The sequence below is a fragment of the Leptidea sinapis genome, chromosome 18, assembly GCF_905404315.1.
Source record: "Leptidea sinapis chromosome 18, ilLepSina1.1, whole genome shotgun sequence".
Classification (NCBI taxonomy): Eukaryota; Metazoa; Arthropoda; class Insecta; order Lepidoptera; family Pieridae; genus Leptidea; species Leptidea sinapis.
The window spans coordinates 14120828-14265006 of NC_066282.1; the positions used below are offsets into that span (position 1 = coordinate 14120828).

The window sequence follows — 144179 nt, forward strand, 5'->3', positions numbered from 1 at the left end:
GTTAAAAGTAATTTTATAAATTAATATATGTGTATATTAACGCTGCGTCCAAAGTCTCTCGTAGATAAATATGGAAAATATATTATTCGTTGCTATAATATATAACGCTATAAATATTATAGCTTCGTCTGTGAGGCTCTACAAGTTAGAGCGCGCGGCGTGCGAGTGTGTACAATCTACACTCTACAGCGTGTTCCATAACGAGAGCGCGCGGTCGCGTATTCAGTAGTGCCTGCCTCTAGTCTCCATTCAGACTGTGAGACATTCGCAACTCGCAAGTGTGAGGCGGCAGTGGCTCGCGTGCGCTCCTCTCCTCGCCCCGCGCCGCGTCAGCGTCCGCGCCCGCTCCGCTTGTGACTCTATAAAGCAATCTCCCCTCGCGCACTTTGACACAGTCACGGACGAACCACGTCCCTACATCCAAACCGCTTTCACTTACGCTTATCAATTATCAGTTATCATCACTAAGTGAGGATAAAACAGTGGTCATGTCAAACGAAGAATGGGGATACACCGGTGTCAATGGTGAGTACCTCTTGACTATTTACTTAATTATGCTGATAACTGTTGAATGCCGCAAACAAAAAACCGGTTGTTTATGTTGTAGCACGTGACCGAGTTAAATCGGGCTGAATATACATCGAAACTCAACACAATTGTTTATTATTCTGTACTGAACTGCGGGAAACAGATATATTCGCGTGTATTTAATTATTATAATACCGATAAATACTGAGTCATTGTATTAATTGTGAACATTTTACCTTAACGTTGATTATGTTTTAAACGGCATTGACATTCCATAATAAAGTTTTTCACTATTTTTCACGCATCACATTATTTGTTTCATGCGTGAAAATGCCCGAGTTTCCTTCTCACGACTATTCCATTGGCAGATTTAAAAATGATCGAATAATTACCTGAAATTTGTTATTGAAATAATGTAGTGTAAAATATCGAATCTTGAACTTATTAATGAAACAATTTATTTATAATTTAGTATAAAATCTATTCTACACTTATGTATTAAGGCTCTAGGTATAGAAACATAATTTACTTCAAATTTCCGCTCAGCAGTTATAAAAAAAATCTCTCTTTCTTATACTATTACTATTTATTTTGGCATAATTAAGTTAGTAACTATTTACAAAGGCGCATTTATTACATAATGTAAGTAATATGTATTCTCGATCAACTACGGCAATTATTTTAATGTTAATTACAGTTGGTGACATGAATATTTAACAAATAATTATTTAACATTCGGAATACTTTTAATGTCAATTACTATTAAAAGTTCGTGCATTACATTTAATTTCATTAATCCGTGCATTAGACAATTGTTAAATAACGTTAAATAAAGTGCGTGTGTGATAACTGTTAATATGTTATAAAGATTACAATGAATTGTTATATTACACTGTAATTTTAATCTCTACTCAAATAACACGAAAATCGTGTCAAACATTATCTCGTAATTATGTTCTAACCTCTGCTATAAAAATCTCATTAGTTAGTGAAGTGGCAAGGTTAACTTAATGTTGAAAATAAAACATTCCAAATATTTACTTTAATGTTTTTTATAAATCGCGTGATTTCTTCAACATAGAGTCGTGTCTACCGAAAATCCAAGTCATGTATTATATTGATTCGATATTAATTCAACAATTAAACTGGTTAACCAGTTCGACCGACCAGGACGTTCAGCTGATGGTAATTGATACACCTTGTCTATTCTTGAAAAGCCCAATAATTCTGAGCGGCACTACAATTGTGCTCGTCACATTGAGACATAAGATGTTAAGTCTCATTTGCCCAGTAATTTCAGTAGCTACGGCGCCCTTCAGACCGAAACACAGTAATGTTTACACCTAACTGATTCACGGCAGAAATAGGCGCCGTTGTGGTACCCATAATCTAGCCGGCTTCCTCTGCAAAGGAGCCTCCCACTGGTACGATATTTATTCAACAAATAAACTGGTAAATTTAGTAAAAATATCGTGCAATTATAATAGCATACTAATATGCTTATCTAAATAAGAATTGCTATTTGTGAAAAACTTTAATGTATACGTACATATTGTTACAGTCGTAAAAGTGTCTGTGCATTAAGTATTTTTACAAAAAAAATATATGTACACGTTGCGCTTATGTAACCGAGACTAAAAAATAACTTTTAGAATTTTGTATGTGTGTTTGTGTACACCAATGTTAGAATCTTCATAAAAAAAATTATGACAGTAAGGGACGAGATGAGCAGGACGTTCATCTGATGGTAATTGATACACCTTGCCTATTCTTGAAAAACTCAATAATTCTGAGTGGCACTACAATTGCGCTCGTCACCTTCAGACATAAGATGTTAAGTCACATTTGCCCAGTATTTTCACTAGCTACGGCGCTCTTCAGACCGTAACACAGTAATGCTTACACATTACTGCTTCACGGTAGAAATAGACGCCGATGTGGTACCTATAATCTAGCCGGCATCATGTGCAAAGGAGCCTCCCACTGGTACTTAAACATTCACTCTATAAATTTTTGTGCAATTTTATTGCAACCATTAATAAGAGAGTTATGCCTACATATCATCTACAATAATTGTCTCTATAGTTCTTTAACTCTTCACCACTCTTTTATTCTTATTCTAGTTTATTGTACGATATTACATTGTAATCCATATTTCATATTAAAAAAAAAAGCCCGCCGAGTTTTTTGCGCCCATTCTTCACAGGTCTGAGGCAGTCTCTTTTGAATGGGTGGTAGTTTTTGACGTCTAATAAGTGATTTTAAATCCTATTTTGAATAAAAATATTTGAATTTTAATTTGAATCTATTAAACAAATTAATTTTGTAACCAAAAATTTATGAACGATGCGGGATTCGAACTCGCGATCTCTCGGGATCCGTGAATCCCGGTATGTCTTGTTCAACTCTCAGGTTGTGGCTTAATCTACAGGAGTACAGGTTCTTCCTTACAGTTGATAACCATCTCAACCCCGATAGCACATTAGGAAATTGTCTTGAGATGTCGCTCTTTAAAATCTAAGCAATTTGTTATTTTTAAAATGATATTCTTCTGGAAATAACTATATAAATTAAATTTGTAACCAAAATTTATGAACGATGCCGGACCCGAACCCGCGACCTCCGAGTTCGAGTGGCAAATTGTTTGTAAATCTTGGTATGTATAGTATCTCAACACTCAGGTTGTGGATGGAACGAGGGGTTGCGGGTTCGAGTCCCGCATCGTTCATAAATTTTGGTTACAAATTTTATTTGTATAATTTATCCCAGAAGTGAGGAATCTCTAAAAATAACAAATTGTTTTTATTTTTTTTTGCTTTGATTTTGATATGAGCTGTATCAAATAAATTCTGGCTTTAATTATTATATCTATTATCATTTTTCTCTCAACTCTACGCAAAAATGAATATTAAAACATATTATTCCTTTTGAGGTAACAAATTTTCTACGGTACGTTCTCTTTATTCAGTTAATACTATTTTTTTTAATATAACAACACACATTCTCTTTTACAAACACACCCACCCTCGGTTTTTTTTTGTTCGTTAAACGTTATAAGATACTTTTTTCAGCATTTTATATATTTTCAAGTTTTCGCAGTGCTTGCCCAATAGGTAACTTGTAGGCCGTAGAGCAACATGGGCCACCGGCCATCCCAACATGGGCCACGTATGGCCAAACGTTTGAAACCTTGTCTATAAGTTATAAGTTTTATAAGTTTTCGTTAGTGGCAAATTAATCTGAAAATAAAAAACAGCCTTTAATATTCCCCAGTAATGTAGGAACCTTGCATATAACTGAAATAACTCAAAAAAATAAAGTCACAAATTTAATTTTTATATATTTTTTTTCATACAGTTTTAAGCTCCGACTACAAGTATAAAACGTCCAGAGTTTTTTTCATATCATTTATGAAGCTAATTTCTATCTAGTTCAATAAAATTAATTTGTTAGTTTAAACCATGACTTTACTTTACCTCTTTAAAATACTAGGTGATTTGTGTTTTTCAAACATAATCATTTAAATCATTAAATTTAATGAAACACAACACTTGAATCATTAAATTTAATGAAAAATTGTTAGAGCTCTGGCATTTCCACAACAAAAGCCTTTCAGAAATAATGTAAATAGAGATTAGTTACTGATCACCACAATTAATATAAAATTTACTTATTTTTTGCATTCAAAATGTCATCACTGAAAATACAATAAGTTGTATTTTCAGTAAAATACTTTTAAGAGGATTAAAAGGCGCGTAATTGTGTATGTGTTTTGACTTGGCGTTTTTTTGTTGTAGTAAAATTTTTATTATTATCTATATAACCCGACGTTTCGTGGCCTTTGCAGAATCACATTTTCAATTTTAATTATAGTAGTTGTCATGAATAAATTTATATGAAATCGTTAGATGATTTTCTAGATATTATATGGAAACCATTTTGTTTATATCACTTTGTTATATATGTTGTTCTCGTGTTAGTAAGCTTTGTCTCTTACAGAAGAGACTTGCTTTTTTCAATATTTAACAAGTTTTATGCATTCTCAGAAGAAAGAAACGAATGATTTGATTTATTAAAAATTATATTAAATTAAATAATTATATATTAATATTCTTACAAACACATTATATATCTTTTTACCGTATCTTGCATACTACAGAATATTTTGGAGATAGCAAAATGAACTAAACAAGATTTTTTTTTTTATGAAAATAAGGGACAAGACGAGCAGGACGTTCAGCTGATGGTAATTGATACACCCTGCCCATTACAATGCAGTGCCGCTCATGATTCTTGAAACCCCTTGAGACAAGATGTTAAGTCTCATTTGCCCAGTAATTTCACTAGCTACGGCGCCCTTCAGACCGGAACACAGTAATGCTTACACATTACTGCTTCACGGCAGAAATAGGCGCCGTTGTGGTACCCATAACCTACCCGGCATCCTGTGCAAAGGAGCCTACCACTGGTAAAAGATTATAAAGCTTGGATATATAGTTGTATAATTTTTGTAAATAATTACATTTAAATACTTATACTTTGACAGTAGTTCTTAGTTAATTCATCACATTTTAAATTAATGTATGTTTAAATAAGAATCAATAATACACTGGCCTGCAAAAGTAAGTATCACACTTTTCAAATTAAATTTTTTTCTTAACTATAGAAGGTAGAGATTTAAGATTAAAAACGTTTTGTTGCAAATTTTATAGGCTTTAATTCTTAGAAACTAAAATTATATATTAGTAACATTTTTAACTTAAAAAAGATAAAACAATGAAAATAGACATTTTTAGTTTAGTGTAAAAAAATTCAACTATAATGTATTACATGTTATTTAATTTTTAATAACTGGTATTGCCTCCTAGATCTCTGATTACAGCTTCGAGCCGGTTTGGCATACTGAACACTAGGTTTCGGAGCCGATGTTGGGGATTATTCTCCCATTCTTCTACCAGGGCCTGCTTTAGTGCCCTGAGGGTAGTAGGTGGTGTTCTGCGATTTCTGACTAGCCTCCCAAGCTCATCCCAGGCGTGTTCAATCGGGTTGAGATCAGGACTTCTTGATGGCCAAGCCATCACGCTGATACCGACCTCCTGAATATACTCTTGTACGATATGAGCCGTGTGTGGCCGGGCATTATCATGCATCAGCATCGATCCATCACTCATATTTGCTAAATACGGCCCTGCATACTCATTTAGAATCTCTTTAGCATATCTTTGCCCAGTGAGGGTGCCATTTTCTATGGCTACTAGCTCTGTGCGACCTTCTGAAGATATGCCAGCCCATACATGTAAACTGCCTCCACCGTATTGGACTCTTTCTGAGATGCAGGCTTGAAGGTATCGCTCACCAGGTCGCCTGAAAACACTTCGCCTTCCATCAGAAGTGTAAAGGGAGAATCGAGACTCATCTGCAAACAAAATTCTTGACCATTCTTCTTCATCCCACTGCATGTGTTCGCGGGCGTATCGCAGTCTCGCTACTCGATGCTGTCTCTTGAGTTTTGGGCCACTTGCTGGTCTTCGGGGTTTCAAATTTGCTTCAGCAAGTCTTCTTCTCACTGTACTGTCACTAATTTAGTCCTTCCGGGTCTGAAGTAGCTGTTGCTGGACTTCAACTGCATTTTGGTGGCGATTTCTTAACACAGTGGAAATAATATAACGATCTTCTCGGGCACTGGTACACCTGGGTCTGCCATTACAAGGTCTCCTCAGATGGTGTCCAGTCTCTTCGTACCTTCGCTTTACCTTCTGGACCGTTCGTATCGTCACACCCACCATTCTTGCAGTGCGACGCATACTGATGCCTAGTTCCAGAAAAGCCATGATCCTAGTACATTCTTCAACTGAAAGAGGCATGATAAATAAATGTTATGTGCTTTTTAGCATAAATTTTTAAAACAAGACCCATCGATCTTGAAAAAAAATTAAAACAGAAAGAAAAATGTGAATGGTAAAATTGTAATTCGGAAACGTCCACTTTGAAAAAGGTATGGTTTTGTTTTTGAGGTTTTTTTTCAGACAATTCTTAAAAGAAGGTTACCGACTATAAAGTTTTTATGTACAAAATTAAATTCTCTTTGGAGTCCTTTTTATTTCGAAAGTATATCTTGTGAACTTAAAACGTTATCCCAATTTTAAAAGTGTAATACTTACTTTTGAAGGCCAGTGTAGTACAGTTATAAAACCGTACAAATACAGGTTGCTACAATTTTCTACTTGGGTTCAGTGGGTTCATTAGGACAATTTTTTTGGTTGTTTCATTAAGTAAACATGATTTTATGACAGTAATGATGAGACGAGCAGGATTTTCAGCTGATGGTAATTGATATGCCCTGTCCGTGATAATGCAGTGCCGCTCAGGATTCTAGAGAAACCTACAAATTCTGAGCGGCACTACAATTGCGCTCATTACCTCGAGACATAAGATGTTAAGTCTCAATTGCCCAGTAATTTCACTAACTACGGAGCCCTTCAAACCGAAACACGATAATGTTTACACATTACTGCTTCACGTCAGAAAAAGGCGCTAGTGTGGTACCTAATACAATGTAGCCGGCATCCTGTGCAAAAAAGCATCCTGGTACACATACTTTCATCTTCAAAATTTCACAATAAGATTAACATAAGACTTAAAGCATGTCTTCAGATCCTTCCAAATTATATCAACAAAAGAAAAACACGGAAAATCACTTATCCTACCGACAAGTAGACGGTGTCCTGTTTCAGAATCCGGAACCAAGACTGCGAGCATATTCAATAACATTTATCTACGGTCAATGCGGTTTTATTTGTTATAAAAACAGGTATATTCTTACCACAATTCACAAGGCAATGAAGTAAGGCCATCGCGGTTATCCAGTCGGTCACTCTCTCCTATGTTCAATTAAGAACGAAAATAACTTTTGATGCTGCCCTTGCTTTTATCATAAAATTTTAATAATCTTTAAGTTTTTAGAGGTCATGTTTTAAAGAGCCTACCCATTTCATGCGTATCCTACCTGTTATTTGTTCGGTTATACTGCGAAAACTACTGAACCGATCGGAATAATACTTATACCATAAGAAGCAGCGTCTTTTTATTTATTTATTTAACAACAACAAGACAAACACTAACAAAAGTATAATAACAGTCTTTCGGAAAAGGTTTTAGTATATGTTTGTTGGTCATTAATAATTCGAAACCTATATTTTTTTTTACTTAGAAATACATATATGTTCGCAATACAAGTCATTTCATTTGACATGGTGGGTATTTTATTTTTATGTCAATACGGGACGAGACGCGCAGGACGTTCAGCTGATGGTAATTGATACGACCTGCCCATTACACTGCAGTGCCACTCAGGATTCTTGAAAAACCCAAAAACTCTCAATTGCGCTCGTCACCTTGAGACATAAGATGTTAAGTTTCATTTGCCCAGTAATTTCACTAGCTACGGCGCCCTTCAGACCGAAACACAATAATGCTTACACATAACTGCGTCACGGCAGAAATAAGCGCTGCTGTGGTACCCTTTATCTAGCCGGCATCCTGGGCAAAGGAGCCTCCCACTCGTAAAGAGTACTTAATTTATGTGGCAAAACAACGTTTGCCGGATCAGCAATTGTACTGTTATGAATTATGTTACCCGTAATCTCTACTGAGGAGTGAGGATGTGTCAATTTAATAATGGGGTCTGTTCTGGCCGAGACATTTTGAACTGCAATCTTTCTGTCTGTATTACTGTGGTGTGTACTTAGTTGCTACAAAACCCTGTTATTTTTTCCCTTTTTATTTAAGCTTGATGAGTGATTTACTTTTTTTTTCTTCTTTATTTATTTTGATTCTTTAGCCGCGTTGGGCACTTTTTTGTAGGTGAAAATTTTATAGGTTCACGTCAGCGACATGTTCATCACTACCACATGGGATAAATAAATATTTAAAATATATATATAAATATATATAGTTAGACAATTTTTGGATGGGTGAAATCTCGTGAGTTCGCGTCACCGAAATGCTTATAGCAGTATATCTGTAGCTATACAGCTGACGTATTGTGCAACATGAGTGCTGTGTATATCTTATAAGTGAAATTGAATGGATTTAATGAAAAGTTCAGTGTGTATATACTGTGCATTGTTGAAATAGTTTTTTTGTTTGATTAATATATTATTAAAAATAAATTGAAATAAATAATTCAATTGTTTTTAAACATTATAAAATTTTAATACTATAAGTTCTAAGTTTTCACTTCTATCGACTGACTACAATGTTTTTTTCTTTAGGCAATACGTAATATTTTAAATCTCATAGATTAGTAAATGTAGTGTGTTAGAGATTTCTGTTATCTGTTCTCTAAATTACTTCTCTGTGTGTGTTTTGTTTTGTATATGTTAATAAACTTTTCAGACTAAAATTAAAATAAAATAAAAGAAAAAATGTATGACTGTGAATATATTATAATTAATACCAAGCATAAGAACGTATTTTGTTATGCTAAAATTCGTCACAATATTAACTGTTTACTGAGTCACGGTATTATGAGTATACAAAGTAATTTATAATTTATTACCGTAAATTATATTTCTTAATCTCATTATCAAAATAATTCAAAAAGGCAAGATCTATTTAATAATAAAATCCTAGTAATTTTATATAAATAATAATTATAATCATATACATTAAAATTAACTGTCCAATCAAAACAAATCTTATAACTATATTTGTAATATAGGCTTGGGCACAGGAAAGGGCATTGGTGTGGGACGCGATTTGCGTCAACACTCTGGCTCCTTCTCATGTCCAAGTTACGTCAGTTGGTGCTGGGGCTGCTGCTTCGACTGCCGAAGACGGCAAGCGTCGCAAATATGTTGGTCTCAGTGAATCATACATCTTTGTCCGTTTGGTGTCGAGACACTTGGCCCATGGGGCCCAGAGGCGCAGGGAATGTTCAAAATACTATCTTCGCGCCTCGATAAGGCTACTGGAAACCCAAGCGCTGACGGCTACCCGGGTCGATTGATCATCCTAGCTATCCAGCGCGGAAACGATGACAGTATTCTTGGTACGCTTCCACGTAATGATAATATTAATTTTATGTAGTCATAGTATTGTTAATATAGTTATAAAATTTGTTTTGATTGGAGAGTTATTTTTAATGTATAAGAGCTTAAACCTTTTGGCAATTAAAGATCAAATTATATAATAATCATTATTACAATAACAAAACTACAATTCTACAGTTTCTTAAAGTATATAATATAACTAAACACAATATAACTTATTATTATTCAAATTTTGACCGGTTTGGTTGGTATCGACGTGGAGCTGATTAGTTTGTGGAATCGATCGGTAAAGCCGTTTAATTGTAATTCTAAAAAAAAAAACATTTTTTAAAATCTACCTGCCTGCTTCTGTCCGAATTGCTTTCAAATTCCAATTTTTTGTCAAGCCCTTTCGAATAGCGCCAACCGCGATGAAATCGGTCTAGCCATTCAAAAGTTGTAGAAGGTTTACATACATCCACACAAACAAATTCGATTTTCGAAAAACGGGGTAAAACAAATAAATTCGCGAAGTTTGGAAAATTTTCAATTTTCCTTGCGGGAAGTTAAATAATAACCCCCTCATTCATAATGGTCCGCTAACTTTAAACAGCCGCTAAGGAGTGTTTTTTCTCATTCTGACTTAGGTCAATAGAAGAAAAAGAGTGAGAATTAGCAATGCTTTAAGTTAGCAGACTATTATGAATAAGGGGGTAAGTCATCATCAGCTATAAATGATTCAATAAATCAATTTGCCGAACAAAAGAGAGTATACATTTAATTTGAATAGAAGGGCCAAAACAAATTTTTATACGGGGCCCCGCTAAGTAACGCTGGTCCACAGAACTACACTTTACGTAACACATATCGGTCTATTCACTTATTGTGTTCATCGACCATTGCTCTGATTATGAATCTGGTGCTATCCAGTATTAGTTCGAAATACTCAGCTACAGGATTTGTTGGATGTTAGAGGAGTCTTTACGCCATGTGAAGTCATTCAATGAAACGTGATTGTATGTTTTCTTTATATCTCGTGCGGAGTGTTCCAAAGAGAATATTATGTCACATAGAATTACATCGTATAGTAAAATGTATGATTAATAATCAAATCAAAATCAGTTTATTAGGTATCACGTAGGTATCACGGAAATGACACTTATGAATGTCAAAAAAAAATATTTATTATTGAATCTACCGCTATTTCGTAAAGGGTTGAGCTAATGTGAAGAAGTAGCAAGAAACTCATTGCCACTCTTTTATATCAAGATTTACATTTAAGCACATCGATTTACAAATCATTTCAAATTACAATATAATAATTATGTAAAATGTAAAATGATGCAACAGACACACTCAAACGTCAAATAGTCAATGTCTTACACGAGTAAGTCAAAAAAGTTAATGTAAATTAATACAAATGTTATTGAGTACAGTAGCTGCATCATCCACATACACCATAAATAAATAATCAAAACCAGTGGGAGGCTCCTTTGCACAGGATGCCGGGTAGATTATGGGTACAACAACGGCGCCTATTTCTGCCGAGAAGCAGTAATTATTGATTTTCGGTCTGAAGGGCGCCGTACTTAGTGAAATTACTGGGCAAATGAGACTTAACATCTTATGTCTCAAGGCGACGAGCGCAATTATAGCGCAGAATTTTCGGGTTTTTCAATAATCCTGAGCGGTTCTGCATTGTAATGGGCAGGTTGTATCAATTACCATCAACTCGATGGCCTGCTCGTCTCGTCCCTTACGGACTTAATTTCATAAAAAAAATGATTTTCTTAAAATAAAATAATAGTAGTTATTCCGTAAAGCGAACCTTTTTAAACGATGTTAAAGTGGTAAATTATCTATCTGTCTGTGAGTTGTTGCTAGTTTTAGTTTTCCATCATGTCGAAGAGTGACATCTCTTTCAGGCTTTGGCGTTCTATAATAAGCTTGGACTCCAGTAGGTTCTGACTGTTATAGTTGTAGGTATTACCTTTCCATCCAGTTTTAATTATTTGTTTTAAGATGTTTTATGAACTCTACAAAGTTAGAGACTTCATAGAGTTATATAAATACGCAATACATAGTTTGTTATGTTATTGTGAGAAATTTCAGTATGGCATCAATGTTTAACAAACAATTATAAAACACTTCTCATAAATATAAAAATTTGGTTGTGAAATTTGGACATTACCATATCAACTATCAGCCAAAGTAGGTACAAAATATGTAACATGGTTTTAATAATAGGTTTATTTCGAGGCTGTTATTAAAGTTTTAAAAATTGACTGCACATCACAATATGCGTATAAATTGGCATCCAAATATTTAATTGTCAATAAAAAAAAATATAAACTATTAAATTTAGTATATTTTTGCGAGTTATAAGATTTTTATTTAAAACACACGAAAGCGTTAAGAATATCCTCACGTATTTCATCTTTATTAATTTTGCTAAAAGGAAACTTTTAGCAAAATTATTATTATTATTATTATTGCCTTATAAGGCAAATTTCTATAGGAATAATATTTCTTGTTTAGGAAAGTATAACTCAGCAGTTGTAAGTGTTTTTCATTGATATCTTCAAAGATCCCTAAATACATAATAACTACCACAGCACAAATAAAATTTGAAAAACAAAATTTTATGAACGATGCGGTATTCGAACCCACGACCTCCGGCGTTCCGTGCCGGTGCTCTAACCAACTGAGCTAACCGTTCGAGTACCGCCTCGTTATAAAATTCTGTTTGCTTTGTTCAAGTCTCAGGTTGTGGCTTCATCTACAGGATCTACTTTACAGTTGATAACCTGCTCAACCCCAATATTTGCAAATTAGGAAATTGACTTGAGATCTCGCTCTTGTAAATCTAAACAATATGTAATGTTTTTTTAAAGTGATAAACCTCACTTCTAGGATTAATACACAAATAAAATTTGCAAAACTTTTTATGAACGATGCGGGATTCGAACCCACCATCTCCGGCGTTCCGTGCCGGTGCTCTAACCAACTGAGCTAACCGTTCGAGTTAAAATTTCATTTAAATTTTTTCCCTAGAAGTGAGGGTTATCAGATTAAAAAAATATAACATATTGTTTAGAACTACCACAGCAGTATGTGTATGAAGGTACTGATACTATTAAATATTATTTGGTACTGACGTGGTCGTTCACCTGTTCAGACACCCGAATTCTTTTACGTAGGTACCTAGTACCACTTCACTCTGTTATATGTAGTTTTAATGGATAACACTAGATTGGTTTGAGAAACCCTTTCCTGTTTACGATCTATATATTTTATTACGGCTGTGATGAGTATAGCAATATACTATTTATATTATTGTTTTACTATCTTAAAAACATTTCATATGTATGTACGCAATCGAAAGATCTAAATGAGAGCTGATGATCGAAATCATAAACAGTATTGAAGATTCTTCAAGTCAAAAGATATTTCTAATCGGATGATATGTGACGCAGCGAAAATACGTCAAAATGAAAGTGCTTCCGCCTTCACCGGGTGAAACAATTCAGATTATTAATTAACAATTTCTTTGATTTATGTTATCGAGTGGTATAATTATTCTTTGAACGAAGATAACTGATTTGAAGCACTAACTGTATCTCCCGATTTCGTTATCATCACTTTGAAATTTAAAAAAGCCGACGACCCATATAGCCGAACGGTTAGTGACCCTGACTACTAAGCTAGAGGTGCTAGGGTACGAATCCCGGTAGGTGCAATCATTTATATGATGAATATGGATGTTTGTTTCCGAGTCATGGATGTTTATATGTATTTATGTATGTTTAAGTAAGTATATTGTATTAAATATATAGTTGTCTTGTTGTTACAGGCTATGCCTAGTTTGGGGCAAGATAATTTGTGTAAAAGTGTGTCAATAATTTATTATTATTAAAAAAATCTCTCTCACTATTAAACCAAATTTAAAGATGTTCTCAAGTTTTTATGAATGTTTCGTATTTAATGCCAAAACCTTAGATTAAGGATCTCCGCTGCAGTCCAACTAGATACCGCAGGCGCAGTTGCAAAGTGCGGCAACTAATATATAATAATAATACTTCACCCAAATGGGCGTATACGAGCCAGTCTCGAACAATGTGTGACGTTGACGTGCCATATGTTCTCTTAAACTTTTCTAATAATTGAAACTAAAATGCCGGGTTGCGTACTAATACTTTGTAAAAATAATATTACAAGAGATAAGAAAGACACTGGAATCACATATCATCAGTAAGTATTTTGTATTTTATCAAATCGTGTTTCAATCTATATATATAAGAGATTTCCACGTATATAGTCACTCATCACGATATCTCTGGAACCATAAGACTTGAAATTTGGTAGAAATATTTCATTCGCCGAGTAGAGGTCAGCTAAGAACGGATTTTACGAAATTCCACCCTCAAGAGTTTTTTTATTATGTACAGAACAACGTCTGTCGGGTCAGCTAGTGCAATATAACACGAAGCGTATATTACAAAATTTAGAAGATGCCATTAAGTGTCAAGATGCCACGCAAACAAGCATCTAATAGTTGCCGCATTAAAGAAGCTATTGCAAATGGTTGCTAAAGGTAGTGCGGTATCTAGTTGAAGCACAACGGAGACCAATCCTTAATCTATGAGAAGCACTTTATTTAAAAAAAACATACGAGTGTTTATTTAATAGAAAGTTACCGGACAATAAATCATATTGTAATCCATCCGGTTGTCTCGTATTCAAAGGTATTATTTTGATTCACAATAGCTATTGAATCATCTATTCATTAGTTGCAATGGTGAAAATGAAAATAGGTACGGTAAACAAAAATATTATCTTATAAATATTTATTATTTCTGACTTCAGATTAAAAGTTGTTAATCATAGCTAAGCGGACGCCTTATTGCAATTGTGAAGGTTTTCAATCAGTGTGTTGCCAGTGATGACTTAGGTACGGTACGCAGACGTGGTCGCTAACTATGGGACTTGTGAGAAACCTGATGGTCGTTCAGAGGACAATTGAGAAAGCTATGCTTGGATTTTCCCTGCGAGATCGAATCAGAAATGAGGAGATCCGTAGGAGAACCAAAGTCACTGACATAGTCCAAAGGATTGACAAACTGAAGTGGCAATGGGCAGGGCACATAGCTCGATGGGCAGATAGCCGGTGGGGCAGTAAAGTCCTCGAATGGGGACCACGTACCGGAACACGTAGTGTTGGTAGGCCCCCCACAAGATGGACCGGCGATCTGGTCAAGATCACTGGAATACGTTGGATGAGGGCATCACAGGACCGATCATCGTGGGGATCTTTGGGGTAGGCTTTTGTCTAGAAGTGGACGTCTTCCAGCTGATATCATGATGATATGATGATGAATATTGCAAATACCTATTAATTAGTTACAATAATGACATAGGAAAAAATAGATTCCTACGGCAAACAAAATAATAGATTGTTAACCGAGGGTCGAAAGAATCAATTTCCGAGGTATTTAGACGCCCAAGCGCAGCAAGGGCGGCTATTAGTCCGAGTAGGAATTGAATCTTTTACCCGTGTTAAACACTCTACTTTTCATTTCGAATATGAGGAAAATATTTATCTAAACTATTCATTGATAATATATAATAATATTAGTGGTACCTGTTTTAAATTAATTGTCAAATTAGGACAATTTAAGTCGACTTTTTAAATAAATATGGAACTCACCGCGTAATTGTTGCGGCTTATTCCGCTCAAAGAAGTTTGTGCTAAATTCACACTGGCTGTTTAGAAAGTCACTGGCCGCAGATTTTTTTTTATTAGTTTTTCTTTTACATAAAACTCTACACAGCTGACAGCAGTTCTATTTTAAAAGTTCATTCCGGCCCTTGGGTGGGAAGAAATTTGTATGAGTTTTTCCCTCTCTGTGGAGGAAGCAACATTTTCTACCCAATAATCAGATCAAAAGAACAATACTTTCCGAGTATGAGAAATGAAAATATCTTTACATGTTTATTATGACTTCAGACTTAGATTTGTTAATAATAGCTTTAGCCGACTCTTTATTGAAAATGAAAAAAAAAATACAATAAAGAAAGATTAGTTACAATAATGTAAAAGCAAAGAAAGATACAGTACACAAATCTTTCAGATATTTATTATATGAATACAGATTTAGTATCTTTGTGTCGGACAGACACACAACCATAATAAAGTCCCATTTAAGTTTTTAGTCGTGAAGCAATAATGTGCAAACGTAATTGTATTTCAGTTTGAAGGGCACTGTAACTAGTAAAATTACTGAGGTAATGACACATAACATCCTGTTTCAACGTGACGAGTGCAATTATCATTCTGCTTAGAATTTTGGGTTCAATCAAGAATCCTTAGCGGCACTGTGTTATAATGGACAATGAGTCTTAATATCAGGTGAAAGGACTGCTCGCCTCGTCACTTTTTAAAATTAAAAAAGAATTATAGAGCTCTTAAATAAGTAAAACAGGGAGGTAGGTACCGACACTACAAAGTTCAGCCTTTACAAATATACAGTTTCTAGAAGCCCTTGTGTAGTGTGTATGTCAATACAATTGTGAATATCTTCTAATATTAATAAAGATTTAAGAAATATAGAAAAAAGAAAGATTGAAGATGTACTCGTTAACCTTCTAAAATTTAAAATATCCGGAAATACACCTTCTGCTTTAGAGGTTTATTCGATGTAACTAAAAGAAAAGGTTTTACCGGCTCAGCCAGACTATTGGTAAAACGACGGTGCCTATTTCTGCCGTGAAGCAGTAATATGTAACCATTATTGTGTTTCGGTTCGAAGGGCGCCGTAACTAGTGAAATTACTTGGCAAGTGAGACTTAACATCTTAAGTCTTAAGGTGACGAGCGCACTTGTAGTGCCGCTCAGAATTTTTAGGTCTCTCAAGAATCCTCAGCGGCACTGCATTGTAATAGGCAGGGCGTATCAATTATCATCAGCTTCCTGCTTAAAGAGTCCCTTATTTTCATAAAAAAAGGTCACCTTAAGCTACCATCAAATCTGAGCATACATGAATTATAATAAAAAAAAACGAAAAGAAATTTTTCAAAACAGCAAAAAACAAGAGTACAATATCATTAATTAAATGAAATCATGGACAAGAGTACACGTTAATGATGAGCGACTATGAAACTCCTTACTTATATTGTTCGTCACAATACACCATACCATAAGTACCACACAATCAATTACGTTATAATTATACTTTGGATTATTCCATGAATGCTATGGTTTCACAGACTCATCGGCATCAAAAGTTGGTAACTTAGAGGGTCGATTACAACATAACGCAATGAAAATATTCGGACGCAAAATTTACAGTCCACAAAAAGGGCTTAAAGTAATTTTTGAACCGAATAGAATATTTATATATAATTTGAAATATCCAATAAAAAATTTGGAATTTGCTTCCCAAAATAAACTTTTGTGTCAAAAATGTCGGAATTTACAGCTATGACAATATTTTAAGAATTTAATTGAAATAGTAGTTTTTAACAATTTTTCATATAAATATGAAATGTTGAATAAACAAAAGAAAATCAGTAAAGGAAATGCCCATTTGCAGCTTAGCCACATGATTGACGCAAATATTGTAGTTTTAATTGTAGCATTTACAATCCAAGTCTGTCGGCGCCTTTATACAATCATAACAGGTAAATATTTCATTCGGAAATTTTTGAACAATCTCCTGGCAATTAGGAATATGTAACAAAATCAGATCGGACAGTTAATGACCGCAGCTATATTTAGAATTGTACGTTTTGTTTGTAAAAAACAGTCTACCGAAAATTAAAAACTTACGATACTCTAAAGTCTAAAGTATGGCCAGCGAGAGGAGATAAAAAATGTAAACAAAGTCTCAGGGCTTCAAAACATTTTTATTTTAATAAATTATATAGAAATTATGGATTCACTATTCTAATAAGGTCTATCTAATAGGTGTCCGAATCAGCCATATTTATAACAATATAACTCAGTGAAGGCCAGTTTGTTTACAATGTTTATCTCGTCTCGTTGGTTTAGTATCATCATCATCCTCAGACGGACGACGTCCACTGCCGGACAAAGCCCTCCCCAAGATTTCCGACGATCGGTCATGCGCTGCTCTCATCCAATGTATTCCAGCGATCTTGACCAGATTGTCTGTCCATGTTTGCATCATGGGGCCTACCAACACTGCGTCTTCCGGTACGTGGTCGCCGTTCAAGGACTTTACTGCCTCAACGGCCATCTGACCGCCCACTGCCACTTCAGTTTTGCAATCATTTGGACTATGTCAGTATGGTTTAGTATACGTTAAATTAATTCTGTATCGCAATATGATGTGTGATAACAAATGAAATATAAAAATCAACAAAAATACGAAAATAATTTGACCATAAACCTAACCTGAGATTTTCTTGTAACCGATGTTATTGAAAAATGTTTTAAATATACTTCCTTTATTGTACTGACAATGAAATTACAATTGATCAAATAAGCCTGATACAAATATTGATAATATTAAAACGAAAAAATAAAGCAGCCGCTAAATATATCTACCTAATACCAGAAACAAACATAAAGCAGATCTTTTATAAATATCTTATGTAAATTTCACACTGTTATAAATTCTTTATTTCATTTCGAGTGTATCTGTTTTTTGTCCATCACTTATTTTTGAAAATGGAAGGCTTGGATTTTTTGTTTATCTCTGAGGTTTTTTGTGATAAAAAAGAAGTAAGGTGATATCCCAGTCCGCCATTCACCTTATGTGTGATGTAACCTGTCAACTATAAATAAATGTTCAGGATCGTTTAAAAATATAAATCACCTTGAGATAAAATAATATATTTTTATTTTCAATAATATATTAATCAAACAAAAACAGAATTTCAACAATGCACAGTATGTACACATCGAACTTTTCACTAAATCCATTCAATTTCAGTGAAAAGATATACACAGCACTAATGTTGCACAATACGTCAGCTGTATAGCTACAGATATACTGCTGTAAGCATTTCAGTGACGCGACCTCACGAGATCTCACCCATTCAAAAAATGTCTAACTACATGTATTTAAGTTTTTAATTATTTATTTATCGTGTGTGCTAGCTATGAGCATGTCGATGTAGCGAACCCATAAGATTTTCCCCTATCAACAAGTTCCAAATGCTATATTACTTATAATAAAGAGGAAAATTAACTGTAATAGAAGTTATAGCTACTAATAAAAATCCATTTGGTAATATTGTGGTTGAATTAGAAGCCTTATAAGTAACCTCCCTCCATTCTCATGTATAAAACATGTATGATAATAGTACAATTCATTTTCAGATATTTACTTATCTATTTTCGTCTGTATCTTAGATACAATTTGATGTATTTTGGCGTTACTTAGCGAGGATAAAGAGTAATAAAATAGCGATTATAATAATTATTGGTCTGGGAATAAATATTTCGAATAATACATTTATTTATTCATAAAGGCTTACCAACTAAATACAATTTATTAAGTTATGCACTGAGAAGCAAACAAATTTAATAAAATAGTTTAAATGTACTTAAATTATATATATGTGATATTTTAAAATATAAATTCGACAAATTTTGAAGAGCATTCTATATTTTTTTTTCTTTAACAATATTTGAAAAGAAGATATCAATGTTTTCATCTAGGTATATTAAAAATACTATTATAGAATTAATTATTATAGAACATTAGCTGTAGGGGAGAGTTTAAGCCATATTTACTGTGGTGGAATTTAATGTGATTGGGGGAAAAAAATACTAAGCCGACAATTACCTACACAAAGTAATGATAATTTAGTGATAATAATTTATTTAAATCACAAAAGTATGCAATAAATGCTTTCTTATGTTACGTGAAATAATTTTACGTGATAGACGCTATCACGTAATATTATTTCCAGAAAACCGACTTTACAGACAAACAATTTTTAATAGAAATAAGTGACGAGTGGTGGTAAATGATACGCCGTGTCCAGTAGTAAGCAGTGCCGTTCAGGATTCTTGAATACTTAAAATTGTAAAAGAAACAGCGATTCGCTTGTCACATGGACACAAAGTATGAAGACGAACTTGCTCAGTATTTCAATAATATACTGAACAATAATTATTATCATATATTTATCCATACATATAATAAAAAAGTAAAAACTGTATAGTGTAGGTATATTTTTATAAGAATACGTCTTGCTGTGTGTGTGTATACCGAAGCTGTCGTTTATAGATTCTTTATCTAATTGTTTGTTTGTCTGTATGTATATCCGGATAAAACAAAAAAATATATATAGGAAATAAAATTAATTCATATTTTTCATGAAAATTAACAATAGGTCGGGGGACAAAGGCTATATTATTAGGAGTGTACTCGCAAGGGTATTGTCATAACATGTAGTATGTTATGGTAAATAATTGTATGTTAAATTTTTTCGTATTTTCTAGTGTAATGTATAATTTGTCATGTAATGTATGTTTTGTAGTGTATTATTTAATGTTATTTTATTATTTTATTAGTTTAAGATTGATTTGCTTGTTGTTTGCGTGAATTATTCTTGTTTGTATGTAACTATCGCATTAGGTCTTCTGTAATGATAGTTGCTATGTGTATTAAATAAATAAATAAATAATTATCACTCTAGATAAGTGCAAAGCAATAATGCATGAGCTCTATAACTAATAAGTTTTATCCGTATTGTCCTGTGGAGCATTCTTCCAACCATCCTTGTCTTCCATATATATTCTTATTTGTAATATACTTTTTTAAATTCAAATATTCTTATTCAAAACTAGCCGTTCCCGGCCGCTTTGCTAGGTGAATTTTAAAAGGAAATTAATGAAGAAACGTTGGAAAAATAAGTAGCCAAAAACCTTCTTGGATAAATTTCGCATCGAATGGTGGTAGTTTCATGTCGATACGATCAGTGGTTTAGGCGTGATTGAGCCTCAAACAAAGACCATTTTCATTATATATATATAGAAGATATAGATGGGATGTTATGGTTTAAGACATTTGTTGTTCCATGAAGGAATTTCCACATAAATGGAACTTACAGGCTATTTTATAAAAAGTGGGTAACGAAATTGCATCTTAAAGCGTACAGTATTTTTTTAATATTATGGTTTAAGACATTTATTGTTCCAAATGTTACATCTTTTATTGAAAGTCAAAAACTGCCACCCATTCAGAAAAGAATACCTAGAACCTGTACGTACTTTTGACAATCTAAATCACGCGGCTGTTCAAATTTGTCCTTATTCCTAGTATTATAATGATGCTTATCACAATTTTTTTCAAAGAGATGTAGGTTTTCCTCACAGACATAACATTTACTTAAGATAGATATCAGCCAAGTGCCAAAGATTTTGCATAAAAACGACGATTTGGTAGCTTTTTTCTCGATGTATGATTTAACGGTTGACCAAACACAACTTCTTCTACAAAAATAATAAAAAAATATCAGAGGACAGTCGTTGGCTGTATATTGTCAGATTTACCAGTGGGGGGCTCCTTTGCACAGGATGCCGGCTAGATTATGGGTACCACAACGGCGCCTATTTCTGCCGTGAAGCAGTAATCTGTAAACATTATTGTTTCGGTCTGACAAGCGCCGTAGGTAGTGAAATTACTTCGAAAACGAGACTTAACATCAATTGTCTCAAGGTGACTAGCGCAATAGTAGTGCCGCTCAGAGTTTTTGGGTTTTTCAAGAATCCTCAGCCGCACTGCATTGTAATAGGCAGGGCGTTTCAATGACCATCAGCTGAACGTCTTACTCGTCTCTTATTGTCATAAAAACATGATTTACAGACAGCGAAGCTATAGTAATCGGCTACCCGTTCAAGGAACGCTGAAAAAGTACTAAGATGTATTTATTACTTACTGATATAAACAACTTAGGCGTTTAAAAATAATATGTAATTGAATTGTGTCTTAGGACATATTTTGTTCTCAGATCGAACATTAACACAATTTCCCTACACGCAACAAATGTAGGCTGCAGGTATAATCCGTTGAGTTATGCTAACACAATATTGAATAGCAATGCTTTGAAATATTTCAGGCTAACTCTAGCTCGAACCATTTGAGCGCGAGTAGCCGCTCAGAATATTTGGGTTTTTTCAAGAATCCTCAGCAGAACTGCACTGTTTTGTCCCTTATTTTCACAAAAAAAAATATTAAATAGGCTTAGTTGTTATATGACAGTTCTTCTCCCTATGCCAAAGCCCCTTTACGAACGGATATAGCGACATGACGTTCACAACTCTCATTGCAATGTGTAACGATATTGTCACTCCCTATGGTAATTAAATATATTTCTATTTCTATTTCAAATGAAAAGAAAACTGAACCACTAATTATATTCTGTTGAGAATAACCATTCAAAGACTAATATCTTAAACGAATAATATGGTCATTTAAAAAAGCCATATTCTTTAACCGATCAATAAAACAAGGCTAGATTCTGTTGATGATAGTCATAGTATGATATTATTTACTTAGTCTTTGATATTACGTAACACGTCTTAGATCGGTACATCTATTAGATGTATATAGTATTTTCCTCATCACAAAGTCAATCTTATACTAAAAAATCATCATAAGTACACGTTTTTTATTAGCTTGTATATTTGTTTGTAACCGACTCATTTTAAAGGGCCAGATTTGGTTCAAACTTCATAGATTTATCGAGAACCGATGACAATACATTGACAGCCATTCCCAATATTCAGTCTATCTCCGGCTAAATAAACTTATCGACGGTAAATCTTATCCGTACACGCTTATCCGCACACACGTACAATGGTACGACGTATAGCTTACCAGGGATAGAAGTTTGTATGGAAATTGCAACAGTGAACTGGCGATAAGAATGGCTTATCGTGTATATTTGAACAGCTTCAGATTATTGACAGCTAATTACTGATAGTAGAAGGTAGTAATTTATCTCTATCTGTAGATAGTATATTGGGAACGGCCGTAATAATTTGATAAAATTATTCCATTTTTCAATTTGCAAAACAAGATTTTAGTTTATTTATATAATTTTCATCAACAATCTATAAGGCAGGAATTGATGTTGATTTTAAATTTCAAAATAAATTTTCAATTTTTTAGTTTTGTTTTCTATAAAAAACATGTTTTTTTATTTTTTTTTATCTACTATTAATTTTTTTAACAGTTTTAATTGAGCTGTAATCAATCTACAAGTAATACTTATTGTTTTATTTCGATTTCGGATGTAAGATCGTAACATTGATTGCATTGACCTCGACTTTTACGTTCCAGTGCGGAAGCGAAGGTAACTGACTAACTAGCTGTGTTGAATTGAGTTTTTTTATCAACAATTAATATATTGTATCGGAAGAAAACGACTAGCGACGTCGTTCTAGGAAGTAATAGAAATTAATTGTAGTTCCTGGATTTATATTTATTAGATCACTAGCTTTTATCCGCGACTTAACGCACTCCCTCAGGAATACGTAATCATTCTCTGCGTAAACGATATGAAGGTTAAGATCATAATGAATATTCAAATTAATCTTATTAATGTAAACCAAAAATCAATAAAATATAAGACAAAGCATGTGTGCGTTAATTCGATCTCCGCACCCACGGTAACTTTAAAAATGATATCCATTAGGTTGTAATGATAATTTATCATGGCAGACATCTTTTTTTTTTTTCAAAAATGGTCCGAAATTCATTTTTTACTCCCTGAGAACCTAGGAAACAATATTAATGTTATATCTTGGACAAATGGTTCCAAATTCGTTTTCTGTCATTGCCTTGGAAATGATTGTCTCTCTTCCCATAGCTTACTTTTACTGTCATTCGTTTTATCCTATAGATCCCACCTCGGATAGCGCTCTCTCGGGAACTCTTAAATCTAAATACATATGCTATGTCCTTTTCTGTACTCTGTGCCTACATCTCTGTAAGTGCCATTTACTCCTCTACTGCTTCATTTAAGAAAAAATTAAAGCAACAATTATTGTCCGTACCATATGCCTTGTATCTAAATTTTTTATTATATTCACTAGTATGTTTTTAGCTGTCTTGATTTATATGTTGTGTAATCATACAAATCGTACATAGAAGATGAACAATAGATGCGTCACCTAAATAACAATAATAATGTGACAGAGACACATAAATAAGATTGGTATTAAACTTGATAAATTGAGAGTGAGCGACAATATCTGCTATCGTTCGCGTATGCTTTTTTTTTTGTTTGGACCCAGTTCACCGGCTCCCAAACAATGGCTGCTGTGGTGTAATAATATTTAATTGAAACTCTAATTGAATAAATTCTGATTATTAATTCGTAATTTAGTGATTTGGTGTGAATTCGGTTATTATTATATTATGGGAAGTTGTTGTCTATTACGTTGTACGTAAATCTTTCACAACGAAAACATAACACACGTCACAGATTAATGCTATCTCATTTACATACGCTGACAGTGAGTCTAATGTTCATCTTCTCTACGATAATAATCAATATATTTTTTTTATTTTATTAGCACGGGATGCAAGTCTATAGTTCGAAACTTCTTAGATGTATGTACTTTTCTGAGTGTTGCTACATTTAACATTTAACTAGTGCATTTTAATATGGAAAATTTGTAGGTTATTAATGTCAATTAGACATTTATTACGTAAATATTTAATATGGTCTTAACTGTTTAAAATTAAAGTACAGAAACAAACGGGGAAATTAAATTAATAAAGTATGAAAACTGAGAGATATGCAAAACAGACTTTTTACCTTAAATTATACAATTCATTGTTATTTATTGATGATTATTGTAGGCACAATCAAGCCATCCTATTTTTTTAAATCAATAAACGATGAATGATGTTGAAATGGTTAGGTATTTTTAGAATACGTATTTTATTAGTTTCCATTTCAAGATCTCGTAGAAATAAATAATAATAAATATAGCTTTGAAGATATCCCAGATTTCCGTAGTTTCATTTGCGTATGTTTGTATTTGTATTGGCTATGAACAGGGTATCATAAATTATATAAAGAAATAGATTAATCTCTCGTTGACCGACGAAGCTTTTAGAATAGATTAAATCAATCAGTTTCTCACTTGGTTTCCAAAGTTCAATTTCAATCATTGTTCTTCTGCACAACCGATAAAAACAGGCCAAGTGTATTACTTTAGTGTGCGTGACAAGCTACGTCTTACACTCGCGATTTGTATGTCACTTTGTATATGTGTGCATGCATTGGCCAAAAGTCAAAATGGAGGTTGATTGTAAAAATTCAAATTCAAAAACACTTTATTCGTGTAGGTCACAGAAATGACACTTATGAATGTCAAAAAATAAATTAAAATATTGTTTCTTATTGAATTTACCGCTACTTCGTAAAGGGTTGAGCTAATGAGAAGAAGTAGCAAGAAACTCATTGCCACTCTTTTAAGTCAAGATGTACATTTTAATTGTTTTACAAATCATTTCAATTACAATATATGCCAAGTGACGCAACAAAAATACTCAAATGTCAAAAACTGAAAGGCTTACACGAGTAAGTCAAAAAAAGAAAAAAAAGTAAATTAATACTTATATACACAAGAGTTATTGAGTATAGTAGATGCATCAATCCACACATACCGTAAATAAATAGAGATATTATGTGAGCATTTCATAAAATAAAATATATAATAATTTTAACTTTAAAGGTAATAATAATAATAGAAAACACATCAAGCAGACCTCCCGGTAACAAGATCATCCAGCCACCAACGTTGATACGACGTTTTCATAACTGTCAAAGTAGATCTAGACGTGTATATGATCTAAGTTGCAGACTCTGAGTTTTTTTTATATCTTTCGATGTACCTACCTACTGGCGGTAGGTATACCTCCTCACTCACATCAATGAAATGCTGCCAATCGAATTGATTTTGACTTCAATTAGTTTTCGATTAGTTAATGTGATCATTATTAAACTTGCGAAAGTTATTTAATGTACACATTTATTATTGCAATGAATGACGTGGTTACATGACGTGGACATTAAACATGAAAAACCTCTAAAATTAAATGAAATTTCTTTATTCATTAAGGTACACTTTTTACACGTATGAAATTCAATTTTTATGCCATCGCTTTAAGAGAATGGAGGCCTTGTTCTGAGTAGAAGCGGCAAGAAACTCGCCAAGCTATATTCTCCCTTTACAGTTTTCATATTATCACACACATAAACATTTTCATCGTCTATATATTCCTGAACGTATAAATTTTTTTTATGGAATAGGAGGACAAACGAGCGTACGGGTCACCTGTTGTTAAGTGATCACCGCCGCCCACAATCTCTAGCAACACCATAATACGATTTCTTCATTATAATTTCGAATATGAAGCTTAAATTTACATGACGGAAGTTCAGTTAGTGATGTAGGAGCTTATTATATTATTATATATACATTTCCCCCATGAATGAGTGACCAGTGTTTTGATGTCTGAAAGTTGGAACAGCAAGTATATCTCTACCTATTGTGTTTATATCAAAACAAAATCACTTTATTGATTTAGGTGAAGGAAATGACAATTTTGAATGTCAGAAGTTTTAATTAGAAGAAATGGCAAGAAACCCATTGGCACTCTTTTAAATCAACATTTACAGCTTCGTCTTTTTACAAATCATTTCGATGACAATATAATATGTAAAGTGATGCCACAAAAATAGTCAAACGTCAAATACCCAATGCCTTACACGAGTAAGTTGAAAAAAAAGTAAATGTGAATTAATATGTAGGTAATAACAAAAGTTATTTAGTATAGTAGTTGCATCATCCACACACACCGTAAATAATTCTTTCTTTGACCATATTTAAGACAAGGAAACGACCCGTCCCACGTCAGCACCACAAGCAGTTATATAGTGATTCATTACTTCACTATTGTGATATTACAATAGCATTTTCGTAGGATGTCGTAGAGAAATGTTGTGGTCCAGAATTTCTTTGAATTTTGAGCACAAAGATACAGAGAGAGTGTTGTTGAAAGTTATGTATTTAGCCTTATAGTATAGGCGACGTCTTATAAGTGAAAGTAAGCAGTTTAACAGCTGGGTTTCGGAACAATCAACTACCAATATAAACGAACCGAATTCTACGAGTCAAGTGTTTCGACAAGGTTGAGTGACCGTCGCGACTACATCACACCAATGTCATGACAAAATTCAAGTTTAAACATAATTTTTGCTATTTGCATAATAACAGAGTATTTAGCAGCCAGTAAGTCATTATTACGAATAAAAGAAATAATGGAATGCTCTTTTAACATACTAATTACTTTAAGTTGTGTAGGTATGTTTTAAAATGTTAGTATTAGCAATAAAATTATAATGTATCTTACTGTTCTTGTTGATAATTACACGATTATTTTGAATGCTTGACAAATTGTCATCTTAATTGACGAATTATTGGTTTGTTTTGTTTTATGTACATTACTTAGATACGCACTCAAATCAGCAATTTTAATTTAAAGCCTCTTCAAACGAATAGAAAGTCGATGATATAATGACATAATCGTGTTACATAATATCTTATTACGTAAATTTTTGTAGTCCGATTTAACGAATTAAAAATACTAGTTGCCGTATCAAAATGACATGACGCTGTTTAGAAAGGTTGTGTTAGAGTTTAAGAACAATATTTTTTAATAGTTTAATTTTTTGATTAACAATTGGAATTAAACAAACACTTACTATATTATTACAAAATACTTAAAACATGTGATCAACACTTGCTTTAAAAAAGTTCTATTCCAAATCTGTGTATTTCTTGTTTCGCGTTCAACAATCTTTAGACATGCCTTATATTTAAACACGAGTCGAAGCTTCTCTAAGGTGTCTAACGGATAGATCCTATTCAGGAAGATTTACGGCCGGTTTTGAATAACCTATCTTTCCATAGTTTAACTTACTAGAGGTAGACAAATCTATCCTTTTACGCTTACTTACATTTCATTAACCTATTGACAGATAGCATTGGACTATATTGGACTATTGAACATAACTGTGGATAGATAAGATCTTGTCATTTAACGGTGACAGCAATGTATCCATTAGTTAAACTATGGATAGATAGGTTATTGAAAACGGCCGTTAGATTATATGATGACCGATTGATGACAGCTGACAAAAATTGCGTTCCGTTCCTTTAATTGTTCCTGTACACTTCAGTTTGTGTTGTGTTTAACGACGTTTTAGTTGAACACATGTTAAAAACTGTTTGGTTATAGAAAAAGATAAACTCCATTTTAGACGTCGTTATTGGTAGGTCACTGACGTTGTTATAGTTAGGTCGCTGTCTAACAAAACACGCGTCTAAGCCATGTTTAAATACATTAGTGACCGCACTCAAATTAGTTCAGCCGTTGCTTAGATTTAAGTACGTGCATAAATAAACAAACTAGTAAACAAGAATTCTAATTTTTTTTGGGCTCGGTTACATAAGTAAGTACATACTGTACTTGTGCCATTTATTAATTACAAAAAAGAGGAAGTAAGAAAAGTAATTTGGATTCAGATGATCCCTAATTCAAAATCATAGACTTACCAGAATTTTACCAGGAGGCTTCTTTGCCTATGCAAAGCCGACATCCTATGATGCCGGCTAGATTATGGGTACCACAACAATAATGTGTAAGCATTATTGTATTTCGGTCTGAAGTGCGCCGTAGCTTGTAAAATTACTGGGCAAATGAGACTTAAAATCAGCTTATGTCTGAAGGTGACGAGCGCAAATGTAGTGCCGCCTAGAATTGTTGGGTTTTTCAAGAATCCTGAGAGGTATTGCGTTGTAATGAGCAAAGCGTATCAATTACCATCAGATAAAGGTCCTGCTTGCCTCGTCTCGTATTGTCTTAAACAAAAAGAAACTTCATTTACACTAGCGAATAGACAGACGTCCTGACAATGTTGACGTGACGTAACCATTTTTGGTTTTTTCAATGTGTGCGTTAGCTAGTGGCCAAATATAATAAGAGCCAACTAACCAAGCAAGAAAAGAGCATTTAACCTATTTATTAACGCGGGGATGTCCCATGCTATTTCTATACTGTGAAATTTATAATGATTTGTACAGTCCATGTATATAATATGTTCATATAATAAATAGAGTCCCGCCGGCGTTGGTTCATGACAATTTGCCGGTGGTTAGGTCGATAGACTGAGGAATACCGCACGATGCGTTTCGTTCCCAAAACAGCTGCTGTCTGTATAGATTTTAATTATTATTACTATTTTTTCATTTTCTTTCTTTTATTATTATTACTAAGAATTACGAGGTCGTAAAAACGGGTTAGATGACAATATTTCTATAACGCGATTTTCTATAACGAGGAATCATCGTTATAGGGGGAATTACCTGTATATTCTAGTTAGGGTCTCAATAAATATTTAAAAAAAAACCTAATAAGGTAACCATTTTTTAATTAGGTGCCAATTTGCGTCTATATAAAAAGTGTTTTATGAAGTGAACTTTATAGATATAAGTATTATTATTTTTGTAATCTTTGGCGATGAAGGCGTGGCGATTCTCGCGATGGCTAACCTCCTGTAATAAATTATAATTAATTACGACATAATATTGAGTGCACTTACGTTTATTAACGTCATTGTTAAACTACTTTGTTATTTCAATACACTATGAGCTCGGTTACAGAATTCTCTAATTGCGTTGCTTTATCTCTCTGTCATATGACTTACACCTAAAAATAATTTTGTAGATTCTAGCGGCCTAACAAATAAAATTGGCATAAAGCTATAACTAAGCATAAACCAAGAATATGTAAAATGTTTACAAATAGACATTTTGTTTACGAATGGTTTATTCGGCCGTATAACTAGATAGAGTCTCTTGCTGTTAGACAACCGATAAAAACAGGCCAGGAATATTAGTTTAGTGTGCGTGACAAGTTACGTCTTACATTAGCCTTAGTGTAATTAGACGGATATCGGCTGTTTCCAATATACTATCTACAGATAGAGATCAATTACTACCTTCTACTATCAGTAATTAGCTGTCAATAATCTGAAGCTGTCCCAATATACCCGATAAGTCATTCTTATCGCCTTATATTGGGACGCGTGAATTGCAATTTCCATACAAACTTCTATCGCTGGTAAGCTAGACGTCCTCCCAGACAGACAGCGTGTACGGATAAGGTGATACCGTCGATAAGATTATTGGGACAGAAAAGTCAACGATAATTACGATTTTTATCTCAAGTAAGAGATAGACTGAATATTGGGAATGGCAGTTAATGATCTAAGGAGATAGGTATAATATAATAGCGGTGTCTAGAGAATACCAGCGTTGAGAAGTAAAATTCCCAACATAATGCTGACTAGACACCATTTTGGTTCTGTAATGTCCATAATATTGTTATTAGTAATAAGATTTTTGTATTTTTGAACCAAATAAAGTTTTTAATTATTATTATTATTCTCTTTATTACAATTTCATCTTATTTTCTACATTTATATTTTTATAAAAAACAATATTACAAATATAAATATAAAAATAGAGTTCCGCCGGCATTGGTTCACGACAATTCCGCAGGTCGCGGTGGTTAGGGCGACAGACTGAGAAACTTCCGCACGATGCGTGCCGTTCCCAAAACAGCTGCATTCTGTAATTGCTCTGTGAAGAGGCTCTTTGCTATAAGACCGTTAACGGAAACGACTATTGGGACAATTATTGTTGAATCAAAATCCCACATGTCGGTAACCTCGTGTGCTAAGTCTAGGTACTTCGACAATTTGTCTATTTCAGCTTTCACAAGGTTATGATGGCACGCCCGACATATATCTACTGTGCCATCCTTTATGATGTATTTCCGGTAGTTATTCGTCTTGATAACTTCATCAGCAATTGCACAGGCAAATCTTTCAGTTTCCCCAAAGAGGTCACCAAATCGTAGCCAGGTCACAGACGAAATAGTGTCTACATCAGGTCCGTAGAGAGCCCGGTAGAACTGTCCATGAAGCTCTTTTCCCCTCCATACATTCAAGCGATCTTGAGTACTGAGTAGAACCGGTTTTCGCCAATTCTCTTTGGATAAAGAGAGCGGAGTAAGTCCATCGTCTACTGCCACAATTTCTCGATGCACTGCCCATTCTTTACGTAGGAAATATTCCCTATTATCATTATTATTAATGCGTATTAACATCGTAAAACTACTAAGGTGTAATGTATTTGTACGAAAGTGATATTTACCGATAAGATTTAGTAGGTAACTAGTATATAAGGTTAACACCGCTCATGTTTTGACCATCTTAACGATTTATCATTATAAAAATATATTTGCCGGATATGATAACGCTGTGATATATAATAAATAGACATGACATCGCTCAGTCACTCTTCCGACAGATGGTTTTATCTGACAACTTAATTATGCGTTATGTAAATAAATCTAATCACTCCGTCTAAAAATTCATTTGCAAACACTGTTGAATTATAATATTAATATTAGTTGATTTATTTCATTTAGAAATCAAAGCTTGTGCTATTAAATCTTAGATTATTTATAGGCCTGGATAGAGCCTCTTGCTGTTAGAAAACCGATGAAAACAGGCCAGGTTTATTACTTTAGCGTGCGTGACAAGTTACATCTTAAACTCGCAATTTGTATGTCACTTTGTGTTAGGGTTTTTGCATTGCTCAAAATATATGTTAACTGTCAACCTCAATTTTCTGTCACAGTCTATCTAGACGCGTAAATGGTTTAAGTATTACATATTCTTTGATGAAAGTCCCAAATGTCTCACTTTTTATAGAAATCACCGAATCCATCGAATCTACTTCATTGCTCTGAATATAAAGTACATAATATAACAGAAACTAAGTGTAATTTACGATAATAATTATTTACACTTTTACAATAATAATTATTAATACACCTATCTTATCATCAAATACATATAAAGGTGCCGTTGTGATATCCTGTGCAAAGGAGCCTCCCACTGGTAAATTCCCTAAGTCGCCTGTTATGACACTCATGTGCCTGTTACTTCCCTATCCTTTTATCTTATATAATTAGAAGTCTAGATAGAGTGTCTTACTGTTAGCAGATAAAAACAGGCCAGGTTTATTACTTTAGTATGCGTGACAAACTACGTCTTACACTCGCAATTTGTATAACACTTTGTGTTAGTGTGCGTGAATCACTCAAAATAGAGGATATTTCTAAAATCAATTTTTTTCGACGTTCTCACAGCTGTCATAGTCTATCTAGACGTATAAATGATCTAAGTTTTTTATGCCCCGGGGAAGCACATACTTTAGTTGTCTTGTCAGTTAACACCAATCCGGATATGCCAGATGTATGTCAAGGTGATATAGGCTGCTGCTGTTAATCTCAATTCCGTATATGAATAATGAACACACACCAACATTCAAGCACTTCAAATTAACTAATTGTCATTTTTATCAATATAATAGCATTTAAATGTGTATAATATTAAGCATTATGATTAATATTTAAATATTTTTAACATTTGGTGGCCCCATTCACTGTTATTCTAAACAAATAATACAGATACTTAAAATGTTCATTTTATGGCTTGAGTTTTTGGATTTCATAAGCAGTTATCGACTTAATATAATTTAAAAAAATGTGCTAAAAAACAGGCGCCATTTTGTTTGCCAAACGTCTGGTCACATAGAGAGCTTGTGGCAAAATGAAAACCATCGTTAAGAACACTATTATATAACTACAAATAGTTGTGCCACTCTCGTTAGATATTGTTATTTTTTTCCTACCCCTACTTGAAAGATGGCGGAGTCTAGGATTGTTTAATGAAAAACCAAACTAAACGCCTAACCGCATTAACCATCCTGTGGATCATCACACAGCCAACATTCCTTTGATGGATGCAAAAAAACGGACAGTTTCTGCGTTATCGCACTACTACCAAGTGACTTTAAGGCCCTGAACTACACGATGCCCGTTGATCTCCTTTCTACACGCCTTCAGTGAACTTTATAGCTTACATAGAACCAAATCCAACCATGTGTTAAGGCTTTTACGCTTAAACTCTCTCCTATAATTATCGTTACCCTACTTTGTCTAATTCTTCAATACCGTAGTAAAATAACACCCAACATTGGAATTAATAGAATTTAAGACCAATTTTTTTTATTGTAAAACTTGTATATAAAGTGAAATAATATATTGAAATTTGTTTAATTCTCGTCCATTGGTTGTGGTTCAGTAGTCATTTGAGTGACAAGAGATTTTACAGGTGTAGTATGATACAAATGACAAATGGTCTAGTTGAGCAGCTAGCGTCAGGATGTCTAATTTGCGTGACGGTATGCGCGCGCATCGTAATAATTCACTGTGATATTTTTTCCCTAACGCGCCAAAAGAAGTACAACTTTAAAAGCATAATACTAAACTGCTACTACTATTTTTAGGTCCCTCCACATGGACAGAAAAATTCCCTGAAGCTCGAGGAGCCAGGCAGAGTCCAGTGGACATCATCACCTCCCGAGCAAGCAGCGGAGGAAGTGCACCTCCATTCGTCTTCAACTACTCCGTGAACCATACCCGCTCCGTGGTAAATCCTGGTTACTGTTGGCGTGTGGACGAAAATGGCTATAGTTCAGGTGAATATCTCTGTTACATCATTTAGGTACTATAGACTACGGTGGCATTGTTACAGGGAATTTTTCTTCGAATTTCGAAGACAAAAACAATAAAAACTTAAGTCATTTGTATAAGTATTTATACAAATGACTTAAGTTTTCTATAGTGTTAATTCTGCCAATATTTGTTTTTAAACAATTCGACACGTCTCGTGACAGATTTTGGCGAGACAACACGTCCTGAGGATGCCTCGTGTAGAGGCGAAACACGTGTCGAATTGTTTAAAAACAAATATTGGCGGAATTAACACCAAAGAAAACTTAAATCATTTGTATAATTATGGATTTCCGCTAAGTAACGCCTACTTCAATATTTTTTTTTACACACTAAACTGTTTTCGTTATATGTATACTGTGCCTTATTAGAATCACCCACGAGCAAGAGTGCGAGGTACAAAAAACCTCATATTGCAGGTATCTATCGTGACAATAGTGATGTAATCGTCAAGTGCTTAAACATATTATACTAAGTTTATGGTCAAGTGATATGCCCAAGTAGTTGCCGCTTGTAAAAGTAGAATAAGTAATTATAGGCTAAGAAATATGTCCTAAATTATGCCTTTTTTGATTCCAAGCCTAAGTTGACGTTTGATCTGCGACATTGATGCGGTTTGAACTAGAGAAACTTTGTGCGTATCGTTCAAAGTTTACAAGAATTACTAGTAATACAGCAAAAAACTCTGAAATTCCGCCCACTTCTGCTTTTTATTCTCTGTCAGAGCGCCATTTGTTTCCGAAGCGGTGGTAGTGTTTGAAATGACATCAAAAAGAATTGTAAAGGAATCAATTTTGAGAAAATAAATGCCTTTTATCTGATAGTGTGTGAATGTCTTTATAAGAATACCATATTGTTATTAAATAAATTCACAAACAGCAAAGGTTACTACGCGATGTATTCATATGGCAAAAGAAATCACAATTTGGTTTCCTCATCTGTAAATATGAGGGAGCGCAGTTATATTGTGAATTTTGTGGTTTTTGTTTGTTTAAAAATTTAGAATTTGTTTTTTTCAAATAGTTCAATTTTAGTGTCTATAATTATTTAATTTCAAAATAATTATGTGTGGATCAGCTAGTATGGAGTTTTCTCTACATATGTATTTTGAAATCAAAATAGAGTCACATAGGTACAGAAACATTTTTCACCATGAAAAAATGCTGTAAATTTCAAAATCCTGCTTAAGTGTTTAGTACATGTTATCAAATTTTGATTTATTTCATATTATATAAAACTACTAAATTATAAAACTAATAATCATAGAACTAAATTTTTGTTTGTAGTATGTATTAAGAAATATAACAACTTTCGTCTAATGTTCTTTCGAGTCCTCTTAACTAATCTATCTATATATATAGAAATGAATTGCTGTTCGTTAGTCTCGCTAAAACTCGAGAACGGCTGGACCGATTTGGCTAATTTTGGTCTTGAATCATGTGTGGAAGTCCAGAGAAGGTTTAAAAGGTGAATAAATATGAAAATACTCGGAATTAAATAAAAACAATGATTTTGATTTTTCTTCGATGTGTCGTCCCCCGTCATTCAGAAATTAAATTAAAAAAAATAGTTTAAAATGAATAACTAATTAGAATTGTTATATCTTTAAATAAGTTTTGTCACAAATCAAATTTCTAAACCTAACCGCACCACAAAAAAAAAACATAAAATATAGTTTATTAGAAATCTTTAAATTGATTAATAGACTATATCATAACTGCGTGTGTGTCTGTCAATATCAAATTGAAATCTTATAAATTGCCAGTATTTCAGGAAAACTCTGTTTTGTAAGTAAGCAACATCATGTGTGTTGTTCAATTAATCGAAAATAATAATGAAACTTCATTAATACCGAACATTTTTTTTATTTGTTTAATTAAACAATTATTTCTTTTGTTTGTTTTAAGTTTATTTTATATACAAAAGTTTAGGTCTTTTATGTATCAATTGAGGCAGTACGAAGTCTGCCAGGTCAGCTAGTGTGTTATAAAAAGTACTTAGATAAAGTATTCCATAAAATATATAGGAAGCACTCTAGTGACTCATATTATCATTATAGGCTTCCAACGTGTGGGGTTACTAAACACAAAAATTGGCGCGTTCGTTGGTTCAGTGGACGGTATACGAATTGCAATTACAGACCAATTTTCCCCTGCATGTATGACTCACAGTAGGGAGTCCTATATTTCCTTGACTATACTACCAATTATCATTTTAGGATGTTGATCTATTGTTTTATGGACTATTTCGATACTTCTACTTAATTTTTTTATTTTAAGTAGAGATCGGGATGCTTTTATTGCTTTTAACTTAAAAATATTAAATTAGACTCACTGACTAATTGTTTTCATATTATATCTTTATCAAATCGATAGTAAGTAGAATAGACAGAACAACAAACCAAAAATCGCAACAAGTTAAATTAATTAATTAATTTGGGCAGAGTTTCCACTTAGAATTCACAATAAGTAATAAATACTCGTCGTGGTCTTCTCTCGCGTTTAGGTCTCTCTCTAGGGGAATGCTGATCGGGACTTGAAGTCCCCTGGAGCAGGTATCACTCGCCACCCGTGGAGAGGGGCGGGTCATTGGGTGGGAGCGGTTGCTCTCTGCCGTCGTCTTCTTCATTTTAGCATTATTTATTTTGTTGGGGAAACAGATGCTCCCCTTTGTGGTCATCTTTTTGGAGCTGAAGGAGCACCTGCTCCCTCAGCTCAGGTATCAGGTCCGGTGCGTTGTCGCCGGTTTGCGCAGGCCCTTACGATCAGCCCCGAAGAAGAGGGAGGGCGATCATCCGGCATCACTCTTCATCCTTATCCCGCACGAGATCGCGCGGGTAGCGGCGGCTGTCACGGCCACGTGATCAGTGGCCAGATCTCGCAGATGATGGAGACCCCACGAGTCGGCACGCGCGAAAATCTTGGCGGCTTCGAATAGTCGAACTTAACATTAGCTTATATAGCCCTCGAAAGCCAACCTTGATAATGCTAGTTGGCTCTGCTGTAGTGTCAACTAACTTACACTTAGGCAAGATCTGAATATTATATGCTATTATAGTTATTAATATTTATAATTAGTTATAATTATTTTTTTTACTAAAGTGATAATTACATAAAAGCAGTTACATAAAATATGTAATTATTAATTGGGATATCTTATGGCTCCATGACATTGGTGGCGCTTGTTAACACATTAACTAATCAATGTAATAATAATGTTACAGAGCTACGCGGCGGTCCCCTGGGCTCTGACGTGTACAAGTTGGAGCAATGGCACTGCCACTGGGGGGCCGTGGACGGCGAGGGATCCGAGCACACCGTGGACGGCCGCTCCTTCTCCGGAGAACTGCATCTGGTGCACTGGAACTCCAGCAAATACGACAGCTTCACTCAGGCCGCTGGACAACCAGATGGCTTAGCAGTATTAGGCGTATTTTTAGTGGTGAGTAAACTATTCTTTATTTGTTTCTTTATTACATTCGTACAATTTGTATTCGTATACGAATTTGTCGTTTGCCCTGTGCTTAGCCGGAGCATAAAAATATTAGGGAAATCCCAGGCCTAAGAGAGTTGTAAGAGCCATTTACCAGTGGGAGGCTTTTTGCACAGGATGTCGGCTAGATTATGGATACCACAACGGCACCTTTTTCTGTCGTGAAATAGTAATGTGAAAGCATTATTTTGTTTCGGTCTGAAGGGCGCACTAGCTAGTGAAATTACTGGGCAAATGAGACGTAGCATCTTATGTCTCAAGGTGACGAGCGCAATCGTAGTGCTGCTCAGATTTTTTGGGTTTTTCAAGAATCCTGACCGGCACTGCATTGTAATGGGAAGACCATATCAATAAACACCAGCTCTTCTCGTGCGTTACTGTCATAAACAAAAATTAAAATCATAAATTCATGTTATTTTGTTCCGGTACTAAACATAACATAGTAACCACCACAGTCTTTGTTGTATCTATTCAGCATTTAATTCACAATGTATTCATTCATCGTACAAATAAAAATAATAATATGTTGTCGACACAATATTTCACGAATAACTAAACCACGAACATAATATTAGGTAGGTACTCGCTGCAACCTTGTTGCATGAAGATTGAAGAGTGCAGACCCAATGATGGTTGATTCAGTTGATTGAGAGCATCCGTCAAATTCACATTTACAGATTCGATTTAGGCTTGTGATTGGCGAAGCGTACTCTTTATTGTTTATTTATTTATTTGGAAACAAATACAGATGCATTCATCCATCAACCAGAGCTATTTTAAACTCTTATACAATTTATACGTCTCAATAGAGTCTCTTGTTGTTAGAAAACCGATAAAAACACGGCGAATTTAAAACTTTGTGTGCGTGACTAGCTACGTCTTACAGTAGCGATTTGTATGATACTTTGTGTGAAACAAGCAGAGATTACTGGGCAAATGAGACTTAACATCTCAGATTTAGGGTATTTACCACTACGAGGCACTTTCACAGGATGTCGGCTAGATTATGGGTACCTTTAACGGCACTTTTTTCTGTCGTGGAGCAGTAATGTGTAAGCATTATTGTGGTTCATTATTAAGCATCATTGGTGTGGTAGTAGTGAAATTTCTGGATCAGTGAGACTTTTCATCATGTTTCAAGGTGACGAGCGCATTTATTATAGTGTTGCTCAGAACTTTTAGGTTTTTCAAGAATCCTCAGCTCAGCGGTTGCATTGTAATCATTTACCATCAGTTGAACCTGCTCGTCTCGTCCCTTATCGTCATAAAAAATATATTAGCTTATAGATATTTGAAATAATAAATCATATAACTCTGGGTAAAGAAACAGGAAATCACTAGCCACTGTTTACGAGTTAGGGAAGCCTTTCAGTACAATCCTTTTACTGCATAACTAGATCAAGTTATTTGCATGTATTCTAAGTAACGTGTTACGTGATATGCTATGGTATCATCTATCAAACATAAATAACTCATGATTATATGAAGCACTAGCTGACCCGACAGACGTTGTTCTATTCATAATAAAAAAAAACTCTTGCGGGTGAAATTTCGCAAAATCCGTTCTTAGCTAACCTCTAATCTACGAAAAGAATATTCCTACAAAATTTCAAATATCTACGCCTTATGGTTCCTGAGATATCGTGATGAGTCAATATATAGGTGGAAATCTTTCATATATAGAAGATAAAGAGAATCAGAGTTGGAGGGTACCATGACTAATCATTATTAGAGTTCAGGCTCTAAGTCTATCTAACACAGGATTCCATTTTTATGTAAGCCTTCAAGAAACAAGCAAGGGGGTCACATATACGTAAATTATGGGGTGCATTATGAAGTTCACAAAGAGCCACGGATTGAGTTCTGAAATTTTACCGTCTCCAAGTTATCCTCATATCAACTAATCCTGAACTATGAGTTGTCGCCCGTCGGAATTTATTGAATAAACATTCCTACCAACTGGAATATATTCAAATAATAACAACCGTACAAAAATATGGACCTTAAGATCCTTCTGTTTTACGTTATTACGTAATTATTAGCTAATTAGCTAACCTAACAACGTCTTATAGTAACCATATTATTAAAAATCTTATGTTTTAAATAAATTGATTAAAACGGCCAAAGTATTTAAAGAAACATGTTTCATTTCAGGTGGGTTCCAAACATGACGAACTGGACAAGGTAGTTCGACTTCTGCCCTACATCCAACACAGAGGAGACAAAGTGACGATGTCAGAGCCCCTCAACCCCAAGAACCTTCTACCACGCCAGATCGCCTACTGGACGTACCCTGGCTCTCTCACCACGCCGCCCTGCACCGAGTCTGTCACCTGGATCTTATTGAAGCAACCTGTAGAAGTCTCCGCTGAACAGGTGAGCTTTATCCATACCTCATTTAATATTTTACAATATTACGTGAATTTCATATATATAATGTGTATAGAGCTGATACTGTGATTACATTCATGTGAATGTGTATAGAGCTGATACAACGCGAACACTACGGCGAGAGTGGCAGTCGTTAACTTTATCCACATAAAGTGCTTCAGAAAATTTGGCAAAATTTATAATACTGATATCCTAAAGAGAGGTCATTGGCAAATATTTCTCACAATAATTTAAATCTCAAACAATAATGCGCTAACTAGATTCCAACAGTTCTATCACGCACCAAAACAATTAGAACATAATATATTCAATGGTTAAGTTTATTAGGTTTCTTTTGGTTAGTTTAGGTTTACCAGTGGGAGGCTGCTTTGCACAGTATGGCGGCTAGATTATATCATATTGACGCCTATTTTCACCATGAAGCAGTAAATTGTAAGCATTATTGCGTTTGGGTTTGAAGGGTGCCGCATCTAGTGAAATTACTGGGCAAACGATACTTAACAACGTAATTGTAGTGACGCTTAGAAATTTTGGGTTTTTAAATGAGCTCGTGCGGCACCAAAATATCGAGGTTTTTGTGTACCTATTTCTTTGAGAAATTTGTCAAAACTGTTTTCTGGTCAATTCTCAGCTGTTCAGTTATGTCGTCCGATATGCCGATCTTATGAAACCAATTTACAAACGTCACTCGCTGCTTGCGTGGCACTTTTAACTTTTTTGTAATAAAATTTTAAAAACGTATTGAATTTATTCATTAGATTCACTCATTTTAACACAGAAAAACAAATGAAAAATAGCTAGGAACAACAACTTAGCTGATTTTTTTTAAGTTTTTTAAATGTACTAGAAGATATTGGGTTGATTTCGGTAAAATGGAGGTCTAAGAGACCCTGCAAACTGCAGACTTTTGATCGGCCGATAGTTTGGTTGGTTTCTTAATCAGTATGAAGATGTATGAGAGTGCGCACATTATAACGATTCGGTATTGGCTGACAATAAAGTTTGATGGGCTACACGATTGCCTTCAAACTGAACAACGTAGTACAGCGCTCTTCTAGGCGCGCACACCACCGATTGTTTAGTCGGCCAGACTCATCAATAGCCGATTTAAAACTAATAGCGAATCGTCCCTAAAACTGTCGGCCGATAGTTGTCTAGTGTGCGCACTCATCACAGACCCAACTGTTTAGTCGGGCCAGTTTGCGCACTTAACAGCCGAACTCAACCAAACTATCGGCCGATCGAAAGTCTGCAGTTTGCGGGGTCTCTAAGGGTGAGAACTATAGAGCGAACTCTAGACTTTACTCAGATATTACTTACGTAAATCTTGCTATGACTTGCCCACGACTTTTGCATTGGACTGTCTTAGCTTATGAATAATGTTAAATGTTATTATTACTAGATTGTTATTATTTTATAGCGATAGAAATGACTGTATAATATTGTATATTTTTATTGAAAGGAGCTCAAAAAAAGAATGCTTGGAGAGTTTCTTGCGCCGCTTCTTCTCTCTCCGAGCGCCATTTGTTTCCGAAGCGGTAGTAGTATCTAGTAGTTATTAGAAATGACATCAAAAAGAATTCTAAAGGAATCAATTTTGAGAAAATAAATGCCTTTTATGCCTTTTTATGGTCAGTATTAGTTTAGCTGTAAAAATCACCTTAAAAACGAAATCATAGATTATGCTAAACTTACACTCAGCTAAGTTTTACGTAAGTAAAGTCTGAGCAATGTCTAAGTACGGTCTATAGATCTTAGTCTTAACCTACATCAAGAAATTTTTGTCTATAAATCTAACGGGGATTTTTCTTGTAATCTTAAATATAAAATGTAAATGTAAAATTATTTTAATATCCTTCTTTTATTGTAATTTCGTTTGAGCTGATGGTCTTGTTATCAATGCTCTAAATAATTATTAAAACAATGAGGATGTAAATACTAGGTAATAAGTGGCGGGAATGGCTAAGTAAAAATTGAAATTTAGTTTAGTATGAAAAGTGCAGTGTTTCGACATATGTTTGAAATAGTATTAATTACAGTATGATGATTGGCGTCAATGTATAAAAAACTTAAAATTTTACTTACCTTGTTTGTTTATTTTGGTTACCGTTTTGGTAATCTTCATAATGCCTTTGACTGTATCTAATATATAAAATTCTCATGTCGCGGTGTTTGTAGTTAAACTCCTTCGAAACGGCTTGACCGATTCTCATGAAATTTTGAGTGCATATTGGGTAGATCTAAAAATCGGACAACATCTATTTTTCATCCCCCTAAATGTTAAGGGTTCACGCTAAATTTTTTTTTAATTTTTTTGACATTTTATTTTTAATTTGTTTGATTATGAGTCAGCATTAAAAAATACATACAACTTCAAATTTTCACCCATCTACGATCAACAGTTACTTTTGTATCGCGATTTTAATATCGGCAATACACGTTTGCTGGGTCAGCTAATATATTGTTTTATTTGTGGTTATTTGGTAACATCCTGATAAAGAAATGTATGAAAACTTTACCTGTTTTAATAACCTAAACGTATTTTTGCAGTTAGCGTTGATGCGGAAGTTGAGATGTGGTGAGGCGTCGTGTGGCGTGGAAGCGATGGAGCTATTACATAATTACCGGCCAACACTTCCACTTGGCAATCGAGAGATGAGAGATTACGGGGGAAACTAAATTACTTACTCAACACAACTGAGTCAGGGCTAAGTAACTACTAATAAACGGCCATGAGAGACTTCTCGGAAGACCAAAAAACCTTCGAGTATAATGTATATTACACATTTACCTCAACTATGAATATGTTTATCATAATCACTTAGATAATTTATACGTCTTAATGTGCTGTTACCGATGTGAAAACGTCAAAAAGAATAGTGGCGAACTGTTAGCCTCTATTTTCACCACACTAAAACAAAGTGACTGACGAATGACGAGTGTAAGACGTAGCAGTCGTGCACATTAAACCTGTTGTTATGCGTTGCCTAAAAACAAGAGCCTCTACCTAGACGAATAGAATATCTAAGCATAATAATAAAATAATAATATCTACAAGGAAAAGGAGTGTTTAGACTTATGATACGCTCGAATATAAATAAGTTTATCCTTACGTCATAAGATACGTCACCTTAGAATAATAACGCATAGAAACCTCGTATGAGTGTGAAAAGTGAGACAATTAAAACTCAGCCGTAGTGGTTAACTTCTCTCGGCGAGCCGTCAGTACTCCGTCGAACATAGCTCGCGAGTTAATATTTAAAAAAAAGAGACTTGGCTACGGCCTTTAAAAAAAATATATGATCGGACTTGACATAATACTGCGAAGAAAAATGACATGGCTGTATGGGCTTGAACCCTTTGCCTGTCCTTATATTGGACTAAGAAACTAAAAAAAATGAAGGGATGTCATAGAACTTCAGGAAAAAATGAGAACTTATACATTGTTTTACGTTTAAAGCAATATTTTTGTTAATCTGAGGAACGGAGACATATTCGGCTTACGCAAAAAAAGAGATTTAAGTGGACACACGATATTACTCGTCTTTAGTTCTAAACGCGGCTTCTATGCGTTATTATTCTTAGTACGTCACTATAGCAACACCAATGATAAATGTACGAATAGACAATACGTAGAGGGAAACGGAAGAAGCAAAAACGTCTTAAATTATATATAGTTAGTGTTAATAATTATATTTAAGTTAAAGCTTTACATATAAAGATGCAGCTGTAGCCTATAGTCAAGGTCGTCACACAAAGGCCTTATAATGTTATAACAAAGATGTGCCTTAATGTTGTTATAGTCTAAACACATGGTCGGATTTGGTACGGCAAGACCATCCTACGGTCCGGTGGGGTGGGTGGTACCTTGCACCAATAGGTATCCACCATCGTACTCGATCTGATACGATGCGGACGGCAAGAATAATAATTTCGTGCGATGGACAATGCGTCATACCATCGAGGTTCGCTACCAGACCGCGTTCGATGGTTCTGCCATACCAAATTCGATGATGCGTTTAGGCTATTAGATAGTAACATAACAAGTTTTGATTTGGTAATTGCTTAGGCAGAAGAGTCACATAGGTACCCACAATGTATTTTGTAATCAAATATACGCTCGATTTTACAAAGAGAACTTATAGGTATACAAAAGTTCTGGGTAACTAGGTATTTAAAACACTTATTGTAATTTATAAATACAATATCTTTCAACTTGAGCTTTAGGAAAAAATTATTACATACTTTTTTTCATTAATTCCTTTAAGTTTACTACAATTATTATCGGTTTAGCATAAGTATGTAGAATTTTAATAGTTGGTAGGTATATGTATATTAATATTAAAACATACTCCAATTAGCTACATTATAATATATATATACATCCTGTGGGTACCTTAAGCTATATGATTTATTTATACTACTTATATGTCAACTGTACCTATTAATGAAAATTTACTAGAAAATATTAAATCCTTAGGTAAGTATATAAGGTACCTATATTATATTGTTGACTTTAAAGTGACTCGAATATATGTAAATTTAATTTACATTATATTATTTATTGTTGAATTAATAAATACGTAATTATTATTATAAAAACATAGTTTTACTGATGTTTCTTGCGTCATTACAGAGGTACATAATAATATAAAATATAAAGGCTGGTCTTATTTAAGATCTCTATATCCGATATTGTGGAAAAAGAAAAATATTTGTGTTTATGTTATCTCCAGTAAACAAACAAGGGCCTGGGTGATTTTTCAAAGATTTTGAAAAATATTATTTAGGTATATTGCTGAAATAGACTCAAGTATAAAAGTGAATAACGAGTTGGACTTGTACACGAATTCGTAATTAGTTAGCCACGCCTGGCATACGATGCTTAGTATTTTGAATATTAAACCTATATTCATACCCATACCGTGCCTACATCAGCGCCATTGTTGAAGGTTTTTGAACTGTTATCCATGTGTGAGGGCTTAACAAAATTGTGTGATAAAATAAAACAAATGTATTTTATTTATCTCGTTTTAATTACCTAACTCTCACTTTTTGAAGTGCTTTCATTGCGCGCACGAGGATAAAAGTTTAACGGATGAAATGCAATAAGTAATAATAATATAAGTAACACGAAATTGTGGGACGTTCTTGTCCAAGAAGGGGGAGAGATTGACACCGATTGTGGGAGAGTAATAAAGGGTGAACGTAGAAAGAAGCAGATATCCATGGAGAGAGATTAGGGTGAGAGTGAGTGAGAGAGAGCGAGAGAGAAAGGAAGATCGAGAAAAAATACACGCTATTGGCTGATGTGTTCGTAGTTAAATATTAAGCCGTAGATGCCAAATCTGTCGATAACGTTACTACAGAAAACGCAGATGTTTTTTATAACGAATACAGTATGTAAACACTGCGTTAAATTTATAAATAAACATTTTGTGATCAATTTGTAAATCATTCTATCTTAAGCAGTTGTTCAGTGTAAGTACCTACCTTATATTTTTGTTATCTTATTGTTAATTTTCCAATTTTTTATGTCAATGCGTTAGAAGGATAGGGAATTTTAATATTTACAAATAAAATGTGGTATTTTAATTTGCCACTCGTCATTTAAGAATTGAATATACAATTTTTCATAAAATAATAATATTCCATAAATTCTCTTTTGTAAATTTTAATTAAAAAAAATATTAAATAATTTCTAAGATTGACAAAAAATATAAGATTTACAGATTAGTATTGATAAATATAAACGAGATTTAGGTATTTTTAATACAATTATTGCATTTTTTTCTACTGTATTACATGTGTCACCAGAGAGGGATTGGGCACATTTATAACACCTTGAGTTGGACCTGCATGTAGTTTTAATATGGCCAAATCTGCAGCAATTCTGACATTGAATGGTGGGGAAAAGGTAAGTTTCTACAGGAAGAGAGTTGTGAAATAGGAATATTTTGGTAGGGAGTGATTATCCTTGGAAAGTAAAAACTATAGTTTGGGTTGGGATCCATGAAACTTTATTATCCTCAATGACTTTTCTATTGAGTCTGCGAGCTTTTAAAATCTTTCCACAACCTGTGGGAAGATCAACTGACTCAACAAACTCATTCATGGATAAGTCCACCGGAACCTGGCGGACTATACCCATCTTTGTTATATTATAATTGAGTATAATTGCTTCTTATTTGTTTGCAGCTAAAAGTGGGTTATCTTAAAATTTGTTCACATCTGAAGCTGATTTGAAGATTACTGATACCTTATTTCTTTACCAACTTAAAATTTTATACCAACTTTAAATACCATCCGGACATATGTTAGCAATTTTATGTCGGTGTAAAAGTTGACCGAATTTTATAGGTCTTATTGTTAAGCCTAAAGAGTATCTTCAGTGCGGGAAACATGAATTATAAATGGACCTTTATCTAATAAGAGGTATTCTTTAATCCCGACAAATAAAGTTGGGTGAATATATATATTTTGTATAGATGCAGAAGCCATATCAATATTAATAATTGTCTTTATAGAAACTGCATTTGTATTACCTATGTGTTGCACTGTCCTGTTAACGACGTTTCGAGCCAGGTAATGGAATATCCGGTGGATACTGAGGTTCTGGGGGGGCTATATCCATAATGGATAAGTTAGTAGTAAGGTTAAGTTAGTAAGCAAGCAACTATTTCAAACTTACGTCAAATCACTGCACGTTTCATACTAAACTAAATTTCAATTTTTACTTGTTCAGTCCCGCCTCTTATTACGTAGTATTTACATCCTCTTTGCTTTATATGATCACTATATTTTTATTCAAAATAGGATGTGACATCACTTATTGAAAGTCAAAAAACTACCACCCATTCCAAAATGAATGCCTCAGGCCTGAGAAGAATGGGCGAAACAAACTCAGCTAGCTTTTTTTTTCATCAAAAATATGTTTTACTGGGATCCTGTTGTTAATGCATATACATCGCCCCACAAAAGACTTGCTAACTCGACTTAGCCAAGTAGTAGGCATTATAAGCTTATGTCTGTTCCTGGTGTTAACATTATGGTTATGACAGTTTCTCGCAAATTCTCTTATGTTTATTCTCTTATCATTATCAAGAATATATTGGAAGCAACAGTGAAGATGTTAATTTCTTTGAATTTTGCTCTCAATAATTCCTTAGGGCCTAGGTTATAAATAGCACGAATAGCCCTCTTCTGCAGCACAAATATTGTATTAACATCGGCAGCGTTTCCCCACAGCAATATACCATAGGACATAATACTATGGAAATAACTAAAGTATACAAGTCGCACCATATCTATGTTAGTTAATTGTCTAATCTTTTTAACCGCGTATGCTGCATAGCTAAGTCTGTTCGCCAATCCTTTAATATGGGGGCCCCATTGTAATTTGGAATTCCACCGATTTTATCACCTCTCCGTTTAACAAAACATTTGCATCAACATTTTTGACATTTTGTACGGTAAATTTTATATATTTCATTTTCTTGCCATTTAACAATAGGTTAGTAGCGCTAAACCAGTACACGATGTCATTACTACAACAATCCTATTTCCGAAATTTTACAATGTTCTCATTATCTTGAAGCTAAAATTTTTGAAGTTTTTACTTCCAAACGTGTTTTTTCATGATTAATCAATTCTTTTTCTCTTATTTTTGAACTTACACGAGTAATTAAAAACGTTTGAGTATTTTCGGCGCATATGTACATTGTATAGAATATGCTGTACAATGCTTGCCTCTTTTTCTCATTCAAATTCATCTTTTCCGATGTGGTGGTATAATCTGTGATATTCATTAATGTCACTTTATCCTAATTTAACAAATGATTTTTCTATATTTCTTTCTTTACTACCTACTTACAAGCTATTCCTAATTATGTGCGAAAGTGCCTCAATATTTCCTTATTTAGTTTAATTATTGAACTTTATTATTTATTTTGACTCAAAATAAGATTGCATTTATAATTTTTGTAAAAATATATTTATTGGACTCAGTAGAAGTCATATGCAATAAGTAATGCATAACATAACATTACTGATGGCACACTAATGTAGGTAGTAAATATTAATGTTTATATGTTTTATTTTGGTAACATTTTAATGTGATTTCATTACGTGTGACAGATAGTAGGTCTACTTACCTACTTGCTCTGTGGGTAATAATTACAATATATTGTTATTACATCTGACTCTGGTCTCTTTGACCCCTTTGCCTGTACAAATGGACGAACAGAACCAAAAAAAATGACTCTGGTCTCTGACAGCATACAGCTGACAAGTGACATCAGCGTTCAGAATTAAACTAAACAAAAGGCTGTTACATTATGAACTGTTATATTTAAAATTTAAATTTCGAAGCTCAAACTAATGAGTAAGCAACAAGTAGTTTGAATAGATTACTATTTAATCAGAATTTATGCCTTTAAATATTTCTAAAACAAATAATATTTTAAATAAAAAGTGTTATTAAAATGCACAGTTGTGTAGCAAAACTTCCCCGAAAGTTTGCGGCGGACAAAGTAACAGCATATCTTTCCTATCCGAAAATTGCAATATTCGAAGACAAAAATGTTATTTTTGCCGATTGTGCGAAATTGCAGGAGCCTCCATCGTACAAAGAGTATCCATTCGATCATGATATTCTTAATCATATACTTTTCAAACAAAATCTATGGATTGTTTTAAAATCTTTTGAAATCATAGTCATAAACATTGAAAGGGAGGCAATGTTAACAATAATACCGAACAACTACGCCAATTATAAAATTCGTGATTTTGAATGTGATGGCAACAATATCTTTCTAATAAGTGAGAGTGGTGAAAAGCTTAAGAACCCATTTACACAAGAGCAATTAAATAATGAATTTGAAAAAGGTACAAACACAGTAACAGTACAACTTGAAAAAACTACTACAAGCACAAAACAAACTCTCAGGGAACCCCATTTTAAAAGTGGTTTTGATATTTTGGCCCAGAATTCAAATATTTGTATTACATGTCCAGTAACTGGCCTGAATAAAATATTGGCAACAAATTCAGAACTTAAATATGTAAAACCCTGGGATGATAAAGCTGTTTTTGGTAATGATTTAAAAATGTGGGCAGTCAATTTGAAAAACATGCAAAAAGCTTTTGACTTTGAAAATATAGAATCAAACTGTTTGCCCCTTGGTTATTATTCTGACAGTTTTTATTTTATTTTATGGGGAAATGAGGTAAGTTTGTTTATATTACTATCAAGTGACAGTCTGCTTATTACAATTGCTAATAAAATAATTCATTTGGTTATGAAAATAGATTAGATTTTTTTGTAAGTCTTCATTTAAGCATTGGATAATAGGTACATTCAGTCAATTGGAATGAATATTGAGATAGGTGTGTTTGTTGGTGCACAGTTTAAAAGGTGTAACCATACTAATCAAATAGCATTCTTTGGTGTCTGGATAGAACACCTTTTTGGATCATATATCACACTTTAACTAGTAACTGAAATTATGTACACATTTACAGCCGTTTTCAATAACATATATGTAGTTACGGATATAATGCTATCACCATTTAATGACAAGATCGTATCTATTCATAGTTATGTCCAATATAGTAATATTATTAGTTATAGACCAATGGCATCTGTCGATAGGTTATTGAAATATAAGTAAGCTTAAAAGGATAGATTTGTCTACCTCTAGTAAGTTAAACTAAGGATAGATAGATTATTGAAGTGCTCTGTGAACGGCTGGATCCAAAGAGTATAATAATATATAGGGAAAAGAGAGCCCTCTCTACGCATTATGAGCTGTCTATTTGAAAGCTGGCACCATCTGCAGATTGGCCCCGAAAATAACTATATATAAGCTAGAAATTATAAACATCATTTTTAATGTTCTGACGCAATTAAATAACTAACTCTACTTTTTAATGTAGGTATTGCAATTTTTTACCATGTTGAAATTGCATGTAGAGTTAGTTATCTAATTTTGTCACAACATAGAACATAAAGGATAGATTTAGTAGTGTAAATATGCAAAATGGAACATGAGAGCTACATACATGTCCAAACGCTAGGCGTAGCCGCCATTTTATGACCAGTGGGCAGTAGCCAGTAACACAAATAAAGGAAAGTTGAAAGGTTTCAAAGTGAGTGAGCTGCCAAAGCTTTCATTTTTGGGCCAACTAACAGATGGCACTACGGTCTTCTGAAAACGTCACTTTAAGGCAGCTGGATCACCTACTGTTGCGTAGAGTCATCATTTCTTCCTGATTCCTGCCGCCGAATTCCACCTTCACACGACACACCACAAGTTAGGATATCGTCCCAACCATCTGGATGTGTGGTTGTCCTCCACAGTATGGTTTTCAAGGAGCTTTCTTCCAAGTACTAGAGCTTGCTTCGAGCAAGCTGTGGAATGACCTTCCTTGTGCAGTGTTTCCGGGACGATAAGACATGGGTACCTTCAAAAAAAGCGCGAACACCTTCCTTAAAGGCCGGCAACACTCCTGTGATTACTCTGGTGTGTGATTACTCTGGTGATGCAAGACAAAGTTGGTGGCAGTGATCACTTAACACCAGGTACGCTTGTTTGTCCTCCTTTTCCATAAAAAAAAACAGATATTTTCAAATATAGCTAGATCCACATTGACCCCAGCCTGGTGTCACTCCCACTTCCCTCAAGGCCCCATTTTAGCAGTCAAACTGACTAAATACAGCAAACTATTTTACATACCCTAATTTTTTTCTATAATTAAAAACTAGTGGTATTCGTTCTTAGCAGCGTGGTAAAAATGTAACCCAATCACCAGTGGGAAGCTCCTTTGCACAGGATAACGGCTGGATTATGGGTACCACAATGGCCCTTATTTCTGCTGTCAAGCAGTAATGTGTAAGCATTATTGTGTTTCGGTCTGAAGGGCGCTGTAGCTAGTGAAATTACTGGGCAAATCCGAATTAACATCTTGTCTCAAGGTGACGAGCGCAATAGTAGTGCCACTCAGAATTTTTGGGTTTTTCAAGAATCCTGAGCGCCACTGCTTTGTAATGGGCAGGGAGTATCAATTACCAACAGCTCAACCTCCTGCTCGTCTTGTTCCTTAGTGTCATAAAAATAAAAGAACCCACTTGTCTACCAACATCCAAGGAGAACAAAGTGTGCTGGACAGTTTTGTTACTGACCTGTATGTCATCTATACAGCCAATGATTCCGCCAGATGTTATTTTGCTTGATTTGATTTGATCCATGCTTGCAAAGAGTTGAGGACAGAAGTCCCAGATTACTTCTCTCTTTGTGTAGTGGTCAGGGTATCAATGGATGAACCAGTTTTGTTTTGCAGATATTATACTTACTTCTTTCCACATACATATGTAATCCAAACATTAATCTTTTCAGACAATTAATGTTCACAAAACATTAAAAAGAAAGGACAAAGAAACAAATCAGTGCATCGAAAAGGGTACCGGATCATCTCAAGAATCATTAAAATTACAACTGAAAGCTGTCCAACAAGAGGTATTAACACAAATTAATCAACCGGAACAATTTTTGCCACAGCTTCAGATGTTATTTAAGGACATTGATGATTCCAGTTTTCTGTTAAATGTAGCGACGAAATTGTGTCAACATGATATTATCTACAAGTCATTGTTATTTTCTATTCAAAAGAAAGTATTCAATACTGAAGATAAAAAACTTATATCTTCTTATTTGGATTTAAACATCAAAATAGACTTGTTGGAATATATATATTTCCGAAGTGTTAATCAGGTCTTAAATAAAAACTATGATGATGTAAATATTTTTGATAAGAACTGTTTTGAACTTTGTCAATTGTTTGTATCAAAATCGGATTTAGATTTAGCATCTATTTGTTGGCTTAAGTACTCAAAAATTGATATTAAAATTGACCCAGAGAATATAGTAAAAATTCTAAATGCTACTCCTCCAAATATAAAGTTAGGTACACTTACTATTTGGCTACGGAATTTTATACCTGCTTTTACGGACAATAATCCGTTTCATATAGATTTAATATCTAAATGGGCGATTGAGAGGATATTTCTATTTGAACAATCACCATTTTGGCCAAAAATTGGTGTTAAATACATCGAAGCTATAATAGATGTTTTAGAATCATCATTAAAAACTATCATCATAAGACCAATATCTATTGATGAGCTAGATAAATTACGAAATCATGTTAAATACATCATGGAACTTAAGGAAAAGTATAAAATAAATATGTTAATAAGTGAAATTTCATCACAAAGCCCAATAGAAGTAGCACTAATAATGCTAAGACGTTGTTATACAGAAGACTTAAAAAAATTCATTGATGAAAACCTATCGGCGTACGCTAATCAGCACCAATTTGATTTGGATGAAACAGTGTGCTCCTTTATAGAAATACAGACAGCAAGTGGTGGTGGTGATGTGGATGGTGAAAGATTACAAATTTTACTAGATGCTATTCACTCTCCTACATCCAAATTAAACTGCCTTTTACGTGTTCTAAAACTACTGGATGTGCCATGGGATTCAACAGTCTTAAGCTTAGCAAAAAAAGCAGCGGCTTTATCTTTTACAGATTTCACACTTACTAATACAGATAGAGCTATTTCAGAAGAAATACACAAGGAAATCAGTTATGCTAAAATCAGGGTAGTTTTGAAAAAGTATAACTTCCCTATAAATTTTTCCAATTTTATTTTAGTTATTCATAAAGTGATCAACTCTACAGTTATTGATTTGTCTGATTTAAAAACCATTACTGATGCAATTCCAGCGTACCGACATTATGCCAATGTAACATATATAGACAAATGCTTAAGAGAATGTGAAACTAAGGCAGCTTTAGAATATTATCGAAGTCTATCAAATAAAGACCAAAAGATGGTGATAAAAAGTGTAGAAAACAAATATGAACATATTATTACTGGGGTTAGCAATAATACGTTAGAGCGAAATTATTTAGATTTTTTGAAAGGAACACATCACCTACCTACTGCTAAAGAAAATGTTGTTGAGAAAATGTATTACCTCAAGAATTCATTTGGTGTTAAATCATGCTTGAATGAAATATTCAAAGAGGATTCCAATAAATTAATAAACATGAAATGTGAGACAAGTTCCGCAGATATTGATTATTCTAAAAATATAAATACAGAATATGTTTCTCAACCGCAATATTCAAACTTGGAAATACTTCTACATCAATCTTCGACTGTAAATCAAATTCGTACTGTAATTAAACAATTGATTATGCTGCACAGTAATAATGAAAGTAATTGCGAGCTATTGGTAAACCAATTGAAAAATATAGATAGTGCGCAGTTAATATTAGATTCACACTGTGCTCTTTCAAATATAATATGGAACTGTCAGGAAGAATATCTGCATTTACTAGTAGACATTATATCAATTTTAAATGCTATTATTAACACTAACATAATTTTCAAAAACTTAGCATTAACATGGAAATTTAATTACATATTCTTACCCATGTCTTCAGTCAGCACAGTAAATAACCTAATTGATATCTATTTAGATAATAAAGCCAAAACTACCATTGACGTACCTAATATTTTTAATAGCAGTGACTTCATGCCACTAAGAATAATAGCTTATGCAACAATTCAAGAAAAGATTTTGGGCACTAGATGTGACGATATAATAATACATCGAGATAAGATTGCGAGAAAACTAATAACAAAAGTAATTGCGTCACAAGACCTTGATCAAGTTTTACTCACAAGTTTACTGCTGCTAAGTAATGATTTGATGGAAGACAAATTTGGTATTGTTGAATTACTTCGTGGGCAAACTGACAATTTAGCACCATCGGCAGTCTATTATTTATCTTGTCAACCTATACAGCAATGTTTTGGACTAGAAGGTGTTGTCCCTGGAAGTTCATTGAGTTATCCTCCCCAATATATTTTAAAATCTAAATTTAATATAAACCTTGCTGAAATAGCTCTTCCCGACTGCACAGAAGAAACTTGGGATGTAAAAGTTTTGTTGTTCTACATTTTAAGACAGTATCCAAACACCAATTTCGATCGACTTGTGGAATTATGCAATGCTTTAAATGTTTGCGTAAATGATGGTTTATCCTTACTTTTGATATCACTGCTAACTAACTGGGAGCTGGAATATAAAGTACACGAGGATGATTTGGGGTGCCGGAAAATTATCTTAAATAACAGTGAACATGATCTTATATCAAAATGTTTAATAATTTGGCAAAATATTATGAAAAAAGAGTTCCTCATAGATGTTCTTAATGATTTTTGGAAAAATGGTGAAGTTGTAATACATGGCTGCTTGATATCAATAAATCCTTACTTTTATGAGGTTTTGCTTTGCATTTATCATATTTTAAAATATACGACTTCAGAGATCAAACATACTAAGGAATATCTGATTCTTAACTTTTTAAAAGAATATCAGAGAAAAAGCAGCCCTAAACAGTATGAGTTCGAACTATTTTCTGTTAAAGGTCTATTTCCTGAAATTGGGCATTATAGACTACCTTTTCATCTGTTCCTACGTGAAGATATGTGGTCAAATTTAAAGTCTGAAATAACGTTGGAAACATATGAACGTTGGCTTCCAATTGTCGCGCTTCTTTCTCTGGATGCGAATATACAAACTGCTAAAGATATGATATGTAGCAATGCAGTTAAACAAACGATGACATCAAGGAAGCCCAGTTCTGAAGTGGAGAATAAAGATAATGAATCTTGGAAGTTAACATCCAATGAAGAACCATTGCTTCGTACTGCACATAAGTGTGTAAAGCATATTTCGAATATGGAATGGGCAGGAGCGTGTTTGTTTTATGTACTTCAAGGATGCGCCCAAGGAGCGGACCAAGTAGCCGCTGCTCAACTTTGCTATCAATTTTCACAACGCTGGGCTGCAATCCAACCCGGCAATCGAGCTGTTCGACAAATGGAACGCCTGCATTCAAACTTGTCGACCAGACATGTGTTGCATAAAATGAATTGGGCTTGTGAAGAATTTATTCGCCTGACATCAGAACCCACGCAACTCATCCATGCCTTGTATTTACACCCAATTTTTGTGGAAAAGATTGGTCGAAATAATATCAATAAAGCGACCAACGAAATAGCCGATATAAATTGTATTAATATAAACACTATTAGAATTCAAATTTTGGAAAATCTGCTGGACAAGAATAAGAAAGATAACGAGGCTACTCTGAACATCAATGAACTGATTACTGCAAAATATATATTAAAAGCGACTTGTTCCAAAATGGGAGCTATATACCTATCTCGAATCGCATTTGACGACGAAAATGAACAGAACAAATTGAAGAAGCTGCGAGCTCTTCAATGCTTTATGAGTGTCGTACAAGAGGATATATCAGTTAAAGTTACTAATAAAGAACGTAGTAAACTCTGGTTAAATGCATTGGATTTACTCCATACAGTTTTACTTGAAAGAATTGATATGCCGTGGGTTATTTCTAATTTTAGAGTAAATAAAAATGCTGCTCTGATACAGCTAGTGCAGGCGTATGGAGGTAGGGTCGACGTTTTAAAAGTAGCTGCTGAATTAGCAAATAAGTTTGGAGACTTCAAAATTATTCGCGAACTAATACCACTCTTATTGAGGTTCTCCTTACATGAAGAAATGATTCCATTGCTGTTAAAATTGTCTTTACCACCAGACAGTGTTATCTGCTCCGCTTGGCGTGCTATTATTCTGTCTCCATTTCAAAAGGCGGACTATCCTATCACAGAAAAACAAAAAACTAATTGTATAAATGCCTTAAATTTGCTGCCATTGTGTCCGATAGTAAAAGATGAAGATTTAATTGACATGTGGAAAAATTGTGTTCGATGCAAATGTATTGGTTTGGGTTGTTTGATTTTGCCGTACATGACAGTTGAAACTAGACAGAGATTAGTCGAGTTAAATAGAATTGATAAGCGAAATTTAATTATAGGTTTAAAAAATTTACACGCTGATACATATCTGGCATCTAGCGCAATGTGTGTTATAGAAACTATGTCGCGAAAGGTTGGTAAGAAATAATTGTTGAGCCAGTCGGGGCACTTGATTAGAATCCATCAATTTAAAATAAAAACTTAGTAATATTATTTGTATAAATTTATATCTCTTAAGGCAAACTGCATGCTATAGAATATATAATTAAGTACTTCGTTTTTGTGATCATGTTCTTTTATACGAATTATTTATCTAGAGTGTAAGGCTAAGTAATTGTAAACTTTGCATGTGCTTTGTGATAATAATATGATATTGTGTATATACGGCTTAAAAGTTAAAAATGATAAAATATGTAACTACCCACTTCCCATGTTTTATTTAATGCAATGCCCAGCACTTTTACAGATTAGCAGAGAATAATATAGGCCTTTCCTATTTGGGAGGTTTGCGTATAAAGTCTTTGTGATTAGTTTTTTGTGGATTAGATGGATTTGGGTCACTCCATGGTTATCTATATATTCATTGTTGCCCAGGGACTGCAATCCAGCACCGTAATTCGAAATCAGCTGTCCCCAGCCTCACGAAACTGCGGGATCAGCCAAGAGTAGAGAATAAATAAATTAAACTTGGTGTGAGTTAAAATTATTAGGAGTCCTATCCTGAATCCATTAATAAAACTTTTCAATGACATCATGTACATCATATCCTGCAAATCCCGAAAAATATGCACATTAACCCATTTTGTAAGACTATGGGATTGCAGGCTCAACAGTTGCTCATGCTATCTTGAAATACTACCAGAAGAATCATTGTTTAATTCATCCGCCTATAGAAAGGTAGACTACCTTTTATTAAACATTAAATCGTGATCATATGTTGGATCATATTACAAGCATAAAACGGTCGGTCATAAATGAACATTTCTTTAAAAAAAATAGCTTTTTTCTAAGTTACGGTAGTGGTAAGCAGTAAAAGTACAAACATATGGTTTAACTGAACTCAATTTTTCGGATCCCACTATGAGACTGTAATGAAGTTTCGATTTTAAGACAAAAAGTTGTTCCGGTTCACGTCAACTCTTATCTGAGAGGTGTTGGCACGCCAGTACCTATACCTACCCTGTGCTATTGTCAGCATAACTATGAACACCGCTGATTTGCTGCATATTGATATGCAGAAGAATGTATTTCTATACTTGTGTAGAGCATTTTATTATTTCAGCTATACCTGAAAAACTGTCAGTAGATACAAAAAGCGTGGTTACAATCAACCCACAGATTTTTTTTTTAATTTAAATAATGTCTATCTATGCGCAATCCGAGATAAAACTAAATGGACAGTGTAGTATATTAGAGGGAACCCACATTTTGAAACATAGTTCGACAAATATACCAAAGTAGTCGCTCCTTTCCGTTGATTTATGAGCAGCAAACTTTTTACTTTATAGGCCTCAATGTTAATATACCTACACCACTGACATATATTGCCTAAAATAAAAACTTTATGTTGAAAAATCAAATATGTAACTATCAGACAAGAAAAGTTTTGTTCCTATTATAACTCTGGAATAGGACATACGCGCATATAGGTCATTGGATAGTAAGGAATCACTGTCGAACATACTTTTGAAAAAGCAAGGAAAAATGGGAGTACTGCCTGCCTCTTAAGTTGGGGTGCACATTATTGATACATAAGAAAAATAAAAGATTTCAAATAACAATAACATAAGTACGATCAAAAAGTAAGAGTAAGACACCATGATTTGGTTATTAGTGATATTTTATTACATTGGCTCAAATTTTTTCGCCCATCTATCGTATTACAATTGTAGTAGGGGTAAAGTTGTATCATTAATTTCAACTACTGCTTTCAAGACTGTTTGGCCGCGCGGTCTAAGGCGCACGATTTAAGCTCTGACTGCCGAGAAGTAGAGTAGGTGCAAACCCCACATCCCTGACCAGTTTATCACATTATATTTAAATTTTTATAGAGAAGTAAAGCATTCGTTTTTTTCTTTCAGTTATTTTGCTGTTATTAATATATTATTTTGTGAAACAAATTCTCACTTGCATCATGGTTTCATAAATCCACAAAATAACGCTTTTCTTACTTGGTTTAGGGTTTCCAAAAATGCATAAGAAACATGATTCAATAATTTCAAATTTATTTAATACAGAAAATATATTTACATGAACCATAAGATATAAACTTAATGTCATAATAATATTATATTCTAGTATAAGGATTACATGTAAAGGCTAATGAACGAATATGAGATGCAGATGGTAAAACCATTTCATACAGAGGAGCATATATTCCATGGCCTTTTGCTAATTTTTCTGGTGTTTCATGTGAATTATTTTCTCTTTGGGAGATCTCAACCATATCTTCTCTTAGTAGTAAAACTAACAATGTTGATTTGCAATGGCTTATTGCAGATGCTAGATGTAGGGGAGTTTGTCCTGCAAGAAAATAGAAAAAAAATTAATCAGAAATAAAACTTATACAAACATTCTCATAACATAAATAACCCTTCTACCCTAACAGCCTTACAAATAAAATTGGCATAAAGTTATAACTAAGCATAACCCAAGAATATGTAAAATGTTTACAAATAGACATTTTGCTTACAAATGGTTTGTTCGGACATATTGTTTCCTGTGTTTATTCGCAAGGCAGCTTGTCATTAAGAAAACTTCAGAATTATCATTGTATTGACAGTGTTGTCAACGATATTGTAAACATTTTGCATATTCTTTGTTTATCATCAGATATAACTTTATACCAAGTTTATTTGTAAGTCCGTAAAATTAAATGTGTAGTGCTGTTTATATATAGTTTTGCTTTTATCTGTTTTCATGATCAGTAAGGCAGTCCTGGCCTAATATTTGAAAGCATCCAACTAAGTTATGTTTATATAAAAAAAAATAACAATGAATTCCACAAATTGAATTTTTCAAATTGTGGAAGCAGGCAACAGAGACATGTCCACAAATTATCCTGCCTCTGAGACTGATTGAGTTGCTGATTTACTTTACATTTTATTTAGTTAGCTGATAATAATGTACTTTTTGACATCCTTTAAGTGCTATTTTTTAGAGAGGCTGTAAGAAAGCCCTATTTGTGACACTTAAACATACAACAGTAAAAAGGGATATCATAATCTATATAAATCTGTTCAGTGTTACCTCCATCAGATAAAGCAGCCGGATCAGCTCCTGCTGCCAGCAACCTTGCTGCTGAAGGATAATTATTCCAATTACAAGCAGAGTGTAGTGGAGTCCATCCTAATTCAGTTTTAGTTGACACATTTGCCCCTACACTAAGCAAGTAACATATTACATGAACATGGTTACTATATGCAGCACGGTGTAATGGTGTGTAGCCGTCTGAATCTCTGGCGTGGACTAAGCCTGGCTGCTTTGATAAAAGTTCCTGTACAGTATCTATTTCTCCATTTTCAGCTGCCCACAATATGTGATCAATTGGATTTGCTGAAAAGTTACATAATTTTTTTATCACTATAACATAAAAAGGAGGGTATTTTATTCAGCTATCTATATTACTAAAAGGTATAGTCGGCTAAGGGACACACTTTACACAAGTAATTAGAAATAGGTGTTAGTCTTGCCATAATAATATATGATATAACTTATTGAAGCTATCGTACCTTTTGGGTTTTTTACAAGATCAACATCTTGGTCTGCATCATCCCAACCTGATACGAACATTCCAGACGTTTCGGGGTTCCTTTTACATCTTTCTATTTCGTCTGCAATTTCTTTGAAATCCTGCCTGACAGCTTCATCTTCTTCTGAATCAGACGACATTCCTAATTCTTTGAAGCTTTAACAACAATAAGTTATAAGACCAGATTGTTCAGTATTTAAGCTAAAAAAAAATTAATAAACTAATTATTTACCTACCTATGTACCTATTGTATGAATAATTAATCACAGTAATTAATTTAAAGAAGATGTTAATACCTATAATATATAATAAATACTATTTAATATAAAAAATACTACTGCTACGTATTATATTATTTTGAAATTGAACTTCGAAAATCGGAAATAATAATGTTATTGTTTGCCAAATTTCAATTCCCTTCGTGGCCAGGCATGAGTTATAGGCCATACAGCCTCAACAAGTGTTATTTATATTTCCATAGATGGTTTCAGCATAAAGTAAAAGGCGTAGCGAATGGGTCATTTACGAGAAAAATTGTGTTTCTTTTTTTCATATCATAAAAAATGGCTGAGATATGTACAAAGTTCGTATTTCCGATCGCAGGGTTTTTAAAGTCACACCCCTGAGCAGTCAACAGTTGCGCTCTAGTGCGCACGCCGCTAAGTATAAATCAAATTTTTAAAGTTCTTTGTGATAAAAATGGAAAATAAATACTGTAATTTTGTTTAGTGCTAGAGATTATTAGAACGACTCAACTGATTTTGATAAAACATGTCTGTGAACAACGATTACAAAAACAAAATTACAAATAAAAAAACGTATCGAAATCGGTTCACCCGTTTATGAGCTACACTACAGATACGACACAATAACACATTACTTACTCTATTTGTAACCAATAAAATCAAGTAAAATTAGCAGCCCGCAAGTTGATCAACACTAATTTCTTAACTTTTATTTATTTTTATAAAAAAAAATAACTGTTGCTATATAGCGGACATTGTATAAAATTAATCAAAAATATCTGGTTTAGAATAAAAATATAATAATAGATAGGTATTTGGTAGTTAGAAAACTAATAACTACGTAAATACTAGGACTAACCAACATCTAAATGCTTACTTAGAACATACATACATTTTCATCTTTATTGCACAATTATCGGCAGCCGTAAAATCCTTACTTCATGAAATATTATGCCACCATCAAACAAAAAAGAATGGATCTCTTGGCAGATTGTCCGACTGACGTATTAGAAATCCTTCTTCCATTCTGCACACTACAGTTTCAGTTTAGTGTAATCGGATAAAAAACACAATTTTAATTATTTCTTGGTAACAATTTCTTGTTTTTTCAAAATGAAAAGAGACTGAACGTAGTAGTGTATAAATTCTCTTTGAGAGACGCGCGTAACAACCTGACCGAGAGCCGAGCCGTGTCGCAGTCGCGATCTGAATGGGGGTGTGACGTCATAGTATGAGCGCGCGTAATCTCAAAAATTCAAAAACGGGCTTAAACTTCTCGTCTTTATTTCTTCTACCAGCCCCCTCCTAGAATGAAACCTCTTCAACGCTGCGAGAATGCTCGGAGTACTGAAGTTTGTGGCTAGCTCAACGTACAGTATGGAACTAGCATATATGAAAGAAACTGTAGGTACCTACATACTTGTTAGCATATTTGCTGACGATGTACCAAAAATTAACAAAATCCATGCATTGGTTTTGTCATTAAATAGACTTTTCATTTTGAGCAAATTTAAACGTAATTTATAGCCCAAGCACATGGTCGGATTTGTTCCGGCTGAACCATCCGATGCGGTCTGGTACCGGACCATTTTCGATGGTATGCCGCATTGTCCATCACACAAATTTATTATTATTACCGTCCGGACCGTACTGAGTACGACGGCTGTCCATTTGGTGCGATGTGTCCACGCCCACCGGACCGTCCTATGTTCGGGCCGTACCAAATACGACGTGCTTGCACATATCCCCTCCGCTGAAATGGTAGTCTTGGGTGATGTCAACGAGCACAACGCCGAATGGCTTGGATCACGTAACACAGACTACGCAGGGCGATCTGTGCATAATTTTGCATTGGCGTATGGTCTGTCCCAATTGGTTGAGATACCAACGCGGCTCCCGGATGTGGATAGCCACATGCCCTCCTTATTAGATCTTCTGCTGACTACACATCCCGATGGTTACCAGGTCTTTGTCTACGACTCCTCGGAACGTCCGACCATTGCCTGGTCAGGAGTGTAGTGCCTATCTGACGTCAACGTCGCAGACCACCAGCGACCCGTCGCGTTTGGCACTACAAGTCAGCAGATTGGGATAGGATGCGTTCCTTTTTTGAATCCTACCCTTGGGGCAAGGATTGTTTCCCTTCGGATAATCCTAGTGCCTGCGCCGTTGCAGTAGCCGATGTGATACGACAGGCCATGGATATTTTTAAACCAAGCTCTGTAGTACCGATCGGTAGCAGATCACAGCCCTGGTTCGACGCGTCAGTTAAAGCAGCATCTGACTGCAAAAAACAGGCGTATCGAACTTGGGTTGCGGCGCTGGGCACAAAGGATCCGAACTGCAAAGTTCTTAAGAGGAAATATAACCGTGCCTCCAGATTTTTTAAGCAGCAATCGCCCGTGCGATATCGATGCACGTCGTCAAAGTTGGCGAGCAGCTTTCCAGTTACCCGACCGGAACACGCAAGTTCTGGTCGTTGTCGAAAGCTGCTCTTGGTAACTTCAACCAGCCGTCCCTGCCACCGTTGCACATGAGGAATGACACCCAGGCCCATACGGCAAAAGGGAAAGCCGATCTCCTGTGCGCTCTTTTCGCCTCCAACTCGACTCTTGACGACAACGGAAAAACACCACCGACCATCCCACGGTGTCAGAGCTCTATGCCTGAAGTACAGTACAGACAGAAAACTGTAAGGCGAGCTCTGTTTTTGTTGGACGTCAGGAAGTCGAGCGGGCTGGATGGCATTTCTCCAATCGTGCTTAGAACGTGTGCCCCTGAGTTGACGCCGGTGCTAACGCGTGTATTCCGGCACTCTTATTCAAAAGGCGTAGTCCCTGACTCATGGAAGTCAGCCTTGTCCATCCGATCCAAAAATAGGTGACTGTTCGGATCCGGCAAACTACAGGCCTGTTGCTATTACCTCCCTGCTCTCCAAAATCATGGAGAGCATAATCAACCGCCAGCTCTTGGTATACCTAGAGGGTCACCAGTTGATCAATGACCGACAGTACGGCTTTCGCCATGGTCGGTCGGCAGGTGATCTTCTGGTGTACCTAACACATAGATTAAGGCCTGGCAGTTAGCCTGGATATAGCGAAGGCCTTTTGATCGTGTATGGCACAAGGCGCTCCTCTCAAAACTTTCATCATTTGGGCTTCCCGAGAGCTTGTGCAAGTGGACCTCCAGCTTCCTCACTGGGCGCAGCATACAGGTCGTTGTGGACGGATATTGCTCGAACCCGAAGCCCGTGAATGCTGGAGTGCCTCAGGGCTGTGTGCCATCTCCCACGCTGTTTCTTCAGCATATCAATGATATGTTGGACACCTCATCATACATAGCTATGCAGACTACAGCACTGGTGATGCCGTTTACACGGGCCATGCAGGTCTCTCTCGGGAAATCGTCGACCAGTGCCGGGAGAAACTTGTGTCTTTTATCGAGTCCTCTCTTGAGAAGGTCGCAGAATGGGGTAAATTGAACCTTGTCCAATTTAACCCTCAGAAGACTCAAGTTTGCGCGTTTATCACTAAAAAACCCCATTAATCGTATCACCGCTCTTCGACAACACTTCCCTTAAAGCCTCGCCTAGTATCGGAATACTGGGTCTCGAAATCTCGAGTGATTGCCAATTTCGTGGCCATCTGCAGGGCAAAGCCAAATTGGCTTCGAAGAAACTGGGCGTCATTAATAGAGCACGGCAATACTTCAAGCCGGCCCACATTCTAGCGCTCTACAAAGCGCAGGTCCGGCCACCCCAGTATCAGCTCGATCCATTTAACCGCGTGCAACGTAGAGCAGCTCGAATTGTCGGGGACCCAGTGCTCTGTAAACGGCTGGATTACTTGGCGTTGCGTAGAGATGTCGCTGCATTGTGTGTTTTCTACCGCATTTATCACGGGGAGTGTTCTGAAGAGCTGTTTAACCTGATACCTGCCGCCGAATTCCACCTTGGCACGACACACCACAAGTTAGGATATCATCCCCACCATCTGGATGTGTGGCGGTCCTCCACAGTGCGGTTTTCAAGGAGCTTTCTTCCACGTACCACAAAGCTGTGGAAGGATCTTCCTTGTGCGGTGTTTCCGGGACGATACGAGTTGGGTACCTTAAAAAAAAGAGCGTACACCTTCCTTAAAGGCCGGCAACGCTCCTGTGATTCCTCTGGTGTTGCAAGAGATTGTGGGCGGCAGTGATCACTTAAGAACAGGTGACCCGTACGCCCGCTTGTCCTCCTTTTCCATAAAAAAAAAGATATAGAACTTTTAGAGTACAAATATGATTAGTTTTTTGCTAATATATGACAAGAATTTAAAAGGAGTTTAAGAAGTCCTATTCTTCGACTACGAAACATTTGGAGTTAACGTATTCTGCAATTTTACGGACACCTGCGTAATATTCTGCAGCCAGTTAATACTGAGTCACGTACACGGGGATTCAGTTTGGGCTCCTGGTTTCTCTTAGCAACGAGATGGAACAGCTGCTGAACTAACGTTTTCATTTTTATACTTGGTTCCAGTCCGGGAGTGCTGTTCAAAATTTTAAATCATTTTAATTTAAAATTTATTAATAAGTTTAATTTACAGGACGCATTAGTAGTAGTAGAAGTTTGATTCGAAGTAAAAAATATTTATATTTGTTTACATATATTTAAGTACAAGAATACTATAGGTATTGGGCAATATAGCAAATAAAATATTTTTTTAAATACTCAATGAAGTGTGAATAATATACATGTACGTTTATACCTACACATACAATGAATGAATGAAAGCCTTTATTGCAAGCAAACTAAAAAGGTACATTTTGAACTAATGCTACAACTTAATAAACTAAATTATTATAATTATATTTCACCCAATATATGTTATATCTTATGTTAATCATTGCTCGCTTGTCCGCCGACATAGGTCTCCTCCAGATATTTCCACATTTTCCTGTCGTACCTAAGTTGTTCTTCTCCATATTGGTCCAGCAAGCTTTTGAAATCATCTTCCCATCGTATCGTTTGTCTCTCTCTATTTCTTTTATGTCCATTTATCTTGTTAGCTTCTTATCACATGTCCTGTCCAACGTCATATTAGCTGCTTAACTGTTTTTTCCACACTTTCCATTTTAGTTTTCTTTCTTATGTTTGTTATTATTATTTTATCTTGCTTTCTTATTTTCAACATGCTGCGCTCGATCCCATGTTGGAATTTTTATTTGTGAGAGACCAAGTTTGGCCGTATTAAAAACTTTTGTCTTAATGGATTGGTATATGTGTCCGCTTTTCATTATTTGTTTGAGTGACCAGTACCTTCGCCAAGTACTTGCTATTCTTTGTACAATTTCCATATTCATATGATCTTTAGTAGAAATTATCTGTCCCAGATACACATATTCATCATCTACATATTCAATGGCTTTGCTGTCTACTTCTATACTTTCATGTGTATTGTTACTCATAATTTTAGTTTTTTGGGTGTTCATATGCAATACTACTTTTTTGTTCTCTACAAGTAACTCTTGTAACATCTTCTGCAATGCTTCTGAAGTTTCTGCCAGGATAATAAGATCATCTGCAAATCTCAAATGATGTATGCGGCGGCCGTTGATGTTAATCTCGTATAGTTCCCAATCTAGTCTTCAACAGATGCCTTCTAGAACTGCAGAAAACACATACAATACTAATGTTTTATGCCACAGGCTTATGCGACAATGATGTTCTACCCGTCGAGCTGGTACGTGCGATATCCAACTATTTATTCTACTTTGGCGTGATAAAACAAAAATCCTTAAAAATTTGACTTCTCTTGCTTCGTTTGTAGAAAAACAATTTTGTAATAAAGAAGGTATTAAATACAACCAATGAAAATATTATTATACCGCATAATTTTGTTAAAAACGTGTAATTAAATATTATTATATTATATTTATACAATTACAGAGAAAATATATTTTTTTATTATAAAACTTGTATATAAATTAAAATTAATTTAATTCTCGTCCATTGGTTGTGGTTAGGTAGATACAAATGGTCTAGTTGAGCAGCTAACGTCACGGTGTCGAATTTGCGTGACCTTATCGTAAAAATTCACTCACACAATTTTAAACATAATAAACCTAACGCGCTTAAAATAGACATTCAAAAAAACAATGTTTTATAGTAATTAAATTATTTATTTTAACTTTTAGTACAAAATACAACTAGTACACAGGGATACATCTCAAACCTAACATTTTCAATTGATGAATAGTCCGAGCCTTACGACATATAAGTCTTCTCATTTGTACTATTTTAGACACTAAAGTCACTCTGATTAGCTCATTTTCCCAAAATAAAAAATAATTTAAAGTTCAAAACTGAATAATGTAATCACTCTTCGAGAAGTGAAGCTTTCTATGCCAATATAAGATACACTACATAACTTACGCTTAAGTTAAGCCTAACATGATTATACAATTTTGAGGTTTGGAGCGGCTTGGGTGAGTATCAGGCACGATCAGTCCAGTGCACGCCGAGACGAGCGGCACCCGCGCGACCAGCCACCGCACGGTGCGGCCGCTGGTGCTCGGGTGCAGCCCGCATCTTATCTGTAAACTCTTTCTTTTGCAACATCACTTATAATCACCTTAACCAATTTTATTTAGAACAATACAACACCAATTCATAAGATATACACCTTTATTTTATTGAAAATCACTGATATGAAAAATTTATTGCGTAAAATAATTCATTGTCTCCCATGATCACAGTCCAGTAGTCAAAGTTAAATATGCTGACAATGCTTCGATCCAACCGTTTAAAAATATATTTGATACCACAAACTTACAATATACTAACGCATAGACAAAAATGCATGCAAGAGAAAAGAACATCTCTAACGGAGATACAACAAAATAGAAAAGGAAAGCAAATCTATACTCTTTAATATAATATATTCTATATACTACTAGCTGATCCAGCAAACGTTGTATTGCCGATATTAAAATTAAAATTGATCGCAGATGGGTGAAAATTTGAAGTTGTTTAATGCTGACTCATAATCAAACAAATTAAAAAAAAATGTCAAAAAAATTAAAAAAAAAATCGTGTGGGCTACCCTTAACATTTAGGGGGATGTAAAATAGATGTTGTCCGATTCTCAGACCTACCCAATATGCACTCAAAATTTCATGGGAATCGGTCAAGCCGTTTCGGTGGAGTTCAATGTTTAACACCATGACACGAGAATTTTATATATTAGATATACAATATATACTCCAACCGATTTTCATTGACAAGTCGTAAACAGTGAATATAATTATTTGTCACGCATTTTCAGGCTGTCAAGTCGCCTATACGCTAGTATATTCTTAGTCTATGGATGATACTGAGGCTGAGATCTTAGAACTAAGCTGACTGCAAGCTTCGCATAATCTTAGAATTCGTTTTAATAGTCATTTGACAGCTGAAACTATGCTAAACTTAAGCCCAATAATGCTTAAGTTAAGTTCGCGTTTTCGCACTCAGCTAAGTTTTACGTAAGTAAAGTCTCAGTACGCTCTTAAGATGTCAACATTTCAAGTTTAAAGAATATTTATTACAACCAATTGCAGACTAATCTATAGTCGACCAACAATTTTGGATCAGAGCTTGAGACTGGAGATAAAAGTGATAAAATAATAACAAAAGGGCCAAAACAACAAGGGCTACAATCGACAGCAAACCTTGCTATAATACAACACTAAACCAATCTTAGTATTAAAGCCACCCACAATTTCATTCATGATAATGAATTGATCATAAAAATCTGTCATATAAAAAAATAACACTCCATGATTTTATTCGTAAGATTACAATCACAAGAAAAATTTATCTAACAAACCAATTAATACCTTATAGAATATATAAAAGCCTAACGCTAAAAGGCGGATATTGTTCGTGAGCGATTTTTACATTACGTACCAATTGGCTTATGTAGTGTGTGTATACCATAAACCTAGTATACTATCGTAATAGACGAACCCTATGTGAAACTGAGATAACTATGCTTACATAAAAACCTAGGTGTGAGAAAGAGACGGAATACATGAAGACCATAAAACCGTTTCGAAACAATTTAATGTCCATTAGTCTCCTGACAAATAGGACCGCGTTTTAATTTTAGTGTTTTATCGTTATTGTTCTGTGTTTTAATAACAAATATAATTGTGTCGTGTTCTATATTAAAATAAGTGTTGTTACACATAGCAACAGTCAAACTAAAGAAACATTTCACAGGTAAATACTTATTCTTCAATACTACTTTCGTGATGTAATTTCGTAGAACATATGCATTAAAATACTAAATATTACATTTTACATATTATCTTATGCAATTATAATTATTTATTTATTTTATTTATGCAGTATTTTATTTGATAAAATTAATTTAAAAAAAAGCAAACGGGAAGTGAGAAAAAATTTTACTTGCAAGATTTGATTACAGACAGACAACGGGACAGGTCAAAATAAAAATTAAAAAAAAGTGATAAAAAAATAAAGAAATTAAAAAAAATCAACACATACCCCAGGTTCGAACCTGGGACTTCTGCACAAAAAGCGTACGTGTAACTGCTGTTCCACAGCAACTGTAATGATCGTGGCGAAATATCTATATAGATCTAGTAAGTAAGTGTTAGGTTATTTTCGTTACGGAATTTCTGGATTCGGTCTCCACGCTCAATTCCCGCGATAGAAGCTATATATAATAGCTTAAAAATATGTGTTAAAAAATAAAATATTGTGTATATGTAAATATGATGCAGTTTATCAATATTTGTAATAGGGATTGACCAAAAGCAAAATACTACACACTTCACTAATACATTTGTAAAACTAGCACACATGAACGTGTTAAATTTAAGCTCAAAAAAGTTAGCGCCCCAGATTTTTTAATTTTTTAATTTTTTTTTTATTACATCGTTAGTTCGCCATTTGTTCTTGATTGTTCTCTATAAACATTTGTTTGTTCTCGATTTATTTTTTTTAAATCTTTGCAATTCATTAAAATTGGTTAGGTTAAGTTATGTTAGAACAGTTAAAACAACGTCAGAACCAAATAGTAGGCGTTTCCCCCCATTTTTAATTAATTGTTTTTAAATAAACAACAAAAGAACAAACAATTATTTATAGCGAACAATTAAGAACAAACTACGAACTAACGATATGCGATATTGAAAATTCAAAAATAGAAAAAAATTTTTTTTTGCGGGGCTAAGTTTGATGAGCCTTAAATTTACTCGTAATTCGGAGATGTGGTAGCCGTCATGAGGAGGGTGTTTGTCTCTTACACTAGTATACTAAGTTTATGGTTAGTTGCGGAGATATAAGAACATTATACACGAGTAAATGGGTGAATCATTATTTCCAACTAGTTGACCCTGTTCTAGCGAAACTACGATTTAACTTACTAAGGCTGCATTTCACCAAAAAAATTTATAGTGACAATGCAGAGAAAATATGTACATATTATTGTAGTTGTGTAAAAATTTCTATGACCCCTCTTGTTTGGTGTGAAGGAACTATTCATTAAGGCTTTGTATAAACAACATGCAAATGAGCGACGCAATTAGTTAACATTAATTTTGTTTTAGTTTGAACCTAAGATAATTTATATGTCTAGATAGAGCCTCTTGCTGCTCTAGAGCATGCAACTATGGTCTAGACCATAGTTTCTCAACCTTATTTTGCTCACCGCCCACTTTGAGAATATGTTTTTTTTCTAGAGTATTTTCGTCTATTTTTTTTGCCTTTTTAGACTATATTTTTTAATCTACCCACGCCCCATCTCAATGCCCCCTAATTTTTTCTGGGTCTTCTACTTCCCCCCCGAAAGTCTCAAACGCCCACAAGTGGGCGTTATCACCCACATTGAGAACCTATGCTCTAGACAACCGATGAAAATAGGCCACTTTACTATGTATGACAAGCTACGTCTGACACTCTCGATTTTTAAGAGACTTTACGTAGTGTGCATGTATTGTTTAAAATCTCTATTTTAAACAATACATGCACACTTTAAACAATACTTCCTCTGAAGAGAGGAGAGAAACTGTCTTACACAATTTTTTCGACCTTTTCACAGCTGTCACAGTCTATACGTATAAATTATCTAAGGTTCGATTATGATATTTGAAATTCTCGTGTATTGACTTGCATATAAAACTAATTTTTAATTTTGGCACGAGAACGACTAATATGCGCCTGTGTGTCTTGTGTTTGTGTATCGGATTCAGAACAGTGAACCAGTTAATTATTTTAAATGGTCACATTTTAGACAATATACACTTCCTTAAGCATGTAAAAAATGCTTTTTATATACAAATATATTACAGCCATTTCAATGCCTTAAACAATGGCATCAGAAATGGCATTTAAATAAATATTTATTGAAAATTTCAAGTTAAAGTAAAATATAATACACCTCTTTAACGGGTTTAGAAAATATTATTTTCTTAATTGCTTTACTCAAAATATCACATTTCATGAAAATTGAATATGAATACATAATTTTTCATAAAAAGTTGTCGGATGGGATGCGTATAGCGTAATTGGATACTCGTGTGCGTGTTTTGAGGCAGTGGTCATCAAAATGTACTGTTCAGAGATATTCTTAGGCGTCAATCAGATTTATTCATCAATTTCTAACCACCTATCAATCCTATTATACATACAAGTGTTATATACAAATTAATATTATCGATAGAACCGTATCATCACACCCGGAACACGCTCAAAGAAATGATTCACATTATTCAGAGCTCGCTCGCTATAACATAAAAACGAAACACATAAAACAACAAACATCCATCGAAACCGGAGTCACGAAAACCACACCGCACATTGTATTTCCAATTCTAAGAGCTAAATGAACACAATATGAAATACATCTGGCCGCGCGCTCCGGCCGACCCCCGCCGCCGACGTTAAACAACCGCATCCACTAAACGTAAAATAAACTCAATAATATTATACATAATTACATTATATATTCGAAAAGAAATAACAAAGTGGTGAGTGTGGACGCGGGCAGGGTCGGCTTAGACGCTGTGACGTCACACGGGCGGGCGTTCCCAGTCGAGCGGCGGCGTGGGCGGCGGCGTGCCGGCGGGCGGGCCCCAGCGCTCGCGCCGGAAGAAGCGCTTCTTGAAGTGGGCGGGCGGCGACTGCGCGTGCGCGAGCTCGGCCTCGTCCGCGTCGTCGGCGTCCGCCTCGGGCTTGACGCGCACGGCGGGCACGGCGGGCGCGGCGGGCGCGGCGGGCGCGGCGGGCGCGGTGCCCGGGCGGCCGTCGCCGTGCCCGATGCCCGAGTCGGGCGACGTGTTGTAGTCGTCGTCGGAGCGCCGCCGCTTGTCGTCCATGGCCGTCGACGCGAACGATATTATCTGATCGAACCGAAACGCGATCCTGTCCTGCCACTTGCTCTCGTCCACTTCCTCGGTGGCCTCGCCTTCTGCTAAACAAACGAGACAAGTTCCATATGCAAACATGACATAGATAAAAAGGCGAATTACTTAATGGTAAGTATTCACAGCACTGCTGGGCAACCATGGTAAATTACACTTTTATTGTTCAAAATAAAAATATGGCGCGGAAACAACGCGCGTTATCATATTTGCGTGAAATATTTAGAGACTGATTGTTCATCCATTAGAGCGCTATTTATTCGAAGACGTCCAAGAATGCAACAAAAAATAGATGTAATTACTGAGACCGGAGCTCTCAACCCATTGGCGTTCAGCAGTACATGCGCAGTCAAATCTACTCAAACTCTTTTCTCTTCCTATAAATTTAAACTCTTGCAAGGATTGTCAACTTTATATTTTCTAACTATAAGAACGTACTCATTTCCAATGAAGCCATCTTTCACTTGAATGGATTTTCGATGGGTTGACAATTTGTCAATATTAGAATAATATGAAAATCCACTTCACTGTCACTAAAAGCTATATCAACTAAAAGTTTAATCGGACCTTATTGTTTTGAAAATAATCGCGGTCAAGCGGTCAGTGTTAATTCAGAACACTATGTTCAATTGCTGAAAGAATTTTTCAGTCCAAACTCCCGAGAGTTTGATAAACACAATTCTATGACATGGAAAATTATATACGGGAGATTTGCAAGCAGGTTTTCGAAATTCTTAGATTTCGTTAAAAAAAAAATTTTTTTCTCTTAACTTTGGGGACATTTAAATATATTACTTTTAAAAAAAGGAACACGAACACGACACAAAAGTTTTGTAAACTATAAGGCAAAGAAATCTAGAGCAGTTTTTAGGTCGTCTATCAATGATACTCACCTAAAGATAGTAGGGTAGTCACAAATGTTGATTACATGAATGATGCTTTAGTGTTAGACTTTATTTTAAAACCGGGAGTTTATTGTATAATAAAAGTTGTATTTTTTGATGGCTGTACGAGAATTGATGATGGATAAATCGCAAATCTTGAGTATTTAATAGTATTCAGCCGGGTCCGCTGCGCCAATTTTCAACAAACGATATTAGCAAAACAGTCCGTCCGTTACACCTGTTTTTGATTTTGTTTTATTTCAAAAATGAGTAACATGGCCTTTAGACATAATCATTTTGAATTTACTTACTCTTTTTCTATTCGTAAAATGTTTGCCAAATCCGACAGTGCATGCACCTTTTGAATTTAGTTTTATGATCTACCAATGTTACATCCTAAAGAACCGGTCATTGTTTTCAGATGTATAAAAACAAGTTTTTTTTTTCCACAAACAAACGAAATAGAATTATCGCTTACTACCATAGACTAAGAAAAGAAATTCTACGCTAACTACGAATGATACGTCTTTATTCAGTGAACGCTAAACTAATATGCATTAATTTCCCTCCTCGCAGGCGAAGGCAGATGTTACCGAAACCGGTAACATCTTCGGTATCGATGTAGATGTTTTATTTAACAAAACTGTTAAGCCACACCCCTAAACGGTTTATTAGACATGTTATTGTGTTAACAAACACAATGGATGGTTCGGATCGTATGGTAGTCGATTACAGAGCGCTGAATCAAATAACTGTAAAGGACAGACATCCTTTAGCTCTAATTAACGACAAAATTGATAGGCTAGGGACTGCTAGGTGTTTTAGTGCATTAGATATGATTTCCGGGTTTCACCAAATCCGCGTTAGTGAAGAATCTATTCATAAGACGGCATTCATAACAACCGAAGGACATTTTGAGTATTGTAAAATGCCTTAAGGATTGGCTAATGCTCCTGTAGCATATCAAAAAATAATAATAAGACTTAATATCGAAGAAGGCAAGGTTTACATTGACGGAGTTTTGTTACTATCCAATACTATGGAAGAAAATCTTGTCCTGTTAAATTCGGTTTTAAAAACATGAAGCCGGTTTTTCTAAAAATTTAAAGAAATGTAATTTTCTCACTAGCGAGGTAGAATATTTAGATCTCATTATTTGTCAGCGTCAGTTACGGCCAAGCGAATATAAAATTAACGCCCTGGTTAGGTCCCCGAGACCGACTACTGTTAAGCAGGTTCGTCGGTTTTTAAGATTAGCTGGATATTTGCGTAGGTACTACTCAATTAAAGTTTCTTGTATAGCCGTATTAATGAGAAAAGGTGTTAGCTTCCATTGGGGAGACGATTAAGAAAAGACGCCCAAGAAATAATCGCTTTGTTATCTGACGAACCCGTGCTAGCAATATTCGATTCCGAGTTGCGTAGAGTTTCACATGGATGGTAGCTCTATAGGTCACGGTGGTATCCTTGAGCAGTTACATAAAGACGGTCGCAGACATGTTGTGGCTTATTTTAGTAAATTAAATAGGTGCTGAATCTAGATACCACAGCTATCAGTTGGAGACCCTTGCCGTTGTAAAATTGTTACAGCAATTTCGTCAATATATGATCCGCAAACATTTCGTAATAATAACGGATTGTAATGCTTTGAAAATGATGCAGCGGAAAAAGGTGTTGTTTCAGTACAAAGTTAAAATGCTTTTATACTTCTAGCTAAAAGTGAGCAATTTAATTAATGGTCACGTAATTTTAGGTTCTGATGCCATAAATAGTGACAATGATTCTAGTGGTGCTGGTCCATGTACGGAGAAGGATGAGGGCCGCGGGGACGCTGCCCAGTCAGGAGAGGCCGTCTTAGAAACATATGTTTTCAAGACGTGACGTCACTTCTCACTTGCAGCCGACAGACCGCTATATAAGCGGCAAGAACAGTTGGTGACCATTTCTTCGTTTATCGTTGGACTGTGAACATCTCACCGAAACTGCCCGTTTTCGTATTGATTGTTTATAGCGAGTTATTCAAATTGATTATTTTAAACATTATTTTATAGTTTTTGAATTATAAAAGTTTTCTATTTTTGTTATAAGAATAAATATTATTTTTTACACTTCTGGTCTTTAACTTCTCATAATATCATATTGACACACTTTTACACAAATCATGTTGTCCCAAACTAATACAATATACCTTATTAAGAATACATAAATACATACAAACACCCATATGACTGGGAAACAAACATCCATATTCATCATATAAATGTTTGCACTTGGCGGGATTCGAACCCGGGACCTCTAGCTCAGTGGGCAGGGTCGCTATCCAGTGGCTACAGGCCTGTGTGTACCTGGCGCGGGCCGCTCCCGGTCGGACAGCTCGTCCACCAGCGGCGTGGACGTGTTGGAGTGCGGCTCGCCCTCCGCCTCGTCCCCCGCGCCCGCCCCCGCCCCGCCCCGCGCGCGCCAGTACTCGGACGCCAGCACGCGCGCCTGGAGACACGCCGCCAGACCTGCGGAACACGACATACTTCAAATATTATTGTTACAGGCATCGGTCGACACATTTAGGATTATATTCTATTATCGGCATTCGAAGCAGAAGCTCCAGTACCGACTGAACTAACTTAGACATGAGTACAAGACAAATTCGGCAAAGATCATATATGTTTCGTGTGGTTCCGCAAAAAGTGTTAGAAGAGGTGATAATTACCATTAAGCGACACGTGTACTGAATATAAAAAATAATAGTTGCATAAATCGTCACACCCTCGGTCGCAGGTAAAAGCGTTACTGTTGACGTAATAACGTACCTCGGGCTGCTCACATAAGTTGCTTGAACTTCTATAAGCCCGCCAACATTCCAATGAATTTTCATAAACATAAATATACCCAAAACTTAACAAAATTTCAGTTCACTTGTCGTATTCCTCGCGGCCGGTAGTGTACAGTACGTCGGTACTTTTCAATTTACCTAATCGCGTTAACATCTCGTGCTTCGAAGAATATTGAACCCAAAGTTTATGACCTTAAGGCTCATATTTTGTGTGCAGTAGCTTAAAATAAATTATAAACATGAAATGTATCGATTGTAATGAGGCGGTAACAGATGCCGTTGTGTTTAGTGCCTGTCATGGTTCCCTACACTTTGGATGCTCTGGAGTCACAGAGGGTACCTATCGGCGCATGGGCACTGAAAAGAAAGCAGTGTGGCGGTGTGCCCGATGTCGTAATGCCTCACGCTCCGGAACTACTTCCGATGAGACTACTAGCCAACAGGGCATCGCAAAGATGCTACAAGAAATAAAATCCCTTCGAATCGATTTTGGTGCAGTGCAATCCGACCTAAGCAGCTTAAAAAATGAGGTACAAGTATGCTCAACGGGTATTTCAAATCTCAATACCCGTTGGGATGAATTAGAAACGAGATTCTCGGCTTTAGAGGACAGGTTAGTTCAAGTCGAAAATAAATCAAAGACAATAACCAAAGTGCAATCTGACCTCGAGGTGGCGAAGCTCTCTATTTCAACTTTAAAAAACATAATTGAAGCAAGTGACCAATACAGCAGAATGAACAATCTAGAGATATCCGGCATACCTTTTAAGAAAGGAGAAAACTTAACCAACATCGTCTGTGATATTCACAATGCTGTGGGTTTGAACTTTGAACCGACAATAATAGACAGCATACATCGCGTACGTCGGTACATTGAAAGCGACTCGAACACCGGTGGCATTGATTAAAACATTGAAGCTACTTTAAGCCCACGACCTCCCGCTATCATAGTTAAGTTTACCCGCCGAATATATAAAGATGAACTCTTATCAGCAGTGCGAGTGCGTAGGGGTCTTACAACAGCTAACATAGGTCTCACAGGTCCAGCCCTAAACCTGTTCTTGACCGATCACCTTACCCCGGTAAATAAGCTGCTATTGAAGCGGGCACGACAACTCAAGGCCGACAGAAAGATTGCTCATCTCTGGGTGCGAGACTGCAAAATACTAGCACGAAAAACTGACTCGTCGAAAGTGATGATTATTAATAACAATTTCGACTTTAGTAGAATCAATTGACTTTCATGTTTTATATTGCCCTTTTCAATTTTGTCAATTAAAATCAAGTTATTCACTTTTATCGATGTTCTAATCCTTCAAATCTCATTTCTAAATTATAAATCCATTAACTATATTAAAATATTAAGAACTCAATGTCACCGTAACAAAGAAACACGTGCATGTATTTTTATATTCTATAGTCGTTTCTTACTTTCGTTCTACATTACAGACAATAATAAATTGATACCTAAAAAATTTCCAGCTTATTGCAAAGAATTCGCCTTTAGAAAAAACAAGTCATTAACTAACGAGTTATTGGGCGCCTATTGTTCTCGGCAGGTAATCAGGTCGAGCAATGCACCGCTAAGTCGAATAAAATTCCGTAAGTATGTGCATGTAAGATTGAATTTTGTCTATTTTTATTATGTTAGCAAATATATTATTGCACATTCAACCATATGTGTCTTACCTTATGAATTAAAATTAACTTACCAAACCATGCCGGTTGCTTTTGAATTTATAAAATGTATATGTAGGTATATATGCATAAGTCATGACGGACACAACATTTAGCTGTTATTATCAGAATGTACGCGGTCTCCGCACAAAGTCGCATAGTTTCCATTCCCAAGTATCACAGTCAGACTATGACATTATTTGTTTATCAGAGAGCTGGTTGACCTCAAGTTACTATGATAGTGAATTTTTCAATGATGATTATATTGTTTTTCGCTGCGATAGATCGGTAGAAGAGAGTGGCTTTGAACGGGGAGGCGGAGTTATTGTAGCTGTGCGCCGTAAATACTTGCCTATGCAGCGAGTCTGGCCTTGCTCCTCTCGAGCCTCGTCAGAATGTGTTTGGGTTTCTGTGCCGTTATCAAGAGATAGAGAGAACATTAAAAAATATTTAAATATATGTTGCATTTATATTCCGCATGGTCCCTTACATAAGGACACTTTAACGAACTTTTTTGATATTTGTGGACAGTTAGCTGTAAACAATCCGAATGATAAATTTTTATTACTGGAGATTTTAATATTTCAGAAGCGCAGTGGCCTGTATCTGACTGTCATAGTATGTTCCTACCAACTAATGCTAACAACAGCTTCAACTTCTTTAGTTCAAATATTGCGCGAATTTATGTCTTTCTCCGGTATGTATCAGTGTAACAATATTTTTAATGCTAATAAATGTATACTAGATTTAATCCTGTGCAGTGAACGTTGCATAGTATCATCCAGTGATTTTCCCTTAACAAGTGAAGACCCTCACCACAAAGCTCTTCAATTCGAGTTACGGCTGACATACATGCACACACTGAAACCAGCCCCTTGTAAGGTATACTGTTTTTATAATGCAAACTACCAGGAAATAAATAATGAGCTTTGTGCTATAGATTGGTGTAATATTTTTAGTCCTCTGAGTTTAGAAAAGTGTATTCTTGAATTTTATAAAATTTTAAATAATTTAATAAATAAATTTGTTCCACAACGTCCACTACGTTCATCGCACCATAAGCCTCCGTGGTATACTAAACCTCTCAGACGATTGCTAAATACTAAGCAAAAGTATCATAAACTGTGAAAAACGTATAAAAATCCATTAGATTTTGAATGCTTTAAGTCACTGCGTAAAAGAGCAATACAACTAGAAAAAAAGTGTTATGATTCTTACATTAATAATATTGAAGAAAAAATTCACAAACAACCTAAGTGCTTTTGGTCCTATATTAAATCAACAATATCAAAAACTGCTTACCCCACCTTATGTACTATAAAGGCAGATCGAGTTCAAATGGTGAGCAAATATGCGACTTCTTTAACGAACATTTTTATTCGGTCTTCGAAAACTCAACCATAAATTCATTTAACTTGTCTGAAATTCCTTTGGCTAACAATACAATTTTTAATATAAATTCTATTCATATATCCAAAGAAATTGTTTACAAATATCTTAAATCTGTAAATGTAGCCAAGGGTGCTGGCCCGGATGGTATTCATCCAGTATTGATAAGAAACTGTGCTACAAACTTAGCGTTACCAATTACCATTTTATTTATGAAATCATTTAGGGAAGGCCGTGTCCCTGCCATTTGGAAAATGGCACTGGTCACTCCGATACTAAAAGGAGATATTAGCCAATTTATTGACAAGTATCGGCCTATATCAAAATTATGCCAATTTGGAAAAATACTAGAAAAAATTGTTACAGACCAACTATCATGGGCTGTAAGGCGTCATATAACTCCACATCAACATGGTTTCTATAAAGGTCGAAGTGTTGACACAAATTTAATTAGTTTTAGTGAACTCATTCTCGATGCTTTGGATGATAACGCACAGGTAGACGCTGTGTACACTGATTTTGCTAAAGCTTTTGACAAAATATGCCATAAGACCTTATTACATAAGCTTAATCGACTTGGTATACACGGCGATCTTTTTCGTTGGATACAATCCTACATAGAGAATCGTTATCAAGCTGTTGTCTTAGGTGGTTATACGTCGCGTTACAAATCTATTCCTTCTGGAGTTCCACAAGGGTCCCATTTGGGACCATTACTATTTATATTATATATTAACGAAATTAGTGACTATATAAAAAATTCTAACTTACTTTTATATGCTGACGACACAAAAATCTTTAGAGTTATCAGAAATTTAGAAGACTGTAATTCTCTTCAAGTAGATTTGAGTAGCTTTGAATCTTTTTGTTATAGCAACCATCTTTTTTTGAACTCCGATAAGTGTTTTGTCATCACTTTTAGTAGAAAGCGATTACCAGTTATATTCAATTACAAATTGTGTAATAAAAAATTGACTAGAGTTACTCAAATTCGTGATTTAGGAGTTATCATGGATTCAAAGCTAAGTTTTTTGCCTCACATAGATAAAATGTTAAGCAAAGCATATAAACAGTTAGGTTTTATTTTACGAGTTGGAAAGCCATTTAAAAGGCCTTCCACGTATAAAATCTTATATAATAGTTTCGTTCGGAGTCACGTCGAGTATGCCTGTAGTGTTTGGAATCCTTTCCATACTATCCATACCAACCGAATCGAAAGACTCCAAAAAAAATTTGTAAAGTCACTCGATTATAATAGTAATTCTAGGTACTCCAGCTACGCTGAATCATGTTATATTCACAATGTTGTCAAATTAAGTGATCGCCGAAACTCTTTTGATGCAATGCTACTTTATAAAATCGTAAATAACCACATTGATGCTCCTTTATTACTACAGGCCTTTAGTTTTCAAGTCCCCAAAAGAAATATACGTACTTGTCGAAGTAAACCCTTGTTCGTAGTTAAAAAAAGTAGGACATGCTATGCTGGAAATAGTTATATAAGGCGGACCTGTCGACTTCTTAATGGAAAACTTGTTGACTTAGATATTTTTAAAGAAACCTTGTCCAGTTTTAAAAAGAATATACTAACTGTGCTAAGAAAAAGTGAGATTTGAACGATTATAACTGTTTAACCTCAACATTTTTTTTTTTATAATTTAGTAAATAAGTAAGTAAGTAATTTAGTAAATCTTAGTTTATTATTAACATTTTTTTTTTACTAGTGCCTCTTTTTATTTTTATTTTGTACAACTTATTTTTCTCTGCTGTACTTTAGTCTTAATTGTCATAAAATATTAATTTTAAGAAAACTGTAGGTCTAATTCAGTACTAACATTTCTTTGTAAACCTGAATATGTATGTGACTGTTTGTTTCTAAATATATAAATAAATAAATAAATAAAAAATTCAACGGCTTCAATGCACAAAATATCACACAACTTATACCACTTTCAAATTTTAATTAAAATAATCACTAGGATATTATTACTTATTTAATTCAGAGATATCTCCATATATATATATATTAGAAAATGTATAGTAACAATATTTATAAGCCTAGAACTAACTATATCCAGTGTTTCTGGAAGGATTATCAATTGATAAAAAATAGTTGCGTTGTGATGCTGATTTTTATTTATATATTTATTAATGACTCACCGACAAGCTATTCTTAGACTATACAAAAATTAGAAACAATATAAAGGAACATTATGAACAGAATAGCTTTCTTACAGGTACAACAGCTCTGTTGTATTATTAAAAATAATGTTAGTATAAAAAACGTTAAATATGTTATAAGCTAAATTAATATTAAATACAAAAACTAATTCTGAATTATCTTAAATATGAGTAGATCAAATATTTTTTTATAATTATTAAACAATAACCCTATTGAAAAGTTTTAAATTGTAGGACCGACATCCCAAACACATCCATTAAATCAAAATTACTATTAAGCACCTCATTTAATAATCTCATAGAGCGCTACAGTGGGGAGTGAGGATCAATATTAGTTTGTATGCCAGAAATCGTGTGAAAGACCTTTGAATTCTTTCCAACCCATCAATATGAATTTTGTCAAATCACACAAACACATCCCAAATCTGATGGAACGAATGGGTTGTAAAAGCAAACGATAAAGTTAATCTGTTTAAAATCTTTTGAAGAATATTTAATAAGCCCAACGATTATCGTCGTATTTCTAACGACATCTATGTGGTTGAATGAAAGTCTAGAGTCAATTAACCCGACGTGTTCCGGACACTCTAGGCCTTGATTAATATTCCTAGATCTTCAACAGTATTTGCTTCATTGATAGCAAGACTATTAACAAAATATTATGTTTTGGATATAATTTTTTTTCCGTGTCATTTTAAAATCAACACATTTATGACAGTTGAGGATCATATTGTTACTTTTGGCCCGTTTTTCTTATAAAACGCTCCATCGTTATGCGATTCAATTAATTTATTTTATTATTTATCAGCAAAGTACCGCTTTGCTATGCTTCACAACCGAAACTACGTCTTTAATGAAAACTACAAACAGCAAAGGCCCTAGGAGAGATCCTTGGAGTAGGCCAGAAGGTGTAGCGTAACTCGTGGAGGTATGGTTATACCTCCTCCATTTGTGATGACTCTTTGAGACCTACCAATTAGGTATGACTTAAACCAAGATAATTGGAGATTCAAGAAGCTGTAGTTGGAAAGCTTAGTAACTTATTAAATTTTGGTCGACTTTATCAAATGCACTACTGAGATCCGTGTAAATGACATCGGCGCAGTAAATTATAATAGCACGAATAATAAAGAGTAGTGTGCACCTTCTAGCGGCTGGTGGTGTTGCTGGTGCTGCGGGTGGTCGTGGCTGCGCGCGCTCATGTGGACGGCCGCGTTGATGATGCTCTGGTTCGAGATCTCCAGCGTGCGCTCGATCTCGCCGTTGACCAGCTCGCCGATGGTGCGCGCGCCGCCCACGCGGTCCTGCGACAAATGGCGACGTAGCGCTAGCTTCGCTGGTGACACCTTCACAGATAGATCCAATATCGTAGAATAATAAGGAGCGGTTCACACTATGTTTCAAAATGTGTCTGAACAAAATAATAAAAAGTGTGTGTGTGTACTTATATAAGTTATACTTCTTTGGCCTAACGAAGCAAAAATCATTAAAATGATTTATTCCTCGTGCTATTCTACGTTTTCAGAACGAAAAATTTTGTAAAAATCTTGCAAAGATGACTTTGAAAATTAATTATTAAATAATAAATACGGCTGTATGGGCTTGAACCCTTTGCCTGTCCTAATAATGGACGAAGAAACCAAAAAAAAAAAAAACGAATGACGCAAAAGTCAGAAAATTTTAGGAACCAACTTATAGTGATGCGCGCGATTCCTAAAATTTCACTCTCATCGTTTTTTCATAACGCGCCTAAAGAAGTATAACTTAAAAATATAACAGAAAAAGTGTGTGTACTTATGTACCTACGCACGCAAGAAGTTATAGGGTAGGGCGGGGCTAGTTGAGCATAGGGGCAAGTTGGGCAATCGAAATATCTCGGAAACTATACACCGCACGCAGAAACATCAAATAGCGAAAATAAAGCGTCGATAGAGAAGAACTTATTGCACGACCGCAAGTGGCGACACGTCGATCGAGTAAAGTACATGACCGCATTATTTATTTTGACAACAAAGCGTAAAATAGTTGTAAACAGTAGTATTTCGTCTATAATAGTCAAATATTATTCGTTTTCAATCGGGTAAGTGTTACCCTATCATAAATTTATTCTACTTTTGATACATATAAAGGTTCTCCGTATAACTCTAACAGTTCATTCACATTCTCACCTTTGTCTTAAACTTTCGGGGTGGGGCTAATTGAGCTATAGTTGCTCAACAAACATGGATTCAGTGTATCCGATATTTGTAATGTGGATTAGACAGGAGTGTCCACTGTGCTGAAGCCAAATAAGATTGTAGCTGGTAAGTTTAAAGTTTACCAGGAGAGAAACATGCATACAATGTCAAGTTTGGAGAAAATGGGCTCATACAAAATGTATGCCTGGTGCTGGTCTTACTTTCGTTTGTGTCAATTGCAACAGTGACATGAAAGTTCATTATTCAAAGAATTTAGGTTTGTCGTTTTTTCTATAAAAATTATAAATAAAAGATGATTGTCACAAACAAATTTGATTTCGTGTCTAGTTAACATTGAATCCATCTGAGTACTCAATTTGTCCCATATCCTTGCTCAACTTACCTCACCCATGGGGTATGTTGAGCAAACATGACTTTCTGTATTTAAACAGCTGTAGCTCTTAAACTCAACTAGCTAGATACAATTACTATGGCCACTTTTGCTAAGGGATTTATTAGTAATTAATCAGTATGCAGAACAATACATTAAGAGTTATCGTTCAGGAGCTATAGCCGCGCAAGTGAAAAATTGCTCAACTAGCCACGCCCTACCCTACTTCATTGGTGTTACAAAACAAAAATCCTATTAAAATACTTTCCTCGTGCTATTTTACGGTATTAACAGCATTGTAAAATGTAATGAAAAAGATATTGAATATAACTAATGAAAACATTGTTATACCGCATAATTTAACTAATTAACGTTTATTTAAATATCATTAAATTATTTCCGTAAAATTAGAACTTACATATGTTTAAATTTATTCAATTCCCGTCCATTGGTTATGGTTCAGTAGACATATGAGTTAGAAAAGGCTTATAGTAGCTGAAGTATGATAAAAATGGTTTAGTTGGCCAATTTCGTCGGCGGCGTATTAATTACTTTATTGTAATGACAATGCAGCACCACTCAGGATTCTAGAAAAAACCCAAAAATTCTGAGCCGTTCTACAATTGCGCTTGTCACCTTGAGACATAAGATGTTCAGTCTCATTTTTACAGTAATTTCACTAGCTATGGCGTTCTTCAAACCGAAAGAAAATAATGCTTACATGTTACTGCTTCACGGCAGAAAAAGGCGCCGTTGTCGTAGCCATAATCTAGCCGGTATCCTATGCAAAAGAGCCTCCTAATGGGTAAATACTGGTGGATCTTTTATATTAGCACTGTTCAGATAATAATAAGTTATTCAACTACCTGCGTGTAGTCGGGCGGGCGCGGCTCGTGGTGCGCGTGTGTCGGCCGCGGCTCCCGTCGCTCGTACCCGTGTCGTTCCCGCCTCACGTCACGCACGTCCCGCATCTCTCTCAAGTCACGCACATCCCGGGGATCATGCATTTCTCTTGGATCTCGCATGTCCCGCGTCTCCCGTATGTCTCTGGGGTCGCGCATCTCTCTCGGGTCGCGTACGTCTCGGGACTCCCGCAAGTCCCGCGGGTCGTGCATCTCCCTCGGGTCCCTGTTGTCCCGCATTGGTCTCGCGTACCCCTGCACCGGAGGGTTGGAACCGTTATGCTGTCGCGATACGTACCCGGGATGCGGTCCGTTCGGCCGCACGTATCCGTTGCTATAGGATTGATTTGCTGGTCTCGGCTGTAGACATTTTACACATTTAAAACTTATCATACTAAGTAAGTATTACAATTGAAAATAGCACTTTAAACATTTTTAGATTCATATTGAATAATTTAATTATGCTAGGAAATGTCGACTTTTGTTAAAAAGATCAGGAATGATCAGTGCTTACAGCATCGTTGGCGACACGAAGTTTTGCCCACGATATTTGTTTTTTTTTTTTACTAATGGTCAACTTACTTCCAGCCGAGACACTTTTCGTTGTTCTTTGTCTTCATTGAGTACTGATGTGATAATGCTCTTGAGCCTATCCTCAAAGTTAATCACCTTTGGTGACTCCTGAACTTTAGAGACCACATTTAAGGTTTTCTGCATCTTGACTGGAGATTCCCTGGCTACTGGAGTGGTTTGACCACTGCGCGGCGCAGGGATTTGGGACCGATGAACTGGATGCATTTTCTGTTGCCTGATACAAAAAAAAATATTATTATGTATGATAAAATTGCATTACAAAGGGATCTCAACGGCTGTACTGCGGGAGTAATTATAATATCAATACTTAAGTTTGAAATGATTTAAATAAGCTCCTTAATTATATGATCACCAATCAACTTTACAAAAGGTAATAAGGATTTACTGCTCTTCACATGCTCATCCATGTAGATACCTAAGTAAGATATTATTAATATGGACACAAATTTTAATTCAGACACACCTATTTCAATCTAATTAATATAATAACATGGAATTATCTGATAATGAACTCCCATCCCACCCCCGAATTACGATAAAATCATTTAAAAAAAAACAGAAGAGAAGTGTCCACCCCAGGAGTCTGTTCTGAACTTCTGGAAGAAGCTGCGATAGTTGGAATGACTTGCCAACACTGCATGCAAAATGGATCCAACTGAGTGGTCTAATTGCGAAAACAGAAGCTCCTCTACCAATACCAATATGTATACTAAGTATTCAATTAATATTTATTTTTAATATTATATATTTTCCCCATAATTTAACATCATCAAAAAGAATCAAATACATAACTATCGTAAGTTCTCACGAGTCCATACTGCATAGCATGTATAATAATGTAACAATCTCACCTATGATCCATATATCTATCATGGTCTTTCATATACCCGTTGACAATGACATTAGGTTTCGTTATCTTGCCCGCCTCAATCTGTCTGCCGGTCTCCAATATTTTCTGAGCGAGAAGCTCTGGATTCTGTTCCTCTATTTTCCCCATATCTGGTACATCGGGCCAGTCTTGCGACCTGGAGCGATGTTCCCGCGACTTCCTGGGTTTAGAGTTGACGGTGTGCGGTTTGACCGTGGCCACGGGCACCGTAGGCGCCGGCGGTTTCTGGTTTTCGATCTGGACTATTTCATTTTGCAAGTGTCCAACTTGTGCATGCAATCGTTTCCTATGAGCTAATGTTGCCGATATCTCTTTTAGTATGCAATCGTGGGCTATATTCTGCGTGATTTCCATGTCTGGCGGGATTTGACCCAGCTGTCTATATTTCTCTGTTATTTCGAATGTTCTCTGCTTCACTAGCATCGCCTGTTCAGCTTCAATGTTATTCACCTGTAAAAAATTTAAAACGAAAGAAAACTCTTATTGATTTGATTTATTTATAATGGTTGATAGTAATGCAAATATGTAAGTCCAAATACTTTATCCCAAACCGATACGACTTAGGGATGTTCAAGAAAAGAGCATACTCCCACCTTAAAGGCCGGCAACGCATCTCTTGACAATTGGTGTTGCGTATGTCCATGGGCGGTTGCCTCACCACGACCCATCACGTGACCTTGCCCATTTGCCCCCTCTTAAATATTAAAAAGTAACAAACTACAAATTTTTCCATTGCTTAATTTTACATTTATATCAATTTTATAAGAACATTAATAGGGGAGATTTAAAGGAAATTATAAGACATATCTTCACGCATTGCCGCTAGAGCAGGTGTCAATAATAATTATAAATGCTGATAGTTATATCGTTACAATAGCTGAAAAGTCAAAGACAGAAGTCAGAGGGCGCCACTGTTAGCAGCTCTTCACCAGTGGGAGGCTCCATTGCACAGGATGCCGGCTAGATTATAGGTACAACAAGGGAGCCTTTTACCGCCGTGAAATAGTAAGGCGTAAGCATAATTGCGTTTCGGTCCTAAGCTAATGAAATTACTGGGCAAATGAGCTTTATCATCTTATGTCTCAAGGTGACAAGCACAAGTGTAGTGCTGCTCAGAATTTTTGGGTTTTTCCAGAATAGCGCCTATATTGTAATGGGCAGGGCATATCAATTACCATCAGCTGAATGTCCTGCGTCGTCCCTTCTTGTCATAAAAAAGGCCTCGACAGCGTTACATACCTGCGCTTGCAGTTTGCTTGCTTTACTCTGCAGCTCTTTATGTCGGCCGACGATCTCCTTGGCCTTCGCTAACAAGTCGACAGTGTTGTTGGCGTGAATCCCCAACTCGCTCATGCGCGCCTTGAGCAAAGCCACGCTGTCGCTTATTAGCACGCTTATCTGCTTGTCTAGTTGAGATGCACGCGATTTTAATTTTTGGTTTCTTTCCTGTAAAATATTAGTTCTCATTTTATTACTGGCTGACACGACATACATTGTTCTGTGCATAAAAAAATATAATGGAATTCCGTGCAATTTATGGAGGATATATCTCTCGCTTTATTTTATTAATATCTATGTTTGCTTAGTTTTGTTACAAACACATTAATTATATTCTACACTTTGTTTCTATTATCTTTATTATTTATTTGTATTCTTGTGTATTTGTATTATGTTGCCCTCCCTGTATTATTCCAACCAATAAGAGAAGAGAATGAACGGACTCAAGAACAAGTGACGGTAACGTTAGAACGATGAAGTGCGTACTCTGGTTTTGAGCACGAGAGGAAAAAACTGTTCTCCTTAAATATTTTATTTCAGTTCTAATAAGTGTGCCGGCTGGCTTTGTGAACTATTTATTTTGGTAATCTAACGAAGACGATCAATAGACTAAATAATTATGTGGTGTTGTGAACTGAAGAATCCCTTGTATGTACTGTATTGTGTAAGTTTATCATAAAGTTCACGTACGCACTCTCAATATTAACTGGACAGGAGTTTATTAATCCAGCGACCTAAAACTAATTACAAAATAATTACTATAATAAAACATTTAACTTTTTGTCCTTCGAGCCGGACGGGCATGGGAGTTTTGATGTTTTGGTACCTGTTCAGTGACCAGTCTTGTTTGAATTTGCTCGTCATACGGAAATTTACTTTGTTTAATTGGATAAAGCTCACATAATCCACACCGCATATATTATTCAGATATATGTTTATTATATTGAATTTAGTCTATTGGAATTTTGAACCCACATAGTTTTTTATTGCATTTGAACGGATAGATGTAACAATAATTTTAAACATGAGTATCGGTATTCCCAGGTGGTATTAGAGTCTAATGAAAATACTAGTTTTCTTAAAACTAGGTGCTCTGATTTGGACGCATATTGCTTCAGGATTTTTAAGAATTACATGTGCAATTGGCCTCAGATTTTGGGTCAGATTTTAATCAGTAGGAGTATATAATTGATTTTTAAACAATTTAATAATTATTATGATGTGTCTAAAGCCAAGTATGCAGAATTTTACTTAACTTCTAAATTTCCAGTTTCCGAATCCGATCCATTTTCGCGTGGTTGATACGATCTTGGAGAAGTTGTGCGCGAGACGGTTTCGTTAAAGATAGTTGGAATTAATGTTTCTAAATTTTGTTAAAGAATATTGTTATACTCATTTGAATTCTATTGCAACTTTTGTACTTCATCCTGACTTGCACTAAATAACTTATAAAGTTTTACAGTGAAAAAAGATTTTTTGAATTTGAATCTGCCGAGTGTCACCTTCTCCTTATCGATCTGCTGCCGGATCTCCCTGGCGTAGTCCGGCGTGTTGAGGCGCGCGATGAACGCGAGGTACTGGTCGCGGAACATGTCCAGCAGCAGCTGCAGGCTGTAGGGCGCGTGCGGCGACCGCGGGATGTCCAGCTCCGAGTGCAGGCGCGACGCGGGCTGCAGCACCACGCCCAGCGCCGACAGACGCTGCTCCACGCAGCCGGGGGGCGGCGCCGTCACCTGCGGCAGGGGTCACGGAGTTACACCGCGCGTCACGTGGAAAGAGCAATCAGTGCACTTGCGCTTGAGAACAGTCAAGCAGAAAAATCATTGTAGTTATAAATATTAAATATTATTTATACTATTTAGATTAGTTAACAGAAATTAAGTTTGTATGCTAGTCACAAGGAACAAATTTGTTTGATTTGTTTATTGGTGAATGTGCGAGCGCGCGCGCGTTATTGAAGTGTACGTCCGTGGATCAAAAGATAAGTCGTTAGTCAGTCGACGAATGACATAAAAACATTAATTTATTTTATTATCATTAATGCAATAGTCAACGTGTAAATAATTTAGTACATAACCTTATATCTGTGCCTCCGCACCCCATTTTACACCAATTTATTTAACAACTCTCCTCTACTTAGCGGGTAGTTCACTATTGCTTTTTTACGAGACGCAAACAATAATATCTATTAATATTTACCAGCCATTATCAAAACTAGGTCGGGGATATTAGTTTTTTTCGTATTTTGGAGGCTAAAAGTTGTTTTAAAATCTCTTTGGTTACACTGTTTCATCATCAGACCTAAAGGTTATAAATAACTAATGCAACTACCCAACCGAGTGATCGATGAGTATAGCCACGATATAGGTAACGAGTAAAGGAGAGGGGTGCTCTTAAACATCGATTATTGGCTGTTCATATTAGCGACTTTGGCTAAAGGCTTTTTTATTATAGTTCAATAAAATTGAGTCTCATTACAAATTCGTAAATGTAGCTATTACTTTAAATGTTAAAATAAATAAAGATATTTTTCCATCTAACAATTCGAACGAACAAGTTCGGCCACCCATTGCTAAATCACATTGCACTATCAGAACCCCCCCCCCCCTCTCTCTCTCTCTTTCTGTCACTTCATAATAATTTAGGTATCGATCCCTCTCAAATGTTATGAGACTACGCCACTACCTAAAACAAATTATCGAACACAAAGACACAAAATATTCATGAAATACGAAAAAAAAATCCCCCACCTGTGATAATAAACAAAAAATACACGTATACATCTCAATTAATGCATCATTCTTTATCTCAAATTTAAATATTGATTAATAATAATGAGTGGTACTTATTAATAGTTTAATTAATCACACTTGCTATAAAATGTATATCATAGGCAAACAACAAGGGTATTGTGTCATATCGAAACACGGGTTCATAAGACAATTTATAAATTATTCTTTGTTACCAGTCTACCTATCTTCATCTCCATGTGTCTCTCCACTACTGGAGGTTGGCCGTCAGCTCTCGGCAGAGGAACAAGGTCCGTTACTGCATCAGATAACGTAAAACACACCACACCTACAATATACTGCCCCGCGGGCATCGATGGATTGACATTAGTGTAGTTGATAAGATGCTGGTTTCAAATTGAGTCCTTTATTCAAACTATCTCCAACCCCCACTCTCATCATTTAGTATCTTCCATCCAGATTACGTTCATAATTGTTTTATCCTTCATCCTTTCTGGATAATTATACTCACCTTATATCCAAATAGCTTTGATAAATCATAATGCCCTAATTTTCTATACAAATAAAATGTGCAAATTTTGAGAAAAAATGTATAGAGAAGTAAATTGACTTGGAAGGTAGAAATTTAAATATGAGTGGTGTGAAAAGTAAAAATGAGTGAAGAAAAGAAATAAAGTAAAACATAGTTTGAAAAAAAAATATTCAAAAAAACAATTGAAAGATCAAAATTACTGTAAGTTTATTAAAGTAGCTAATTTTAAAACGGTTTCTGAAAGCCCATTTAAGTAAACAGATGTCACAATTTAAATTTACTTCTGTATAATATTATGTTTCCCATTAATTTCAATTGTTACGGAAAAATAATATGTTGCCCGTTTACTCTACTAACCTATAAGACACCCATGTTATATTAGTTAGAAAAACAGACTTATTACTGAGACATTACTGCATAGCATAGGTCCTCGCAGAAATAAAATTTGAGGTTAATGTTATATTAAGGAAATCAACAACATACGGGTGAAAGCCAATCCCACTTCTGATCGTCGGATACAAAACACTTTATTCAATTTCTTTATACCCATCGCATATTAACTTATACATTTATTATTTCAGATTTCCAATAACGTCAAGGAAATGATTTGCACCTTTATGCATACTTCAGTTTCTTATTTTTACTCGGCATTTTCTTTAGATATGAGAACGGCAGTTGATCGAGGCACAGTATATTCTCTCTTGCATTACTAACAAAGTAGTCGCTCTGATGGACTAATGACTGTGGAGAACTGAGAACTGCTTGAATCCTACAAAAATGCATCGGGTCCTCTCAATAATATTTTTCATGTGTTATAAATAAATAAACTTTAATCTAAATTGAGTTAAACAGCTTATCTTTGCCCTTTTCTTCTACTACCATCTCTTGGATACCAGTCGGTTATTATTTTAGTAAATTTTTCTTGTTTTTCTCTTAACATAATATGGCCTATCCATCGCCATTTCAGTATTCTGCATATTGATTTTACGTCTTTGAATTTACTCATACTTTTTATATCTTTTAATTTTACTATATCTCTTCTTTTAGCTCCAATCACGCTTCTTTCTATGCTGTTTTGACAGGCATTTATTTTATTTGAAAATTGTTTGGTTAGGGCCCATGTCTGACATCCATAGGTCAGGCAAGGTAAGGATATACATATTATAAACCTAACTTTTCTCTTTTATTGGCATTATCTTATCTTTCATAACTTCACTGAGGGACCAATATCTCTTACAAGTATTTGCTATCCTACTATCAATTTCCTTACGCATAGTATTAGTTCCTGAAATTAACTGTCCTAGATAAATGTAATCTTCACCGTACTCTATTTGTTCCGTTTTTAATGTGATTTTATATGTTTTTGAAGAATTCGTCATGATTGTTTTTAAGGTGTTCATGGATAGTCCTGCTTTTGCACTTCGATCTGCTAGTTGTCGCAAAATTTGCTCTAACTTTCGTGGGCACTCAGATAATAGAACCAGATCATCCGCAAAGCGTACGTGGCTTAATTTCTCGCCGTTTACATTAAGTCCACTCTCACTCCAATCAAAATCCATACAATTTCATGTGTTAGGATAGCCTTCAATAATAGGTAGCCCAACACTTAAGTCACCCACAACCTGCGATCGGCCAGTGGAGGAGGAGTGGTACACTCATTTATACCATAATCGGTAAGTAACCATCCTCTGAAACTGATTAGACGCGTTCTTATCAATATAATATATACAGTAAGCGCGCGAGTTGAATGCAGTCAGGGCCTGCGCCATCTCCCCCCGCTTTTAAAAAAATGAAAATAAGGGACAAGACGAGCTGGACGTTCAGCTGATGGTAATTGATACGCCCTGCCCATTACAATGCAGTGCCGCTCAGTATACTTGAAAAGCCCAAAAATTCTGAGCAGCACTACATCACCTTGAGACATAAGATGTTAAGTCTCATGTATTCTCCCAGTAATTTCACTAGCTACGGCGCCCTTCAGACCGCAACACGATAATGTTGACACGTTACTGCTTCACGGTAGAAATAGGCGCCGTTGTGATACCCATAATCTAGCATCCTGTGCAAAGGAGCCTCCCGCTGTCCGCACGCCTCGCCTCGCGCGCCTGAAGTGTAGTGCTGTGCCGTAGTCGACGCTTAACATGATGTCGCGTTAATACTGTTGCGATCCCGTGATAATTTTTTGATTTTAATAATGAGTTCCAAAAATAAAAGAGTTTTTATTCATTGCCAAGCACGAGAACCGGCGAATAATTTTTTAGACCTTTGTGTCGTAGTAGTAGAAAAGCAGAACAAAAATTAGAGATTTAATTTTTACGTTAAAATGGTAAACTTGAAGCATTGTTTAAATTTATCGGCACACTCATGAGTATGGTCATCAATTATAATTAGGTCACAACACTATTGCATTGCTCAACTCTGCATTCAACTCGCGCGATACATGTAGGCTCCCCCGATCATCATGCCAGAACACGAGTTCGTTGCTCACCAATGGGTGGTGAAGCCCACCAACAGAGAATGCAGCTCGTTTAGCACCATCCAGGGGTCACGTGTAGGGTCTCAAGGGTATAGGCCTACGGACGCGAGCTGCTTCAACCCCCGACGTTTACGCAATTTATTTGTACAGAAGGAAACAATATGAATCATCGACTCCTCAAAGCATCATACTATCACATACATTCAAAGTAATATATTTTGTTTTAGTTATTGTTGTATTTGAATAAAGATATTCGTAAATGAAATTAATACTTTGTAACTCATAAATTATAAATATCCGGACAACCGTGCCTTGCTCGAATTTTTAAGAATGTACAAAATTTGAACAAAAAAAAAACTAATAGGACATCTGGATTCGAACCGGGTTCTTCTACTTTCCGGATCACCCAATATCCCATTTGAGCTATTACAGTCTTGTTATAGTGACGAAATTAACCTTTGTATTCTAATGTTATTGTAGCTGTTTCTCATTAAAACACGGATAAAACTACATTTTTTAAATTGGAATGTAGCTAGATCGATTTATCGCCCCCGAAATCCCCTGTATACTATATTTTATGAAAATCATTGGTGCCGTTTCCGAGATCCGGATTATAGTATATATATACAAGAATTGCTCGTTTAAAGATATAAGATTAATTAAACTCTACTCGCAGGGCCTAATCATTAATTTGAAAATTGAATTTGGAATTAAAGTTAACCGTACAATACTCTATACTAAACATTACTCTCCAACAGAGAAATTTAAATACACATGCTGTTAGGATGTATACTTTGAACTAAGCTATATCGAACACTTATTTTGAGAAGCGATGAAACTTTTCCTTTTTTTTTTGCTTAGGCTTCCAGAAACCGGCAGGTTAATTATTTAAACAATAATAACGGACATTCGGACAAACAATAACATCATAAAATCGACTCCTCGTTCAGCTGTCCATGGAATCTGACACAAAATTCAAAAACACATCAGTATCACTTAATATTATAAGATGAAGATCAATTATTTTGATGCATATAGTCGGGCAATGTGATTGAATGACTAATTACTCAAGAGCAGAGAAGAGGCTTAGTAACTGCGAATTATTATTTCTACCAAAGGTGCATTTTATATATTACACGGCCACATTATCTGTAGACCTCGCAGGAACGCAATGCCCTCCTCCCGTTTTCCTTTTCACCCCCTCCCCATCATATTGCGTCAGTACGGTTTGCAGTTCCATTACCGTTTAGGTAGATAATTTCGAGCTATCACGTTGGTTTTTCAAGTTATATCAGTACTGTCAGAAAAATAAATACTCTTTGTAATTCACCTAGATGCTTTCATTGACCTTAACATCAATCAATAATTCAGAAAAATCATAGTTAATTTATTAATGTACACAGTGACAAAGCGACGATGTGACGTCATCCATGTCAGGTCCAAAGATAATGTAACCGGGTAGCAGTACATTGTCAGTATAAACATGTTATTCTATGTAGGCCATGCTCGTCGCTAATATGGAACCTTTACATAATTTAATCTCAGATTTTCTTTACAATTAAGAATCATAGGCCTGTACAACGAATGGAGCATGAGATAAGTGGTCACCACATACACATATTGGAGGTAACCCGGCCTTTTAGGTCGTCAACGTCATATCGATCTGGAGACATCATTGAAGAAAGTACATTCTACACTCCTTCTCCATGGGTGAACGCCACATATCCGGATGGTGAGGATGGTATTCGAATGTGTGACGTGTAGGTGATGCTGTATTTCAGATGTCAATTAACTTTTCGGAACACTAACCTAGTAGTAGTAATTACGATAGAAGACGTGCAATAAAGTGATCTCTTACGCAACACCCAGATATCGAGCCGAGTACTGGACCCCAAGGGCAGCTCAGCGGTGGACGCTGTTAAATAGCTCGAGCTGATACTGTGGTACACCAGACCTGCGCCTTATAAAGCGCTAAATTGCGAGCTGGCATAACATACTGTCTCATTCTCTTGATTACACCCAGCATACTATTCGATTTAATTTTCCTTTGGTATCAGACCAAGCGGGGGAATGAACCACAGGCGGTCAACTAGGATTAGCGAGTGCTGATTGGAGCACTCCACACAAGTGTAAGGTTATTGTGCAAGAGTTGTAACAGCGTGTCGGTGAGATCGGTCGCTGTATTTTTTTTATAATGAAAATAAGGGACGAGATGAGTAGCCTTGCCCATTACAATACAGTGCCGCTCGGGATAATTGAAAAACCCAAAAAATTCTGAGCGGCACTACAATTGCGTTCGTCACTTTGAGACGTATGATGTTAAGTCTCATTTGTCCAGTATTTTCATTATCAACGGCGCCCTACAGAACTAAAATTACCGCTTAACGGCAGAAATAGGCGCCGTTTTGGTACCCATAATGTAGGCGGCATCCTGTGCCTCCCGCTGGTATATATACGTACGGCTCCGTTGTGTATGGTGGACGCGAGTGTCGTGGAGTGCAGCAGGTCCAGCCCGGCGATGGCTGGTCGCGCATTTCTCCGCCTCTTGGCGCGAGCCGCCCGCCGCCGTGCGCCCGCGCCGCTCGCTCCGCCGGCGCTCGCACTCCGCTTCGTACTGCGGCCGCGACGATCTAAACAAACAATACCATATTATGATACAAGTCAACTAGGTTATACATCATTATACAGCAGAAATCAGCCGAGTGTCTATAGGCCGACCGTTTATCTGAGTCCTCGCCTGCGCGGTACACGGGACGGTGCGGGCTAGAGGTGGTCGTTAAATCAATAAACATTTTTATTAACAGTTTTATATTCGTTAACGAATTAACTGATTTTCTTCAACGAAAAAACCTGTTGAACATAATAAATTCAATCAACGTCTTCGCCCGTAACTCACAATAAATGAAGAAATTGAATGCCTCACTAAAACAGCTTAATTCAAAACAGTTGACAAATTTGCGAACAAAAACGTTGACTTGATATTGTATTGACGTAATAAAAACCTAAATTATTAATATATGCATTAACCGATTTTTCAAAACCCGTTGACGAATTAACAGTTTTTTCAACCTGTTGACCATTGACAAAAAACAGTTCAATTAAATTAATTTAAAAACCTTCAATGACACACCTCTAGTGCGGGCGGCGGGGGCGCTTAGTGAGATATACACGAGATGTGCCGCCCGCACCTGTCTCAGTCCCCTTTGTCGTCATACCCCCGCGCCCCTGAACCCCGCAGGCGAAGACTCAGATAAACGGTCGGCCTATAGTGAGCAAATTGCTCACGAGTATCATACGCATTTTTTCAACACACTTGCGAACAAAAAAAATAAACATATTGTATTCCATACATTTTTAAACTATTTTAAGCAACTGAGTACTTTTCTCTTGATTTTATTATGCAGGTATTAAATTTTCATTTGCTTTTTGTGCTGCATTTAGTATTCCTGGCTTGGTTAGATCTTTCAGTTGTTCATCTTCTGTACTTAAACTTGACGTTTTTACAATTGCTTACTACATATATATAATAAACGCGATACAAACAAAATATCAAAATTATGAGAAATGTCACGCAATTTTTTTTTGCACGAGTCAAATGTTTTACTAATAGCTTACTTCAAATTATTATAATTTAGCGACAAAATGCATATATTTCACAACAAATTATAGTGAATTATAATTAATATGATAATAATAAATATTTTTCTTCATAATTAAGAACACATTTATTTATTCTAAAAATGTAAATGGATTTTCAGCGGCTTAAAACCTCTTCGTTGTTACAAAAAGAAACACCATTACCTGGTTAAATTGAAAATGTTATATTTACTCTCATGTAATTTGCAGTAAGGGTCTTATATAACTTTGTAGGGATAATTCTATTATGTGTATAACATTACTATGCACGCGAGTGTTATAGTTCGGTTTATGGCCCTAAAAGCGATGTAATAAGGGTCACTTTACGAGCAAGTGTGTTGAAAACTATATTATAAAAGAATATAGTAACTACAAAACACTGGCCCAAGTATAATACTAGAAAGTTGACAAAAAGCTTGGATTGCACGTGTAAATATCAAAGTTGAATTGTTAGTTAGAACAAACATGCAATGCAAAGCAACTAAATAGTAAATGTGCATTTATTATAAGTTATTTTTAAATTTTATTATTTATTTTTAAAATATTTGACAGGTTTTTTCAGGTAGATATCGAACTACAACTACTGTATTAACAAAATAAACTAAAGTCTATGCTACTTCCCTCTGATAAATTAGCAGCCACAAAAAATTTGCGAACATAAAAAATTTCTTCGTCAATAAACTTTGTAATTGAAAACCAATATATTTACCAATTATTCACTTGACTATTTAAAACCTTTATGATGGCAAAATCATATTACAGATTATAATTTTTCTAATTTTTTTTTTGGAGAATACGAAAACATAAGCTCATTAGAAAACTTAAACGAGCGGACATCTTATCAAAAGGATAGCCAATACAAATGTCGACAGACAAGTGCTAGCTAAGATTGACTTTACCTGTTTAAAACAAAATAAAACTATAAAATTTATTGTATCTGCAAGTGAAGACAAAACAAGCAAGTTGACGAGCAATGTATTAGTATTTGAATAAATAAAATTAATTGGCATTGATAGAACACTAAAAGCCTTACAAATAAACTTGGTATAAAGTTATACGTGAGAATAAACAGAGAATATACAAAATGTTAACTATATCACTGACACCACTGTCAATACAATGATAATACTAAAGTTTTCCGAATGTCGAGCAGCCTTGCAAATAAACGCGGGAAAACATAATACGTCCGAATAAACCAAATCATAAGCAAAATGTCTATTTGTAAACATTTTGCATACCATTCTTGGTTTATTCTCTCGTATAACTTTACACTAAGTTTATTAGTAAGGGTGAAAGGAATTCGTACTTAAAGCAAAATAATAATTTAAAGATAACAAATGAAAGTCAACTAGTTATTACAAATAGTAACAAACCTGGCGAGTTACATCCTAATCAATTATATGAAACTTCAGCTAGTCTTACTTTCATTATGATTTTACTCAGACAACATCAGTAATGCTCATTCAAACTCAAAGATGAAACTCCAAAAGAGCATCTTCAAAATTTTAAGGTGACCAACGATTAATTATTATAATTATAAGGACCCAAGTGTCTTCGAAAAATTATTCAACAACCTTTGACATCACCACAATCACACCATCAGCCTCTTTTACCAAATGCACGATCCCTGTGACACAATTAAAAAGATATTTTAATTGAAATGTAGCACTCAACAATGTTTCACAACAAAAAGGTAACTTTAACAACTAGAATAGGGATAATGAATAAAAATATACTACTGTTCATAATAATATTTTAAGTGAGCATATTTAGGTAACAATTATTAGGCATAAAAGGCATTTATTTTCTCAAAATTGATTCCTTTAGAATTCTTTTTGATGTCATTTCTAACATACTAGATACTACTACCGCTTCGGAAACAAATGGCGCTCTGAGAGAGAAGAAGCGGCGTAAGAAACTCTCCCAGCATACAATATTGTACAGTCATTTCTATCGCTATAAAATAATTACAATCTAGTCCCAGGCTGTCCGATCATTTAGATATTCAGCAGTGGAGTAATAGGGTTTACGACAGAGCCATTTTTTTAATAAAACATTTAAATTTATTTATAGATAATGCCTGAACAGTGGCTGGGACTTTATTATAGAAGTGTATACATTTACCCTTAAAGCTATTATGCATGAAGATTAAAATGGATTCCAAATTACAATTGGACCCCTATATTGAAGAATAGGCGCACAAACTTAGTTAGGCAGCATACGCGGTTAAAAAGACTAGACAATTAACTGACATAGATACGACGCGGCTAGTTTACTTTAGTTATTTTCATAGTATTATGTCCTATGGTATATTGCTATAGGGCAATTCTGCCTACATCAATACCATCTTTGTGCTGCAGAACAGGGCTATTCGCTCTATTTATAGCCTAGGTCCTAAAGAATCATTGAGAGCAAAATTTAATGAAATAAACACCTTGACTGTTGCCTCTCTTATGTATGTACATAGGCACATAAGTGGATTTGCTAGAAACTGTCATAACCGTAATGTTAACACCAGGAACAAACATTAACTTATAATGGTATAGTCTTAAAACTGGTTTTGAAATAACAATTGACTTAGTCCACAGTTTAAAACAGTTTTAAATCCAGTACTATATTTAGTCTACGTACGAATTTATTGCTAAATTCAAAAGAATTGTTCAAAACGTCAGTGTGCTAGAAACTGTCATAACCGTAATGTTAACACCAGGACCAAACAATACTAAGTTAATGAACTTATAATGGTATAGTCTTAAAACTGGTTTTGAAATAACAATTGACTTAGTCCACAGTTTAAAACAGTTTTAAATCCAGTACTATATTTAGTCTACGTACGAATTTATTGCTAAATTCAAAAGAATTGTTCAAAACGTCAGTGTTGTAAAGGTTACTATAACATAAATGACTTTCTTAATGATACCACAGATTGGGAGTAGAGCGACTACCCTCAGGCTATAAAATTATAATTTTATTGTACGATTTTACATTGTATCGATATTTTTATAATAAATAAAAGCCCAATGAGTTTGTTGCGCCCGTTCTTCTCAAGTCTGAGGCATAACTTTTGGAATATACTATTTTGAATAAAAATATTTGATTTAATAATGGTTAGAATTAAAATTATTAAGCTCTCCAACAAATTTTGATATGATTAATAATAGTGCAAATCTTTTTAAAATTTGTATTTTTCGTATCGAAATTTAACGTCAGTATTTTGCAATTTCACTAGTGTGTTTATGTATTCAAAAACATTTAAAACTTATGAGCCATAAAAAACAGAAACTAGAGTTGTTTTTCTATTTCAATATACTTATTTATTTTATATTAACTAGTTGGAATAAACACCAAAGATATAAAAACACAAGTAGGGAAGAAAAATTAGTATGTATAATCAAATTAACTTTTTATTGTGAACATGATATTATTGTAGGTACCTATATATTTATAAAATTCAGGAAGCCTATATTTCATCTTTTATACTTGAATACTTTCAAACATACATTCAAACAATACAAAATAAAATGCACTCAGTGCATTATTAATAAATAATGATTTAGAAAATATGACGAGAGGAAAATAAAATGTAATAAAAATATGATAAATTATAGTGGTATATGTAAATTATTGTGCTTCCAAATGTGGTTATTTTTAATAATAAGAATGTGACGAGATCATAAAGTGATAATAAATGATACAACCCTTATACCACAATGCGGTTTGCAATTTCTGCAAGAGCGGTACCGCATATGCGCTCGTCACCTCGATATAATATAATATGTTATTATGTCAGTAGGCCAGTACTTTCGAGGCCTAAAATGCATTGACGTACAATAAACAAACAAACTAACAGTTGCCTATTAAAAGGTCATCAAAAATGTCCGAGTGGCGTTCTATATATACGTATTAATTTTAAACATGAACAGATATACAGATAACATTAAAATATTCATTCAAATTAACACCTTATTTTGTCGCGATAATATATAAAGTCTATTGTATACGCCCATAAGAAGCTTATTGATGGTGTTGCGAAAGAGACGTCATATTTTTAGCAATTGAAATCTAACTGAATTATGAAGAACGTCAAGCTAGATACATAATTTTGTTAATTTAAAGGTGCACTTACCTATAATACGACACTCCATCCTCTTTAAAATTGGATATGCTGTCGTTTGGAAAGTTTTTCAGTAAACACTTTGTCATTGCGTGGCGTTGTATTTAAAGTGTGGTCAAAACACAACTGAACGAAAAGTCTGCCCAATAGACTTAGTTTTGCTACAGACAATTTTTGAGCGTGATTGTGAGTCTGGAAATTTATTGTACGTCAATGCCTACATGTATCCATCTCGCGGGCATCTGTACAAAGTTAGTTTTTGAATACAAACTCGAGAATGATATTAATACTGTATCATGATATAACCCTGTTAGATGGGTGTATAGTAAGGCGAACAAGACAAAATAAAGAATGTAAACAATGTTTAAGGATTTCAAAACATTTTTATCGATATCTTTGACTATAGTAAAGATTTTATATATTTAAAAGGTTGTCCAGAGTTGCCAGGCTGTGATATCATAAATAAAAATTAAAATCAACAAACACTCGCAATTACAGCAAAAATCGACAAAAAATACGTATCACTTCGAACAATCCAAACAGGAATGAACTTGATCACAAAATGGCGGACCAAATGTTGACAACTGCGGTACTGACTGCTTTCCTGTACCACGAAACACCCAACGACACTACTGCGTACTAGTGATAGATAGGGACGGAAACAATAATCGCTCGCTATGGGAATGTACACTAATGATCCGTTTGTTTACATAGTTTATCTCGTCTCGCCGGCCTCAGTTAGTGTGTGTGATGTGTACTCACTCGTGTCGGCGGAGGCCCAGGGCGCGCCCCACTCGCGCGGCGCAGGCTCGGGCGCCGGCGGCGGGTCGTCCGTGCCGCTGGACTCCTCGTCGCTGTCGTCGCTGGAGCGCCGGGCCACGCGCCTCTTAGCGACGCCGGCACTGCCAGCCGCGCGCGCGCGAGTCGTGCCGTTCTCTCCGCTGTCGGACACATTGTGCACTCGTTAGTTAACATCTCAACGATGCAGACATAATAATGATCCAAATATTGTTCGCCTCGTTCTTGCCTGGCTTGCAGTCCGCAAGATGTCAAAGACAATTCAGTTTAAGAGGACGTGCTACTGGGGATATGCTTAACACACACAGTTTGGCAGTGACCCGGCCCCGCCCATTTACGTGTCAGTCAGCCGCCGAGTCACAATGATTATATTTTCCGTGTTACCGTTATAATGCCGTATTGTTGAGTGAAAGTGTAGGCACAACGTCCAGTCTCACGAAAGATGACATTACATTTTACAGATAAATCATTATTCCGTCATTAACTTTTTTCACACTAGATTTTTCAGATACACAAAAATCGAAAGTGCCGAACGGCACACTACGCTCTGACCAAGTTCTGACCCTTATTTTGTTAATAAGTTGGTTTGTTTTGCATGGTCTTCTAGCTATTTCAATAGCTGATACATTCACTCAAATCATCCTAATTATAAGCAATCTATTAATACATGTAAAATAATACAATTGACAGACCTCTCCGCGCGCACCAAAATCAAACCGATCTAAGGCATACCGCGGTGCGGGGCACTTGCCAATTTTGGAATTCATTCAAATAATTTACTATCCAAAAATAAAATACGATCCAATGGAAAGTAGCCGTCCTCCCCCGCACTCCGCCACGTTTTGGCGATTTTCTATTCATACTAAAAGTCATGAAAGCGAGGTCTTTTTTCGGTTGAATTGTCTGAGGTAGCGAGATAGGCGACCAATGTCAACGAATCTTTCCGAGTGTTAAATATTAGTTAAGAGACCTTTGTAAAATATATCTAAAAAGATATTCACATAACTATTCATCACAGTATTTTCTTTGATTAACGCGAGTGCTACACATTTAAACAAAATACATTTTTTAGGTTTAAAACGAGTGTTATTGTTACTGGGTTTTTACATTAGTTAAAGCGTTAGTTATATTCTTATCATTATTTTAGGCAATCTATATATAAATATATAAAATTTCCACGTTTATAGTCACTCATCACGATATCTCTGGAACCATAAGCCGTAGAGACTTGAAATTTGGTAGGAATATTCCTTTCGCCGGATTTTACGAAATTCCACCCGTATTTTTTTTTATTATGAACAGAACATCGTCTGTCGGGTCAGCTAGTAATAAATAAAATATCTTGACAATGTTAATCAATCTGTTGTGTCCTGCTGTCACATGTGAGTTTGTTTACATTGAGTTCCTTGAATATTTCTAAGCGAACATGGGTAAAACAATAAAAATTGGCGTGCGGCGAGTGTTATTTAATATGTTGAGTAAATTTAAGCAAGAACAAGAAGAGAAAGAAGTGATGATGTGGCAAAAAAAATAAATGTTTAGATGTAGTATTTTCTTTGATAACGCAATGTTACACATTTCAAGCCGACGTTTCAAGACCTTTCTAAATCTCGTCCAGTCCCACTGAAAACGAAATCTGGAAAGGTCTTGACACGTCGGGTTAACTAAAATAAAAAATGTTACTTTTACGCAAAAAATCTAATGTAGAACCGTTACAATTACACGCGTTTTAATCTTTTAAAAGTGTTTTATTTAAAAGTTTAGATGTCTTGACTGAATTCGTAGGTTAGTAAGGTGTAATGAATTTGATACTTGATTTAAAATAGTAATTCAAATCCAAAATCAAATCAAATCAAAATCAGTTTATTCACGTAGGTCACGGAAATGACACTTATGAATTTCCAAAACAATTTTTTTTTTCTTATTGAATCTACCGCTACTTCGTAAAGGGTTGAGCTAATGAGAAGAAGTAGCAAGAAACTCATTGCCACTCTTTTGTATCAAAATTTACATTTACATCGATTTACAAATCATTTCAATTACAATATAATAATATGTAAAATGATGGAACACAAACACACTCAAACGTCAAAATTCCAAATTATATATTTCTTGTGCTTCACATAGTTCACATACTATTTGCACAGTATTGTTTCTGTGTTATGCTCATTTGCGTTCATTAATTTAGTTCACTAGAAAGTATTGAATATTATATTTTACTTAAGATAATCTTGACGAAAGTTGCGATCAAGAAATCAAATAATATACCAAGACGAAACAAGCAACTCAAATGAGAACAGTTATAAGAGATGCTTTTGAAAGTATAACACCAGAACATTGAAAGACAATGACAGAGCATATTCTTCATGTTGAAGTTCATAACCAAACGAGGGATGGAATAACGGAAGAGCTAGAACCATTGTTAACCAAGTCAACAGTATTTGTAGTCAATCCAAATGTTTTTAAGAATACCCTCAATTTTATTACTGATCGCTCAAGTACTAACCAGTAATATGTATGATAGACAAATGTTATTTATTTTCTCGTAGAACTGTTAAAAAATGTTTTTCATAAGTTAAATTCCTGTATACGCTTTTATGTACTGAAGTAAATGTAAAAGCAATGTATCTGGAAGTAACTAGTATTAAAATACAGGCCCGGCCTAGTTTAATGCTAGTGACAACTAAAATAATATAATATATTTTAACTAACTATTAGAAACACTACTTATGTAAAACTATAAATTTAAAAAAAAATAAAAAATTGTACACAAGTGTGCAGAATGATAGTTCCAGTAGTAGTTCAGACGAACCTATGGATATAGAAATTTTTGGATTAACTTTTGTTTATAATGAATAAAGTCCGTTTATCTTCCATTATGGCTTTTATTTTTATGCTCACCTCAGCTGTATAGTGGTTTTTGTATATTGTTCTTGCACTGTGGGTATTTAATACCCCTTCAATACTTCCTTCAACCCTTCTAGGTTCGGATAATATGATCCCTTTGTACGTTGAAGTAACAGTTTTAAATAATACATTTTACTGCAAAGAACTCTGTGATGTGTCAATACTGTGTGTACAACAATTATGTAAAAAATGTCTGTATAAAATTGAAAAGCCGAAACCATTACCTACATAATAACCGGTAAGGAATTAGCAAAAAAAAATTAGAAAAGTATAAAAATGATTTATTCCTACTTTAGTTGGTAATATGATTTTTTTTAAATAGCCGCCTTTTGCTTTCGTTAGCCGGACTATAACTAAGCAACAACTAACGACAAAAGTACCTAAATATGTTGTTTATGATAAATTATTCAATGATAACATAATATTATGATTCACGCATTCTAAAAAATAAATAAAAATGATCTGCAAAGACCTAGAAAAAGCCCACCCCTACCTACATCTAGCACTAGGTTAGTTACTTACTGAGTTGAGTCTCGTGCCAGATTTTGGCGAGACAACACGTCCTGAGGATGTCTCATGTAGAGGCAAAACATGTGTCGAATTGTTTAAAAACAAATATTGGCGGAATTAACACTAAAGAAAACTTAAATCATTTGTATAATTATGGATTTCCGCAAAGTAACGCCTACTTCAATAATTTTTTTTTAGTTACTAACTATTTACATATTTTATTATTATTATATGCAAGTGTTATAATAATAGATATCTTGCTAATTAATAAGAACACTTTTATTGAGCAGCAATCTATTTGGTTAGCAAACAGAGAAATAGTGCGCAAAATTAGTTCGAATGTGATAAAAATACTAATTCTGTATACTGTTATTTTTACTCTGTGGGATATAATTACCGTATCGGTCTCGGCCGGGCAACCTTCCTCCTCCTTTCGGGCAACGAACCGGTGCTGTGGTTGCTATTTCCATTGAGAAGGTCCGGGGTAGATTGTCTTGTGGGCGGCGCGCTCATATTCCTCTTTCCATTATCCTCCTCAGCACCGTTCTGAATCCCCTGCATACAACTTCACGTTGCAAATACAATCAAAACTAAAAAGAGTTACAAGTCGACGATTTTATCACAGCTTTCGCGCCCTGATGAAGCGGCGTAAGAAATTCCCGCGTCAGGATTTCTTAAGAGTATCGTCGTCAGTCAACCCATAACCGTTAAATGCGCCTTTATAAAAGCACACAACAATATTAAGCAGTTATAACACACACTACGAACCACCAACTAGCTATGTTAGAACGCAAAATGTTTATATAGTATTATCATACATTTGTACTGATAAATACACACAATACGTCATCAGATAAATTCAAATAATACCAGATATATAGCATGATGCACCTTAACAAGCTAATCGAATAGATAAAAATATTTATATTTTTTTTCAATAGAAATTTATGATACCTTAAAGATATTATATATATATAACAATACAGATATATCTAATATATATAATTCTCATGTCGCGGTGTTTGTAGTTAAACTCCATCGAAACAGCTTAACCGATTCTCATGAAATTTTGAGTGCATATTGGGTAGGTCTGAGAATCGGACAACATCTATTTTTCATCCCCCTAAAGGTGATCCACACCTAATTTTTTTTTCAATTTTGTTGATTTTTTTTTAAATTTGTTAGATTATGAGTCAGCATTAAAAAATACATACAACTTCAATTTTTCACCCATCTACGATCAACAGTTACTTTTGTATCGCGATTTTAATATCGGCAATACAACGTTTGCTGGGTCAGCTAGTATATAATAATATAATATCTCGACGACTGAGCCTTGCTCGGATTTTTAAGAATGCACAAAACTTCAACAAAAAAGACTAATAGGAAATCTGTATTTGAACCGGGGTCTTCTGCTTTCCGGATCACCCAATGTCCCATCTGAGCTATTACAGTACATACAAGATATAGTGACGAAATTAACCTTTGTATTCTAATGTTGTTGTAGCTGTTTCTCATTAAAACACGGATAAAACTACATTTTTTAAATTGGAATGTAGCTAGATCGATTTATCGCCCCCGAAATACATACATATACAGGGGTATACGAAATTTAAAAAAAATCGTTGGGGCCGTTCCCGAGATTCAGATTATACATATATATACAATAATTGCTAGTTTAAAGATATAACATTAATATAATATAAATGCATACATAGATGATATTATAATGTAAATTATTACACAAATATACCATTGAGCTATAATAATAATACGATGCGATTGGAAACAGACCCTTTTGCTGACCTTGAGTTTCGGGTTTTTCAGTCTTTGAAAGTATCTCTCCAATTTAGTCCTATCTATAATATGTAAGTAGTACGACACTGGCTTGCCCGTCCACGAGACCGAACCTTTCAGTGGCGACATTTCACTGACGTGCATTATTGTCCCAATATCGCTCAAGTTTCTATCTGTTATCCTAAAATTTAATGGGCAAAAGCTCTTCGAGGACACGATCTTCGCGCCGTCTTTTAGATCGGCGAATCTTTCTTTCAACTGATGATCGACGTGCGGCCCGAAGGCAAAGTTGTTGACAAAAACAATTGTTGCCGAATTAATCTTCTCTCTGTGTTCGTCCAATAAAAAATCGCCCTTTATCAGCTTGTACTCGCCGTACTTCTTTCCATACCACCTCATCCACATTCTAAAGTTTGAATCCATACACTGAAAAAAAATATATTTTAAAATAATAAAAAAATACTTTTTATATTCACCAAATAAATACGATTTCATGTTTTTTTAATGACGGGAAGAGCAAGACGTTCGTTAAGAATACTTGTTAAACCCAAAAATTCTGAGCGGCACTACAATTGCGCTCGTCACCTCAAACATAAAATGTTAAACCTCATTTGCCTAGTAATTTCACTAGCTACGGCGCCCTTCGGATCGACACACAATAATGCTTACACATTACTGCTTCACGGCAGAAATAGGCGGCGTTGTGGTACCCATAATCTAGCCGGCATCCTGTGCAAAGGACCCTCCCACTGGTGAAGAGCTGCTAACAGTGGCGGCTACCACGCCCTCTGGCTTTTGCCTCTGACTTTTCAGCTATTGTAACGATATCAACGATATAACTGCATTTATAATTATTAATTAATTACATGTGTAAATTATGTGTGCTAACCTCTGCGTATTTACTAGGCACTTCAGCTTTCTCAACCCCGAAGCAAATGCGGCAGGGTGTCGCGGCCGCCATTTGCAACACGACTTGCCCGACGCCCGAACCCAGATCCACAAATACATCTTCAGGAGTTATGTTGATCTGGTCTATCATCTGCGATATCAGTTCGTACGACGTCTCGCCGTAAACCTGTGAATTGCATTTTAAAACGAATTAGCCAACAACATTAAAAATACTAGGTACGTTAAGGTTACTATTCCATAATATAGGTAAGTTGTCAGGAAATACACATGTTTATGTAAACAATTATCTCCTTGACACATTCATTTAAATTTACAATTCCTCGCACACGGGAAGAATTTGACTTGGTTATTTCTAGGTCATTTTGTAAATGAGTTTTGAATATCATTATATTGCTTTTTTAGTTATAAGAGGCAAACTACATCCCAAGATTTTTTACTCAAAAAAACCACAAAAAACTATTTTGCTGTTCACTTGATTTTGTATATAGCAGCATACCTAGTAGGTATAAGAGATAGTTTATGTATTTTTTTCATTTTCCTCTCTGGATGTTGCTTATGTTAGAAAAACCTTGAATTTTGTGCAGGTAACAAAACAATACGGTGTCATAAACTGTCTTTGTACGGGTTTCCTTAAATTTAATCGGCCTTACAAATAAACTTGGTATAATACCTGAGAATAGATTAAGAATATGCAAAATGTTGACTATATCGCTGACAACACTGTCAATATAATGATAATTCTTAAGTTATCCGAATATCAAGCAGACTTGCAAATAAACGCGGGAAACGTTTTACGTCCGAATAAAACAATAGTAAGGAAAATGTCTATTTGTAAACATTTTGCATATACTTGGTTTATTCTCAGGTATAGCTTATGCCGATTTTATTTGTAAGACCGAATGAATTTAAGACTCGATTATCCCACGCGTTGTCTCTCTTTCTACCTTGAGAACTTAGGCTGCATTTAGTGCTCTACCCTCGGTCAGCGCTGACTTCGGTCAAGCGTAGCTATAACAATGAAAAGCCAGTGTCCAGCGCTGATGAATCGCTACGCGTGTACAACTACGTCGCGCTGACGAGAATTCGGTTACGGTTACGTCGACGCGCTATAATATACTGCAATTCTACACACGCAATCAAGTTTGCTGTCAGCTGAACACTAAACACAATTTGTACAGCGCGAACGGATACGCGCTACGGTCGACCGACTTTAGCGCTGACCGTAGGTCGAGCACTATGTATAGCCGGTTCGCACCCGGCGACCGATAGCCGGGCACTACGTATAAAAGACAACGTAACATTCATACATTTGAACTTACTTTTTTTGAAACCAGCGAGTGGTAATTGCAGACGCGTGTGCGTTCGGATCACCGAAAAACATAATGTATATTGGTAGACAGATGTATAGGAGCGATGCAAAATAGCAGTAAACTATGACCCAAAAGTCTTGAAACTTTGAAGTCATTTTGGAATGTACAGTGTGAGTGACATACGCAATTAATATGTCAAAAGGACTACGGGTAATATGCCAATTTTTCATCAAATAAATCAAATAGTAAATTATTATACAGAAAGCGGCTCCATATTTTCATTTGCCGCTCAATACAAACTAAATTAAATGAAGCTGAAAAACAAAACATCATATCAGTCGATGCGAAGGTCTCGTATCGACAACGTTGACGCAGAAACTGAATACTTGAATGATAATGTAAGGATAAGGAAACAATATTCAAAGTCACAAAATCAGGTCAAGGCCTACAGACCCGCGCCACGGAAGTGTATTACTGGATTCCATTAACTTTATTCGGCCTCAATTTATGTGAGAACTATGTTTTTTACAATTCGTCTTGAATTCGTACAGGGATGGATGAACGTAGATTGGCTGAATTAACAGAGTAAATGTGGACGAATGTATGGGTTGAGCAATCAATTTGGTGGCGCGACCAGCTCGAATGCCTCATGGCTCTGGTGTCTATTGTTGGTTGTTTACGGACACCACGGTGGGATAGGCCTAAGTGTTAGATACCTTCCACGATAGATTAGTGATGTATTTAAAATGGATAGTCCATTTTCAAGTCAATAGCCCGTACCTATTTGATCCAATCTCGACCTATGTATCGTCAGTAGACGTCCACCCAGTGCTTTCAGGGGTCTTATTTTATGAAAATAAGGGACGAGACGAGCAGGACATTCAGCTGATGGTAATTGATACGCCCTACGAATTACAATGCAGTGCCGCTCAGGATTCTTGAAAAACCCAAAAATTCTGTGCGGCACTACAATAATTGCGCTCGTCACCTTGAGACATAAGATGTTAAGTCTCATTTGCCCAGTAATTTCACTAGCTACGGCGCCCTTCAGACCGAAACACAGTGATGTTTACACATTACTGCTTTATTTATGGTTTACGTTGTGGTACCCATAATATAGCCGGCTTCCTGTGCAAAGGAGCCTCCCACTGCTGGGCCCTACACTGTTTGCTCTAGGTCTCTATTCAAAGCGTGAAACATGGGGTCAAATAAAAAACATAATGAATAAACCATCCATGTGTCCTGTCCATTTTAATTTTGTTTTCTTATTTTTCCGGGTTACTGAACTTTTGTCTTGAATCTGATACTGCTCTTTCTTACTTTATAGATTATAAATCTAATATTTAAAATTCTCGTGTCATGGTGTTAAACATTGAACTCCTCCGAAACGGCTTGACCGATTCTCATGAAATTTTGAGTGTATATTGGGTAGGTCTGAGAATCGGACAACATCTATTTTTCATCCCCCTAAATGTTAAGGGTGGTCCACACGATTTTTTTTTTAATTTTGTATGATTATGACTCAGCATTAAAAAATACATACAACTTCAAATTTTCACCCTACGATCTACGATCAACAGTTACTTTTGTATCGCGATTTTAATATCGGCAATACAACGTTTGCTGGGTCAGCTAGTTATATATAAGTTTTTCATTGTTATCAAGACATAATATAACGTTAAACCAAAGTTTTAATTAGTCGGTTCAGATATGTTATTTAAATCAATCTTTTCTTTCAACCAACTACTGCAATAATTAAGCATTAAATGCAATGTCGTTTATAAGTTTATTATTGCTAATAACATATTCAAATGTATGTTACAAGTGCCGCCCATGCAATATTGCCACATCTTTGTGGGCGGTTTTACCGTAGGCACTCGTGTCGGATCGAACCGGCCTCAGTTACAAATAAAGCCTACTTTTGGTGGCAATCAAAGACCTCACACTAAGGCTGAGATATATAGAGCGCACTTAGACTTTGCTCAGACTGTACTTATTAACCTACTTCAAAATAGGCCTAGGTCCTCAATGCGTCGGTTTTTAATGTTTGTTACCTCAAAACTTTCAACTGCGTGAACCGATTTTGAAAATTCTTTTTTTAGTTGAAAGCTGACAATGGAATCCATGAAAAAACCATAAAAGTCTTAAATTTGCTGTATTAAGTCTATGCGCGATAAATTTACGAATAACTCAATATCGCACCAATCGATTTCGATGATTATTTTTTTATTGGAAAGACTACAAAGGCACTTTGATGGTAGTAACTAGAATTAGATTAATTAATTAGATTGGTTCAAAATACGCAATTATTTTTATACTTTGTTAGTGCATGTTATATCTATTGTTTTGGAAGTGTTGATTTGAAGTCGGTATGTTTTTTTGTTGATTTTTTTTTACTTATACTTTTTACATATACTTGTTTTAAGCTTAAAGCTAAGAATAATTTAATTAAGCTATCAAATGACTATAAAAGATTTATGAAAGGCTTATACTCAGCTAAGTTTTTCGTAAGTAAAGTCGCCTAAGCATCCAATTCGTAAACAATAACCTTACCTCGGGTGAAAAGGGCTCGTATTGGTTCAACTTGTCGGGATCTGCCACTGCTTGGTTGTAGGTCTGCTGGAGTATATGTTTCAGCAAACCTCTGGACGGGTACTTGTTTAGGCGCTGAGCCGGCAGTGAAGTTCCTTTTTCCTGTAAATTTTTAAATTTAATTTTAATAAATGTTTACAGACCTCCAATATAGGAATAACATAATTTAGGCAGGGCACATAGTTAGAAATGCACGTACCGGAAGAAGCAGTGTTTATAGGCCCCCCAAGAGATGGACCGATGATCTGGTCAAGATAGCCGGAATACGCTGGATGAGGGTGAAGATCTTTGGGGGATCTTCCTGCTATTATGATGATGAAAGGAAAGATATCCTATATAAACTAAATGCTGGTTGGTAACTAGCCCAGCTAAATTAATTCAATAGTTCGTTATTAAAATAACATAGATATTGATAATATGCTTACTAAATACACAGGGGCGTGCATTGGTTTTCTAGAAAGGTAGGCACTGTAGATCTAACTAGTCGTAGATGCGCTTTACTCTGACATAAGTTATATGAAACACTACATGCTTGGTATACAGGGCGTCCCAAAGTTATGGGACATGAAATGAAAGTACCTTAAATGTCGTATATAGGGTATTTTACGGAAAGAAGACATTATGTTATTTTTAAAAGTTAGTAATTCTGCATTCAAAGATTTTCTAAAAACTACTTGCCTCGTCTGGGAATCAAACCGGCTTAAATGTAAAAAAAACATCCCTACTTTTATGATGCCAAAACTAATAACTCTTCTATTTTAAAAGAAAGGAACAACGTAAAATGTTGGAGTCAAATTTCAAGAAAGTAGCGATATTATCATTCCATAGATAGCATTGAGGCAAGTTATTTTTAGAAAATCATTGAATGCAGAATTACTAACTTTTAAAAATAACAGAAAGTCTTCGTTTAGTAAAATTCTCTATATACGATATTTAAGGTACTTTCCCTTCATGTCCCATAACTTTGGGACGCCCTATATGCACTGCCTACCCGTAGGTAGTAAATTAACTTTAACACTAGTGCTATATTTATTTTGGTACATAACGAGGTAGGCACTGCCTAATTGCCTATATAATATTCACGCCCCTGTAAATACATAAGTATAATAAGAACACGAATTGTTTTGAGTTGATTGGCATCTGAGCCCACCGCAGTGTATTGAACGACCGGTATGACCATGACCTTTACTATTATTTAATATTGTATCAAAGAAACTGATATAAACATCATAATTGGAAAGATATTGCTGATGCGCATCCTAGCTCTCCATAGCAATGTAACTATTAAACGACCGAAATGACCATGAACTGTACTATTATCTAATTATGTACCAAAGAAATTGATATCTTAAATCTTTAAACGAGTAATTCTTGTATATATCTAATCTGAATCTCAAAAACGGCGCCAACGATTTTCATAAAACTTTGTATACAGGGGATTTCGGGGGCGATTAATCGATCTAGCTAGGTTTCAATCTAAAAAAACTGTTATTTTATCCGTGTTGTAATGAGAAACAGCTTAAATAACATTAGAACACAAAGGTTAAATTTCGCCACTATATGCAAGACTATAATAGCACAGATGGGACATTGGGTGATCAGTAAAGCAGAAGACCCCGGTTCGAATCCAGATGTCCTATTAGTTTGTTTTTGTTAAAGTTTTGTACATTCTTAAAAATCCGAGCAAGGCTCGGTCGTCCGGATATTAAACAATAAAACATGATAATTGGAAAGATATTGCTCATGCGTAGAGCTTTTGACATTTACAAAAAGGCTCTACAAATGAAAAAGTACATATCGACATAATATAATAACTTAAAGTACGAAATCAATCGTAGATCTTTGATAAAAAATCTCAAGCGCTAGCGCAGCCAAAAAAAGGTCATTAACACTATGGAGACATTCGCGTTCGCTCAATATTGCGGTCAATGAACTATCGAGCGATCCGCGCCGAAATTATAATCGATTGACGTATTATTTTTATTATTATATCTTAATATATATAAATTACGTGACACGTTGTTTGTCCGCGATGGACTCCTAAACTAATGAACGGATTTAAATGGGGATTTTTTCATGGAGACCAGTTTGATCCAACTTGGGAGATAGGATACTTTTAATTCCGATTTGGCACCTATAATTATTTTAATTTCCAATATTTGTTTTGTATGGACATACGAGGGGAGGTCAAAAAGTTCGCGGAATGACTGGGAAAAAAGATGAAATGATACATTATGTTATTTTTCCTTTTCAATATATTCCCCCTTAACACGAATACATTTTTGGGATCTGGCATATAACTTATTAATACCGTCGAAAAAATAGGTTTTGTCTTGGGCGTCAAAATACGCCGAAATCGCCGACTTGACTTCATCATCGTCTCTAAATTTTTTTCCACGCAGCTCTTTCTTCATCTTTGGGAATAAATAAAAATCGCTAGGGGCCAGGTCTGGACTGTAGGGTGGATGGCGTAGTTGTTCAAAACCGCATCGATGAATGGCAGCCGTCGCAACATGACTCGTGTGAACGGGCGCGTTGTCGTGCAAAAGGAGTACACCTTTTGTCAGTTTTCCTCTTCTTTTTTCTTTAATAGCTTCTTTTAATCGGTCCAATAGGGAAGCGTAGTACTCTCCCGTTATAGAAACACCACGTTCTTTATAATCGATCAAAAGAATACCTTCAGTATCCCAAAAAATAGTCGCCATGATCTTTCCGGCCGATTGCGACACTTTAAATTTTTTTGGGGGTGGTGTGCCTTTTTTGTGCCACTGCATCGACTCCTGCTTTGACTCAGGCTCATAGTGGTGAACCCAAGTTTCATCACCGGTTACAATTCGGGCCATAATTTCTTCCCTAACTTCTCCACAGCGGTCCAAATACTCGCGGGAACAGTTGACGCGCTCACGTTTTTGCAGCGGCGTGAGCATTCTCGGGACCCACCTTGAACACACTTTACTCATGCCAAGATGTTGATGAAGAATATTTAAAATTGTGGTTTCTGATACTCCAACTGATGCTGCAAGTTGTTTCTTCTTCAACCTTCCGTCTTCCAATACAAGTTTTTCAACTTTTTCAATGATTTCCGGCGTAGTGGCCTCAATGGGCCGTCCAGGTCGAGGATCATCTTCAATTGACTCCCTTCCTTGCTTGAAAAGGCCGTGCCATTTGTAAATCATGGTTTTACCAGGAGCAGAGTCTCCGTAAACAGCTAACATCTCTTGCAAAATAGTTTGAGGCGTTTTTCCTTGTTTGGTGAGGAACTTTACGACGGCGCGATGTTCAATTTTCTCCATAGTGGCTAGTTTGTTCCCGATTTACTTGTTCACTCGTTTGTAACTCGAAAGCTAATGACCCAATTAGGCTAGAAATTGGCATATATAGTAATTATGAGTTACTCAAGTAGCGGCTACCTGGAGGAGCGACCTCACCCCCGCCAACCCCGCCATTCCGCGAACTTTTTGACCGCCCCTCGTATTTTCTATGAGAGAATTTATTGACGCATGTTTGACAGTTCTGCTGTAAAACAATTTCATTATAACAACAGGGAGCATATTTAACGAAATAATTCTTGATGTTATGTAATATTATTGAAAAATTCATTAAAAACAGTATTTTATTTACTATGTACAGAACGTCTGTCGGGTCAGCTAGTATACATATATATATTTGTTTCTATCAACTTTAACTTAACATGAATCTTTTGGGCGTGTAATGTCGTCGCGCGATTCACCTTCGCACGACACGGTTACGAAATCATCCCCACCATCTGGATGTGTGGCGGTTCTCCACAGTGCGGTTTTCAAGGAGCTTTCTTCCTCGTACTACGAAGCTGTGGAATGAGCTTCCTTGTGCGGTGTTTCTGGGACGATACGACATGGGTACCTTCAAGAAAAGCGCGTACACCTTCCTTAAAGGTCGGCATCGCTCTTGTGATTCCTCTGGTGTTGCAAGAGAGTGTGGGCGGCGGTGATCACTTAACACCAGGTGACGCACCCGTACGCTCGTTTGTCCTCCTATTCCATAAAAAAAAGATTTGATTCCAGACTGCGATAGCGGGTCCCATGGTTCCTCTTGGGGCGAGAGAAGTTTACAACATTTGGGACTAGGGGCATAATTTGAGCGCATAATAACAATTACGACGATAACGACCCGTTAACTGTTCACAAAACATGTAACAGACGCCGAAAAGTGAAATTCTTGTCATGGCTTCAACTTTTACATCTAACCATTTAATTGAATTACAAGTACTAATTTGCATACAATTTGTTATTTTAAAGTGATATCCCACGCTTCTGGGATTAATAAAATTTGTAACCAAAATTTGTGAACGATGCGTGACTCGAACCCGTGCCTCGAGTTCCGTTCGAGCGCTCTTACTAACTGAGGCTACCGTTGGAGTGACGCATGTATCGTAAATCTTGTTATGTCTTGTTCAACTCTCAGGTTGTGGCTTCATCTACTTTACAGTTGATAGCCTGCTCAACCCCAATGATTGATTTGTATTTGTATGCTTCGGGCGGGGATAACGATCATCTCCTTTCCAAAACATATGCTTAAAAAAGTCTTATTATGTGTGGTTAAGGCGACACTAAATACCAGCGACCTTGAGCGATATGAGTTCACGGCTGCCGGCCCGCCATCTATGTAACAAAGTCAATATTTTCAAAATTCTTGGATGGAAAACAGTTTATATACTCACAATCCTCGTTATTCACTACTAATCTGAATAACTGAACCTACATAAAAAAGAACAAGCTATAAGAATAACTTTTCTGAAAAACTTGTTTGACTTCAAAGAAACGTGGTAGTTCAAAAAGGCTCGGCAGTGTTAGCTATAACCAACAGCAAGCATTAGCAACCTACAAATAAGACTTAAGGATATGTGTAACAGGATTAAGTAGTGTTCATAGCTCAAAATGCTATACTTTCACCCCAAAACTTGTCTAAAAACACCATGTTTCCGTGTTTTCTGCTTACTCTTCGCGTTAATACAAAATCGTTTCAAAATAATATAACTGTATGATGGTAACAATTACAATCATAATATGAATATTTTAATAGCGAGTTTCTAAAACAATAAGTGAAGGCAATCAACTTTTGGTCGAACAGACGTCACACGCCGCGTTCTGTTTGCTCGGGTCACTCAACTTAAGATATCGACGATGATGACTGGGCCGCAATACGAATATTTATAGGATTAACTACTTTTTATCGCATTCCTTTCGCGTCCAATTATTGGCATTTATAAATAAGATTAGTGTTAGTGTAGGCTATATAGCGCGCTATATTTACTCCGTAAAGCCCACAATTACTGCAATCGTTCTTGTGAATTGATTGTGTAGCAATTTTTTTTAAGTAAATCTTCTGTTGGCACGACTTGGGGGTAGGTGTGACTCAGAATTTTTTACTGACGTTAGTAACGCTCAGTACTTCCGCAAGTAAAGTCAGTTAAACAATTTTTCAACCGTTTATATTTAACGGTTTAATAATTTTTTTCAGTTTGTAAATAAAAAATAAATTGCTCAGTTTTATAAAACTGATTTATTTTTAATTACTATTTTTGTAAATAATAATAAGCTTTTAGAAATATTCTGACGTTTGCGACGTTTTGTTATGCCTTTTTTGGTTTCTTAGTCCATTTTTAGGACAGGTAAAGGGTGCGAACCCATACAGCCATATAATATACCGTATGTTTTAACATAATATGCAAATATCTAATCTTCAATTTCATATTCTCAATTATTTTAATTTAAGTGTGAATTGTGAAAATTATAAAATTTGAATGTGGTAGATATGAATGAATTATTATATAATACATACAATGAAAATAATAATCAGATAAATGAAATGGCAGTGTCATAGAAACTTTTAATCAAGTTTTACTTAAATCTCGCATAAAGATTACACGCACACTCGTTTTTTTTTAAATATTACATTAAATAAAAAGGTATCATAAGTAGGCAATTGGGGAGCCATAATACATCCACTTTAACAACCAACACCTTAAGGAGGAGGGGATGGCTGAAAAACAGCGCTGCATGGAAACATGATTCATGATCAGACAGGTGAAGGTGAGCCTTCTTCTTTTGCCCATTGCTCCATCGCTTAATTATGCATTTCATTTCTGTATGGCTATAATTTATTTATTATATAGTATATATTATTTATTATATAGCTATAATATATTAGGAAAGTATGACTCTTCTTTCAATATCAACATGGTGAATGGAGCTTTGCACTCCTTTATGAACATGCAGAAGGTGTCTAATAAGGCTCGTTTGGCTGTGCATGAGGGGGTTTTGGTTCCAACACTCATGTACGGAAGTGAAAGTTGGCTATGGCAGAAGAAACATGAAAGCAGAATAAATGCAGTTGAGATGAGGGCGTTGACAAGTATGATAGGAGTTAAACTGAGTGACAGTATAAGAAATAGTGAGATAAGGAAACGATGTGGTCTGAAAGAAGATGTTGTGACAAAAATTGAAAAAGGTATGCTGAGATGGTTTGGCCATGTCGAGAGAATGAATGAAGAACGATTGACGAAGAAAGTGTATGAGGCCAGTGTGAATGAAAGTGTTGGAAGGGGTAGACCTAGGCAGACGTTTCGAGATCAAATCAGGGACGTCTTGAAAAAAGGCCAGGTCAACAGTACCCTAAACCGAAGAGCATGTATGAAAGGAACGATGAAAGTGGACGAAGTTAAACAAGTATATTGTAAGGATCGTAGCAAGGGGAAAGAAGTGGTCTCTGCCTACTCCAACGGGAATGAGGCGTGATTATATGTATAATTTATTTATTGTTATCAAGGAATTCTAACATACTCATATGTACCTATGGTTTGTTGTTTGTCATCATATACCTGTAATGCATACATACAATAATAACACCAACCAGTAACCACTACTACAATTTAAATATGACAAAAATACCTATATCATACTATGTATGTACCGATTATTATGTTAATATCGATTATATTGTAGAATATCCATCGAATTTTCGCGACCGTGAGTATGAATGAATGAGAATGTATAATTTAACTAGTGGACCCAACAGACGTTGTCCTGTACACATGTTTTAAATTTGAAAAATCGGTCCAGCCGTTAGGAGCAGTTCACTAACATACACATGCGTAGGAGAATTATATTATATGGGCGGAATTGAGAATCTAGACCAATCTCAAATTCACTTAAACAAACAAAAAAGTCATCAAAATCAGTCCAGCCGTTTAGGAGGTAGTTCAATTGTGAATCTAAACCATCCTCGAATCCCCTTGAACTCACACAAAAAATTTCATCCAAATCGGTCCAGCCGTCTAGGAGGAGTTCAGTGACATACACACGCACACAAGAATTATATATATAAAGATGTACACTTGACCGGATACCATTCACATTTTGAGGTCATTTTAAAAGTTTTAGTGAATTAACTAAATTCAGAAACATTAACGGTTACATTATTATTTAATTTTACAGTATGTATGGCCAGAATACGTTAATAATTTAAAGTACCTATCCAATAATAAAATTAACCGTTATTTTTTTTTTCGCGCTTTTTATAGTAAACCGAGCTAAAAAATATAAATTTTATTTTGAAATTAAAATTAACATGTATTTTCCTGCCTTATAGACGATAGATGTAAATTGAAAAGTGGAATAATTTTATTATTAATCTACGAAGTTTGAACGAAATCTGGCGGTTTAAAGTAGGTCAAAATCGCGCCCAAATGAGTCGGTTACAAACAAACATACACACATGTGAAACTGATAAAAAGCGTTTAAAAATGTGGAAGATTATTCAAAATATTGCATTGTCTTTAAAGTGCCAAGTTAATGTCCCTTACATACGTAAACAAATAAAACATACCAAGCTAATAAAGCGTGTAAAAAAACAACTTCAGCTAGGAATGTAACTGTAAATGGGGAACTGGTCACAGCAGATAATAAATTGATTCATATAGTGATAACTATGTGACCTTTTAGCGGCGAGTGTTATGTAACGATATGTTGTGATGCAACAGTGTTGGCTGTATCTAACAGGCATGTGATTTTGTCGACAGCTCGAGTATTTATCAGTGGGCGGTAGAGGTAGGTAGCACGCTTATGAATGTACAACCTTCTACGTCATTTTTACAACCTCGTGAATCGATCGATCGTTTCATTCACGTTCATATTTAGTAGTTTGCAATTATGTTACAACTTGAATCGGTTGTCCGATAAAGTGAATAACACCTATCTAGTGATTGTTTTAAATGAATAATGCTACAAGTATACTCGCAATTACAGTTTTAGTACCTATTTTTTAAACCAATGATTTTTTTTTATTTTTTTATTTAATTCAGAGACATCTCCATATATATTAGTAAATATATTAGTAACAATATTTATTATGAACTACGTTAGTATTATTAGTGAAAAATATTTATAAACCTAGAGCCAACTGTATCCAGTGTTTCTGGAAGGAACAGTCAGCTCTGGCAGCAATCATCTTTAGGATGCTGTTACTGCTTACACGTGGACGCTGCAACATGGAGACCGCTTTTTTGGGCATTATGCCATGGAAACCATCCACACATGCCTCAGCAAACATTCCAGAAGCGCTACAACGCCACGGCAGCCCTAACAGCCTCCTAAACGCATTATTATATGTGACACGTAGAATGCTATAAGCCTATATAGGTAAAGCTCGATAAAATGCCAAGAATCGTCTATAATAACAATAGCCGTTATTACTATTAGAATAAATGGAACCTAGTTTTAAAAAAAAAGCTTTTAGTAGAAAACCGAAATAAAAACTATTAATTATGAATTGAATATTAACTTATTATAGACATATCTTAAATTCCTGCCTCATAGACGATAGATGAAAATTATATAAATTAACAAAAAGCTAAAATTGCAAATTGAAAATTGGAATAAATTTATTTAATTCATTAATTTAGTGTCATCGATCCTCGATAAATCTACGATATTTGAACGAAATCTTTTTAAAGTGGGTCAAAATCGCACCCAAATCGAGTCGGCTACAAAGAAACATACATACAGGTGAAGCTAATAAAAAGCGTGTAATAAACTTTATCCTTGTTTTAAAAGAGACGAAATAATGTTACTCCAAATCTTAAACTTTATGTCCTTACCTTAACTTTGTCAGCACAAATTACATGACAGGGAGAAGTTAATGATACCACAGATTGGGAATGGAGTGACCGCCCTCAGGCTATTAAATAATAAGTTTAATTGTACAATATTACTTTGTAAACATTTATTCGATGAAAAAAAAAGCCCGCTGAGTTTGTTGCGCCCAATCTTCTCAAGTCTGAGGCATTCATTTTGGAATGGGTGGTAGTTTTTTGACTTTCAATAAGTGATGTCACATCCTATTTTGAATAAAAATATTTGAATTTGAATTTATTATAAACTTGGAGCAACCTTACAGTGCGTTTATTAATAATACAGGATAAGTAATACTTTTCAGAAACTATGTACCGCGACAGCTCAACGTTAAGGCGGTGGGAAAATGATATAAGAGTATTAAAGTGTTCGTAGTAATAATAGTATCGAGCAAACATCGTAAACTAACCTGTTGTGAAGGGCCTTCACCGAGTGCAATAAAATCTTAACTCCACGCGTTCCTATACACAGTACAATAATATTATTATGAGCACAGCACGGACTCGTGATAATTCAACTGTTATGTTATATTATGTATGTCATCTCAATGTCGCCCTTGCATACAAATAAATAAAATTACAAGTCAATTTATGCAATTGCTATGCGTTGTTGCAAACATCGTTTATTATTTATTGATAGTTATATATTTATTATTATTAGCCTTACAAATCTTATTGAATGGGCTATATCTTAATATATATATAAATTACGTGACACGTTGTTCGTCCGCGATGGACTCCTAAACTAATGAACGGATTTGAATGGGGATTACTTCATAGAGTGCTGTTTAGTCCAATTTGAGAGATAGGATACTTTTTATTTCGATTTGGGACCCATAATTATTTTTATTTCCAATATTTTTTGTATGGCCATATTTTCTATGAGAGAATTTACTGACGCACGGTTTGACAGTTCTGCTGTGAAACAATTTCATTATAATTAACAACAGGGAGCAATGACGTTCTATACATAATATAGAACGTCACTGACAGGGATTATTTTACAAAATAATTCTTGATGTTATGAAATATTACTGACAAATTCATAAAAAAACAGTATTTCATTTATTATGCACAGAACAACGTCTGTCGGGTCAGCTAGTATATTATATAAAACATCTTACAGTTCACTAAACCTTGAAAAATTTAACACTTTTGCCCTGTGCTTCTCCGAGGCATAAAAATAATAGGGAGGTCCTAGGTCCAAGAGTGTCGTAAGAGGCGACTTAGGGCATTTAGCAGTGGGAGGCCTCTTTGCACAGGATGCCGGCTAGAGGTGGTACCTCTGGTCTGCAGGGCGTCGTAGCTAGTGAAATTATTGGGCAAATGAAACTTAGCATCTTATGACTCAATGTGACGATTGCAATTGTAGTACCACTCAGAATTTTTGAATTTTTCGGTCTGTTACCATCAGCTACATGTCCTGCTCGTCTCGTCCCTTATTGTCATGAAAAAAATATTATTCTTAGTTCAATATTTCCGTAAAGAAAGCTATTAAAGACGACCATGAGGTTATGTCACTCTTAAATAGGGTCAATAGTCGACTTGATAGATCGCTCTTGTGTCAGAATCACAACGAAACGAATTAACTCCAAGACATTTTCATCCTCTGATCGATTCCGCAAATGCTGAAGTCAATAGGTGCCTACATCTGAGATATCGAGGTGTTGTGCACTATTAAGGCGATACTAAATGCCAGCGACCTTGAGCGATATGAGTTCACGGCTGCCGGCCCGCATTCTATGTAACAAAGCCAATATTTTCAAAATTCTTGCGTGGAAAACAGTTTATATGCTTACAATCCTCGTTATTCACTACAAATCTGAATAAATGAACCTACACAAAAAAGTACAAGCTATAAGAATAACTTTTCTGAGAGAAGTACCAAAAAAATGCGTCTCGCCATGCCAAAAAACTTGTTTAACTTCAAAGAAAAGTGGTCGTTCAAAAAGGCTCGGCAGTGTTAACTATAACCAACAGCAAGCATGAGCAACCAATGTAGCAACCTACAAATAAGACTTAAGGATATGTGTAACAGGATTAAATAGTGTTCATAGCTCGAAATGCTATACTTTCACCAAAACTTGTCTAAAAACATCATGTTTGCGTGTTTTCTGCTTACTCTTCGCCTTAATCCTACAGTTATCGCGCGAGTTGAATTCAGCCGGAGGTAAAGAGCGGGAGCACCCCCTGCTTTCCGCACACCTCGCCTCGCGCGGCAACAGTGTAGTGATGTGCCCTAGTCGACGCTTACCGTGTTATCGCGTTAATACTAATGTTGCCATCCCGTGTTATTATTGATTTTAATATGACTGATCCGAGTCTGTCAGTTTCCGTTCCAAAAAAAGTTTTTATGCATCGCCAAGCACGAGAAATGGCGAATAATATTTTAGAGATGTGTATTGAAGAATGACAGAACAAAAATTTGAGATTAAATTATCTGGTTGAAATGGTAAACTTGAAGCATTGTTTAAATTATAATATAATATTGACACACTTTTACACAAATTATCTTACCCCAAACTAGGCATAGCCTGTACTATGGGTACAAGACAATTGACGAAAACGATATATTTAATACCATAAACATCCATAACTCGGAAACAATCATCTATATTCATCTTATAAATGTTTGCACCTACCGGGATTCGAACCCGGGACCTCTAGCACCGTAGGCAGGGTCACTAACCACAGGGCTATATGGGTCGTCGAATTATTTAAAAATTTATCAACACACTCATGACTATTGTCATCAATTATTGAAGATATACTTCTATAGGCGCGTTATGAAAAAACGATGAGAGTGAAATTTTAAGATGCGCGCGCATCACTGTAACACAAAAGGAACCGGTTGAAGTTGGTTCCTAAAATTTTCTGACGTTTGCGTCATTTGTTTTTTTTTTTGTTGGTTTCTTCGTCTATTATTAGGACAGGCAAAGGGTTCAAGCCCATACAGCCGTATTTATTATTTAATAATCAATTGTCAGAGCCATCTTAGCAAGATTTTTACAAAATTGTTCTTTTTAAAAACGCAGAATAGCACGAGGAATAAATCATTTTAATGATTTTTGCTTCGTTAGGGCAACGAAGTATAACTTCATGCGTGCATACATGAGTACACACACACTTTTTTTAATTAGGTCACATTCCTGAACTCTGCCTTCAACTCGCGCGTTATCTGTGCAGCTGGAATCCACCCCGTGAGTATTTCACCAGTAGGCACCGAGTCTATATTCGGTACACAGCATGGAAGCGGCGCTGCGCGGTGGCCACTCGCCATTCGACGCACAACTCTATTTATAATCTATGCATCCTATTGAATACGCAAATAGAATTTCCGTGATACAAAGTAAATGTCTGCCGCATGACTAAAATCAATGTTGAACGTGTTAAACAGAGTTTGTGTAGAAATAGTAACTGGCCAATATACAAATGTAGAACACATTAGCAACGGATTTTCATACAATATTTGCCTACATATTATTTATAAGAAATAAATGATCCACTGATGGTCGAATCGTATACCGTTATATAATTTATCTATAGTGCTGAGTGGACAGTTCCGTTTGTTCACTAGAAAACCATGACTCATAGCAAGTCAGTGATTTAATATGCGAGCCTAGTTTTCTTGTAATGAAATTTTTGAGATACATTTTAAAAAGTATTTAGGCGGAATAACTTATATTTATAATGGCATTAGTCAGTCATTTTTAGACATAATATTATAACTCGCGAAGAGATTATTTATTGCAATTAGGGATGCCACCTTATAAAATATTGACTAACCCCCTTATTCATAATGGTCCGCTAACTTTAAACAGCCGCTAAAGAGTGTTTTTTCTCATTCTGACTTAGGTCAATAGAAGAAGACAGAGTGAGGATTAGCAATGCTTTAAGTTAGCACACTATTATGAATAAAGGGGTAATAATATTAGAAACTAAAGTTCTTATTAAACTTCAAAAGTGGGTAGTTTTACGAAAACTGTAAACACAAACTTGACAGCGCGACTCGAAATTGTCCATCTGTCAAACTCAATGTTAATTGCACATTTTGAACCGAACATTATTGTGTTGAGTTTGATGCCATTGAAATATAGTAGTTTCACCTACTATATACTTTTTTCCGCGTGGATGAAATGAACAAGCGACACACAGACAGCTTTTCAATTGCAATTCATTATCTGTGCTCTCGCGCCAAGCCACAAATTGGCGCGGATTTTTGAATGAAATTCAACAGCTATAAAGCATCAAAAACCTGAATCATTTAAAGTTTCAAATTTAAAAACTATTATTTTATCGTAAAAATGTAAATTAGTATCTGTTAATTGACTAAACGTAGGACAGTTTATGCAAACGGTGACAGTTTTCTTTCTTAGAGAATTTTAATACCCGTCCGCGTCATAACTTCTAAACGAAAAGCCCGATCCGACTAATTAAAAGTGGAATTTACACATACATACATAACCTGAAATATCAAACCATTTAAATGGATAAGGATAAATATCATGGTACCTATATCACCACTATTTGATTTCACCCGTAGTTAAACTTAATCATTTAAAGAAAAACTATTATTGTGGCATTACTATTCCCTATAATTTAGGCATATTATATACTATCACGGACTTTTTTTGAGAAATCATGATTAATATTATACAGAACACTATTTTATATTATGTCGTTAATAATTTTCACAGCGCACGCAAATAATAAATTTTAATAGACAACATTTTGATACCTTGGACTACATTGTCCCAATTTAGGTAAGAATTTCTAATTTTTTGAAAATATATCAAAGGCCCATAGCCTAACCTTACTCAGGTAAGAGAGTAACTAGAGTAACACACTCAGTAAAGAATTAGGTTTCTAATGGTGAGAGAATTTTAAAAATCGAGTTGTTTGTAATTTTAAATCGTAACAAACAAACAAAAAAAAATCAAATCTTTTCCCTTCGAGAATTCGTTAATGTTACCCAATCTGTTACAACTTCCCACAGGGCCGCAACTTCTATATAACTGTTAGTATCGGACGTCTACCGGGCTCAACTAGTTTGATATAAAAATCAACTGTGTTACGTACACCAAAACTCAGAAGCGTCTTAACCCATTAGAAAATTTCTATATTATTTATTTTGCCTGAATACACGCGTGGTTTAACAGTACAGTAAATTAGACGAAACTCAAAGGACCAGCTAACAATACAAATAATCGAATATAGACATTTTGTACTACACGGCCACATTTTCTCTGGACCTCGCTGGAATACAAGCCGTTCCCCTTTATGTTGATGAAAATTCGTGTTGGCGGACTAATAAATGTTCAAGCAACTTATGCGAGTAACCCGAGGTACAACATTACGTCATCAGTAACGCTTATACCTGCGACCAAAGGTGTGACGAATTATGCAACTATTATTTTTTGATGAGATCGGAGGATGGTTAAGTAAACGCGTTTTGAAAAATCACAATCGAGCTTCGCTGAATTTGTCTTATACTCTGCTTTGAAAAAATAATGAATCGACACTCTGGCTCCTTCTCATGTCTAAATTAGTTCGGTTGGTACTGGAGCGTCTACTTCGAATGCCGAAGATAGCAAACGTCCCAAATATATCGGTATCAGTGAGTATGACATCAGCTCTGATGTCGAACCCTTAACCCGTGGGGTCCAGAGGCGCGGAAAATGGACAAAGTGCTAGATAGTACTTACGCGTAGATATACGCGCCTCAATAATGCTACTGGAAACCCAAGCGCAAACACAATTTCGGTTAACAGATCAGCCTAGCTAAACAACGCGGACATGCTGCCAGTGTTCTTGGTACACTTCCCCGTAATGATAGTTTAATTTAATGTAATCATAGTATTCTAAAATATAGCAATATATATACAAGCACTGCTACATTTGAATAAATTCATTTCATAAAAATAAATATATTTTATTTTTAGTATTCTAAAATATAGCAATATATATACAAGCACTGCTACATTTGAATAAATTCATTTCATAAAAATAAATATATTTTATTTTTAGTATTCTAAAATATAGCAATATATATACAAGCACTGCTACATTTGAATAAATTCATTTCATAAAAATAAATATATTTTAAAGTTATTAACGACACGATTCACTTTCCTCTAAGGAAGTATCAACTTTTTTCGAATCGCTCACTTTGACACACAAGCTATCCAGTTTAGGTTGAAATATTACCTTATGGTACGAATGAATGAACGATCTAAATCAGTTTGCGATTCAATTGACATCATTTTTGACATTCATGACATAGACGGCAACCTAAATTAGATAGCTCTAATCACGTCGTGGTACGAAATAGCAAAGCAGCTTATTTTAGGCTGTCACCTGAATCGCAATAAGAGTTCATAGTAGGCCCGCTTATCTGCCTCCATATTGGTTTTCTGGTAAGGGGCCATCCGTAAGTTACGTCACACGTGAAAGGGGTGGGCAAGGGTCGTCGAAGTGCGACATTTTGTATCTTGGGTGAAGAGAGGTCCCAACAGTAAACACATAAAAAATATGGAAGCAGTCTTATCATACTATGAACCGTTGATTATAAGCGCCAAAAGTTCACACAATCAAGTAAACAATACAGGAAACTACCACTGCATAAAATAATGAGTGTTATTGATGTTGAATCTAGGTCGATATTAGCATGTGCTTTGTCAGTTACTTTGTCATGCGCCCAACGTGATTTACGTGATTGTTTTCGGCATGACATGATTACGGTAACCAAGGGTAACTGGTTCGCGCGCTTGATATATTGTCAATGTTTGTCAGATATGTGGACGATATATGCGTTATGTATGAGAGGATCAGTCATAATAAAAGAAATGGATTTTTGAATTATACATATTAGCTAGATAAGTGTATAGCTGGTTCGTTGGTTGTTGATGGTTTAATTTTTGATGATTCAATTTTTTACTAACCGACTTAAAACACAAGAATAATGCACAGAAAACGTAAATAAGTAATTTTAGTATTTGGCGATATTAGTGTTTCAAGCAGAGAAATTAAAAAAAAAGTTAAATAGAAATCTTCATTTTTAAATTGGAGTGATTACATTTGAGATGTCTTGTTAGGTATCATTAGTAATAATTACTATGTCTTTAAAGACATAAAAATGATTCAATTAGTTGAACAGCTTTAATCCATAATCTTTACGACTCCTGTCTTGTAGGAATCTTTATTAAAAATAACGTGAAATAAGAAAGGCACTAGCACATGTTTTGATATAGGTGGCGTAGAAAGAGGCGAAAAAAAAGTGAACATTCCCGAAAAACAATAAAAGGCAAACTTATAACCAAATCTGCTAGTAACTACATAAATATTTTAGTTCTATATTTAAAAATTAGTAAAATGCGCTACTACACTATGCATAATGCCGTCCCTCAAATAAAATACATTTTGTTGTATTTTAAAGTAATTGCTCTACTTACACCTGACAAGGGATTCTGTATAATTTCTGCACCACTTCATAACACATGAATGTATTTTAAATCATTGTTTATCGATTGTGCTCACTCGCCTTGTGTCTCACAAAATATGTGACAAGGACAGTGGAGGGGTCAAAGGGGTCTAATGGTACTGTTAATTTAAAAAAAAATGGGCGGTATAAGATACAAGTGTTCAACAAACCAATTATTAGTATCTATTACATACAATAACGCAAAAATGTATTATCGTTCAATTGTCGTCCTCACTCCTCACGTATGCCGGGCTGACCTTACAGAATGTTTCATTGTGTTGTCATTAATTGTCACCTCGTTATGATCGAGTACGCGCATCTTTTCTGTTTCGTCGTCAACCTTGAACACGCGTGTATAAATATACACAGTAGTCGGTACGTGCTTTATCCAAGATGCCTTCAACACTTTTCTAAGTAGACAGTTTCGAGGTTCTCTAATATGTAGGGTTTGCCAATGACTGGTACAATTTTTACGGGGCTAATTTTTAAATATTACGTGAAATACCAGGCCTTGTAAATGCATTGCTTTTTATTAAATTAATTATGCTTTAGCTTTCATTGCAAGTCTTATCTGTTCAAGATGAATGCAGCCAGCAGCTGAATTCAGAATGTAGGAAGTTTGACACTAACTATGTTTACGTAAGGTTTTTTTCGATGGCACAATTTATTCTCATGATAACAAGTGACAAGACATGAATGATACGCCTATTGTATTGCCATATTGTTAAAAGTCCAAAAGTCCAAACTTCTGAGCAACTCCGCGATTGTGCTCGTTATTTTAAAACAAAAATTGATAGTCTCTCATCTGCCCACTAATAATTATACTAGCGACGACAGTCTTAAAGACGAAAACAAAATAATGCAGTTCCTACACCTGCTTGGTGGCAAAAAAAGGCACCCCTGCGGTACGCATCTAGCAGGCATTAAAATAAACCCTGGTTCGAGTATATACAGATGCACGTAAACTTATAAAATATACTTTGTTCTATATTAGAGGGAGCAAACGGGTAAGAGGCTCAGGAGCGGTAAAACGCGTGGTGTAGAATGCCATATGCCAGGATGATGCTGGTGGACATTTTGACTTTTGACAGAATGTCCGGTGGTGGAATTCGACTGCTGATATCGAACCGAACAACTCCAATAAACATTCCCTGTGATATATTAATATATATAAATCCTGTGTCCTGATGTTTGTTTCCAGTGAACTCCTAAGCTAATGAACGGATTTTGATGGGGATTCATGGAGTGCAGTTTAGTCCTACTTGAGAGATAGATAGTTTTTATCTTAATATATATAAATCCTGTTTCCTGATGTTTGTTTCCAGTGAACTCCTAAGCTAATTATTAATTAGCTTAGGAAGTGAACTCTAATTAATTAGGGATTAATTACTTCATGGAGTGCAGTTAGTCCAACTTGAGAGATATATAGTTTTTATTTCGATTTGGGACCCATAATTATTTTTATTACCAATATTTGTTTTGTATGGACTTATTTTCTATGAGAGAATTTACTGACGCACGCTTTGACAGTTCTACTGTGAAACAAATTTCAATAAAACAACAGGGAGCATATTTTACGAAATAATTCTTGATGTTATGAGATATTATTCAACAAATTCTTAAAAACCCGTATTTTATTACTTATCGAACAGCTATTAATTTTATATTTTGTTTGACCATTTTGAATATTTATACTTCTATAGCACAAACTAACTTTTGAATTTAATAAAACACACAATAGAAAACAGAATCAAAAATAAATTTACATTAGCAAGTGACTTAAGAGTAAAACAAAAAAAGCTCACCAATGCAACAACGGAGTCTATGGCGCGGTTGAAACGGTCGCACAAGGCTCGCATGCTCTCGTACGAGTGGGTGTCGTAGTTGCTCAGGATGTTCTTCTCCAATGCACCCTTCATCTCCGGCAGATCGTCGCACACCCATCTACAACAATAGTATACATTTATTTACTTTTGAAATCCTTAGCGGCTTACACATACATCTAACATATAAAATTCTCATGTCGCGGTGTTTGTAGTTAAACCCCTTCGAAACGGCTTGACCGATTCTCATGAAATTTTGAGTGCATATTGGGTAGGTCTGAGGATCAGACAACATCTACTTTCAGCCCCGTAAATGTTAAGGGTGGTCCACGACATTTTTTTTTTTAATTTGTTTGATTATGATTCAGCATTAAAAAATACATACAACTTCACATTTTCACACACCTACGATCAACAGTTACTTTTGTATCGCGATTTTAATATCGGCAATACAACCTTTGCTGGGTCAGCTAGTAATTGTATATAAATTTTAGACTTAGACTGAGATCTATAGACGATACTTAGACTTTGTTCAGACTTTACTTACGTAAAACTGACACACTTTTACACAAATTATCTTGCCCCAAACTAGGCATAGAATGTACTATGGGTACAAGACAACGGTATATTTAATACAATATAATTACTTAAACATACATAAATACATATAAACATCCATGACACGGAAACAAACATCCATATTCATCATAATATAAATGTTTGCACCTACCGGGATTCGAACCCGGGACCTCTAGCTTAGTAGTCGGGGTCACTAACCATTTGGCTATATAATAATAATGATAATAATATCGACACAGTTTTTACACAAATGGGGGGTCATTAACTGAGTTTACACTCAGCATAATCATGGATTAAATTTTTGTAGGCTATCAAATAGCTAAATTTTTGTTGAGCTTAAGCTAAGACAGCCCAATGCTTAAGTTAAGTTCGTGTTTTATCACACTCAGCCAAGTTTTACGTAAGTAAAGTCTGAGCAAAGTCTAAGTACGCTCTATGGATCTCAGTGTTAGTCTTGCCATTAATATCGCTGCGAGAAACAATTTCAAATACAATTTTTACCTTTTTGTTGTTACGTATTTCTGATATATAATAATCATTGACTAGTGACCAATAACACTAGTCAATATTATAATATTTACTTTGGGATGACAAAATGAAAAAGGCAAAAAACTGAACTAGAAAGTAATTAAGAACGAAACTATTTTACAACAAAAAGTGATTATGAAAAAAAAAACAACGCGCTTGCAATACAAGTAAAAGTAAATTCGTAATTGCTTTTTTGTTATCAGCTACTATAAAATTATTTGACAACTTTGAACAACGTTATTTCCTTAGATAATTTATAGGTACGTCTAGACTCTATATATTGAGCATCTTGCAGTTAGGCAACCGATGAAAACAGGCCAGGTTTAGTGTGCGTGGCAAGCTACGTCTTACACTCGCGATCTGTGTATGTCACATTGTGTTAGTGTGCGTGCATTGCTATAAAGATTAATAGTAAGCTGCAATTTTTTGACGTTTTAACAGCTGTAACGAGACATATACTTAATTGGACGTAGTTATGCAGAAAGGACTCAAACCACACACGCCAAACCGCACACAAGGCACTTTTGAGTATACGCATTTTAAGTGTCTGCTCTAAATAATCTTCCATATAAATATTCAAAATAAAACAGTTTGCATGTACATTTTTAAAATAGGGTTTTCACTAGATGACAGATTCGACCTTCAGGAGTATGATGGCATACTTAACTCTAACTCTATTTCGACCAGTATGGTTTTGAATCCTTTCTGCATAACAACGTCCAATTGATCTAAAGTAAAACCTAGACCTTTGCTATGGTTGATGTTGCTCATCAAACGTATCAATGGCTGCCAATTTAATATAGAAAAAATATGGCATATCCGATTTTAGAGAGCGTAAATAAACAGTAAAACTTAAGGCTCAGGATCACGCCAATGACCTTCAGCGTTTGGGCGGAGCTAACTATCTCTATTTAAGAGCGCAGACCAATCACAAACAAATATAATTCACACACGACGCCCGCACGTGGACCCGCGGACGGCCGTTTGTATTGAATATAGTACAAAGTCCCTTATGTCAAAGTTATGTGATTTTTTTAACTTTTAAAACGTTCGCTTTTTAGAGAAATAAAGTAGACATTCTCTCTTGTTAGAGCGATAAAAATGTCACCAGTAGTTTAGAAGCAGTAGCAAATTTAAGTTGAAGAGAGCTTCATTACAATAATTTTTATGTATTTTACGTTCTACAAAATTTTTAAACGTTCAGATTGGAGATTACATATCAGTCCATAGCAAATATTTTTTTTAATCATCCAGCTACCTCGTTGCAGAGCATTAGGCCCTCCACCATTAGGCGCCTGGTATTGTGAAATGATCATTCATTTCACGATACCGGGCGCCTTAATAAGAAAGAGGATCATTTATTTAAATTGATTGAAAATGTTATACCCCGGCTGTGGATACCAACCAGTATATAAAAAGTTGGTTCACTAAATAAAAATTCTATTAAATGTTTTGTTAAATGGCACTTACCGAGCCAAAAAAAAACAGTTGATGTAAGAAGAGTACTTCAGCGCATCCTATTAATACTACCTCTACGCCTCTGTTTTTAATTACAGTTTTTGCGGAAATTTGTGATAAAACAATTTATGATTGACACAAATGCTACTCTGTTATAGAAGGAGAAAATTATTATAATTAAGATCGTATTTGAAAATATATTTATGATAATGTACTTATTGAAATAATACTAGAAATGTGATACGCTTGGTAGAATTGTATTAGCAACACATCATTGCTTACTTAGCTTGTTGTTGAATTATGCTGATGAGTTGCATCGATCACCTTTCGATTCTTTGCCGTGGAATGGTATTTTCGATTTATTAAACGAATACTATACATTTATAAAAATACAATAATTGAGATAGCTTAGCCAAGCAGAAAATCTTCGTTTATAATATAAAATAAGGAAATTTACATAATTAACAATCATTATAAGACTATCATATCTTAGAAAATCAACTAATATTATAAATCTTTTTTTTACACGAATAAAATTTGAAAAACAAAATTTTATGAACGATGCGGGCCTCGAACCCACGACCTCCGTCGTTCCGTGCCGGTGCTCTAACCAACTGAGCCAACCGTTCGAGTAACAAATCTTTATAAAATCTTGTTTGCTTTGTTCAACTCTCTGGTTGTGGTTTTGATGAATTTTTTTAGTTGTTGGATTTTCACGTCTAACTGCCAGCTGTCAACTGATCTTCATGAAAGGACAATGACGAAATCCGCCCCAGAACCGACGAACATGGGACTTAGACTTCATTTAAATATTTTATTCTGTGAGTAGCAAATATTTGCATTAAACTGATGAATCCTACTGATGAAACCTATGAATCAAAAAAGGACCTATTTAAAAAAACTATACCTGATTAATTATAATGATGGCCGACATATTTGATAGCAATCTCAAATTGATGATATGAAAAAGAAATAATCGCTTACGAGCTAAAAATAAATGAGGATAATTGAATTCGATACTATACAGTCTATTTATTATGTTGAATAAAACTATAAAAGACAGTCTCACGCAGTCACTCTTTTAATAAATATAATAAAAATAAATAATATTGATTGATTGCATTGTTAGTCAATATAATACTCTATATATAATAATTACATAGTGTAAACATAATATATCTTAAAAATAATTTTAAATTGGTTGTGTTATATTATTTCAATTTAAACCTCAAAATATGATACATTTATTTAAATTATACGAATACGAGAAGAGAATCTTTAGGTAATTTAACATATTTTAAACATTATTTAATTGCTGGCGGTGCTGGGGCAAATGAGTATGGACACAGAACAATGTCCTTTGCGTGCACGTTGTCACACTTTATTCCGAAAATTTTAAGAGTTCCCAAAGAGCGCGATACGCCTTAAACGCGGACTGAGTCGCGGGTAAAAGCTAGTAATAAACACATACTTATCAAAAGCACAGACGGAGTTGTATAACTAGCCACTATCGAAGCGTTGAAGTGTTTGTATGGAAACGCCAACATGTCAGTCCGTGTACAGGATCAGTTCTCGAATCGTTCATTTTCGATTCAATACAGCTTCCCAAGGAGCAGGTCTCAAAATGAACATGGACAAGACGAAGATCATGTCTAATGTCACACCTACTGCAGTAAAAGTTGCGAACTGTACTATCGAAATTGTTGACGAGTACGTCTACCTTGGACAAATAATCCAGTCAGACAGGTCCAATTTCTGGAAAGAGGTCATTCGTCGCATCCAACTCGGATGGGCAGCGTTAGGGAAGCTCCGGAAAATCTCGTACCACTGTGTCTGGAGGCGAAGATTTTAAACCAGTGTGTGTTGTCAGTGGTGGCATACGGAACGCAGACGTGGTCTATCTATGTGACACTATCTATCAGCCTTATGAGGAAGCTCATGGTCGCTCATAGTGCAATGGGGAGGGCTCTGTTCGAAATTTCCCTGCGAGATCGAATCAGAAATGAGGAGATCCGTAGGTCAACCAAAGTTACCGACATAGCAGCAGTGGCAGTGGGCAGGGCACATAGCTGGACGGACAGATTGCCGTTAGGGCGGTAAAGTCCTCGAATGGCTATCACATCCCGGAAGACGCAGTGTTGGTAGGCAGATGGACCGATGATCTGCGCGCCTACCATGAACTCTTATTGCGATTCAATTGACAACCTAAAATGAACTGCTTTGCTATTTCGTACCACGACGTGATTAGAGCTATCTAATTTAGGTTGACGTCAAATGAACTGATTAAATCGCAATGATGTCAATTGAATGTCAAAAATGATATCAACTGAATCGCAAACTGATTTAGTTCGTTCATTCATGCGTACCATGAGGTGTTATTTCAACCTAAACTGGATAGCTTATTTGTCAAAGTGACCCATTCGAAAAAAGTTGCTACTTCCTTAGAGGAAAGTGAATCGTGTTGTTAATAACTTTTAAAAAATAGTGAAATAATAGAAAAGAAAAATTTTATTGACTAAAGATGGGATGAGAATACTTTATTGGACTTTTTTGTAAAACAAAATACTGAAAATAAATACCAAAAATGAAAATACTAAAGACGAGGCAGTAAGGGCCCGGGCTATAGCCTGTTCGCAAGAACGAATTAAAAAAAATGTACTCTGTGGTCCTGTCAAATCAAACATCAATGGAGGTGCGTTCATAACTCGTTATTTTTACGAAAACACATATGCAAACATTTAATTACTAATTCAAAGAACTATATTTATTTATATTACTATTATTTAATAAGTATAAAAAAGGGCTTAATGATTTATAATATGACGCAATTGCACAATTTTAAAATGTATTTTTAGTATTTTCTACGCAAAAAAACCGCTAAAATCATATCATTTTAGGTTTCGAAACGCAATTTTATTTCGTTCATTCTTCATAAGCGATTCAAACGCCATTCAGTAAAAGGCACTTCATGGTATGAATTTTAGTGATTCAGTTTAGGTACCTAAACTGAACTGCATCGGATTCGCATCGCTTATTAAAAGTTGATGGTAGGCCCTCTGGTCAAGATCCGCGGAATAAGTTGGAAGAGTGTAGCGCGCGAGATCGTTGTGGAGACCTTTGGAGGAGGCCTTTGTCCAGCAGTGGACGTCTTTCGGCTGAAATGAAGATGATGAAGCGAAACGTAGCCGCCATGATATTGTAAATATTAGTCTATATACTCTATATCCAAAGGTGCGTTATTTTTGTACTTTAATTATTTTATTGTAAACTTAATGAATTTTAATTGAAATGGTATTTAAGGCAATTTCTTAAAGGGAGATTCTACCTCTACTCAAATCTACCTTACATAGCTAGCCCATTGATGATCATGAAGTTCTTTGCCCGAGTAGCGGAATGTAGTTGGGAGGCTCCTTTGCACGGGAAGCCGGCTAGATTATGGGTACCACAACGGCGCTTATTTCTGCCGTGAAGCAGTGATGTGTAAACATTACTGCGTTTCGGACTGAAGGGCGCCGTAGCTAGTGGAATTACTGGGCAAATGAGACTTAACATCTTATGTCTCAAGGGGACGAGCGCAATTGTAGTGCCGCTCGAATTTTTGGGTTTTTCAAGCACTGCACTGCATTGCATTGTAATGGGTAGAGCGTATCAATTACCATCTGAGCTGAACGTCCTGCTCGTATTGTCCCTTATTTTCATAAAAAAAAATGTAGAAATCTAATGTAAGAACTAAATATATTGTCCTCTAACTCACAAATAATTTAAAAAAAAATGTATTCCGAATTTGTCTTGCAAGGAATCTTACTGGTATCAGTAAGATTCAGTATGACAGTAGATTATGTACGGCTGAAAAATTAAAAACGTGTTTGTTTGACCAGAGCAAACCGTAATAAACTGTATGCAGTTTCACGTAAGAGACATACGTACGTAAACTTGTTCATAGGTTAAATACTTTTTTTATGACAATAAGGGACGAGACGAGCAGGACGTTCAGCTGATATAATAGCTGATTCTTGAAAAACACGAAAATTCTGAGCAGCACTACAATTGCGCTCGTCTACGTGAGATATAAGGTGTTATGTCTCGTTTGCCCAGTAATTTCACTACCTCCGGCGCCCTTCAGACCGAAACACAGTAATGCTTACACATTACTGCTTCACGGCGGTGGTACCCATAATCTGTCCTAATCCTGTGTAAAGGAGCCTTCCACTGTGGTAAACTAAAGTTTTCCAATATTTGAATGCAAGGTATGTCCGTCAAGTTAAGCTTGAATATTTCAATATTGCTGTTCTTTTCATTAAAGGATGCGAAATTTAACTAAGTCATGATTTGTACAACTATCCCGTAAAGAGGATAAAGATAACAAAATAGACAGAACTACGCTTTCGAGATATGTAATATATTAGTTAAAATCAGACCAACTCTGACTCTGTTGTGTTCAAGGAGTAGATACACACACGCACGGTAAGTTATTGCAGTTGAACGAAAAATCCGTTTTTATAAAAATAACCCGGCCAAGTGCGAGTCGGTTGCGCCCGCCGAGGGTTCGTACATTTTTTTATGAATTCATTACAAATGTATAGTTTTCAGATTTTTTCTTTATACGAGATTCTTTATATTTTTTTTTATTTATATTTTTTCTTGTACTTGAATAATAAGACGGTATTACTAGCCAAATGTATTAGCTCTAGGTCAACGGATTTTTTTTTTATGGAAAAGGAGGACAAACGAGCGTACAGGTCACCTGGTGTTAAATGATCAAAATATATTGACGGTGAAAAAGTGTGAAAGTGTCGAAATATCCCATTTTTGTGGCATAAACGACCGTATCTTTTTTTAGGTAAACATAGAAGTTTGACGAGACTGTGTATCGTTTAAATTTCAACTCGATACCTCCACGGGTTCCCAAGATAAAGGATATTTTCGGGCGGTTGGATGGACAATGGTTTTTCCCTTTTGAGGAACAGATTCCAAAAAATGACTGTCAAGTGCTCATTATGAAGCAATTGTAGGAGTGAATTGTCATAGGGGAAGTAACTTGGCATGATTTTACCACTCACTTCGCAAAATGCAAGTGCAACGAAATGTGTTTTATTGTGGGGTTATCTAATATATAAAGTTCTCGTGTCATGGTGTTAAACTTTGAACTCCTGCGAAACGGCTTGACCGATTCTCATGAAATTTTGAGTGCATATTGGGTAGTTCTGAGAATTGGACAACATCTTTTTTTCATCCCCCTAAATGTTAAAGGTCCACCCGATTTTTTTTTTAATATTTTTGTTTTTTTTTTTAATTTGTTAGATTATGAGTCAGCATTAAAAAATACATACAACTTCAAATTTTCACCCATCTACGATCAACAGTTACTTTTGTATCGCGATTTTAATATCGGCAATACAACGTTTGCTGGGTCAGCTAGTTATTCTATATTAATGTCAGTCATCAACAAACAAGGTAGATCCCACTTGTCAGTAAGTGATTACCCTCTCTCTATTTAATAATTAACTTTTATTTCTTCAAGAAGTACTAAGAAAAACCACAAACTAAGGTATGTGCAACTGCTGCTGTCTCGTCGAAAAATAATGAATGCTACTCCTAGAATATACTCGAATAACAACACATAATCAATCGAACTCAAATCCCATCTGCCCGGCAGGCTATTATTTTATATGCCATCTTATTGTCAGGGTAGGTACTTTAAATTATTTCACTTTTTTTAATGACAGTAAGGGTCGAGACGAGCCGGACGTTCAACTGATGGTAATTGACACGCATTGCCTATTACAAATTAATTACCAATTAATTGTTTTCAAATACATTGTTGATTCATTTTCAAAAAAAAAAAATATTGAATTACGCGTTACTTTGCGGAAATCCATAATTATACAAATGATTTAAGTTTTCTTTAGTGTTAATTCCGCCACTATTTGTTTTTAAATCAATTCGACACGTGGGCGAAATACGTGTCGATTTTTTTTAAAAACAAATACTGGCGGAATTAACACTAAAGAAAGCTTAAATCATTTGTATGATTCATTTTCCAATAGATAAGTTAATACACGTATTTTAGGCAAGGCGAGTTCGTTCTTGATGATGACAGGTAATAAAATAAATATATCATCGCTACCAAGTTGATTCAAGTAATACAATGTACTCAATGTAAATTACGACACAAACACGCGTGATTATTAAATAGAGCATGTCCAATTTGTTAGAATCTGTTTTGTCCTATAGTTGTTGGACCTGATTGTATTCAATTACTGGTAACCTGTTGAAACAACATGTGGAACAGTAGAAATGCATTGAAATAAATTATGTTATACAACAGATCTACACTTAACACAAACAATCTATTATACGACGACCTGTATAGCCGAGTGGTTAGCGATCCTACCTGCTAAGCTAGAGGTCCCGGGTTAGAATCCCGGTAGGTGCAAGCATTTATATGATGAATATGGATATTTGTTTCCGAGTCATGGATGTTTAAATGTATTTATGTATGTTTAAGTAAGTATATTGTATTAAATATATCATTGTCTTGTAACCCATAGCACAGGCTATATATGCTTAACTTGGGGCAAGATAATTTGTGTAAAAAGTGTGTCAATATTATATTATACCACAAAATGATACTTGAACATTTCTACCCACCAAAGTAAATGTAACCAAATTGATAACTATACTCAAAATCAAATTTTTATAACTAATATTTATTTATACTGTGGCCAAAAACTTTAGGGTATTCTTATGTTGGACAAAATAAAATTCAGTGAATTAAATATTTATTGAAAATAATTTGTAGTAGTAAAATTATAAGTACAGGTAACGCGCGAGTTGAATGCAGAGTTCAGGAATGCGATAGTGATGTGACCTAATTATAATTATTGTGTGTCGATAAATTTAAACAATGCTTCAAATTTACAATTTTAACCATTTTTTTAAATAGTCTTATCATGTAATCGAGAGACTATGAACATGATGTGTTCTGAGATTATTGGTGATCAGAGTAATTTCCTCATTAGGAATTCCATTATATTTTATATACATCATTTTAACCTAATAATTAAATCTCAAATTTTTGCTCTGCCTTTCTTCAACACACGCATCTAAAACATATTTCGCCATTTCTCGTGCTTGGCGATGAATAAAAACTCGTTTTTCGGATCGGTCATTATTAAAATAAAAAAATAACACGGGATCGCAAAATTAGTATAAACGCGATAACAGGGTAAGCGATGACTACGGCACATCACTACACTTTAGACGCGCGATATGAGGTGTGCGAACAGCGGGGGGAGTTGCTCCCGCTCTTTCCCCGACAAAGACTGCATTCAACTCGCGCGATAACTATATGTCTATATAAATTTTTATTTACATACTGATTATTCAGTTCAGTACAAATATGCAGTAACTAATTTTAGGAGTCCCTACACAAACACACAAATACTAAAACCATAAAATATGTTTGTGATTTTAACGGTTAAATATATTTTTAAATCTTAAACAATAATAGTAGTTAATTTGTATAATACATTTATATTTTAGATGAGTGATGAATATCAGTAGGTATTCAAACTTTTAATATGTTTACATGTTGTGAATTATTTAGATTTATAATTAATTAATTTACTATATAATTAGATTTCACATAGATGGTGCTGATTTCTGATGCTGAGATTGTTTTCTGACAAAAACTATTTTTTTTCTTAGTTCGTTGGAACATTTATATTTCAAACTAGCTGACCCGGCAAACGTTGTTTTGCCATATAAAGTATAATTCACGCGATAGTTTTATAAGTAATAAAATATTGCCTATATTATAGCCTATACATCATTTTGTTCTATTGTCAATAGTTTTTGCAGCGCACGCAATAATAGGTTTTCGATTTTACACCTTGTGTTACAAAATAGCAATTTTATTACGGATCCCTAACTTTGAAAAAAAACATAGCCTAAAGCCTTCCTCGATAAACACTGAAAGAATCATTCAAATCGGACCAGTAGTACCAGAGATTAGCGCGTACAAACAAACAAACACTGCAGCTTTATAATATTAGTATAGATTTGCTATAATATTTCGCAAGATAGGAAAAATAATAATATTTTTTGTTTTACCATTAAAACTTTTTTTTTCAGGTAACAAAACTATTAAGATTTATGTTACTCACCTTATTGTCTCTACTATCTCCAGAGCTCCGTCATGTTTCTCCTGTAAAAAAAAAAACAATAAGTAATGTTACAGGTTTTCAAGTTTATATGCCTATAAGCCTATAAACAAACATATGTTTGTTTATAATAGTAAAACTGCATAATAGTCATTATTCTTGTGTTTTTAGGCAGTCATTAATTATATTTCACAGCCTAAATCTGAAGAAATACTATAATTGCCTCAACAATAGGAATAATTTAAAAAAAAATACTAGATTTTAATTGTCAGCTGAAGTGGTACTCAAGTGCCCAAAAATAAAACAAATTGTATAAATATGTTAAATATAAAACGGTATTACATAAAATTAATTATAAAAATATACTATTGGCTATTCCTAAAAGATTTCTTAAAGAAAAATATAAAAAAAAAGATGGTGTGACTTCTAATATAAGTTCTGTATTCATATCCTTTTATCTCCTGCTTGTCAGTAGGAGACAGATGAAAGGACAAGATCAGCACACAGTCAGAAATGAAAACTATAGAGTGACTCAATTTTTAAAGGCCCAGTGAACAATGATTAGCAATATTGTATTTTGTGTACAGAAAGTCATTGCCAGTGAATGTTAACGGATTACAAGAACATAAACAATTACAAACTAGTGCAATTTACACTGTATCACAGACATATTTTTACTTAGTGGTAATTGATACTTATTTACACCGCAAATCTTCATAATCTAATTCTTTTCTGCTTTCCTGTACATGTATCTCATGAAACAGAATTGGCGCCAGTTAGTAGCAAGAGAGAGATGTGAAGAATTTTACAAAACAAATAAGTTTGAGTGTTATTTTCTCAAATCATTTCCTCAAGGCTGATTTATATTTCATTACTAAAGGATGTAAGGGTTTAAAAATTCATACTCGAAAAGTATGATAAAACTTTTTTAATATTAAAAGTATTGAAATCTCTTTCGAATATCAATATGTTTAGTCAAATAAAAAAAGTTGCTAACTGCATCTCCACTGATGTCACTGTCCAAATCGGGTTCTAAATTGAACATATGCAGCTTAAATTGAAAAAATGTTTACATTGCTGCCTATCGACCAATAATATTTTAAACAACTGTGGTAAACACAGAAATGGTTATATATGGCAGTCAAAGCTTTAAATAGTGTATTTTATGGCATGTCCCATATTCCTGCTTTGTTTTTGTATGATGTGAATTGTTTATATGTATGGAACATCATTGTTTAAATCATTTATTTTTTCACAAAAAGCACACATTTTTTTATAGATAATTTTTAAAAAAATGTTACTTGGGACTGTTATAATATAATCCAGAGAAATAAATGTGAATAATATATGACTTAGTACAAAATAAAAATATTTTAAATTTTATTATTTAGAAGACTTTTATAGTAGGTATTATGAACAGCAAAATCAATGTTAATAATGAGTAATTAATTTGAAAACAAATTCATATGATGTGACATAATGAAAGGAGCTTCTACTATTTTTTTTTTATGAAAATAAGAGACAAGAAGAGCAGGATTTTCAGCTGTAATTGATATGCCCTGCCCATGCAATGTAGTGCCACTCAGGATTCTTGAAAAACACAAAAATTCTGAGTGGATACAATTGTGCTTGTCACCTTGAGACATAAGATGTTTAGTCTCATTTGCCCAGTATTTTCACTAGTTATGGCGCCCTTCAGACCGAAATAAAGTAATGCTTACACATTACTGCTTCACGGCAGAAATAGGCGCCGTTGTGGTACCCATAAACTAGCCGGCATCCTGTGCAAAGGAGCCTCCCACTGGTACTGAATGAAACGAGGAACATTCCTGTTTGGTCCTCCATCAACTTTTTTTTAAATAATCCATGTTGTCCCAAATTTACCTTCTTCTTTATCTATTTGATTAATTACAGCAATACATATAAAGCCTAAAAACCTAATCACCAAATTTGTATTCACTATTTATCACAAGGTTGAGTGAGATCTGTTTCTTTAACTTATTTTTGGAGCTGATGAAAACATTTTCAATAAGCATAACACTAGCACTTCAAACTTTAAATTATAAGATTGTTACTATTAAAATTTTCCAAAATACTTAGTATTTTTTTTTGTCAGTCATTTTCATAATGTTAAACATGGTGATTTATTCTAGACTATCTTTGCTGTTTAGTATGGCTAAAACTGTATTTTAAAGTACTTTTCATGTTAATTGCATCCTTATGCACATAACAATGCATTGTATTCATTTATTTTACTAATATCACTAAACCCACTTCTTTGTTTATGTGATAGTTTCTTTCATGTATTTATTCATTATTGTTAATAAAATTGAGGTCATTCATATCTCCATACATTTTTGGTGGCATTGCTGTGTGCCTAATTATCAGAAAAAAGGCATATAATCAACAATATAGAACATACAGACAACAGCACTGGTGATGCCGTATACACGGGCCATGCAGGTATCTCTCGGGAAATCGTGTGTCGTGTCAGTGTCGGTAGAAACTTGTGTCTTCTTGTGTATAACCCCCAGAAGACTACCACTACTTTCTACAAGTTTGCGCATTTACCACTAAAAAAACCCCATTTGTCATATCACCGCTCTTCGACAACACTTCCCTTAAAGCCTCGCCTAGTATCAGAATACTGGGTCTCGAAATCTCGAGTGATTGCCAATTTCGTGGCCATCTGGAGGGCAAAGCCAAATTGGCTTCGAAGAAGCTGGACCTTTTTTTTTACTACAATTTGAAAGTAGAGTACCTATATGTTTACATATATACGTATTTAAAATTAATGGCTTAGCCATGTTGGTTATTTACAAATGGTAATCACCCCATAAAAATTGCATTATTTAGCTATATCACTGTCACTGCACATTCTAAGTAATGTTCAGGTTCATGTGCTGCAAGAGCTTTGTGACAAGTAAATTACCACTTCCCTCATGCATTTTTTAGTTATATTCTCTAGAGATTTTCAAAATAATCACCTTAAAACAATATAATCCAGATAGAAGATTATTTTCTGTTTAAAGGTGCACTTATAAAACAAACAAGGAAACAGATTTTAATTTTCAATAATGTTTTAAAAAATGTGGAAAGGTTAGTATTCATTTTACCTATTATAACATTAATACAGTGTAGCTGTAGAAAATACTTTAGAATGAGATCCTTATAGGCAGATAAGGGTATTTAAATTAATAATAATAATAATATATCTATTTATTTTCACCTCACAAAGATCTGAAAGCTTAAACAGTACAGTAGTGTTACATTTTCTTAACAGATAGTATTTTGTCAGGTGGTGTCTGAAGTAGGTTGACCCTGTATTACAGATCACCAGGACCTCACCCCCAAATATAAGGATCACAATGATTAAAATAGTACACATCCGTACTAGTAGCTAGAAGAGCAACAATAGATCATAACAATAGATGACTTTAAATTTGTAAATTACTAGTAATAAAATATGTGTGTGTGTGTGTGTGTGTGTGTGTGTGTGTGGGTGTACTCTACTCTCAGTTACTATTATTACTATTAATAGCTAGTTGTGCAAAAATAATATTTACCTATGTAGGTAGATATATCCCTATTGTCATGCTTTCCAACCTGTTTCAATTCTGTGATGTCCAACAGAATGTCAATACTCTAATCTAGCAATAAGATTTAATTTCATGGTAGTAAGAGTAGGCAGTGTTTGGGAGATAATCTTTAATTTTGTTCAAGTGATTTTTCTGTACCATTAGTTATTCTGTGACTATGTTCTGCAAACTCAAGAGGTATACCAGCACATGATGGAGACACTAATTTTTGTATGTTTTTAATTTTCAAAGTAGAATATATCAGGGAACTGTTAAAAAAATTTTAGACACAAATATATTATGGCTATAGTTTTTTTGTAAAAAATATGATTCTTATTTGCAAAGATACTTGCTGTATTTTAAATTATTTAATTTCTGCAAATAATGATTCTAAAAATGAGTATCAAGCCAAGTAATTTCATAAATTTGTCTTAATTTAAGTGTTTTCAAGTGCATTTTTATAAAATAATGTAATATTACACTTTTATAAGAGCTATGGTGTGCATAGAATAGTTTATATATTGTTAATGCTTGTAAATAGAACTCTGTAAGAATTATTATTTTTTTAAATCAAGATATATATGGATTTCTTCCCCTGCATAAAGTTATTAGTTTACAAACAGGTGGTACTGCATGTATAATCATTTGTGGTGTTTTGATATTAAAAATAATACCTACCAAAGGAATCAATTTTGAGAAAATAAATAAATTTAAATTCGTAGATAACCACTCATAGATAAAATAATCTAATTATGTAGCCATCACAGAATGTACCTAACATTCTGTATCATTTATAAATATAAATTTTATCTTCTTAGTATGAATTTGAATGGATTTGAATTCTATTGCAAAAACTGACTTTCATCTTATTTATATATAACTGAAATAACATAAACATGAGCCCAATATTTATTGCTTAATTTATGTTTAATTATACATCTATACCACAAGTCAAAATGTATTTTATACCAAATATAAACAAACAGCATTTACAAATATTGAATCAGATAGGATTGTTACTAGATATTTATCTAATCCTAAATAGAAACGACTACTTTAAAAAAATTGTCCCACCAAACATTTTAGTTTAATAAGCCTATTCAAATTTTGTTTAGGAAAAATTATAATATTTTAGTGAGCGAAAGAAATTTAATATAATATGCAAGAAGCGGGTGTACGTATCTAAAAAAAGCCGACACCTTGACAAAACACGAGGTCAATACACTCGAAGAAATACTGAAGCCATGTGATCAGTAAATAGTATGATAATCCATAATAATAATAAACTACATAACCGTAATTCAATAAAATCCTACGCCCAAAAATATTTATGGAGTTATTACATATGAGTGTTCTAAACCTGATCTCTAAACATAAACTCTGATAGGT

The 144179-nt window shown here is 35.0% G+C and overlaps 4 protein-coding genes across 5 annotated transcripts in view; 2 read left to right on the top strand and 2 right to left on the bottom strand.

Annotated features, from left to right (window-relative positions):
- Positions 1–240: 240 nt before the first annotated feature.
- On the top strand, positions 241–42763 carry LOC126969361 (carbonic anhydrase 2). The gene is made up of 5 exons (XM_050814740.1): positions 241–525; positions 33046–33237; positions 36495–36712; positions 38918–39139; positions 41705–42763. The coding sequence occupies exons 1-5, from the start codon at positions 489–491 to the stop codon at positions 41831–41833; spliced, it is 798 nt and encodes a 265-aa protein (XP_050670697.1). The 5' UTR covers positions 241–488; the 3' UTR covers positions 41834–42763.
- A 4738-nt stretch (positions 42764–47501) lies between these two features.
- On the top strand, positions 47502–55503 carry LOC126969348 (uncharacterized). The gene is made up of 2 exons (XM_050814702.1): positions 47502–48381; positions 50551–55503. Exons 1-2 carry the CDS (start codon positions 47638–47640, stop codon positions 55225–55227), a joined length of 5421 nt encoding a protein of 1806 aa, XP_050670659.1. The 5' UTR covers positions 47502–47637; the 3' UTR covers positions 55228–55503.
- A 1784-nt stretch (positions 55504–57287) lies between these two features.
- LOC126969364 (ankyrin repeat domain-containing protein 49) lies at positions 57288–59286 on the bottom strand. Of its 2 annotated transcripts, none has more exons than XM_050814748.1 (4): positions 59127–59286; positions 58811–59031; positions 58329–58634; positions 57288–57602 (listed from the first exon to the last, which is right to left on the bottom strand). In XM_050814748.1, the coding sequence occupies exons 2-4, from the start codon at positions 58968–58970 to the stop codon at positions 57367–57369; spliced, it is 702 nt and encodes a 233-aa protein (XP_050670705.1). In that variant the 5' UTR covers positions 58971–59031; positions 59127–59286; the 3' UTR covers positions 57288–57366. The 2 variants fall into 2 exon arrangements, with proteins under 2 accessions (XP_050670705.1, XP_050670704.1); XM_050814747.1 differs by having other exon boundaries at positions 58811–58986; positions 59067–59243.
- Positions 59287–84843: 25557 nt separating this feature from the next.
- LOC126969345 (histone-lysine N-methyltransferase, H3 lysine-79 specific) overlaps positions 84844–144179 on the bottom strand; it is a 59735-nt gene continuing 399 nt past the window's right edge. Inside the window, exons 2-11 of the mRNA XM_050814699.1 lie at positions 139216–139256; positions 128465–128603; positions 109972–110112; positions 106089–106274; positions 105197–105625; positions 103800–103957; positions 99950–100128; positions 93898–94067; positions 87172–87412; positions 84844–84851 (exon numbers count right to left, since the gene is read on the bottom strand). Coding sequence (XP_050670656.1) covers positions 84844–84851; positions 87172–87412; positions 93898–94067; positions 99950–100128; positions 103800–103957; positions 105197–105625; positions 106089–106274; positions 109972–110112; positions 128465–128603; positions 139216–139256 — 1692 coding nt within the window. The remainder of the gene's footprint in view (positions 84852–87171; positions 87413–93897; positions 94068–99949; positions 100129–103799; positions 103958–105196; positions 105626–106088; positions 106275–109971; positions 110113–128464; positions 128604–139215; positions 139257–144179) is intronic.

Bases quoted from the DNA above. Each gene is read 5' to 3' on its own strand.
- LOC126969348 (XM_050814702.1), top strand. From the start codon at position 47,638: ATGCACAGTTGTGTAGCAAAACTTCCCCGAAAGTTTGCGGCGGACAAA. The intron at 48,382-50,550 runs GTAAGTTTGTTT...TAATCTTTTCAG, and splicing joins TTATTTTATGGGGAAATGAG to ACAATTAATGTTCACAAAAC.
- LOC126969364 (XM_050814748.1), bottom strand. From the start codon at position 58,970: ATGTCGTCTGATTCAGAAGAAGATGAAGCTGTCAGGCAGGATTTCAAA. The intron at 58,635-58,810 runs GTACGATAGCTT...GTAACTTTTCAG, and splicing joins TCTTGTAAAAAACCCAAAAG to CAAATCCAATTGATCACATA. The intron at 57,603-58,328 runs GTAACACTGAAC...ATTTTCTTGCAG, and splicing joins GGCTGCTTTATCTGATGGAG to GACAAACTCCCCTACATCTA.
- LOC126969361 (XM_050814740.1), top strand. From the start codon at position 489: ATGTCAAACGAAGAATGGGGATACACCGGTGTCAATG. The intron at 36,713-38,917 runs GTGAGTAAACTA...GTTTCATTTCAG, and splicing joins TATTAGGCGTATTTTTAGTG to GTGGGTTCCAAACATGACGA. The intron at 39,140-41,704 runs GTGAGCTTTATC...GTATTTTTGCAG, and splicing joins TAGAAGTCTCCGCTGAACAG to TTAGCGTTGATGCGGAAGTT.